At 37.7% G+C, this 144179-nt stretch overlaps 5 protein-coding genes across 9 annotated transcripts in view; 4 read left to right on the plus strand and 1 right to left on the minus strand.

Annotated features, from left to right (window-relative positions):
• Window positions 1-3937: 3937 nt before the first annotated feature.
• On the plus strand, window positions 3938-84923 carry taf6 (TAF6 RNA polymerase II, TATA box binding protein (TBP)-associated factor). Of its 4 annotated transcripts, none has more exons than XM_079418322.1 (15): window positions 3938-4142; window positions 7192-7355; window positions 8222-8308; window positions 9703-9856; window positions 22485-22541; window positions 35666-35782; window positions 35885-36000; window positions 38452-38529; window positions 55938-56039; window positions 56435-56617; window positions 56785-56859; window positions 67763-67888; window positions 82391-82564; window positions 82694-82885; window positions 84519-84923. In XM_079418322.1, exons 2-15 carry the CDS (start codon window positions 7200-7202, stop codon window positions 84807-84809), a joined length of 1908 nt encoding a protein of 635 aa, XP_079274448.1. In that variant the 5' UTR covers window positions 3938-4142; window positions 7192-7199; the 3' UTR covers window positions 84810-84923. The 4 variants fall into 4 exon arrangements, with proteins under 4 accessions (XP_079274448.1, XP_079274451.1, XP_079274449.1 ...); XM_079418323.1 differs by having other exon boundaries at window positions 3967-4142; window positions 7175-7355; XM_079418325.1 differs by lacking the exon at window positions 67763-67888.
• Window positions 84924-86115: 1192 nt separating this feature from the next.
• Window positions 86116-91498, plus strand: LOC306870867 (transmembrane protein 272-like). The gene is made up of 5 exons (XM_079418340.1): window positions 86116-86226; window positions 89433-89516; window positions 89632-89682; window positions 89778-89984; window positions 90566-91498. The coding sequence occupies exons 2-5, from the start codon at window positions 89453-89455 to the stop codon at window positions 90760-90762; spliced, it is 519 nt and encodes a 172-aa protein (XP_079274466.1). The 5' UTR covers window positions 86116-86226; window positions 89433-89452; the 3' UTR covers window positions 90763-91498.
• Window positions 91499-101808: 10310 nt separating this feature from the next.
• On the plus strand, window positions 101809-118337 carry sat2b (spermidine/spermine N1-acetyltransferase family member 2b). The gene is made up of 6 exons (XM_079420209.1): window positions 101809-101995; window positions 115194-115245; window positions 115338-115421; window positions 116382-116483; window positions 116559-116599; window positions 116802-118337. The coding sequence occupies exons 1-6, from the start codon at window positions 101933-101935 to the stop codon at window positions 116973-116975; spliced, it is 516 nt and encodes a 171-aa protein (XP_079276335.1). The 5' UTR covers window positions 101809-101932; the 3' UTR covers window positions 116976-118337.
• Window positions 118338-118619: 282 nt separating this feature from the next.
• Window positions 118620-126182, plus strand: naa38 (N-alpha-acetyltransferase 38, NatC auxiliary subunit). Of its 2 annotated transcripts, none has more exons than XM_079420213.1 (3): window positions 118620-118839; window positions 119008-119176; window positions 124752-126119. In XM_079420213.1, exons 1-3 carry the CDS (start codon window positions 118822-118824, stop codon window positions 124865-124867), a joined length of 303 nt encoding a protein of 100 aa, XP_079276339.1. In that variant the 5' UTR covers window positions 118620-118821; the 3' UTR covers window positions 124868-126119. The 2 variants fall into 2 exon arrangements, with proteins under 2 accessions (XP_079276339.1, XP_079276338.1); XM_079420212.1 differs by having other exon boundaries at window positions 118624-118781; window positions 124752-126182.
• A 264-nt stretch (window positions 126183-126446) lies between these two features.
• Window positions 126447-144179, minus strand: part of cldn15b (claudin 15b) — a gene marked incomplete at both ends in the record, with an annotated part of 36801 nt that continues 19068 nt past the window's right edge. Inside the window, 3 exons of the mRNA XM_079418339.1 lie at window positions 126447-126567; window positions 126737-126847; window positions 127063-127144. Coding sequence (XP_079274465.1) covers window positions 126447-126567; window positions 126737-126847; window positions 127063-127144 — 314 coding nt within the window. The remainder of the gene's footprint in view (window positions 126568-126736; window positions 126848-127062; window positions 127145-144179) is intronic.

Genomic DNA, 144179 nt, shown 5'->3' on the forward strand with positions numbered 1-144179 from the left:
TTTATCAGTAAGTTATTTCAGTCACATTGTAGTTTGTGAAACAATTCTCACTATTAATAGATGTAAGACATTATAGTCTGCCTCAACCCAGCTTCCACTCCAAATTTTATATTAAACTATTCTCCTGTCCCTACAAAGAGCTTAATTATCCTAGAGATGGTTATTCCCGATCCGAATAATATGTAAATAGTATCTCCGGAGTGATAATTCTTCACTTATAGCGTGGGAGCAACAGTAGGCCATCAAGAACCATCTGCTGACCAAAAATGGTACATGAAACAACTGATAGGGATTCTGTTTAACCTTATCATCCAAACTTGAAAGTCTACCAAAGATGAGGGAACGGAAGGCTATAACTTGCATTGTTATCCGCAATTTACATTTAAAACTAAACTTAATTTACATGTTGAGCAGGAAGATGAACGTAATACAGTTTAAAATGTTTTAGTATAGGATGTTCGGGGTTCATTTCGACTACGCTGTTATTTGTACTTTGTCACTGCTACGCTGTAATAAAATTATTTTTTTCATCAAGACCTTCGACGTCTTCATCACTTTTTCTAATAGTTGTTAATTTTAGGTATGGTGTAGGATTAATGGATCATATGCATAATGCATAATAAACATTACTGTGTGCTCTATAAGTAATAATAAACAGCTATATGCTAGTAATATGTATGCTAATAAACAACTAGTTAGTAGGGAGAATTTATCACAAAACTAAACTGTTACCAATATTAAATTTGGTATATATTTTTTGGTTCGTATTACTACACACTACACACAAACACTTTCCTTACAAACCTGATGCTTTAAGTATCTGCAGAGCCATTGTTTTCCGCTCATTTGCCATTTCTTTTTTCGCTGTACCAAAACTTATTTCTGGAACAGCTGGAAAGGTCTTCATCACTGCTCTTGCCATCTAAACAAACAGACATTTATCATCATACTACCATCTATATCTGTACCAGACTCATGCATAGGGCAGCAGTACCAATGCATTAACCACAACTACATTAACAAAATAATAATTATTTACTCATTTAGGGCTGTACAAGTCAGTTAAAAAGAGTTAGAAGACATGGATTTAAATGACATGATACAAGTATGAGCAATACCATGATGACAATTACCCCACAGCTACAGCTATCTTGCTGTATTGGATGGGTCAGGACTCCACCTGTCCATTCAATGTCCACCCAGTCCCCTTTTTCATCGTCTGGCTTTCTTATTTTTAGGTAGTCACTGTATGTGATTCATTGTGGGAGTAACTTACATTAGGAACAATGCAGATAAAGTTTGCAACGTATAATCTAAATAATAACTAGATCAAAAATATATTTCTAGTAATATTTCATAATGTTTAAAAAATTAAACATGCTTTGCTGACCATGATATTACTGTGCTTGATTGGCCAGCCAACATGCCTGACCTGAAACCCATATGGAATCTATGGGATATTTTCAAGAGAAAGATGAGAAACTGTCAATCTGAGCTGAAGGTTCAATAGTGCCTCAGCAGTAACAGACTGATCACTTCCATGCCACACCTCACTGATGCTGAAGGAGCCCCGACCAAGTATTGAACAGGTAGAATATGAGTTTTTGTAGGGCTCTTATTATGTAATGCAACATCAGATCGTCTTGAAACTGGTTGAGTACCACCCTGGGGTAGTGGACTATTAATCTGAATTGAAACTGGTCTGTGGAAACAGGGAGTTTCCTTTTTAGAGCCATCTAAAATCAAAGACAAAATTGGTCATATTTGAGTTTTGGAGGGCTCTTATTATGTAATACAACATCAGATCGTCTTGAAACTGGTTGAGTGCCACCCTGGGGTAGTGGACTATTAATCTGAATCGAAACTGGTCTGTGGAAACAGGGAGTTTCCTTTTCAGAGTTATCCAAAATCACAGGCAGAACAGGTAGAATATGAGTTTTGGAGGGCTTTTGTTTTGTAATGCAACATCAGATCTTCTTGAAACTGGTTGAGTGCCATCCTGGGGTAGTGGAGTATTAATCTGAATTGGAACTGGTCTGTGGAAACAGGGAGTTTCCTTTTTAGAGTTATCCAAAATCACAGGCAGAACAGGTAGAATATGAGTTTTGGAGGGCTCTTATTATGTAATGCAACATCAGATCGTCTTGAAACTGGTTGAGTGCCACCCTGGGGTAGTGGGCTATTAATCTGAATTGAAGCTGGTCTGTGGAAACAGGGAGTTTCCTTTTTAGAGTTATCCAAAATCACAGGCAGAACAGGTAGAATATGAGTTTTGGGGGGCTCTTATTACGTAATGCAACATCAGATCGTCTTGAAACTGGTTGAGTGCCACCCTGGGGTAGTGGGCTATTAATCTGAATTGAAACTGGTCTGTGGAAACAGGGAGTTTCCTTTTTAGAGCCATCTAAAATCAAAGACAAAATTGATCATATATGAGTTTTTTGAGGGCTCTTATTATGTAATGCAACATCATATCGTCTTGAAACTGGTTGAGTGCCACCCTGGGGTAGTGGACTATTAATCTGAATTGAAACTGGTCTGTGGAAACAGGGAGTTTCCTTTTTAGAGTTATCCAAAATCACAGGCAGAATATGATATTTGGAGTGGTGTGTGGAAACAAGGAGATATCGCTTTTCCTCTGATCTGAGTTTTACTCGGTATTACCGCAACGCCTAGTATATGCGCGCACCACAAAATAACGTGGCGGCTAGAATGACCGTGTTTTTGAAAGTGGAGGCTGGCCTGACCGCGGTAAAATACCGCATTTACAAAGATAATGAATTGCGCATACCCAGTGTTGAGTGCCGGTGAGCTCAGCCCAGTCGGTGAGCTCAGCTGTTATGATGTACTCGCTAGTGGAGAACGCGGTCACTTTACAAGAAGGAATGAATTGACTGTCAGCGCCAAGCCGCAGCTCCGAAGCATCCACAGGTTGACCAGGAACAAAGAGGTCAGCCTTAATCGCAATCTCCATGTAGTTCTCGTGACAAATCACGGCTACGGTTTTGACACGTGTGATCTGTCTGCCGGGCGGCTCTATCGTTTGATCCGAAGGCTGCTTGATTTGGAAATGTTCACTCATCTGCGACCGACCGGATGGATAGGGTATACGGGGGTCAGAGCTTAGTGGAGATGTTCTCACATCACTGAACTCTACTGTCAAAATAAAAATTAGAAGATGCAAGATTAAACTTTCTGTCATCGTTCTCATTTAATTAGAGAACCAAATCTGCAAGCTAACCCCGCATCACCCAGCAAACTTTCGGCCCATTTCTGCTCCTTTAAATTAACAATTAACCTATTTTTGAACCAGTTCCATAATTACGGGTTAATTAGTTGTTGCACTGCTGAAAGTCGGGCGATAATTAAAGTGACGATTAAAAATGTTCATTCATGCGTCTCGTTATGTTTCACATCCTCCTTTTTCTCCCCGCGTCTTTCTACTATACATGTGTTTAATTTTTATGTTGACCTGTTACTTTTGTTCTATTCATGTTTGTGATTTCTACAAGCGGTAACGTTAATTCACAGTTACAATAATCTTTTGGAAGCATCTTTTCACATTCTTTACTTTTAATTTTGGCATGAGCGAACATTTCAACAAGGAAATATCGATAATTTATTATAAACATAATATAAAATGTATGACTTGTGGAAAATTGCTTTTTGATTATTGTAGGCATGACTAGTTGATAGCGGGAGTCCACAGCAGACTCGGCAATCGATGTCTTGAAAGATGCATAAGAATTAAACCTACATGCGGGATTTTTTTCTTTTCTTTTTTTGCGTGAAATATCAGCTGTAGTTAACAGTAAATCGTTTTTAGGCTTATTTATACAGTTTATAAAAAAGTAACGCTAAAACGCGTTTCTTTGTAAACGCGTGTATGTGAGATTAAGATTTGAATGGACCTTTTGCATTCTCAGGGCCTTCCAGCAAATTCAAAATGGCGGATTCTCGGAAAAATGGTTCGGAGCTAAGCAGGATATATCAAGTATAAATACAGAAAACAACAAATAATACAGTGGATGAATAAACAGTTAGCTGTACTAATACAAAGTGAGCAGCCATAAATACGGGATTTGCTAGTTTTTATTTGTTTTTTTTAATCGTTTTAACTTCGCAGCATCCTCTTTTTAAAGGTAAGAACGACATGCAGTTCAGTTCAGCTTTTTGTGCCATTTTATTGCAGGAAAAACAACTGATCAACTCCAGTTATATATAAATTATCGGTTTAATTAGTCTTAAGACACTTAAATATGTGCATATACAACTTTGTGACAGCGTAGTATATCATTATTTGAGTGTATTATACCTCGTGAAGTGTGTTTAAATATGTGCTTGAAAACCCGTCGACTCGAGTAAACATTTTCGGACATTAAGGCATGTTTGCAGGAGCAAAATTAAATCTGATGGACCATTACAAGAGTTGAATAGTGGAGGAAGTTTTCTGAATTCCTGTATGTCTATGTATATCTTTTTTCTTTATATGATGAAACTGGATTGTTTGTAATAATCACCATTTACTATCAACTGTGCATATTTGTTTTGGTGTCAGCCATATAACTTGTTTCGATTCCAGTTAAAGTATGGTGATTTTTGTGAATTGTAATGTAATCATATTGTAATGGAGCCTACAGTAATATTTTTGCCTGCCAGGTTGAACCAGCAGATCAGATTTGTACTTGCCCTACCAACATTTTCACTGGCTTTATATATACATGTGTGTGTGTGTGTATATATATATATATATATATATATATATATATATATATATATATATATATATATATATATAAATATAAATATAAAAAGAAATGATGTAGCCTATAAAAAGAACAAAGTAGTATTTGGATAAGAGCTTTTAAGTTGAGAGAAAGGAATGGAACCGAATAGAAAATATGCCGCTATAATGTTGTTACAACTGGGTCAAAGACGAGATGTCACCATTTTGGTGTCCGCATCAAATTAAGTTTACAAATGTAATTTTTTTTTTATACATAAAAGGACATGTTAAATGCAAGTGAAGAGTCTGCTTTCATATTTCAAATAACTTCAGCGTAATGGTCCAGAATTAGATTTTTACCATTACATCTTTAAATAAACATATAAAATACCAGGTTAAAAATACATTTGTTGTCTTGGCATTTTCATGTAAGTGCTATATGTTATATTAAATATAACACTACATTTCTACATAACACTACATGTTATATAACACAAGGCTGTGTTATATTAAAAGGACTAATTTTTTTTTTTTTTTTTTTTTTAAGTATTTAAATAAGAAGTGGACTTTTGTCCCAAAAATGCAGTTTGTCAGAGGTCATTCAGTGTAACAGGAACAAGAAGCCATTCTGAAATCATAAAAAAACTCGACAGTCTATGATATCATCAGATGGCATCCTGAAGACTGCGTGGTGCTGCAAGAAAAGTGGGATTATTGCTCTTAAATATTTGTTAATTACACCTTTTCATGTAGTGGTATCGTAGGTTACAAAAAACACATGTCATTAAGTGAAATGCCAAAAAACACTTATATTGTGAGATTTTTTGAAAAATTAGATGTTATAAAAAAAAAATTGTGATTAACTTTACTGGCCATGCTCACTGTTTAATGCTGGTGGCCAGTTGATTGCTTGCAATATAAGCTGAAGAAGTTGTTTCATCATTCAGGGTAATGTTTTTGTCATTCAGTGTAATGCAAATTCTCTGTTCTACTGAATGACAGTATCACTGTATAAATAACCATTTTAGCATCTTATTTATATTACAGATAATTGAGGAGTATTTAGCACTGACAAATATGTTGAACTTAAAAAATATTAATATTTGAATGCATTTTTGTATTGATTAATTTGTGTTATTTAATTATTTTAGACATCCATGAACAGAAGAAGTTGCTAGGCACTGTAAAAAGCCAAAAAGCTAATAAATTAAGTGCAGACCCAGTAGATTGGGTGGTACTCGTAAAGCCCATTCACACCAAGAACAATTATAACAGTAACTATGGTAGCCTGAACACCAATTAACGATAGCACTGTTTGCTCTAAACATGCGATGCGTGTTTATCATCTACCACTTTAAATGTTCAAGATCTTCAAAGTGGAATGGATTCTGATCGGCTGTCAATGCTTTTATCATTCATCAGCTGTAAAAAGTAAAAAAAAAAAAAAAGTAAAAAATCCAACAATATCTTACAATATAAAAATGATTCCAACAATATTGTTTCTCTGTGCAGTTATCTTTAGTTGTGCCGTGGATTCTGCTATTCTTTTATTTTATTCTTTTAACTATATCATTATAGTTATCGTACTTGGTGTGAACGTGCCTTTAGTAAGGAAGAGAGAAAGGTATTCCTTTTGCAGTTGTCAGAATAATAGCTTTCCGATTACCCCCTCACTACAGTATGTCACAAGTTAAAGAGAGGTCAAATACTAATCCTGATATGTCATTTATGTTGGCAAACAAAGTATTCATAAATATACCTGCAAGCAGCAATTTTTGGGGCAGAGCAAGTCAGAAACCAAGTGGCAAGCTAAGCAAGCATGGCAGGGGAGCATCAGAACAGTAGAATAAAATGCTTATTATATTTCAACATCTGCTTCTGCAGTCATATATGGTACAGACTAATACTAAAGACATTTCAGTTATAGGAACAATGGCAATATTATCTCCTTTTTTGGCAAATCGTCATTCAGAGTAACAGATATAGGCCTATTTATGTAAAAATGAAACAATATACTTATTCTGACCTCTACTTATTAAATTACAAAAAATAATATGTGATAATACTAAATTTGATTATATTTTAAATGATTTTCACTTCACTACAAAAACTTCTTGTTGACAGATAGGTAAAATCTGGTGGATTAAAGAGATTAGCAAACTATACAGATTTAAAAATGAAAGTTAATTGGAATTTGAGGGCTGCACTGTGATACTGTGAGTCTTTTAAAGTGTCATCAAATGATTCATGTTTAAAATATGCTTAAGATTTTTTGGCATATAAATATTGTTACACTGAAAGACATTTTAGTGGGTGTCTTCTGTAAATCATGGTAAAAAAATGCAGTTTTTGCAGTCAGCAGATTATTATTAACGTTCTCTAGTTTTCATGTTAGTAAAAATTATTAATAAGTTACTTGAAATGTGAATATATCTGACTGAAATGTAGTTGTATTCCTGCTGCAGAGTGAGACATGGCAGAGGAGCGCAGACAGAAGCTGTGTTCAGTGATCTTACCCACTGAATCCATGAAGGCGATGGCGGAGTCAGTGGGTGTGGGCTCACTGCAGGAAGACAGTTGTCTGGCTCTCAGTGAAGAGGTTAGCTACAGGATCAAAGAGATTGCGCAGGTATTTACAATTGCAATTAACAAATTATTTATATTTTTCTTATGAAAATTATAGTTTATACAGACAACATTAATGATTTTTAAATTTTTTATATATTACATGTTTATCATATTTTCCTTATTGGTCTAGTTTAGTTATCAGGATAATATATTATAATATAAAACAATATAATATGTAGTTTTTCCCATTAATTTCCTAGAGTGATAGTCAAATCTGTTGCACCACAGTTATACTATGAAAGCAAAATATTTGAACACTTCTCATAATAACTTCTAATATTTTGTTCAACATCTGTCACTTGAACTATAGTTGAAATTGCGATTATGGCTTAGAGCATTCATCAAATCACAAAAGGCTGCCATTTAATTAAATGGTAGTGTATAGTCTTATGCGCTGTGTTTCAGGGACAAATGCGGGACTGTGTAACCTCATAGTAGTATCTCAGTTCATAGTAAATGCAGCGATTTCCATCTCTGCATGTGCTGTCAGTTTGATGTGCATTTGCACTCTGCCTGTTTCACTTTATTTTCACATTCACATAATTTTTTGGACAGATGATTACAGCATTTCACTAAATTTATTTATTTTGGTTTAGCCAAAAGACTCACCATAGTCACCATAGTACCACAAAATTCTGTGGGAAGTGCTGTGATATACTTGTTTTAAACACCCTTATTTAATTGTTTAAAAAGTTGGCATCTAATGTGGACAATGATTGTTATTAGATCAAATCATATGATAGCTGGTGATTATAACCAGTTGATAATGTAATAACTGATTACATCAATGTTTATTCTTTTCCATTTGAGAGATTCCATATAAAAATTGAAGGTGTTGTTTATCTGTTGTTGTGATATCTCCCACAGGATGCACTGAAGTTCATGCACCATGGTAAAAGACGCAAACTTACAACTGGCGACATTGACCATGCTCTTAAACTAAAAAACGTGGAGGTGAGAAAACTGAAACAAATTGAGAACTGTTGGTTTCCTCTCTATCTGAACCACAACATTCAGAACCCTTCACAAATCCTTTTGCCTTTTGTATATATAGTATACACTCACCTAAAGGATTATTAGGAACACCTGTTCAATTTCTCATTAATGCAATTATCTAATCAACCAATCACATGGCAGTTGCTTCAATGCATTTAGGGGTGTGGTCCTGGTCAAGACAATCTCCTGAACTCCAAACTGAATGTCAGAATGGGAAAGAAAGGTGATTTAAGCAATTTTGAGCGTGGCATGGTTGTTGGTGCCAGACGGGCTGGTCTGAGTATTTCACAATCTGCTCAGTTACTGGGATTTTCACGCACAACCATTTCTAGGGTTTACAAAGAATGGTGTGAAAAGGGAAAAACATCCAGTATGCGGCAGTCCTGTGGGCGAAAATGCCTTGTTGATGCTAGAGGTCAGAGGAGAATGGGCAGACTGATTCAAGCTGATAGAAGAGCAACTTTGACTCAAATAACCACTCGTTACAACCGAGGTATGCAGCAAAGCATTTGTGAAGCCACAACACGCACAACCTTGAGGCGGACGGGCTACAACAGCAGAAGACCCCACCGGGTACCACTCATCTCCACTACAAATAGGAAAAAGAGGCTACAATTTGCACGAGCTCACCAAAATTGGAGGGTTGAAGACTGGAAAAATGTTGCCTGGTCTGATGAGTCTCGATTTCTGTTGAGACATTCAGATGGTATAGTCAGAATTTGGCGTAAACAGAATGAGAACATGGATCCATCATGCCTTGTTACCACTGTGCAGGCTGGTGGTGGTGTAATGGTGTGGGGGATGTTTTCTTGGCACACTTTAGGCCCCTTAGTGCCAATTGGGCATCGTTTAAATGCCACGGCCTACCTGAGCATTGTTTCTGACCATGTCCATCCCTTTATGACCACCATGTACCCATCCTCTGATGGCTACTTCCAGCAGGATAATGCACCATGTCACAAAGCTCGAATCATTTCAAATTGGTTTCTTGAACATGACAATGAGTTCACTGTACTAAAATGGCCCCCACAGTCACCAGATCTCAACCCAATAGAGCATCTTTGGGATGTGGTGGAACGGGAGCTTCGTGCCCTGGATGTGCATCCCACAAATCTCCATCAACTGCAAGATGCTATCCTATCAATATGGGCCAACATTTCTAAAGAATGCTTTCAGCACCTTGTTGAATCAGTGCCATGTAGAATTAAGACAGTTCTGAAGGCGAAAGGGGGTCAAACACAGTATTAGTATGGTGTTCCTAATAATCCTTTAGGTGAGTGTGTATATATATATATATATATATATATATATATATATATATATATATCATTAATTGTACTTGTCTCCTTTAGCCTCTGTATGGATTTCACTCTCAAGAGTTCATCCCGTTTCGCTTTGCAAGTGGAGGCGGCAGAGAATTGCACTTCTATGAAGAAAAGGAAGTGGATCTTAGTGATATCATCAACACGCCCCTCCCTAGAGTCCCTCTTGATGTTTCACTCAAAGGTAATTAATAATCATTTCTAATATTAAACCAGATTATTTGTTATTTATGGCGCTTTTCCACTGCGTGGTACGACTCGGCACGGCTCGGCTTGCTTGCTTTTCCACTGCGGTTAGTATCGCAAAGTGGGTGGGGTTATAGACTAGTCACATAGCCTCTACTGCTGTGACATCATTGTAAACGTGAGACGCAAATGTGCAAAAAAAAGACACAGGACCCATTCTTTTTTTTCTTTTTTTTTTAAGCAAGTCGTTTAAGTCATGCAAACAATACTACGGTGGCTGTTGCTGACTATTTAAATTTGGGTTTGGTGTCTCGTGTTGCAAATCCAATGAAGCTGGTAGTGACGATTCCCTCTGACCAATTAGTGCTCTGCAGTGTTAACACGTCACATTTTAGTATCACTATGGCTCTCTTGGAACCTCAACCAAGGTGGTACTATTTAAGCGAGCCGCACCACGTGCAGTGGAAAAGTGCCAGAAAGTGAACTGAGCTGTGCAGTCAAAAAGCACCATGCTTTGTACCAAAATCTTGTGAGATTGATGAGATCATTATAGATGCTGATCTTAACTAAACAGCCATTCCATAATTGTTCTTACTGTTTAGGAGACATTATTTTTGTTAAATACTGAGGTTAAATACTTAAATGTCCTTGCCAAAATTCATTGGAATTGAGCTCGGTTAATAATAAATATGTTTCAGTATACACTAGAAGTGTATTTACTAAATTTGTTGAAAAAAAAATAGTTAAATCTAATTCAAATGGACTGGAAATCCATCATTTGTTTGTGCTGTTTGTTTATTACAACTGTTTATAACGAGTGTGCCATCGTTAGCAACATGCCAACATAAGCAGGGTTCAATGCTAAAGAATTTTTTCAAATTATTACTTGCCCTGCGAATATTTTCACTGGCCCTGCCACAAAAAAAATAAAATAGTTGCTGTTATCATTGTTTTTGATCTATGTTATCTTGTATTCTAATAAATGAGCTTATATGACACCAATATTTAAGATAGCATTTACATTTTTCAATTCTCATTTCATTTAAATTTCGATACCACAGCAAAAACCACTAGCCTAACAAATATAAAGTTCAAACATTATTAAAGACAAGTGACAGGCAGTAAATAAGAACAAATGAACAAATTATAAGTACTAGCACAATTAAATATTGCACAAAAAGTTAGAAATGAAATTATGCTTTAGGTCTTTATGTTTGTAGGAGTTCAGGTACAGAAATTGTAAGATCACATATAAAATAGCATTTGTATATTCTTCACTCTGTGTTGCACCTTGATCTTTCAATGTTGTGAAAGATTAGAGGCAGCCACTGCATTTTAATTATAAATTGATCCAAAAAATAAAACTGCAATGTTTGATTTATATTAGACCAGGGGTGTCAAACTCAGTTCCTGGAGTGCCGCAGCCCTGCATAGTTTAGTTCCAACCCTGCTCCAACACACATACCATGTAGTTTTCAAAGAAGCCTTAATGACTTGATTAGCTGGATCAGGTGTGTTTAATTAGTGTTGCATCTAAACCAGGGGTGTCAAACTCTGTTCCTGGAGGGCCGCAGCCCTGCAGAGTTTAGTTCCAACCCTGCTCCAACACACATACCATGTAGTTTTCAAAGAAGCCTTAATGACTTGATTAGCTGGATCAGGTATTGTTAATTAGTGTTGCATCTAAACCAGGGGTGTCAAACTCTGTTCCTGGAGGGCCGCAGCCCTGCAGAGTTTAGTTCTAACCCTGCTCCAACACACATACCATGCAGTTTTCAAATAAGCCTTAATGACTTGATTAGCTGGATCAGGTGTGTTTAATTAGGGTTGCATCTAAACTCTGCAGTGCTCCGGCCCTCCAGGAAGTGAGTTTGACACCCCTGTATTAGACTGTATAATTTCAAAATCTGAAGCAAAAACAGAACGATCTAACTTCGAAATTATGTTACATAAAACGTCTGGATGAAACAAACTGCAGACGGGCTGAGAGAGATGTAATTTCACTCTCTGACAGCAGCTGACAGCAGGTGGTGGCATATGGAACAGTAATATAGTGTTTCCGTGGTTACCGCTGTAAACATGGCAGCACTGGGATTATATTAACACTGATTTAAATGCATTATAATAATAATAATTTAATTATGATTATATGGAGGCAAGATGAAAAGAAAATGCCATGTAAACTTTTCTAAAAAAGGAGCCAGTTTCCCTCAGAAACACCTTCTTATAAAATTCAATATTTAGGATTTTCTTCCAATATTTCAGGCATCGTGAACAGTGATCTTGTTCTGCCTGCTATAGTGTTTTTTTTCTTCTTTGCATGCGTCCGTCTTCAGCGTCTGGCCTCTGTTAACTGCCATTTATAGACTAAATGTAGGGCTGGGCGATATGGCCAAAAACATTATCACAGAGGTATAGAAACTATAATGCAGAGGTAAAATCACGATCATTTTTTTCATATCAGTCGATATTGATAATTATCACGATAAATGCAAAATCTTTATTTTTTTCAAGTTTAAAGCCAGATTTTTGCTCAAAAGTGAAAGTTGTAGAAACCAGACCATTAATTTTCCTTAAAAAATAAATATAAATATCTAAATAGAAAAAAATATTTCTTAGTTTCTGCATGTTCTAATAAGTGATAGTGTTTCAAATCAAGAAACAGGTTTGGGTTGCCTGATAATATTAATAATAATATAACTTTTTTTGTCTCTTAGAAATGCACATTTGATAGTAGCATAGCTTGAGTTAGGATGCAGAGGTAAAGTTTTGTTCATTATCAAAATCAGTAACATCTGTAAAAATTTTAGCAAGTGTGTTTTTTTTGGGGTTTTTTTAAGCATTGGTCTCCCATAGTAGCATACATTTAAATCATGATAAACACATATATAACTATATGGTTTTTAGGTAGCCTATTTGTATGAAAAACAATAGTCTAAAAACATTCAGTATAAATGCACACGTTATAGCTTAATCACAAATACATACTATAATTATATACCATTACTCCTGTAATAAAATTCAGTGTGAATATCCCACATTTCTGCCACAATACCATGGTGCAGTGAGTGTTACTACAGTAAATCCATGGTAAATGATGGCAATGTGTAGATTGAAAAGCCTTCTGAAAAGCAGTCTCGTTGCACACAATGTTTCTCTTTATGTTTGGCTTTAAACTTTAAACTACCACAGAATAGTTTGTGTTCTTCGATGAATTCAAGCGCTTCACACTGGATCTCACAGCGCTGCTTAATGCTCTCGTGACTGAGTAAACGCATCTGATTCTGCTCTGAGCTCGCATCACACGGAAGTTTGAACTTTGATCCGAGCGGATAAACGGTCCGTGTGTCGCGCTTCATATGAGTCGTGCTGTTTCATTCCAGTTTTGGTGCATTATTGTAGTTTGAAGCAAAAGATGAGACGGAAGCTTTCTGATTTGCTGGAACTTTACTGAACAAAGTTTATGAGAAACAAAAAAGCATTAACAAAAACATAGACGGCTCGCAGCTGGCCAACGATCCCAGCATACTCCGCTTCCTCGTCTCCTACGCTGCTGCTCATGGGAAATGTAGTTCGATTTAATATATTGTGAAGGTTAACAACAATCAAATCATTAAAGCTATCAAATTCTTATATTTATTGTTCAATGTTAATTAATTGCAACTAATAAATTGCAACATCCTCCCCCCCGATGAACCATAGTTCATCACTCTACTCTTTACTACTTATTAATTTCCAAAGGATACAGTAACTGTACTGGTCTTCTTAACACCGTTCCAAGGGAAGTGCGCACAGAACATGCACGTATTAATCCATCTCTCCCCAGGAAAACATCTTCAATCCTTCCTGTCCTCCACATCTGTCATGGCATCTTGTCCTCTCCTATGAGGACGACTTCTCCCACTTTCATTGCCTCTGCAGTGGTGTTTGCACATTGGTGAGCAGACCTTAAATTCATCAAGTAGTCCTTGCGCCAACGAGTCCAAATTTCATTCAACAGCCTCTGACTGTATTTCCATCTTTTTGTCAAGGTCTCTCGACTCTGAGCAGCTGGCTGAGTGTTAGATGCAATGGTTTTGGGTGGCAAAGATGTAAGTCGGTTGCCGACCAGAAAATGAGCAGGAGTCAATGGCTTTGGTTCATTCAGCTCATTGTGAACATAAGTGAGAGGTCTTGAATTTAGCACAGCCTCTACTTCAGTTAAGATGGTGGTTAACTCTTCGAAATTTAATGAGGCTTTCCCTAAGATTCTCTTAAGGCACGACTTTGTTGACCTCACAAGACGTTCCCAGAAACCGTCCCACCAGGCTGCTCGCTCAACTATGTACTTCCAGGTTATTCCCCTTTCAGCGAAGAAAATTTGGAGATCAGGCTCTTTGATTGACTTCCAAAGCTCCTTCAGATCCTGATCTGCTCGTTTGAAGGTCTTTGCATTATCTGAATATATGGCCTTGCAAAGTCCCCTCCTTGCAATGAACCTCTAGGAAGTTCTCTGTACTTTGATTTGAGACTAGTTCCAAATGTATGGCCCTAGTGACCGCACAAGTGAAGAGTGCTATGTAGGTTTTACTGGTACCATTACTGCTCTTCACCATAAGCGGCTCAGCAAAATCTACACCAGTGGTTTCAAATGGGGGAGATTCAATGACTCTGTCTCTCAGTAAGGGTGCGGTAGCCTGTTGTGCTGGTTTAGCCTTAAACCTCTTGCAGACGGCACACCTTCCGACTACCTGCTTGACGAGCTGTCTACCCTTCAAGATCCAGAATCTGTCTCTGACCTGCATGAGTGTATCTCGTGTACCTGAATGCAAACTCTTCTCATGACACTTTTGAATCAAAAGTTCACAATACCTGTGTTTAGCAGGTAGTATCCATGGGTGCTGCTCTCTAAAGTTGAGATCAGATAGCTGCAGCCTTCCTCCCACACTGATCAGACCCTTCTCATCAAGGAATGGTTTGAGTTCTTTGATCTTTGAGTCTTTATGTACACACTGTCCATCCTTAAGCAAATTCATCTCTCTTTCAAATGTCTCCTCTTGAGTCATTCTAACCCAATACACTTCAGCTGCCATTAACTCTTCTGCAGAAAGCTCTCCATGGTTCTTTACGCTTGAACGTGTATTGGTGACGAATCTCTGTACCCATGCTGTTATTCTGAGAACAGTACTGAGTTTACTGTATCTGCATAGATCAAGCAACGGCTCTCTTTTTTCTGTGCTGCTAAACTGCACTGCGACTTGGAATTTAGACCCGAGTTCTTCACTTACCTCTTCTTCTGGAAGCTCTACGTCTGCTGAGACTACTGGATTCACTGACTGGAGAAAATCAGGTCCATTCCACCACAACTGATTATCAGTCAAACTGTTGACAGCTTGTCCTCTTTTTGGCAGGTCTGCTGGATTATGTTTGCCATCGCAGTGTGACCATGATTCTGGTTTAGTGAGGCTTTGAATCTCCATCACTCGATTTGCCACAAAGGGCTTCCATTTCTGTGCCGAACTACGGATCCAGTTCAAGACTATCATTGAGTCTATCCACATATTGAGATGGTTTTCTCTAATCTTTAGAGCCTTTAACAGATTATGAGCTAGCCTGGCTCCTATCAAGGCTCCCATTAGCTCCAATCGAGGAAGTGTCATTTTCTTTAGTGGCGCAACTCTGGACTTTGAGGCTACCAGAGTGGAAATAATTTCTGCAGTCTCACTCTTGCCTTGTAGATATCCGACTGCACCGTAAGCTCTTTCACTTGCATCGCAAAACACATGGAGTCTCGTTCTCTCTTGCAGGTCTGTCAATATGTTGTACCATCTGGGTATGGCCACGAGGTGTAGCTGTGGCAACTCATCACACCACTGCTTCCATTTGTGGGCTAAATCTGGGGGTAGTTCTTCATCCCACTTGAGACCTCACTCCCACATTTCTTGGAACAGACATTTTACACGGATAGTATAGGGTGTTAGGAAACCTATTGGATCAAAAAGACGTGATGAGATTTGAAGTACACTCCTCTTAGTACTCTCCTTCCTTTCCAGAACATCCAGCACTTGCCTCAAGTCGAACACAAAATCATCATGGTCATGCCTCCATATTAGTCCCAACACTTTCAATGCAGTGTTGTGTGTCTGTGAATTTGCTGGGCTTTCAATTTGGTCTTTTATCCATCTCGTTCTTAGGTCAGAGGAATTGGTTGTCCATTTCCGTAGCTCCATTCCTGCGGCAGACAAGATGGCCTTTGCTTGTGCTGAGATAAAACAAGCTTCATCTACATCAGGCAAGCTCACAATGAGATCATCCACATACAGTGATTCCTGGAGTAGTGCTACAGTCGTTGGCTGTTCAGACCCATACTGTTTAAGATGAGTTCTAATTGTTGCTGCTAACAGGAAAGGGCTAGATGCAACTCCAAACACAACTGTTCATTCTCATGATTCCTTTCAGAGTTCTGTGATGAGGGATCATGGGTCCATATAAACCTCACAACGTCTCTATCCCTTTATTTCAATCCTATTTGCAGAAAAGCCTTTGCAATATCAGTTGTGAAAGCAACCTTGTGTAGGCGGAATTTAATAAGCACATGAAGTAAATCTGGGTTTAAGTTAGGCCCGATAAGTAAACAGTCATTGAGGGAGGGTGAACCCTCTTCGTGTGAAGACGCATCAAACACAATTCTCAGTTTGGTTGTTTCCTTATCGTCTCGCATTACTGGATGGTGTGGCATGTAATACTTCACTGTGCTAGCCTGCTCTGCAGTTGATGTGTCCTTCACCTCTTCACATATGTCTTGCTGCAGATATTCTTGAATCACATCATTGTATCTCTCATAGAGCACATTGTCGGTTCTAAATCTTTTCTTGAGAGCTTCAAATCTTTTCCTTGCAACACTACAGTTGTCTTTAAGTTCTGATGTGTCTCTGCCATGTTTCCACGGCAACTCCACTAGGTAGCGCCCGTCTTTAAAGCTCACTGTCCGTTCAAAGGTCTCTAGCGCTTCGGCTTCTTCTACTCTAGGTGTTTTGTCATGGACGATGCCGAGAGCCTCAATTTCCCAAAACGCATGTAACTGCTTTGAGATCTGATTATCTTCTGCTACACTAATGTGCATACATGTGGTTTCCATTTCGCTTGAGTTTGAAACAATACCTTGAATGGCCCAGCCAAAGGCGCTATCCAGAGCCACAAGGGAATCAGTTAATCTCTCGATCTTCCCAGACAAAACCTTCCAGTAGAAATCTGCTCCAATGAGCACTAAAAGTTCTGGGTCAGCACCCTCAAGCGGAAAATCTGCGAGCTGCAGTCCTCTCTCTCTCATCAGGTTTTGAATTTGATCATCAGGGACCTTCATGACAGCCGAGGACACTTGTGGGGTCTCAATAGCTTCAATTTCGATTTTCTGTTGTGTGTTTTTCCAAGATCATTTTCACAGTGTTACGCTTGGTCGTCACAGAATTGGGAGAGCCAAAGGTGTGGAGGTTCAATGTCTCTTGTCTCAGTACTGGCAGCTGCAAACTTCTCACCAGCCTTTCATAAACAAAACTTTGTTGACTACCTCCGTCTATCAAACACCGTACAATCTTTCTCCCTCATGGACCCTCAGTCCATGCTTTCGCTGTCGGCAATAACACTGTGTTTGGTTCTCTTGATTTGATATTTACTGTACTTGATACAGATGAAACCACAGTGTCTGTCGTGCTAGAAGTTTCTGGTTTTTCTTCATATTGTTCACACACAGACTGATGATGGCGACGACTACAGAGTGGACATGTAACCCCCTTAACTCTGCAGAATTTTGCTATGTGTCTTGTACCAAGACATACAAAACATCTGCCCAATTTTTTCAATTTCTCTTTGCGTGCGGATACTGAGTAATCGGGACAACACTCTGACTTATGGGTTGTGTTGTCACAAAATACACAGATTGTTGGAACTGTAGGACAAGATGTTATGCAGCGCAGCAGGTGATGAGTACTCAGTCTCTTCGGCCGTGACTCACTACCTGGTGCTATCTTGTTGGATGGTTTATGGACGGCATCCGTTTGTACGCTGTTGGGTCTTGTGAGTTGCTGTGCTCTTTCTCTGCTCTGAACTTCAAGTTTCAAAAAGGCCATGAACTCAGGTACACTCCATACATCATTCGTGTCAGCCTTTCGTGTATAACCGAGTGCAATGTCATGGGGATCAGCTGCATCAGAATTGGGCAAAGAAGGCTGCCATAAGAATCACAGTGAATGCCAGCAGACTCTAAACTGCGAATCTGTATCTCACATTCATCATACAGCTGTCTTAATGTTGTGATGTCATATTATTTTTTCACAGGAGTTAGGTTCAGCAATTTGGACATATGTGCATTCACTACAAGGTCCTTCCTTCCAAATCTGTCGTTAAGCAATGCAATTGCAGCATCATAGTTACTATCACTCAATGTAAGTCCTGCCACCGCCTTAGCTGCGGCTCCAGTTAAGTAGGATTTCAAGTAGGTGAACTTTTCTCTCTTACACAGTGCATCATTTAAGTGAATGGCAGTCTCATATTGGTTCCAAAATTCTTGTCAAGCACTTATTTCTCCATCAAATTTGTCAATTATCAGCTTTGGCAGTTTAACTGACTGTCTACTTTGCGATCTGTCAGCACTGGCACTTACGTCACTTTGACGAGCAGTTGAATCTCTGCTGCACTGAATCAGCCGGGTGGCACGTCTTTTCCACAGCACAATACGGTCCTGATATTCTTGCACGCTTCCAAACTCGTCTTCGAGTTCGTCTATCGGCATTTCATCCTCTATCCCCTTGTCCAGTTCTGATAAGCTTTCCTCTCTCGTACTCAGCAATGACAACAGTTCATGTAATTTCTCACAATCCGTGTCATCCTTGTTGATCTCCTCTTCTATACGAGTCAAAATCTTTGTAGTGGAAGTTCTAATTGTTCTGCACTTCCATCTCATCTGCTCGTAGCGTCCAGTCATTTTTACTCGCTCACTCGCGTCGCCGCGAGCTAACTCCAAACTTCCTTTTAAAGTTCGGTAATAAAGTCCAAACTCCCGGCTTTCGGCACCATATCATAGTTTGAAGCAAAAGATGAGACGGAATCTTTCTGATTTGCTGGAACTTTACTGAACAAAGTTTATGAGAAACAAAAATGGCGACAAAAAAGCATTAACAAAAACATAGACGGCTCGCAGCTGGCCAACGATCCCAGCATACTCCGCTTCCTCGTCTCCTACGCTGCTGCTCATGGGAAATGTAGTTCGATTTAATATATTGTGAAGGTTAACAACAATCAAATCATTAAAGCTATCAAATTCTTACAGTTAGGCAAAAAAGTATTTAGTCAGCCACCAATTGTGCAAGTTCTCCCACTTTTCATCATAGGTACACTTAAATTATGAGAAACAGAATGGGGGGAAAGAATCCAGGAAATCACATTGTAGGATTTTTAATGAATTAATTGTTAAATTCCTTGGTAAAATAAGTATGTGGTCACCTACAAACAAGCAAGATTTCTGGCTCTCACAGACCTGTAACTTCTTCTTTAAGAGGCTCCTCTGTCCTCCACTCGTTACCTGTATTAATGGCACCTGTTTGAACTCGTTATCAGTATAAAAGACCACCTGTCCACAACCTCAAACAGTCACACTCCAAAGTCCAAGACCAAAGAGCTGTCGAAGGACACCAGAAACAAAATTGTAGACCTGCACCAGACTGGGAAGACTGAATCTGCAATAGGCAAGCAGCTTGGTGTGAAGAAATCAACTGTGGGAGCAATTATTAGAAAATGGAAGACATACAATACCACTGATAATCTCCCTCGATCTGGGGCTCCATGCAAGAGCTCACCCCGTGGGGTCAAAATGATCACAAGACCGGTGAGCAAAAATCCCAGAACCACACGGGGGGACCTAGTGAATGACCTGCAGAGAGCTGGGACCAAAGTAACAAAGGCTACCATCAGTTACACAATACGCCGCCAGGGACTCAAATCCTGCAGTGCCAGACGTGTCCCCCTGCTTAAGCTTGTACATGTCCGGGCCCGTCTGAAGTTTGCTAGAGAGCATTTGGATGATCCAGAAGAGGATTGGGAGAATGTCATATGGTCAGATGAAACCAAAATAGAACTTTTTGGTAAAAACTCAACTCGTCGTGTTTGGAGGAGAAAGAATTCTGAGTTGCATCCAAAGAACACCATACCTACTGTGAAGCATGGGGGTGGAAACATCATGCTTTGGGGCTGTTTTTCTGCAAAGGGACCGGGACGACTGATCCATGTAAAGGAAAGAATGAATGGGGCCATGTATCGTGAGATTTTGAGTGAAAACCTCCTTCCATCAGCAAGGGCATTGAAGATGAAACGTGGCTGGGTCTTTCAGCATGACAATGATGCCAAACACACCGCCCGGGCAACGAAGGAGTGGCTTCGTAAGAAGCATTTCAAGGTCCTGGAGTGGCCTAGCTAGTCTACAGATCTCAACCCCATAGAGAATCTTTGGAGGGAGTTGAAAGTCCGTGTTGCCCAGCGACAGCCCCAAAACATCACTGCTCTAGAGGAGATCTGCATGGAGGAATGGACCAAAATACCAGCAACAGTGTGTGAAAACCTTGTGAAGACTTACAGAAAACATTTGACCTCTGTTGTTGCCAACAAAGGGTATATAACAAAGTATTGAGATGAACTTTTGGTATTGACCAAATACTTATTTTCCACCATAATTTGCAAATAAATTCTTTAAAAATCAGACTGTGATTTTTCTGGATTTTTTTTCTCATTTTGTCTCTCATAGATGAGGTATACCTATGATGAAAATCACTGGCCTCTCTCATCTTTTTAAGTGGGAGAACTTGCACAATTGGTGGCTGACTAAATACTTTTTTGCCCAACTGTATATTTATTGTTCAATGTTAATTAATTGCAACTAATAAATTGCAACATGCATAAACATTATATTGAACATTTTTATCGAACTCTTCATATTGTTTTATCGAGGAAAATTATATTGCGATAATTATCGTTATCGAATTATTGCCCAGCACTAACTAAATATAAGAATAACCAAATACTTCCACACACATAGCAAAAACTGAGAGACTTAGGAGGAGCTTCTTCCCCCAGGCCATCAGGCTCCTAAACTCTAACTCTGTGTCATAACATCACTTGACTCCATGAAAATATCACCATATCAATAAGCTATTAATAATTTTTCTCTACCTCATATTGCTGCTATTTAAATACCCTGTACAACTTTTTTGCACATTCTTTTGCACATTCCTCTTTATTACTATTTAAGTCAACAACATACTGACCTGCACATTTATATTTATATTTTTTATCTTTATTTTATTCTTTTATTTTTTCTACATTTCTTTTTCTTAATATTTGTATTCTATATAATTGCACTGTCCTTGGAGCGGACCTGACCTACATTTCACTGCTGGTTATACTCTGTATAATTGTGTATGTGACACATAAAAAATCTTGAATCTTGAGTCAGATTGCGATTAATTAAAGAAATTTACGGAAGAAATAGTTTGCAGTTTCATCCGCAGAAGTCAGCTTCAACACTCAGTGCTCAGTTTATATTGTAAAGCAGTGGAGTTCGTAGGCCGACCTGCTTTACAATATAAAAATCACCACAATTATACCCTGACAGAGGTTGCTAATTGCGTCAATGCATAAGTCATCAAAATTCCGATTGTTTCCAAAACCAAGACAATTATCTAGACAATAAACTAAGACAATTTCCACATATGGACGCAAGCTTGAAGCATATCTTCTGATGACTATTTTGGTGACAAGTGATCAGAGGTCAGACGCAATACATCTCTCCAAAGACGTATATCTGATACACTGGACATTGACAGTTGGGACTGTCTGAGCTTCTCCCTGTACAGACAGATACTAACACACATACGCAGAGAAACACTTATCTTACTTCAAGGGTGCCTCAGCCCTAAACCTTATCGGGCATGGTTACACATCCAATGAGAGCAGCTTCTTAGAGAGTAGAAAGGCAGACTAAAGCCATAGTCAACTTATTCTCTAACATGCATAAATGTAACTTTGATTAATAATTTATTCAATAAATATAATTCATATTATTATGAAGGCCATTGTAGATCTGTCATCCACTCCTTCACACGGAACAGAAGATAGTCTGAAATGAAACTAAAAATGGCCGGTCTATCAGTGCATCTGTACTCCACTGTGTAAATTAAATATACAGTAGATTAATCATTGTTAAATCTAAACTCAATTTAGGGCTCGCGCGTCACGCGCTGTTCACACAGAGCACTGCACGCGAGTACTGAATGTACTTGTCTTTCACGCCCGAATGCTTTTAAAACACGTGAATTTTTAAATTAACAAGGCTTAAAAACACATACAAATGATAAACTTTTGTAACAACGCAGTAGTGGCCCGATCGGGGCAGTGACAAATCCATCAACTGTCCCGAGAGGCTTTCACGCTGGCCCCGGGCCATCGGGCACTCCTTATTGTCGAGCCCTGATAATACCGAATCAATTCTGAATCGGAACTCCAATGTGCTTTGTTTGAGGAGCATGTTCATTTGTTGTGTGTAAACAACATTATTTTTATCTCATGAACAAGGAGTAAAATGTTGTCTCCTTGTCTTTCAGCTCACTGGTTAAGTATTGATGGTGTCCAGCCTGCAATACCAGAGAACCCACCTCCAGGTAAGAGAGCTTTCTGGATCTTTAGTTAATTTGCTTTAATTTGTATTAGAGTCAGGGAATATTTTGATATTATTTTAATGTGATAAGGACTGATGTAAATAATTAAAGATAACTCCCCAACTGCTCCCCACGCGCTGCAGCATAAATGGCTGCCCACTGCTCCGGGTGTGTGTTCACTGCTGTGTGTGTGCACTTTAGATGGGATAAATGCAGAGCACAAATTCTGAGTATGGGTCACCATACTTGGCCGTATGTCACTTCACTTAAAGGAGAAAAAAAAATTTGCTGTCCCCTTAAAATAACTCAACACACAGCCATTAATGTCTAAAACTGTGTGCTGGACACAAAAGTGAGTAAACCCCAAAGTGTCAATAATTTGTGTGGCCACCATTATTTTCCAGCACTGCCTTGACCCTCTTGGGCATGGAGTTCACCAGAGCTTCACAGGTTGCCACTGGAGTCCTCTTCCACTCCTCCATGACGACATCACGGAGCTGGTGGATGTTAGGAGACCTTGCGCTCCTCCACCTTCCGTTTGAGGATGCCCCACAGATGCTCAATAGGGTTTAGGTCTGGAGACATGCTTGACCAGTCCATCACCTTTACCCTCAGCTTCTTTAGCAAGGCAGTGGTCGTCATGGAGGTGGGTTTGGGGTCGTTATCATGTTGGAATACTGCCCTGCGGCCCAGTCTCTGAAGAGAGGGAATCATGCTCTGCTTCAGTATGTCACTGTACATGTTGGCATTCATGGTTCCCTCAATGAACTGTAGCTCCCCAGTGCCGGCAGCACTCATGTAGCCCAGGCCATGACACTCCCACCACCATGCTTGACTGTAGGCAAGACACACTTGTCTTTGTACTCCTCACCTGGAGCCGGATTCACAAAAATCTTCTTAAGGAATAAGTTAAGAAATTTCTTAAGATAAATTCCACGAAGTTCGTAAGAATGTTCTTAAGTGCAATTCTTGGAAAAAATTAAGTTCTCAAATATATTCTTAAGAACATCTTAATTTTTTTCTTAAAAAGAAAAGTCTTTATCTGAGTGAATACATGACGCACTGATAAACTCACAATTTATTGTCTTTTTGCTCGTTTGTGCAGATAACCGTAATAATCACGACTTTGACTGGCGCTCAGCTTCACGTTTTTAATGCGGCGTGTTTTTAAACAGCCTGTCTCAAGCTGCAGCGATCTGTTTCATTCATTTTTTTGTGCAGTGATTTTGCGCTCTCATCCGAGTGAACGCTTCCGGTATGTGTGTCCACGCTGCTACAGCAAATACGTCCTGTGTATCGCCACATTGATATGCGCGGCATACTGCCAAAGATTATGTTGTATTTATAAGCTAAAATAAAAGCGTTCAATTAAAGCTCCCTATCTGACTTGTTTTGTAGAGTTGCTACTGAGTTTTGAAGTCAGCAAAAAGTAACGTCACGCATGGCTAATCATGACCGATCATTGTTTACATTATCAGTCATCGCTGTCACTTTAGAAAACTCGTGCACATCCCTATTAGTAGCCCTACTATGTATTAGGCTATATGTAGCTAATGTTGTTGTAATGCTTAAATATAACAATTAATTTGAAATAACCCAATAAATTAATTAAATAGAAGTTATTTACGATGATTTTTAAGAAGATTCTTTTCAAGAATTTGAATTCTTCTTAAGTTTTGTCTTAAGAACAATCTTAAGAAAAAAAGATAAGAATATTCTTAAGAAGAATGTTTGGGAATACAAAATATTCTTAACTTTTTTCTTAAGTTAAAAAATAAGAAGAAAATGGCAGTTAAGAGGAAATGTCTTCTTGAGAATGTTTCATGAATCCGGCCCCTGGTTGCCGCCCCCACACGCTTGACACCATCTGAAACCAAATAAGTTTATCTTGGTCTCATCAAACCACAGGACATGGTTCCAGTAATCCATGTCCTTAGTCTGCTTGACGGTAGTATATATCCATCCAAAGGCAGATGCCATTTCTGTTGCCAATACCATCTTTGAGATGGAACAAAAATTACAGTCAATTGCACCTGAAGCACCGAGTTTTATATTGGGTGATTTTACCCATGTGTCATTGAAAAAAGTACTCACATTATCATCAGTATGTCACCTGCCCTACCAGACGGAATAAAATGCTGGATTTGTGTTATGGGTCTGTGAAGGATGCCTACAAATCTCTTGCACTACCTCCTTTGGGCTCTGCTGATCACAACTGCGTGTTTCTATTGCCTATATATTAGACTGTTTTAAGGAGAGCGAAAGTACAAATGAAAAGTATGGACTGAGGAATCTGTGCTCCGTTTACAAGAGTGTTATGATTGTACAGACTGGAATGTGTTTAGAGAAAGCAGTGGTGATGATTTGGATGATGTGACATGTTCTTATGTCGCGTTTTGCTATTTGATAATTCCCCATAAGAGGGTGAGAGTGTACCCAAATAATAAACCATGGGTGACCAAATCTGTTAAATCAAAAATATAAAATAAGAGACGGATGTTTAAACAAGGTGATTTTATTGATTTGAATAAACAAGCAGCCACGAGGGAGCTGAAGGTAGGAATCCTACAGGCAAAAAAAGAATTATAAAGCGAGACTAGAGAGTCAAATGGCTGCTAAATAGTTGGGCTCGGCCTGGTCCAGTATGAAAAGTATAATAGGGCATGGTAGTCCAAAGAATAACAATCAAATCCTCTTGAAAGGATATGATTCAGACTTAGAATTTGCAAATGCTTTGAATTGTTTGTACAATCGTTTTGATACAACTGCTTTTAGTGGGGAAATTCAGGACCTATGGCAGAAGCTTGATGATAACCAGCACTTTTGTATAGATCAAAGAGATGTGGAGAGGGCCTTCCTTTCAGTTAAGGTAAACAAGAGTTGTGGACCTGACAACATCTGTGGGCGGGTACTCAAATTTTATGCAAAAGAATTAAGTCCTGTATTTCAATATGTTTTTAATGTCTTTGAGAGTACAGCATGTTCCAAGTGTGTGGAAAGATGCAGTGGTTTTTCCTGTCTCGAAACTGGGCTGTCCAAAGTTGTTAAATGACCTTAGACCGGTGGCTCTTACATCAGTAGTAATGAACATTTTTGAAAGATTTGTGAAAGATGAAATATTACGGTCAACTGAGAGTTTGTTAGATCCAATGCAGTTTGCCTATAGACCTAAAAGAGGTGTAGAAGATGCCACCATCACTTTGCTACACTTACTTATTAGGCATTTGGAGGGGAAAGGGTCTCATGCAAGAGTTTTATTTGTTGATTTATCTTCTGCTTTCAATACAATTCAACCTCATGTCTTAATACGTAGGCTTATAGAACAATTTAAACTGAGTTATAATTTATTGGGATGGATCTTAGACTTTCTAAGATTATTTCCTCCACTGGCTCCCCACAAGGATGTGTACTTTCGTCTTTATTGTTCATACACAAATGTGTCAAAGTAGTTGGGAGAATTGTACTATTCTGAAGTATGCAGATGATACTGTAATTGTTAGTCTGCTTCAGAATGGTGAGACTTGTCATGGACCAGCCATCAGTGACTTTGTAAAGTGGTGTGAGAAGTCCCACCTTCACTTGAATGTATTGAAGACTAAAGACATGATAATTGATTTTAGAAAGAACATTCCCATTCATAAGTATGTTTTGAACAGTAGAGAGTGTGCAATCATGCAAATACCTGGGCACAATAATTGATTCAAAGTTGAGTTTTGAAGCTAACTATGAAGCTGTGTGTAGAAAAGGGCATCAGCGATTTGTCTTTTTAAGGAAATTGTGTAAATTTCACATTGATAAAACATTATTGATGTATGTTTTATCACACATACATCGAATCAGTGTTATAAGTCTGGTGTCCTGGTACGGGAATTTATCATTAAAAAGCATGAACTCTATTGATCAAATTGCGAAATGGGCCAGTAGGTTGATTGAGGAGCCGTTACTTAACCCTGCTTCGCTGTATATCAGGCAGGTACAGTGGGTGGGAGCTTCAATCTTATGAGATAGGGACCATCCCTTGTATTATGAGTTCCAGTATCTTCCGTCTAATAGACGGCTGAGAGTACCGCATTGCACCACGAAACAATACAAGAATAGCTTTGTTCCAGCAGTGATTAATCACATAAACAGTAATAAGATGATCTAGGGGGTGGTATTTATGTTTTTATTGTGTAACGATGTCTTATAGTGTGGTTTTCTGTATTGTATTATTTATTATATCTGTGAGAAAGTGCCTGAACTTATTCATTGAAACCTAATTTACCTACAGGTATGAAATAAAGAAACTCTGAACTCTGTGTAGGCCGTATGGTCTGAGCACTGACAGGCTGACCCCCCACCCCTTCAATCTCTGCAGCAATGCTGGCAGCACTCATACGTCTATTTCCCAAACACAACCTCTGGATATGACGCTGAGCACATGCACTCAACTTCTTTGGTCAACCATGGCCCAGCCTGTTCTGAGTGGAACCTGTCCTGTTAAACCGCTGTATGGTCTTGGCCACCGTGCTGCAGCTCAGTTTCAGGGTCTTGGCAATCTTCTTATAGCTTACGCCATCTTTATGTAGAGCAACAATTATTTTTTTCAGATCCTCAGAGAGGTCTTTGCCATGAGGTGCCATGTTGAACTTCCAGTGACCAGTATGAGAGAGTGAGATACTGTATATATATTAGGGATATGCCGGTATCACATTTTCATGTTGCGATTAATTGTTGATGCTTTTATCACAGTATACGGTATTATCACGATAATGCAATTTAGTTGCAAAAAAGTGTTGTCATAATACAGTATAACAGGTTTAATAATTTTTTTCTTATAACAAAAATAACTGAACATTTAAATACAATAATGCAATACACAAAAATAAATGTATGAACTTAATTTTACACAGATTAAAGTACAAAAGAATTATAAAGACCAGTATGTATCACTTTACAGTAAGATCTCATTAGTTAACCTTAGTTAATGCATTAACATTCACAATGAGCACAACGATTGGAATTACCTAAGACAAATTAATGTTTATGTTAAGACCGTGCGCGGATTGGCGGCTTAGGAGGTCGTCGTCACGAGAATACACTTCAGTGGTTGGTTGGCTTTGTTCTGACTTGATGACGCTCCCAGGAAGTTGGTTTCAGTTTCTGAGGCTTTAGATGTTAAAGTTTCTCTCGAAATTTGACTGAGTCTTGATATTGTGATATTAGTGGCAGAAAGCGCTTAGCAGCGCGATCAGAGCAGGAACCTAAATTCCAACAGCGCGTGAGCAAGCAGAGAGAGACGAGCGAGTTGAGCTTCCGCCTTAACCTGAGACACACACTTGGGTGTCTGTCTTTAAAGGGCCGATTTGGGATCCACCCACGGGTGACTGACCCAATCGGATTCTTCCTGTGGGGCGGAGCCCCGCCCTGCACAGCTTTTTTTCCGTGCATACATTATCCGTTCAGTTATTTTATCACATGAAGAAATTATTGACAGCAGATTTCTATTCGTATTGTAATCATACCTTGATGAGAAAAGACAATTCTCATCCACACCAGATGAATACTGCTAATGAAATCAGCTTTCATTCGAAATCAAACACCAAATATTTTGCGTAACCAAAGTACATATATCAATTGTATCCATTACGCGGTTAAGCCATAGATGAAACAATCCTTAATTCTAAATAATCACACCAACCATGTGAAACTGAACAAATAGTGATCAGGAAAATTATACATCAAAAGATTACAACAATACCATAGATTCCAATAACACAGCAAACTTATAAATGACATGAAAACAACCTTAATATATGTTGTAAATATATTGTTTATATTGTTTTCGAGTATATTGCTTCAATAGCAGAAACTAGCATAATTTGTCCCTTTTAAAATACTTGAGCGAAGCATTGCTTCTCTTTGTCTGTTAGAGAGCAAAAAGGCGCGTTCCTCTTTTGGGGAGAAACGCGAGGTCACGGGAATATCACTTTCGTGGAGATCTGGTGTTTTGCTTAGTTCGGACGTCGGCTGTAAAACCGTCTTCCCTGCAGATGACATCATTGAATTACTGCGTTAATGGTCAGGGAATCAGGGAGGGTTTGTGCTGGAGTTTTCCCAGATTACAAGGTCTTTGCCCTGTTCAACTTTATGATAAATCCGGTCGAGCACTGAAGGTTCTCTTCTTTAAAGACATCCAGATGTTCTTCTCAAATATATTCCCTGTTTTATGGTCTCAGGAGAAAAGAGAATGGTTATCCTCTTTAGGTATGCACGAGCTCAATTGTTTGAGTCTTGCTTCAATAAGACTCTACACATGCATTCTCATTTTTTTAATGTATCGCATATAGAATGTGAAGCTAACGTCATGCCATGTTGAGTTTTGGGAAACTGCTTTGTTCATCTGCCATACTGGGAGCATTGCGATTAGGGCTGTGCAATTAATCAAAATACAGTTTCGATTTCGGCCTCCAACGATTATGAAAATACAATAATCGGAATAAAATGGAATATTTATTGCGCCCCTTTCCAGCGGTGTGCTTTCATGCCTCCATAAAAGCCCAATTTCACGTGCAAATCAGTAAAATCATGTAACATGACTTTTGCTAAATGGGATCTGCTTGATTTATTGAAGTGTATTAGATTTATTCATGTTTTTAAAAGCGCTAAAAAGAACTTGCGCTTCCTCAGGAGGATTTCTGTGCTCAGAGACGGAACACAACACCTACCTTGACCCCAAATAGTCGACGATTCGATGCTTCGATAGGAGGAGCCTGATTCGACTCCTAATGTCACAGTCGAATATTCGCGGGGTGTTATGATCATGCCATTTTGGCTATATGGGGGTGTACAAATGTCTGACTTCACATAGAACTACCGGTTTTCTCGCAGTAAGTTAATATACAGCCTATTAAGATTATGATGTAAATAATAATCTTAAAAAAAAAGAAGCTTTAAATAAATATTTTAACGTGCGTGAATAAATCCAACCACCCATAGATTTAACTTTCACTTTCCCTAATCTATGACTGACAGAGGAGCATCTTGATGGCAGGGATTTAAATCTTTAACAAGACTCAAATTAACACAGGCAGAGTGAAAGACTAGATTTTTTTTTCGATCAGGTAGGGTACAAGTGATTTCAAATAATTTCAGCCGGTTTATATATATATTGAGTATATATTATGTATCTCGTATAAGATGCATTTTGGTTGAGTTGCGCTGCAGTAAAGCGCTTCATTGCAGTAGCCCACTACAGTGATTGTCTCATCAGCGCACAGCGGGTCGCGGAAACGGGGGGGCGGGCGCCCGGGCCTGGGCCCGGGTTACTTTTGAGGTCTCGTACAAATATGACATGGGCTACAAAAAAAACATAGGCTCATATGTATGCACGTTTTTTTATTAAAAGATCGCGATCTCGATTCAAACACATGCAATCTTATTCCTAAATGATGATTCCGCTATGTCAGTTAAACCTTTAAAATCACATCACATAATTTAAACCTGCATTAAACCTACTTTCGCGCAGCCGTTGATCCAGAGAGAGAACAGCACTCATCATATGCTTTATGTTTGAAACAGCTTCATAAACAGTCTACTTACACAGTAGGTAACATTTCTGTGTTGCAAACATTAAATAATAACGAAAGTATTGGGATGAAAGTTTTTAATCCGGATGTAGACGATGTTGCGGCAGCTGCGATCAAAACGAGTAGCCTAATTAACCTTTGGAAATAATGATACGCTTACAAAAAAAAAATTTTTTACATTATGCCAGTAGGTGGCAAACAGTGACTGTTAAATATATTTGATGCCTGAATCATTCAAAAGATTCATTCAAAAACTTCAAATGATTTTTTACATAGGCTAGCCTAATTAATTATTTACTTTAATACATATTTTAAAATAGATTAATTTATAACATTTTAGACATTTATACATAGACTCATTTATAACATTAAATAAAACATTTAGTCACAAACTCAAGTAAATTACATTGTTTGGTTGTCTAATGTTTGTTTTCAGAATCGTAGGAGAATCATGGCATAAAAATATACTAACATATGATCTAAATACCATTAGTACTGTTTTATAGCCTATTATGTTATATGTTATTATGTATGTTTATGAACTTTGTATGTATTATGTAGCGCTGCACTCCCTCCCTCTCCCGGCCCCCCCTTCTTTTGGTTCGTTCCGCGATCTATGGTTCCTGTGTTTCTGCACGTTGTTGCGTGAAGAACGTATCCACAACAGGAGTTCATTCAAAGCCGCGTAGGGCATTTTGTGCAGATAGCCTATAAGTCGTAATATTAATGTTATGTTGTATAAATAACAAAGCGTATTCTATATGAGATAAATGATGAGTTAAATCCCATTCATTAAAAACCTGCTATCAGATGCTTCATTCTACTGGTCATCTTCAGCCCATGGAGCTCAAAACAGAAATGTAGAACATTAATAACTACTGTCATAGGAAAGCAGCCAGAGACTCACCGCGCCTTCAAAATAATCCAAACGAGGTGCGTAGACCAAAAAAGTTTGCCAAAAAGTAAGAGCTTGAAGAAGGTCTGCACACTCTCAAACATCAAAGAGAATCACAATCGAGATGATAACATTTAGAGCAATTTACTGAATAAAAGGCAAACGTTTCGGTCACATGTTGACCTTTTTCAATGCCAAGCTAACAATAGAGCTAGGAGCCATCTTAATTTGAGGAATCACATGATTATTTAAGAGATCACATGATCAATCAGACCACACACTGATGCCAAAAAAATAAAAAAATGATGTAGATCATCCATTGTTAAATGTACACACATTGTGGTCATTTATTTTTCATTTATTATTATAATTTATATATATATATATATAATATATATATATATATATATATATATATATATATATATATATATATATATATATATATATATATATAATTTTTTTTTTATATATAATTTATATTTATTTATTTATATTTTTTGTTTAATGTAATTTTATATTTTGTTAGTGTAATTCTTTTTTTTTTTTTCATCAGTGTGTGGTCTGATTGATCATGTGATCTCTTAAATAATGATGTGATTTCTCAAATTAAGATGGCTCCTAGCTCTGTTGTCAGCTTGGCATTGAAAAAGGTCAACATGTGACCGAAACGTTTGCCTTTTATTCAGTAAATTGCTCTAAATGTTAACTACTGTCTTTTACATAACATTATAATTAACGTAACATTATAAGAGCACTATTGTATTAAAAAAAATGTTGTGAATTCTTAGGGTTTGTTAACACTGTTAACTATCTTTTAATCAAAACATTATTTTTGTATCTGCGAGGCGTCCGTTACACATTTTCCCTGTGTGTTAACGTCAGTAATTGTGACTGTCGAATGTCTGACTTGACTTTTTGTTATATATTTTGCCCCTGCACCCAAACATATGATTCAACTATCAGTCGACTATCGGCAAGATTAGAAAATTCCGATTCGACTATGAAAATTCTTAGTTGGGGACACCCCTACAACACGTACATGTAAAGTCAACTTTAGGTCAAGCTGCACGCCTAAATGGTAAAATACATAACAAATGTGTCAAAATTCGGCGCTTAGTGATTATTCATGTAAACCTTCCTCAGTCATGTAATTAATGAACGTAAAGTGATAAGAATAAAAATACATGTCCAAGGCTCAAAATTGCGACCATTTTGGTCGCATATGCCCCCGAAATGTAATCTGTGCGACCCCAAAATATATTTGGGAGCATTTGTATGAGTGCAAAGAATTGTTGTGATGCGACCTCTTCAGTTCTCTGCTAGACGTTCACGAATTACTGCAAAGTATGTGCCACGTGACAGGGAGCTAACTTGGAACTAGGGGTGTGCGATATGACTTTTTTATATTGTGGATGATAAAAATGTCTCCACAATCTGCTTTTGAAAAAATATCGTAGTATCGGGCTACAGCGCACATTCTGTCAGTTGAAGTTCTGGCGCCTCCGTCTCTATATGCTGTACAACGCCACATGCATTCACAGTGTTAAGTCAGTGGTAGAGTTACTCTCATGGGACACTACACTTATTCGCAATCACAAAAGTAAATCATTTGCATGTGTTTCAAAGCCTTGTCGGTTAAACTTTTCAGTCACGCACTGGTCTTACGTGCGCTTTTTTCTGAGCCTGTACTCCTGAAGCCCACGAACTAAAAAGCCTGTCTAACAGCACCTGATTACTCAACTAAGTTATCTTTTGAGCTAATACTGTCAAAACACACAAGGTTTACATATAGACTCAGTTGGTTATGTCTAAAATGAAAGTAAACAGTTAAGAGAAAAACGGATGTGAGCCTGTATATTAGATACGTGCAGGTCAAGGGACAGAACTAAGCATGCAGCCGACTGTCATTACAGGGATAGTTCACCCTAAAATTTAATTTCTGTCATTATTTACTCACATGTTGTCCCAAACCTGTATTCATTTCTTTCTTGTGCTGAACACAAAAGAAGATATTTTGAAGAAGGTGAGTAACCAAACAGTTGCTGGTCCACATTGACTTTGATAGTAGGAAAAAAAAAATACTATGGAAGTCACTGTGGACAGCAACAGTTTGGTTTTCCACATTCTTCAAAATAGCATGTATTTTAAGCAGAAAAAAAGAAACTCATTCAGGTTTAAGACTAATTTTGAGTGAGTAAATGATGGTATAAATATAAAACACTATGACAGAATCGACAGACAGATGACATAATTTTTATTCTTTAATGTTAAAACAACAAAACACAAAGAGAAAAAAAATAACTCTCTACTCTTGACTGAAAAAAATAATACAATTATTTTAATAGGAATCAATCTATATAGTGTTTTATTTTTATATTTGTTCATTCAGTTTCTTGAATACTCCTGCTAAATATGCCTATTGTACCTGAAAATTAAACACTGTTTGTTTGTTTTATTTATTTTTATTATATTATGTGTATTTGTAATGTGTATCTTGGTTCTTATTTTTTAATAACAAAGATAAAATAATGACAAAGATTTTTATCTTCGCCCACTTTGGCCTAAATATAAACCATTCTCTTTTATATTTTGTTACCTTGAAAGGCTTTGTCTTTATAATAGGGAAATTAGTTTGGCTGTACTGCTCAGACAAAATAGTAAAACCAACATGACAAAATGACAAAAATTTTTTTGGTGCTCCTAACTTCTTGAAGTTGGGAGCACCAGTGCTACCAAGTAAAAAAGTTCATTTCGAGCCCTGCATGTGCATGTAAATACATGTAAATTGGATCCGTGCGGCTGTTAAAAGTGACAGCGGACTATATTCCTGCTGCCGACAGTGCCCTGGCTTCCTTGCCCTGGCCCTGACAGTACATGGCCCCATCCGTCATCCCTTTGATGCAGTGCGGTTGTCTTGTCCCAAAAAAAATAAACCCTGCCCCTCTCCATGTAATCTAATGGGACGTGAGACAAACTAAATAATCAAATTACACTTTTCCCAAAGATTATTTCTGTTGTTTGAGGTAGTTCATATCATGCTGATTTATGTTTAAGTGTTCATTTTTCTATGAAGTTTACTTTAAAGAAAGTAAATGAGACATCTCAGATACAGTGCTTACGAACAAAACAGAATAATAAAAAATTTTTTAATGCTCCTATTTGTACTATTAAGTACTCCGCATTAGGTGCGGAGTTTCGTAGAGTCTTAAATAAGCATTGGCATATTATTTCAAGTGATCTTAAATTATCAGGTATTTTTAGAAATGACCCGAAATTGGGTTTTAAACGCCAAAATAATCTTTGTGACTTGCTTGTGAAATCTGAATTTCCTTCACGCAAAAAACAAGGTATTCCAGCTCTTCCTCCAGGTAATTTCAGGTGTGGCAATTGCGTCCAGTGTGCCTTTACACATAAGTGCAATTTCTTCAGTCATCCACACACTGGCCGCAATATTTCGATACGTGGTACTATTACCTGTGCTTCTACTCATGTGATCTATCTAATTCGTTGCCCTTGTGGGCTTGCATACGTTGGTAAAACGACAAGACAATTGCGTACTCGCATCAGCAAACATCGCAGTAATATTAGAACTGGAGATATGCGTAGTCCTATAGCGTCTCACTTCAGACAAGTAGGCCATAACGTCAGTGTTTTACAATATATCGGTATAGAGAAGGTAATTAAACCCTCAAGAGGAGGTGATTACGAGAAGAAATTATTACAGAGGGAATGTTTTTGGTTTTATACCTTAAATACTTTATCGCTATTAGGGTTGAATGAGGATTTTGATATTAAGCTTTTTTTTATAGTGGTTGTACTAATACTTCATTTGTTGTTGATTATTAGTTAAGCTGTTTTTTTTGTCACATGACTTGTATTACTTGTATTTTTTTTTTTGGGTGTGTGGACCCAATTAAGGTGGGTAACCTGTTGCTATTTAAAGCTGATTTTATTCCATGTGGGTATTGAGCCTGATGAAGACCTGAGGGTCGAAACAATGCTCATTTATACCACAGTTTTTGCTGCTTATGGCACTCAAAGGGTTTAAAACGCTTTTTTTTTTTTTTTACGGCAGTGCTAAAAAAAAAACTCATTCAAATGACAAGCTTTTGTAATAGTGCAGTATGTAAATGTAACCTGTAACCATGATAGAGACGATAGTCCAAAATCTCTACCAGTTGACAAATTTCTTTCAGTTTATTGTGTCTACCGGTAAAATTGTCTACCCCATGACCGATATTTGTCATAATTGCCTTTGTGTTCTGTGTTCTATGTTCAAAATGATGAAATAATGACAAATATACACACACTTAGAGGCAGCACTGCACAAATTGTTGTTGTCCTGTTTTCTATTTGCAGCGCAATTGAAAATAAATTCAAAACCTATCTGTCACATTGACACCATGTGAACATTTGAGTTGGTCTGAAAAGATACATTAACTGCCATTCATTCAGATGTATATTGCACTGAGCATTCATCTTGGTGTGATGAGCTTTTAAATGAGCTTTAAAAAAGCATGCAGTATACGGTATATACTGTGCATGTATGCAGTAGTACACTAGTATCCCATTCTGAGAATATTATATGGAAAAAAAAAAAAAAAAACGTGAAAAACAATAATTTTGTCATTGTCTTTCCTTACCCTTTATCTTTACCTCAGTTCCTAAAGAGCAGCAAAAGACAGATTCCACAGAGCCACTCAAAGCTGTCAAACCTGGACAGGAAGAGGAAGGCTCTATCCAGGCCAAGGGTCAGAGTGCAAGCTCTGAAGTCAAAGGTCAGAAATTAGTTCAGCCAAATAGGTGCCTCTGGTGTTTTAGTTCTTTTTATTCTACTGATTTTCCTACCTTAGTCACTCTTCTCTCTTATGGTGTTTCAGGAAAAGAGAAGATGCGGATGAAGCCACGTAGCACACATGAGCTCTCTGTAGAGCAGCAGCTCTACTATAAAGAAATCACCGAAGCTTGTGTGGGATCCTGTGAAGCCAAAAGAGCGGTATGTGTGTGTGTGTGCCCAGGGTCCAAACTTAGAGTCCTATTATGCACTTTTTACAAGATGTAAAATAACGAAGTCTCAGGTAAGTGTCAAAATGTGTTTTTTTTAGGTTTCAGCTCAAAATACACCACAGAACATCTATTATTCCATGCTGTAAATACCACCTTTTGGATGGAAACAAGAACATGTTTTCTTATGTGTCTTTTTTTCAAATGCCAATGAGCTGCTCCTCTCCACCCCCTTTCCAGAAAAGCCTACACTTTGTGCCTTGGATACTCTGGCATCAACAAACAAAATAAACAACACAAAACTCTGGCAATAACAAATTTGTTTGTTTTTGATATCATTGCACTCAAACTGACATGACATTGCGGTTCTTCTTCATCACGAAAAGTTTGTTCTTTGCATTCATTTAAAGAATTGTCATTTTAAACGTCTGATATACAGTGCCCTCCATAAGTATTGGAACAGTAAAGACAAAATTGCTCTGTTGGCTGTGGAGTCAAGACATTTGCAAATATGATTAAAAGATGACTATGAGACAAAACTACAGAATGTCACATTTTATTATTAGTCGTTTCAACACACATGTTTTACCAAATAAAAAGAACAGCACTTTTAGAGTTCATCCCACTCATTGATGTGAGCATAAGTATTGAGACAGTTGAACATAAGGCAGATGGTGTAAATAATAGATTAAAAGCTATTATTTAGTTGCAGATCCCTTGCACACAATCACAGCAGTGAGTCTGTGACCCATAGACATCACCAGACTCTTGGTCTCATCCTTTGAAATACTTTTCCCAGCCTTTAATGCAGCCCATTCAAATTGTTGCTTGTTTGTTTCTGCCTTTACTCTCCTCTTCAGCTGGTGAAATTCGTGTTTATTTGGATTTAAATCTGGAGATTGACTTGGGCAATCTAAGACTTTCCATTTCTTTGCGCGATATAAATTCCTTGACTGAACTGGCAGGGTGTTTTGGGTCATTGTCCTGATGCAATATGAAGCACTTCCCAATGAATCTGGTGGAATTTTCTTGGTAGGCAAGATGGTTTTGTACCCTTCCAAATTCATTCTGCTACTGTCATCATACATTAAGTAATCAGTAAAGTTGAGAGGGCCTGTTCCAGAGGCAGCCATGCATGCCCATGCCATGCCACCACCTCCACCATGCTTTACAGATGAGGCTGTATGTTTGGGATCATTTGCATTTCCCTTTTCTTCTCCACATTTTTGCTTTCCCATTACTTAGATAAAGGTTCATCTTTGTCTCATCGATCCATAAACACAGTTCCAAAACTCTTCTGGCTCACCTTTGTGCTTTTTTGCAAACTCTAATCTTGCCTTTCTATTTTTGGTGCTGGTCAGAGGTTTGCATCTTGCTGTGTAGCATCTGTAATTCTGTGTCAAAGTCTCCAGAGGACAGTAGATTGTCAGAACATCACCCCTGTTTTCTGGAAATTGTTGGTGATTTTACAGACATGTCTTTTAGGGTTCATTTTCACAGCTTTTATGATTTGTCTGTCATCAACTACTGTTGTTTTCTCAGCCGATCAGGTCGTTGTTGGTTTCTGGTTTGCTATAGCTCTAATTGACTTCCTCTTTTCTTTTAGCATCCAAATTGCTTGCTTTTCTCTCAAAGTCAGCTCCCTCATCTTCATCCTAGTTTGTGTGTGTCATCATCGAATGCAAGATTCAGAATACAGAAGTAATGGATATAACTGATACGACCCATTCCCTGCATTTAATATCTGAAGAATTAATGCAACAGGACACAGCTGATCACTTAGAAAGACCTGCGAGGCAACTGTTCTAATACTTATGCTCACATCAGATAGAGGGATGAAACTCTAAAAGTGCTGAACTTCTTAGCTGGTAAAACATCTAAGTGTTGAATCATCCAATAATAAAATGTGACATTATGTAGTTTTGTCTCATATTCATCTTTTAATCATATTTGTAAATGTCTTGACTCCACAGCCAACAAAGCAATTTCGTCTTTACTGTTCCAATACTTTTGGAGGGCACTGTACATTTTTCTGCCTGCACAGAAAGCTGGCTCTTTTGCATCAACTGTAAAATACACACAGTTTATGTCAAAAACACACAAAATTCACACAAACACAGTTGGTTATGTCTGCTAGCATAATCAGCTGCATGTGTGCATGTATATCAATATATTAGATTTGTGACACAGCATCTCTTGGACATGGCGACAGTACACTACTACGGCAACTCAACCTGCCTTGCCCCCTCATATTTTTATTCTCCTGTATGTGCATGCTCCTGAAAAGACTGACGTGATGAGGGAGTCCAGAAACAGTGCCTACTGATAATAGAAAATAACTCCCCTTAGAGTAGACTTCATGACAACATCATGATATATTAGTGATCCTTTTTTTCTTTCACTTTGACATAATGTATATATATTGTCGTTATTCTGCCAACAGGAAGCATTGCAGAGCATAGCAACAGACCCAGGGCTGTACCAGATGCTGCCAAGGTTCAGTACCTTCATCTCTGAGGGTGTGAGTATATTCATGGACTACTTATATCTGCCACAACTGTTTTATTAGCCAGTGTAACATGGCTACAACCAGTGCAATAGGTCAGGGGTTCCCAACCTTTTTTTCATTCCAAGACCGTCCTAGACAAGTATAATCTATCCCAAAACCCACCAAATTATTTTAAAAAGAAATACGGTGTAAAAAAACTATATTAGTGTTGTCACGCTACTGGAACTTTGATACGATACCTTTAAAAGGATACATTTTTGATACCATTCATACTGGCATTTTCTTCCGGATCGGGTTTCGGTCAGAAGAGACCGATCCAAATTTGATATTGTGCGTATACTGTTCTGTGTTATTGTTAAGCCCCACGAAAGGCAAAAAAACATTATAAAGCACAATAAAGTTTTTGTGCACTATATTTCAAGTGTTCAGGAAGTTGTTCCATAGTTCAATGTGAGGTGCAGATGAATATTTAAAGGGATACTCCACCCCAAAATGATAATTTTGTCATTAATCACTTACCCCCATTTCGTTCCAAACCTGAAAAGCTTCTTTCGTCTTCAGAACACAATTTAAGATATTTTAGATGAAAACCAGGAGGCTTGTGACTGTCCCATTGACTGCATTGTAAATTGCACTGTCAAGGTCCATAAAAGTATGAAAGACATCATCAGAACAGTCTATCTGCCATCACACGTGCAATCTGAATTTTATGATGTGACGAGAATACTTTTTGTGCGTAAAGCGAACAAAATATCGACTTTATTCAACTTTTTATTCTCCTCCGTGACACTTCCTGCAAGCGCGTTCATGGGTTCACTAGCAGAGCACGACGCAAGCACGCCTGATGTAAATGCCGTGACCTGCTGACGTCGAGGCCAGCGTACACCTATGGCTGTCACATAGGTGTATATCTCGTCACATCATAAAATTCAGATTGCACGTCTGATGGCAGACGGACTGTTTTTTCCGAAGACGAAAGAAGCTTTTATGGGTTTGGAACGACATGGGGGTAAGTGATAAATTACAAAATTTTCATTTTGGGGTGGAGTATCCCTTTAAGTCATTAAATTCAAAGTCACGTAAACTATTCTTTCTGCTGCGGCTGTCTGTCATCCTCCATTCAGCATTCAAACTGCGTGTCGCGTTTTGACTGTAGAAACTACAGTCAAAACGATGAAACTCTTCAAGAGTGCACAATAACTGAGATGTAAAACTGTTTCAAAAAATCCTCAATAAACTATTGCACAGATATAATACACTACGAAACCAAATACAGTGGGGAAAAAAAATATTTGATCCCCTGCTGATTTTGTACGTTTGCCCACTGACAAAGAAATGATCAGTCTATAATTTTAATGGTAGGCATATTTGAACAGTGAGAGACAGAATAACAACAAAAAAATCCAGAAAAACGCATTTCAAAAAAGTTATAAATTGATTTGCATTTTAATGAGTCAAATAAGTATTTGACCCCTTTGGAAAACATGACTTAGTTCTTGGTGGCAAAACCCTTGTTGGCAATCGCAGAGGTCAGACGTTTCTTGTAGTTGGCCACCAGGTTTACACACATCTCAGGAGGGATTTTGTCCCACTCCTCTTTGCAGATCCTCTCTAAGTCATTAAGGTTTTGAGGCTGACGTTTGGCAGCTCAAACGTTCAGCTCCCTCCAAAGATTTTCTATGAGATTAAGGTCTGGAGACTGGCTAGGCCTGTGCTGCTTCTTGAGCCACTCCTTTATTGCCTTGGCCATGTATTTTGGGTCATTGTCATGCTGGAATATCCATCCACGACCCATTTTTAATGCCCTGGCCCTGACGGTACATGGCCCCCGTCAATTTTCCCTTTGATGCGGTGCAGTTGTCCTGTCCCCTTAGCAGAAAAACACCCCCAAAGCATAATGTTTCCAGCTCCATGTTTGATGGTGGGCATGGTGTTCTTGGGGTCATAGGCAGCATTCCTTCTCCTCCAAACACGGCGAGTTGAGTTGATGCCAAAGAGCTTGATTTTGGTCTCATCTGACCACAATACTTTCTCCTCTGAATCATTGGCAAACTTCAGACGGGCCTGTACATGTGCTTTCTTGAGCAGGGGGACCTTGCAGGTGCTGCAGGATTTCAGTCCTTCACGGCGTAGTGTTACCAGTTGTTTTCTTGGTGACTATGGTCCCAACTGCCTTGAGATCATTGACAAAATCCTCCCGTGTAGTTCTGGGCTGATTCCTCACAGTTCTCATGACCTACCAGCCTTGTGTAGGTCTACAATCTTGTCCCTGACATCCTTTGACAGCTCTTTGGTCTTGGCCATGGTGGAGAGTTTGGAATCTGATTGATTGATTGATTGCTATTTTATACAGGTAACCACCTGAGATTAGGAGCAGTCCCTTTAAGAGAGTGTTCCTAATCTCAGCTCCTTACCTGTAAAAAGACACCTGGGAGCCAGAAATCCTGCTTATTGATAGGGGATCAAATACTTATTTGACTCATTAAAATGCAAATCAATTTATAACTTTTTTAAATGCGGGCATCAAAATATTTTTTTTTGCCCACTAAGCATAAGCACTTTGTGCCACTCTTTGTTGGAGCCTTTTGTATTATAATAATTTTGCGTAATGAAAGATTATTAATAGTCTTTCTTGTTCTGTCCTATCTATCATATTTTGCTGCTTTTATTACTGTGTTATAGACGGTTTCAACAGCAACAACATAAACATGTTACTGCGCATGCGTGCTTTTGTGGCCCTAACTTAACTTCCAGTAGACATCCAAATAGAATCAATAACAACAGCTAAGTCCCTCTAAAGTAGATTATTTTTTGATAACAAGCTAAATATGTTTGCTGCGTAAATCAAGACAGACTTATTGAAAATGCAAATTCATTCTCTGCCAGCAGGAGGCGCTTTAAAGTGAGAGAACTACAGGTTTCCCCGGTAACGGGAAGCTGTAGACAAAGCAGTGCTGAGCTTACAAACGCTGCTTTATCAGGCATTACATGCAAGATGAAATGAAAATGACATCGAACATTGTCTTCTTTCAGAAATACAGTAATATAAAAACACCCACACCTCGTTTTGAAAGTGAAAGTGAAGTAAGTGAAATGTGCTCATGTTTATTCATTTATGCATTTAGCAGACGCGACTTACATTGCATTCAAGTTACAGTTTTTACATTTTATCAGCTTTTGCTTTCCCTGGGAATCGAACCCATGACCTTGGCGTTGCTAGCGCCATGCTCTACTATTTGAGCTACAGGAAAGCCAAAGCCTTTCAACGAAGCCTTTTGGAAAATCGGTCAGTTTTGCTATCGTGGCAGGTCGCTACAAATAAATAAATGTATTGGAAACACATCCCGCAGCACAACAACCTGAGCCTAACTTCATTACTCATCACTTTAACTTTAACTGCGTTTGTAGCCGGTGCCACTAACCAGACTGAGAAACAAACATAGACCGGAAGTTAATTTCGGGCCAGGGGAGTGCGCCCGATGAAACGTCTATACATTTGAACGAAATGTCTTATCATTTTATATTATATATTTTTATATATAAATATATTTACTTGTTTTTCATGAATATATTTTATAACGATACAAAGAGAAATGTGTAACATTTTACCAGATTTAGTCCTACACTTATTTTTATTTGTTCCCACTAAATAATGTTGTTTTATGGCTTTCCATAATGGCTTTCCTGTAGCTCAAATAGTAGAGCATGGCGCTAGCAACGCCAAGGTCATGGGCTCGATTCCCAGGGAAAGCAAGAGCTGATAAAATGTAAAAATTGTAACTTGAATGCAATGTAAGTCACTTTGGATAAAAGCGTCTGCTAAATGCATAAATGTAAATGTTTTACTAAATGTTTAGATTTTATAAAATTATTGTGTCCGTGATTTTTCTAGAGTAACTTTTGCTGCTGAATTATCCACTAACCTAGTTTATAATAGTATTTTTGTCATAAATTATGATTATAATTTTTATTTGTTATTTGTCATTAAAAGGAAGTTGTCTATATTTAGCGGATTGTGTTTAACACACAAAAGAGTGATGATCAGGTCAACACACAGAAGTAGGCTATAGAAATAGAGATTTAAAGAAGACTAATCTGGTATCAGATCAGTATCAGCAGATACTCAGAATTTTCGGTATCGGATCGGTTCTGAAAAAATGGGATCGTTGTATCCCTCCCTGGATATCTACCTACACTGTAAAAAATTTCAAGCGGTTTCAACTAATTATTATTTAGTAATTTAGTAATAATTATATTATTATAGTATTAGTATTAGTATATTATTTAGTATTTAGTCATTATTATTTAGTTCCACAGAAATTTTACGTTCAGTCAATTTCTAACTTCAAAGTGTTATCTGAATTGTTATTTTTTAGTTGGCTCAACCTTTAGTGAACTATTTTATAGTCCATTCAACTAAAATGTTTTAATTGGTCAAACATTTAGAAGACTACAGCAAGTTATGTTAATTAAAATTTAACCGTTTACTCCTTATTATTTGGGCATCATAAGAAATTGCCAAGTCAAGTCACTTTTATTTATATAGCGCTTTTAACAATACAGATTGTGTCAAAGCACTTAACAGTATTAACAGGGAACTATATAAACATATTTTTATAGTTTAAAAAATTATTAAAAATTATTAACTGGTGTTTATCAGTCACTAAAAACACACACTTTGCATCACATAATAGCCTTTATTTAATAACAATCTCCATTTATAAAATTTTTCATACAAACTAAACATACAGGAATGAAGAAAAAAAGTCACCTACATTTTGGATGGCCTAAGGGTCAGTAAACTAACAGCAAATTTTCATTTTTGGGTGAACTATCCAAGTCCAATCTCCAGTTGACAAACATTACATCTGTAAAACAACTACAAAATTCAGTTTAAACTTTGTTTAATGAACTAAGAAAAAACTAAACAAGCTAAACAAAATGTTAGCAAGTCAAAAAATAAACAAAATGAACCAGTATATAAAATCAAATCAAGTCACCTTTATTTACATAGCGCTTTATACAATACTGATTGTGTCAAAGCAGCTTTACAGAGTCAAACAGGAAAATAGTTTGTCAATAATGCAAGAGGACAATAAAAAAGTAATTTTTCCAGTTAAAGTCAGTTCATTGGTGATTCGGTGTTGACATCATCCAGTTTAGCTCTCTTCCAATTATGTCTGTGCAATCAGCCAAGCGTCCCCAAATAAGTAAGCCAAAGGCGACTGTGGCATGGACCCAAAATTCCATCGGTGACAGAGATTGAGTAGAAAACCTTGGGAGCGACCAGGCACAGTCGGGGGGCAGTTCTCCTCTGGCCAGACTATAGAGGTCATCTCTACGTGCTGATCCACCATCTGATCTGGATACGGACTGGATCTGGGTGACTGCAGTGACCATCAGATCTGGATACGGACTGGATCTGGGTGACTGCAGTGACCATCTGATCTTGATAAGGAACAGGTGGCTACCTTCATCTCGGAATAAGAATGAAACAGACTAATATTAACATAGATGCCACTGAGAACAGTAAAGCACATTATAATCATAGTAAAAACTCTAAACATTTGCACGTATTACCTGGAATGAAAACAATAAACTCCTAGTCTTGAAAGTACTTGTCTCGCGTAGCCAGACCTTTAGACTGACAGCTGAAGGTCTGGGAACTTTGGCCACTTTGAATGGCCAAGGCCCGGCCAAGAGGTCATATGACTGACAGGTAAAGCAACCAATCATGTTTAGTTTTGTTCCGCTTCATGTTTTGGGGCGTGGAAATGTCGCCACAATAACAGTGTGTAAATCTCTCAGACATATTTTAAAGATTCTATGCTGCAAACTTTAAAATTTTCACATACTTTTGAAAATTCAGCATTTAGGTGATCCTGGCAAGCGCTCGTCATCAGTTGTAAACACAACGGCTTTCGGGAGGGGGTTTGGCACCACAGCATTTTTGTTTCCAGGCAGAACGTTAAAGAACGGGACACACACGTCTCCCAGAAATCCTGTATAATCTAATCAGTCTGATGACGACTTCGAAACTCCTGAAGTGTTTCCAGCTAAGTGTGCCATATGCATCAGACTTTTAGCCAACGTTCCATGGGCATGATGTCTGAGGCTGAGACTATGAAAGTACACACAGTATGTAGTTGCAGTGGAGCAGTCTGATCACGTGCCAGTGTTTGGTGCCTTGGAAGAACTGACTGGGTTGCATCTGAAATCTTGCAATGATGACAAAGCACCAGTGAAACCTTTGGCCACACCCTAATGGAGAAAGAAAAGTACATTTTAAGTTAAAAAAATGAAATGATGCCTTTTAAATCATTTACAATGTATCAATATCAGTTAATTACATTTTTGATGAAACAGAAGTTGCAAATCCATTCCACAATACATTGCACAACAGGGAGCATTGATGCAGACTGGATTTGTAATAGACCATGTAGATTTCATATTATAGGGCTAAGTTACCTCAAATAGCATAAAAATAATATCAAAATATAACGGTCCTGCCTATTGTTGATAAATGGTGACGTTTTACAAATTGATTGATCAGTTGTCCCAGTGTTTACTGAGCCATGGTCTTTCCCTTTGCAGGGACTCGTGTGCACGATCTACTCATTCACTACATAGGGAACTGACTGAGACGCTGTGAAATGATTCAGTTGTTCTTTGTAGTTTGGAACGATGAACTTCTCTTCCGAAGCGCCATTCACGAGACCAGAAACGGCATGTAACATTAATCTGCCTGTTTGAAAAGAGCGACATTTCACCGTGGCTTGTTGTTAGTCTTTTTACTTCACGGGACAATTGCAAAAGTTTACACACGCAAAAACCCATTCAACACGCCTATGTTAACTTCAAATGAGCACATTACTGTGGTTTACATTGTTACACGTTTCATAGATTTCGTTTAACGTATTAAGCATTATGGCTTATAAAAGAGAGAAAGACCGCGCAATCTCTTCATATCCATATTCACGGAAACACAAAAAATATTATACAAGAAGCCAAAATTAGCTAAAATTCATTATAGTAACACAGCGTCAATTGATATTGAAGTGTTCTATGCACAAGGTGAAAGACCACATTCCCTTCACTTAAATTTCCCTCAGACATATACAACGCTTATTCTGTTTTTATATATGTTGTATGTTTACGTTTGTGTATAAATGTTTTAAATAAAACATTTACACCTTTTAAATATATGTTTTGATAAATTCAGTCTAATGTTAAGTACAAATATTTATTCAGTGCCACTTACCTGACGCCTGAACTTGACATACACTGTCTTATACCCACTTTTCTTAGGATATACAACTCTTAAAACACTTTCTAAATGTCCACTCAAGAAAATTGAATATGTTGCATGATTTTCTCGTTAAATTTAGTAAAAAAAAACCAAACATTTATTTAGTGGGACTTACCTGACGCGTGAACTTGACAAGATGGCGGCACTGTTTCTCCCGCAAAGTCACTCAAGCTCGTGCACATGCGGAATGATCTCAGTGTTGGCTGGATTTGTTCAGTTAAACATTGGCATTCTGAATGTTGACTGGATTTGAAAATAACCATTCATTTAATGTTTTTAAAATATAATATAAATACTTAATATAATATGTCTTCTCAGCTAAGCCCAAGTAATAAAATTAGTTCAACTTAAATATTGTTCCTTCACAACGCACATTTTTACAGATTTTTTTAAATGGTGTATACAGTATAATTAAGCTGAGATATAGCACTTTAAATTCTTAATTCATTTGCAACAAAACTATAAAGTTTTGTTGCAAACAGATTAAGGCATTATAGTTCTAGCCTAGGCCTATCTCAGCATGCACGCGTTCGGAGTTTCGGCAGCCCAACACTGAAAATTATATTGTGGGCATTGTATTTTGAATAATAAAACTAAAATTATAAAAATTTAAATACAAAAATGAAATTTAAAAATTACCCCGCTTCTAAATGAAAAGTAGTTATTTTTATTTCGTTAAAAACAGGCCAAAAGAGACCTCTGAACTAGGCTACCGGAAAAGAAAAAAAACGTTTTTGCTCAGAATTCGTTTTTAATCCCTGCATGATTTTAGTCATACATGATAAATATCAAACAGCCTACGTTATAGCTTGACTACAAGTTTTAAAACAACGCAACAATTGTTGTATTCAAGGACATTATACTTACCATCATGAAATGTCTACACAGTGCCAAAAAGAAAGAGAGACATCGGAAAATAGGCATATTTTATTCAAGATATTAAATTAATGAATGAATGGAGGCATTTATTAATGACATCAACATGCATTTATCATTCTTACAATCACCGCCAGAATGTCCAACTTCACCATGATGAACTTAAAATTGGGTTCTATTATTTTTCCTCAACAGTTCTCCTCAAAAAACAAAATTCTTTTCAAACTTGATAAGAACAGAATGGAAATTATTAGCAACACCAATATAACAGTAAAGCTAATGTTTTCTGTTAGTTTAAACACAAACTAAGAAAAAGTAAAAACGAAACTTTAATGTGGCAATAATTAAGACCAAACTGAACTGAACTGTGTTTATGGTGCATGTCGGCAATGTTGTCTCGGCTGGGGCGGGGCGTGGTGGAGGTGGAGCTTGGGTAGACGATATTATCGGATATCGCAATATTTTTTACGCCGATTATCGATAAGATATTTTTGACATATCGCCCAGCCCTAGTGCGTATACAGATATATTTCCTTTTGTTTGGAAACCGCACCAAATCTGTCCTGTGCGGAAATGATAAACAAATTATTTTTTAATTTTGATTAGTTTTTAACAAAACCTTAACAAGCAATTTGTTAGAATTAAATAAACAATAATGAAGTTATTTTATAATGACAGTCAGGAACGTCCAAAGCATGGGGCGGGGCCCACCTGGCGCTTTTTCTGTCAACTTTATATAAAATTAAATCTAGCATATTAAATGCTACTACAGTGAATCGTTTATCAAATACACAAATAGAATTTAAATGTGCAAAATCAATTCTGACCCTGTGAAATACAGTGGGGTTTTTTTTTTTTTGTCTGCGATCTAGTCGCCTAGTTACTTTTTATTCAGGAAAACCGCTTTAAACACGAATGCGCAGCTGTCATGGTAACGAACAACAGTGTTTGTGACAGCGAGTAAAAACATCATGCAATCAATTTTGAGAACAAAATGAGGAACAATCAACAACAATAGGGCTTTTTTATGTTTGTGATCACATATTCTCACTCATATTCATGAAGAACAAGAAACATGAGCAACTTCTTCCATGCAGACAAACAGCACTAACACACCATACCAATGAAAAAGTGATATCTTGACAAAAGTAACCCAAAGTGCACACACACAAAAACACAATTCACTGCATATCTGAATAATAATAATAATAATAATGATACAGAACAACAGTAATTACAGAATTACACTAATCTCTTCACGGAATGTTAGAATTCAATTCATCATAGGCTTTTAAAGAATAACTTGCCCATCACGCTAAAGTGGAATATTTCCGCCCTTCCTTGCAGCAAACTCCGTTATCAAATTTCCATAGTCCATGTCAGAAGCAATGTCTCTTTCAACTGATAACATTTCCAGTCCACATAACCTCTCCTGTGACATAGTTGTCCCTAGATGGTTCTTAATGTCATCAATTTCATGTTTGTCTCTATCAGACAAAGCAAGGCTGAGTTTCATGCAGTAATCTTTCATTTCTTCATCCATCATTACACCCAATTTGGCGACATTAAGTGAAAAACCAAACTTATCTTGGAAATCCTGTATTTGTTGAAATCGTGAATTTAAAGACACTAGGGATTTGTCGATGATTACTAAAAAGTAATCTGTTTCAAACATTTTCTCTGGAGAAATATCAGTGTCCTTTGCCTTTCGTTCGTCGTGCTTATCTATGAATTTTGGCTCAACCTCTAATTCCAAAGCAATCTCGGTCACTGTTACTTTAGTAGACGTAAATACTGTTGCTCTTAATTTTTGAAGGAAATCAATTAATCCCTTAACAAATGTAAGAGCCACGTCCAGTTGCATGTCTTTCAATTGCAAATGTTTATTCACTGAGTTTACAGCGATGCCAAATGACCATTGCGAAAATTAATTCAAAGTTTTGTAACTCATAATTTACAAGAGACTCAGCTTCACTTTTCAATTTTGGATCATTGCTGGTATCAGCTATCTCCTGTAAAGCATCCCTGATTTGACTAGTCTGGTAGCGAATTGCTTTTACACTTTCGATCCGACATTCCCACCATGTGTTGGATAAAGGTTTAGGAGTGATCGATGAATTTTTCTTTAGTATCTGCCATCGTTTTGTCAAAGATGCAAAGAGTGTGAATTGCAATTCGTTATACCACTCTGAAAAATGCTATTTCTTTGGGACAAGACTTTGCCGTATCGCCCAAAACTAAATTCAGACTGTGACTACCACAGGAGATGAAAAACGCACGGGGATTGAGACGGAGGATAAGCGCTTGAACACCTTTACTTTGTCCCTTCATATTAGCCCCATTGTCATATCCTTGCCCACGACAGTCGCTTATAAGGAGGCCCATTCTATTGATGGATACCAGGAGGGAGTCTCATAGTCCTTGTCCTGTCTGATCTGTAGTCTGTATGAAGTCGAGAAAATGTTCCCTGATGCTTTCTTCCTGCGATATATTTACAAATCGAAGTACAAGGGACATTTCTTCTTGATGACTCATGTCTGACGTGCAGTCTAGAATTGCAGAGAAGTATTTAGAGGTCTTTACAACATGGATAATTGCGTTTTTTTACATTATTTGCCATCAAAATAATTACATTCTGGATAGAAGGCCCAAAATAGCGGTCGTGGATTTCATTATTTTTAATGTGTCGGATATGCTCTTGTATTGTGGGGTCAAATTTTGCAATCATTTCAATAAAACCCAAAAAGTTCCCATTATTTGGCTCGTACAGTTTTGCATTTGTACCACGAAATGCTAGATTGTTCAGTGATAAATTCTGAACAGAAGCTAGAATACGAATCAGCACAGCCTGACAGTGTGTGCTTGCTCCCGATTAATCTCACGTTGAGCCAGTTCGTCTTACTTCCCTGTAAACGTCGGCACATCTCAAGCCATTTTGTTAAGTTAATTATGTGATCATTGATGTGATTGAACCGAACAATATGCAGCAAAAACAAAAAAACAGCATCTGCTTTTTGAAATAAACCAGCCAATTTCTTTCGACGTTTCTCGGTTTGGCAGTTTTCTACAATAGTACTCCTCTGAAAAATGTCAGTTTTTGTTATTTCTAGGAAAGACATGCTCAAACGATTTTCAAAGGCCCTCTTTCCACTAGCATGTCTGTCACCTTACTGATAAGCTTTTACATTTACATTTAGTCAACAAAAGAGCAATAATAAGCTAGTGCTATGACTGTCAGGTGTGGGTGAAGGGATGAGAGCGAGGACTCACTTGCAGGATGAAATAGGGCTTTATTAATAATAAAAATTAAATCAACAAACAAAAACTACCCCGTAGGGGAAAACAGACTGGCAAGGCAGGACAAGGCTAGGCCAGGCAAGGCAAGACTTCACACAGGGTAACATCAACGACGAACCGGCACCGGACTGCAAACACAAGGAAATTATAAAGGGAGCAAATGAGGAGGGTAACGAGTAAACACAGGTGGGGCAAATTAACCAATAATCAGGAAACAAGGTGGGTGGGGTCAAGACAATTGACATGAGAGCACATGGCACATAGAACCAAACAAGACAAGCCATGTGCTCACACAAAACAAAAACACAAGCATATGGCCAGCAAAACAAAATCACTAGCCATGTGTAAAACCGGACACGAACACGCAGCTAATGAGACTCATAAGCCACGTGCTCACAAAAAACAAACAAACATGAAAGCACACAGCCAGTGAAAAAACAAGCTGCGTGCAACACAGAGTAAAACAAAACGAGAAAAAGCACGTGGCCGAAACCGAACTGCGTGCCGAACAAAACACACACACACAGAGGAGCGCACGGCCCAAGCTAACCTGAAATCGCACGCTCCCACAGCAAGAACAACCTGGAGCGTGAGTGTCCGAACCTCGACACGAAACCAGAACTGAGTCTGAACAAGACAGGAGTGCCGGGATCCGAACACCACGCCCCAACATGAAACGGCGCACGCAGACGAGAGAGCGCGCAGCTCGAGCACACTCGAAGCAGCGTGCTCACCAGAAAACAAGACAAGAAGGGAGTGTCAGGGCTCTGTCACAAAACCATGAATAAACTAGACCGAAGTGACTTGAACCCTGACAATGACAAGTCTCAGTTAGCCTAACACAGTACATATAGCAAGGGGTTATTTTTTTATTTTATTTTGTTATATAACAGATAGACTAGAGAAAGCTGGTGTTACAGGTCTTTTTTGTTTGTTTTTTGTTTTTGTTTTTTAAATAAACAAGAAAACAAATAGATAAAACAGAATTAGAATAGAGAGTGCTAGAGTTACTATTTTAGCTGTTTCTTGAAGATGGTCGGATTGGGTTGGGCAGGTCATTCTACCAAGAGGGAACAGTTAATGTAAAAGTCTGTGAAAGTGATTTTGTGCCTCTTTGGGATGGCACAATAATGTGCCGGTCACTTCCAGAATGCAAGCTTCTAGAGGGCACATGAGTCTGAAGTAGTGAATTTAGGTAAAGGGGAGCAGAGCCAGTGGTGATTTTGTAGGCAAACATCAGTGCCTTGAATTTTATGCGAGCAGCTATTGGTAGCCAGTGCAAATTGATGAATAGAAGTGTGACGAGTTCTTTTCTGCTCATTAAAAATTAATCTTGCAGCCGCATTCTGTATTAATTGTAAAGGTTTGATAAAACTGGCTGGAAGACCTGCCAAGAGAGCATTGCAACAGTCCAGCCTGGAGAAAACAAGAGCTTGAACAAGGAATTGTGTAGCATGTTCTGAAAGATCTTCTTGATGTTGAATAAAGTAAATCTGCTGGACCGGGCAGTTTTAGCAATGTTTTCTGAGAAATTCAGCTGAACATCAATTACAACTCCAAGGTTTCTGGCTGTTTTTGAAGGAGTTATGGTTGATGTGCCTAAGTGGATGGTGAAATTGTGATGAAGTGATGGGTTTGTTGGAACCACAAGCAGTTCTGTCTTGGCAAGGCTGAGTTGAAGGTGATGGTCCTTCATCCGGCAAGAAATGTCTCTTAGACAAGCTGAGATGCGAGCGAGCAGTCGGATCATCCGAATGGTATGAGAGGTAGAGTTGAGTGTCATCAGCATAGCAGTGATATGAAAAGCCATGTTTCTGAATGACAGAGCCTAGTCATTCTAGACACCTTTTCTGTCCAATTAGCAGGGTCAGTGATGTCTTCCACAATTTCTTCAATGCATGTGACTGAAACTGATTCGGGGTCTGACCTGGTAGCAGCAGCACAACCAACGCCATTTTTTCTGCATCAGGAGGAGTGAAAACGTCATCTAAACCCACATCTGCATGTCCATCTTCCTGCTCCTTTTCCCGCTCTCTGTCTCCGTCTTGTTCTCTCTCTTCGTACTCCTCAGTCCTTGTTTCCACACGTTGTCTTATAAATCGGTCCAATGAGCCTTCTAGGGATGCCTTTAATTCTTGCTTTTTTCTTTTTGTTACTCCTTTTTTCAGCCCCAGACATGTTTTTTTCAAACATGTTTAAGCAATTAGGTAGGTGACTGATAAGGTGCAAAAACTGCAAAGCAGCGTCAGAGTCACAAATTAAACATTTTAATAAATTTAGTTTATCCCTTATAAGGCTCAGATAATTATTTTGAATTAACTCTTACCTAATAAAATCAACTGAAATGCTGAAATAAATTAATCATGATGCTTAATTTTTTCAAAATTATTAATATTTTAAATATTTTCCCATGCCGCGAGACCCCCCAAAGGGTGGGGCCTGGTGTGGTCGCACCAGTTGCACTGCCCAAAGGACAGCCCTGATCACAGTACATTGAAAGCATTGAAAATAATTATAAATCAACTAAATATCAATTGCTGCATTTTTTTTTTCTTTTCAGAAAGATGCAGTGGTAACCTTACAATTTTATTGTAAGATTTAGCATTTGTAGATGGTCTAAGGAAAATTTGCAGGACAAGGGGTGCTTGCAGGACAAGTTTGAAAACCACTGGTCTAAGGCAAAAGAGTTTTTGTCATTCAGGCAAAAGTTCTCTTCAAGAATGACCACACTGCTGACATGATCTAATTGCTAACACACCCTGAGCACTTGTAAGTTAATCCTCTTATCGGCAAGACATATCTGCATATTTTTTCATATCGGGCCAATGCCTATATTTACATTTTAAGTCATTATCAGTTTAAAGGGGATTTGCAAGCTCTGCAGCGCCTTTCATGAGTAGGCTATTGGAATTTTGCAATTTTCCTATATCTTGTGATCAATGTTATTTTAATTTCCTCTATGGATTGTTCTGATGATGAAACATCAAGAGAACTGAAAAAAAAAAAAGTGAACATCATAGTACCGTAAGACATGGTGATGTTAGTAACCCAGTAAAATATAAATTTATAGAGCGTTCACATTCTATCTGTGAGTTCTTTTATTTTGGCATTGAAGTTGTTTCACCAAGCCAGGGAGGAGATTTTGATATGAACTGTAGGTCCAGGTAAACATTTGGATTTTCTTTTTAGTTTCCCAAAGGGCTTAATCATGAAATAGATTATGGTATGTTTTATTGAGAAATGTGATACTCTAATTTTTATTTATTTTTATTTTTTTAATGTAAGTGTTTATAAAGCAGTGTGTGATAGATCTGTTCTTGATGTCTGATGAAGGCCTTGAGAATGATGGCCAAAAAGCCACTTGTTTTTAAGTAACAAAGTTTAAGTCTTTTCTTCTAGATTCCCAGGGGAATTATTATGTTAATAAACCAACTACTTAATATTGAGAATTGGACCCTAAAGTGTTACCAATATTCTTATAAACTCACCAAAGTATTTAAAGTGAGAAGGGTACATAAAAAGCATGCATTTTAAGGTTAGACTTAAAATTTTGATGTTAAATCCACTATTGTGTTGTATATAAATGTTCTCACAGTATTAAGTTCAATTACATAAGAAGTAACTGTAATTAAATTACAGAAAACAATAAAAGTAATCCCTTACTTTACTTTTTCAAGGGAAAAGTAATTAAATTACAGTAACTAATTACTTAGTAACTAGTTACACCCAACACTGATTGTAAAATAGGGGTGTGCGATATGACAATTTTTGATCGTGGATGATTAAAATGTCTATCATAGTATTGTTTTACAGCGCGCCTCCGTCTCAATATACTGTACAACACGACATACATTCACATCAAATGTTAACTCAGCAGTACATTAATTTCATGTGCTGGTTAAACATTTAATTCGTGTGCTGTTCTGATGGGCACTTTGAGAATGTACACCTGAAGCGCGTGCACACTATAGCCCGTCAGACAGTGCATAATTACTGGACTAAGCTATCTTTTTGTGTCTGATTCCCTAATACTGTCAAAAACACACAAGGATTACATATAATACATATATAAGGATTACACACTTGGTTATGTCTAAAGTGAAAGTAAACAGCTGAGAGAGAAAACGTATGCGCAACTGTATATTAGATGTGTGCAGGTCTTAAACGACAGTACTAAACATGCTGCCGATTGTCATTAAAGTGATAGTTCACCCAAAAATGACATTTCTGTCATTACTCACTCACATGTCCCAAACCTGTATTCATTTTTTTCTTGTGCTGAACACAAAAAAATATATTTTGAAGAATGTGGGTAACCAAAGAGTAGCTAGTCCCTGCTGACTTTGATAGTGGGGAAAAAAAAATCATGAAATTTTATGGAAGTCACTGGGGTCCAGCAACTGTTTGGTTACCCACATTCTTCAAAATAAGTTTTATGTTCTGCTGAAGAAAGAAACTCATTCGGGTTTTAAAAAAACTCGAGAGTGAGTAAATGATGACAGAATGATCATTTTTGGGTGATGGTAATAAAACAAAACACACAGAGAAGAATCACTCACTGCTCTTGACTGAAGAACTTTAATAGAGTTGCTTTAATAAGAGTCAATGTATAATTTATGTATATACTGTAGGTGTATATAGTGTTTTTATTTTTATATTTGTTAATTAAATTTCTTGAATTGTACTGCTAAATATACTGTGGCGGGAGGAGCAAACGACAGACACAGTGGGCGTGGCGTCAGGCCTCGGAGAGGCTTTTATTAAACAAAAATATCAAAATAAGTGTCCAAGGGGAAAAAGTGTCCAAAATAAAACCGGGAATCTGGTATCCTCGTCGTGCTACGGACTTGTAAAGGAGGGCAGTGTTCGGGAAGAAGGGTCCAGGTAAGGGGCGGAGTCTGAGCGGTATCATCCATCCTTTGCCCGTGGCGCTTCCGGGGGATAGAACGGCCCGGCATCCTGGCCCGTCAGCCGTCAAACAGGTGCGGAATTCCATCCATACTCTACGGGTCCGGCAGCTCACGTCTCCGGTGGTGCGGGAATCCCTCAACTCTCCCTTCCTGGACCCACGAGGACACCAGCGTGCATGCACGGGGAAGAGACCGGTCTCCCGAGGAGAGGCGCGCTCTGCATTTAAACAGCGGCGGTGATGAGGCTCTATTCACATCAGGTGCGCCTCATCACACGCCGCCAGCCCTGGCTGTTCAGCGCCCCTCCTCTCTCACACACCCACTCCCGTCGGGAGCCTGGTGAAGGGCAGCGAATACGGGACAGGGTGGTGATGATAATAAGGGGAGAGGCAGCCGACTCGTCACAATACCTACTGTACCTGAAAAATAAAGCACTGTTTGTTTTATTTTTATATTATTATTATATGTGTATTTGTAACGTGTAGCCTATCTTTGCTCTTATTTTTTAATAAAAAAATAATGACAAAGATTTTATCTTTGCCCACTTTGGCCTAAATGTCTGCCATTCTTTTTTTTATTTTATATTTTGTTATCTTGTATATTTTTATATTATATTATATTTTATATAAAAAAAATCATATGATATTTTTGCCTTATCTCCCAACCCTATAGTAAAATACCAACCAACCCTATCGTAGAAGTCATATCGCCCACCTCGCTTATATATATATATATATATATATGTATTATATATATGCATTTATTAGTTTGAATTTTCATTGCTTAATGCACATTAATTGTCAATGTTTTGACAATTTTTTTTGTCCCATCCATTGCAGTCATTATCACTGTGTTAATCATTGCTATTTCAAGAGTGAATCCCGCATTATACAAATTATCACAATACGGATGTCACTCCTGAAACTTTTTTAATTAAATACTGAATTATGAATTACTATATATAGAAAGCATACAAAGATCCTCTATATTGTTATAACAAGAATAAGTGTTATTGCCTTCTCTTTCAGGTCCGTGTAAATGTTGTTCAGAATAATCTGGCTCTGCTGATATACTTAATGAGGATGGTGAAGGCTTTAATGGACAATCCAACTCTATATTTAGAGAAATATGTAAGCAATTCAAACACTACATACTAATAATAACATATACTTTATTTACATCTCATAAATCTAAAATGTTGCCAATTTTATTTTACCGTTTTGATTAGTTTTTCAACATCATGTTAACTCTCTCTTTGACCTTTAGAATTAAGAACTTGTTTTGCTGCTGTACCGTTACAAGTTCTATGTAAACATGCTGTGTTATGATAGACTGACTAATTTGCATATAAAAGCTGTTTTTCAGGTTACAGTAAATTATTTTATTTGTTTGGTTTTTTTTGGCTGTGAAGGACACTTTGAGTTCTTAAACTTTCTATGTGTTTTTTGTAGTACAAATGGTTTCATCTAAAAAGTTCTAGGAAAATTATATTTTTCTTCATGTAACTACTTTCACTCTCTTTTAGCTCCATGAGTTGATCCCAGCTGTGGTGACGTGTATTGTGAGTAAGCAGCTATGTCTGAGGCCTGACGTGGACAATCACTGGGCTCTGCGAGACTTTGCTGCCCGGCTGATGGCTCAGAGCTGCAAGACGTTCAGCACGACAACCAACAACATCCAGTCACGTATCACCAAGACCTTTACTAAGGTAGTGGACACTGTGCATGGACTTGAGATTTAGAGTTATTGTGTGTTTACAAACTATTATTAGTTTTATGTAAGTATAACAAATATACCTGATAAGCTAAAGCACCAGAAGTTGTCTAAAAAGTTTGAAGTATCCTTCATAATGTTTTGTCTTTTTTCAATTGTCAGGCATTGTTGGATGATAAAACTCAGTGGACGACTCGTTATGGCTGCATTGCTGGACTTGCTGAACTTGGGCATGATGTGAGCCTCCTTCATTTACTGTCATCTAAAACTATATTTAATGCTTTGGAAGCATTTATAGTTAGACTTTTTATTTGACATTTCTGTGCCATTTTTCTTAGGGTCTTGAATGTTAATTGATCAGTACATTAGGGCTGGGTGATAAATAGTGTCATGGCGAGAGTGTGATAAAATTTATGTCGGTGACAATAATCTCTGGACATTTTTATTCGGTATAGATGAATCTAACTACCAACCACACAGCAGAAATAAACACAACAGCCAGTCAGTGCATGTCGCTATTAGGTCTGCATGTTCTGCATGTCTCTGTGTGAATGAGTGGCATAGATTTGTCTGTGATTTTTTTTCAGCATCTGCTGTCTTAATAACTGCTGCATCTGTCTCATTTTCTCTTGACAAGAATTGCATTTACTTAGTCGTATAACGTCTTTATGACCACATCAAACGGTAGACGTTTCAGACTCATGCTCCAGCTTCACTTCAGCACCAGGCACGAGTCAAACGAGCGTGGAAACGGTACTGTGCTCGTAGCGCATGCTCTTCGATTGCACGCTCAAAGGGGCTGGCGCGCGCTGTAGCCTGTGTCATTTCATATCAAAACGCGAAATAAACTACATGCATGCAATGTCATGGTCAGTTAAGTCATGAAGTTACCAAAAAGGTGATAAAAGCTGACTTAAAATTGCATGCATGTGATATATATTATATGAGTTACACTCTGTCATGTCTCTGAAATAGTATTCAAAACTGTCCTGGAGCAGCCCAGCACTGTCTCTCTCATCTAACACACTGGATTCAGCTCATTAGTAGAGACTTTAAGACCTGAAGTGGGTCTTAAAAGGTAAAGAAATTTGAGAGAAAATATGATGCGTGTCAAATCTGCATCATGTTCAGTAGCTGCAGCTCTTAAAAAAATAGCAGCCAAAATAACCTAATAACCAGCTACTGTGATGTCTGTTAATCAAATAAAAAAGAGGAAATCAATCACTTTTATAGCTTTAAAGATTCATCTATATTTCATTTAGAATTTTGTGTTTGATAACTTCAATTTCTGTATATTTCTGCTGAAGGGCACAGGTAAATATGACATTTATTATAATGGATTTATGTGAAGATTGTTTAAAGGTGCCATAGAATGCATTGATACAGTATTTTAAATTGTTCTCTGATATCTACGTAGAACGTATGTGGCTTAGGCAAGGGCAAAAAATCATGTCAATTTGCAACTCTAGGATTTCTCCCTAGAATGAAACGGTCTGTTATTGGCTTATTTGGCAGGGTCATGAATATAATGAGCTCTGCTCCGATTGGCTGTTTCACATTGCGGCTCATCAGCAAAAAGGAAACACAGGGAGGAAAATATATATTTATATACTTTCTCTCGCAGTTATATCGTCGGGTAATTATACTGTATATAAAATGCGGGCATCATGGAGCCGTTATTAATGCGCGAGGCATTGAAACTGCTTTTGAATGACCGGTCGATCACGTTATAGTTTCACTTTCAAGATATGCGATCGCACAAACTATGTTTATACTATGGAGTGGCAGTACTTACCACAAATTATACAAGATCAGATGCTTGTCAGTGGTGCTAAGGATCTGTAAATCATTCGCCATCATCCTCATCTCTCCTTACTCTGTTTATGTGGTACGTGAAATCTTATGTACTGTAACAGGCTACAGCTAGCAAGGAGCTAACCATGTCCCTTTAGTGGCTCGCGTTATTTTATTAGAACACGTTATTTGCTTTCCGTGCCTTTCTGAATACAGACACCAACCCATCCCTGTACTTCACATCCCCTGCACAGCCTGGAACATAACATTTATTTCCATGGGCTGCCATTTTCGCTGTTGTCCGCGCTTGTTTATTTACAATACCTGCAGAACTTCCGATGATGCGGCTGGCCTAGAACAAGGGCGGGTTTATGCAAATGTTGGGGGCGTAACTATTAGTGATCCCGACTGTTGCGTCACAGTCGGTGTTATGTTCTGATTCGCCTGTTTTTCAGTGGTCTTTTTTATTCACGAAATTTACGTAAGGAGGAGGAAACTATGGTGTTTGAGGCTCACTGTATGTCATTTCCATGCACAGAACTGTTATTATTTAACTATGCCAAGGTAAAGACAGTTTTTCATTCTATGGCACCTTTAAAGTTCACTTAAATTTGAAGTTATTTTAAGTCAAATAAATGTTAGAGACATCAGTAGAAATGGTATCACTGATACTGGCCTTCAGTCATAAAAAAGATGCCATTAAACAATATTAATTAATATTAAACAAATATTAAAAATATACTGTCTTCATGTTGTTTTATACATTAATTTGAAGATTTAATGTGAAATTATTTCAATATAAAAGTATATTCAGGGCTTCAGACTGCAACCAAATGGTCACATTTTGCAACCATTTTTTCTGATGGTGCGACTGCATTTTATGAGCGGTCGCACTGGCGCAACCACCACGTTGCCCAACTCGTAAGCGCTGCCATTTCTGTTGCATATGAGAAACATCAAATGGCAAATGAAACAAAAGCATAACAAAATCAGTTTATCAGCTGGGACAGAGACGCAAACAAATTTGTCCGAGCTCAGAACAGCTTTACTCAGGAACCAAAGTTGATTTCGCGACACTGTTACAGCACAGCGCTGTGAGATCCAGTGAAAAGGGTTTGAATTCGCCACAGAATGAATAAAGATTGCTGAGAGGTGTAGTGAAATGCATTGAAATTCTGCACAGAATTCTGTGTTATAAATAGATCAAATGGCACTGACGTAGAAAACCAGAAGCAGTAACACTAATTACAGTAGCCTATACTATTGTGTTGTGGCAGAAATAGTCGAATGTTATTACATTATTCATTTCAGGGTTTGTACAACCTCTTGAGAGTCAAGTCAAGTCACCTTTATTTATATAGCGCTTTTAACAAAGTAAATTGTCACCTTTATTTATATAGCGCTTTTAACAAAGTAAATTGTGTCAAAGCAACTGCACAATATCAGAAAAGGAAAATAGTGTGTCAATAATGTAAAATTAAAAGATAAAAAAAAAAAAAGATTTTCAGTTAAAGGCATTTCATTATTGAATTCAGTGATGTCATCATCCAGCTCAGTTCAGTTTAAATAGCGTCTTTGTAATCAGGTCGACGATATCGCTGGAAATTAAGTGAGAAATTCAAGCAATTTTTCAATAACTTACAAGCATTTCAAGCATTAAACTGTTTCCAACACTTTAAAGCTCAAAAATGATCCAATTTGAATGTTATTTTTAATGGGATGACCAAAATATACTGTGGTGAACACTTATGTAAATACATCAAATCAAATTATGACCTGTAGGTGGCAGCCGATGAGCACTTATTGGCTTATTAGTCATTTATTGCTGCTTTTTCCTTTATATTTTGAAATGATAAAATCAAGAAATCAGATTTTGTCAGAGTTTTGCACTTTTTTCATGTATGAAGTAAGAAAAGTCACAAAGTGCCTTGAAAAACAAACTTTTCTTCAATTTGTGACTAAATCACACAATCACTGCAAGTTGTTGGTCATTTCCATATAATACTAGATATAGAAGAATAATGGTACATTTAATAAGAGTACAATATATACTGTTTCTACATAAAAATCTGATTTTGCGTATGTTTCTGTTGTTAATAAAATAAATTTTGTAAGCTTCCCAACTCAAGCTTAGTGCTTTCCTGTCAAATGTGTATAAACAGTAGTAATTTTATCATATATATATATATATATATACACTCCCCTCCAAAGGTACTGGGACAGTGAGGCCAGTTCCTTTATTTTTGATGTAGACTGAAATCATTTGGATTTGACATCAAAAGATGAATATCAGACAAGAGATTTACATGCCGACTTTTATTTCCAGGTATTTACATCTGGATCTGACACACAACTTAGAAGATATCATCTTTTGTTTGAACCCACACATTTTTCATGTAGAATTAACAGATTAAAGTGAAAAAGACTTAATATTTAGTTGCAAATCCTTTGCTTTCAATAACTGCATCAAGCCTGTGAGCCATTGATATCACCAAACTTTTGCATTCTTCTTTTGTGATGCTTTTCCAGGCTTTCAGTGCAGCCTCTTTCCGTTGTTGTTTATATTGAGGGGTTTCCCCCTTCACTTTCCTCTTTAGTAGGTAAAAGGCATGCTCTATAGGGTTTAAGTCTGGAGATTGACTTGGCCAGTCTAAAACCTTCAACTTCTTGCCCCTGATGAATTCCTTTTGTTGTTTTGGCAGTGTGTTTCTGACATCCATGTTAGAGGAAGTGTTGTGACAAGTGCTGTTTGACATCTAGTGGATTTTTTTGGCATAATATACCTCAACCAGATGGTAGAGATGGCTCAGCTTGAGTTAAGTTAGGTACTCCTCTCAATAAAATATAGCGACTCAAAATGTGCTCAAACATTTGGTCGAGCAGGCAGTTAAAGAAACACCCCCAAAGCATAATGTTTCCACCTCCATGTTTGACGGTAGGGATGGTGTTCTTGGCACCATAGGCAGTATTCCTCCTCCTCCAAACACGGCGAGTTGAGTCGATGCCAAAGTGCTCGATTTTGGTCTCATCTGGCTACAACACTTTCACCCAGTTTTCCTCTGAATCACTGGCAAACTTCAGACAGGCCTGTACATGTGATTTCTTGAGCAGGGGGACCTTGTGGGCACTGCAGGATTTCAGTCCTTCACGGCGTAGTGTGGTAGTGCTCAAAGAATGTCTCTTTTTAGGCCTAATGGTTAGAGTCAGACTTGTAAACTGAAGGTAATGGGTTCGAGTCTCGTTACCAGCAGGGATTGTAGGTGGGGGGAGTGAATGACCAGCGTTCTCTTCCACCCTCAATACCACTAAGGTGCCCTTGAGCAAGACACCAAATCTCAAACTGCTCCAGTTGGTGCTTGAGCAAATGGCTGTCTACTGCTCCCGGGTGTGTGTTCATGGTTTATGTGAATTGTGTTCACTACTCACTGCTGTATATGTGCACTTTGATGGGTTAAATGTAGAGCAAAAATTCTGAGTATGGGTTACCATACTTGACAACGTGTCACGACAATGGCAGAACACTTTTAATTTCTTCATTACGAGTGTTCGTTACTAGGTCCACGAGCTGGGACTCGAACTCAAAACCTGAAGCGCAACGGCTCTACATATCAGCGCACTGTCTACAAGGCTATCGGCACCAATGTAATTTAAAATTTTAAGACTAACAACACTGTTCTGTGTTCCCGTTTTTAATATAATTCACAGTTTACTAATGGTTTTGTATAATTACAAATTATGTGCTGTTATTGTCATTTAGACTATATGAAGAATTTCAACTTTGTTGAGCACACTCTAAACGTAGTCCAATCTCAGCAAAATTTGGTTTGTTTCCATTTCTCATTAAGGAGAGTTGACTGGGAGGGTGAGAGCAGAATATTTCAAAAGTCCAAAAATAAGGGCCACCCTAATATATATATTAGTGCTGTCAATCGATTAAAAAAATTAACTAATTTATCGCACATTCCCGCCTAACATTAAAATTTTTAAAAATGCTTTTACATTGCAATAATTTTCACCTTCCTTTCACCTTCAATCTTCAAATTAATGTAGGAACAACATAAATACAGTATATTTTTAATAGTTGTATAATGGCATCTTTTTTATGACTGAAGGCCAGTATCACTCTGATGTCTCTATGAAATATATATTTTTTTTTTAATTGATTAGCCATTCAACATTACAGGTATCAATTTTAACATTTATTAGACCATGGAAAATAACTTCTAATTTAAGCAAACTTAAAACAATCTTCACATAAACTCATTATAATAAATGTCATATTTACCTGTGCCCTTCAGCAAGCAGGAAATAGACAGAAATTGAATGAATTTATCAAACATTAAATTCTAAATTAAATATAGATGAATCTTTAAGCCTACAAAAGTTATTGATTTTCCTTTTTTTTCTTTTTTTTCTTTTTAGATCTTTGATTATCAGACATCACAGCAGCTGGTTATTAGTTTTTTTTATCTGCTGTCCCTTTAAGAGCTGCCGCTGCTGAACGTGAAGCAGATCTGACACGCATCACTTTACCTGTTCTGACCCACTTCAGTTCAAATCTTAAAGTCTCTACTATTGAGTTGAATCGAATGTGTTAGGTGAGGGAAACAGTGCTGCTCCAGGACAGTTTGGAAAACCACTGCATTTCAGAGAAATGTTGACTCATATAACAAGAGGTTTTATGAGCCCGCTTTAATTGCCTTTTTGGTAACTTCATGACTTAACTGTCAACATAACTATGACATTGCATGCTCGTAGTTTCTTTCGTGATTTGATATGAAATGAGACAGGCTACAAGTGCACGCGACCGCATTTGTGGTGCAATTGTACCATTTCCATGCTCGTTTGACTCGTGCCTGCTGCTGAAGTGAAGCTGGAGCGCGCGTCTGAAACTGGCTCCCATTTGATGTGGTCATAAAGACGTTCTGTGTTTAAATAAACGATGGTTCTTGTCAAGAAAAAAGAGACCGAAACAGCAGTTGTGAGTGTGGTGGCAAACCGTAGTTTTTTAACCATTAAATGTTTTTAACGGGTTAAACTGAAAAAATGTATCGCCTGTTAACGCACTAATTGTTTGTGTTTTAAAGTTATTTATAAGTGAGGTGAAGTTTACTGTTAAGTGCACTGATGTCAGACTCATTTTATTGTTAAAGTTTATTGTTAAATTGTTAAATAACTTGGCTCCATTACATATTTTTGTCACATCATTATAAGTGTTTTATCACCACATTTGAGTTATCATTGCTAAAAATGTGTTCATGTATGTCAGGCTGAGGGATAGTGTACCGTCAGCAGATTATTTTGCAAAAGAAACTTCTGCAGAGTGATGAAGACTACACTGCGTAATTTTCCCGCTTATCATGCGGCCACTTGCCTGATAAGAAAATAATTGAATGCAAAATATAAATTTTACACATTTTAATGACCGCAACATGCAGTACACGCTTGAGCGCTCCGTTATCAGTTGTAGCAGTTGTGGTTGTATCAATAACATAACACTAGATGGCACGATTTGAAGAATCAGAGTTGTATTGCAGGGAGCCATGTAGAAATATAAATGAATGATGCATGGTTCTGCTCTAAGCATGTAAGTTACAAGTTGTGAAAGGACTGCCAGTGCCAGGTAAACATAAAGCAAATTATGAATATACTTAAGCTGGGGTCGACAATATAATTGGCCCGGTGGCCCGGACGTACTTTTAAAACCGTCAGGGCCACCAGATCGCTCAAACCACTAGCCCGGTGGGGCCAGTAAAAATAATGCCTCGATTAAAAAAAGTCTAATTTCACATTAATTACCTGTGGTTCTGTGTTTTGATTTCTGTTTAATCGTCTCGGTAACCACCGCTAACACGTTACGTGATCCCGACAGCTGCACCGCCTTGCTCGCTCCCGCGGTTACGCGCGCAAACTGCACACTGCTGCTCAGCACCTACCTATAGCTACTATTAAGCTAGGCTACATGTTTCTGAAACCCACATCACCCGGCCAAACGCCGGGTAAAAAAGAGAAGGCAAGGAAGAGAAAATCACCAGAGGAATTGAGGGAAAGCGAAAGGGAATACGAAAAGAAAAGGCAGAGAAAGTTTCAGCCCCAGTGGCGAGACCGCTGGAATTGGCTGGGCTTAGGGGTGTGCGATATGACGATTTTTGATCGTGGACGATAAAAATGTCTCCACGATCTGCTTTTGAAGAAATATGGTAATATCGTGCTACAGCACACATTCTGTCAAATACAGTTCTGGCTCCTCCGTCTCTATATACTGTACAACACCACATACAGCAGTAGAGTTACTCTGACAGGACACTGCACTTATTCACGATCGCAGAAGTACATTATTTGCACACAAGCCTTTCTGGTTAAATGTTTCATTTGCGCGCTTTTTCTGAGCGCATACACCTGAAGCACGCGCACTAAAAAGCCTGTCTAACAGCGCCTGATTACTCAACTAACTTATCTTTTGCGCTAATACTGTCAAAACACACAAGGTTTACATACAGACTCAGTTGGTTATCTCTAAAATGGAAGTAAATAGTTAAGAGAGAAACAGATGCGTGCCTGTATATTAGATGCGTGCAGCTCTTAAACGGACAGGACACTAAACATGCTGTCGACTGTCATTAAAGGGATAGTTCACCCTAAAATTTAATTTCTGTCATTATTTACTCACTCACATGTTGTCCCAAACCTCTATTAATTTCTTGTGCTGAACCCAAAATAAGATATTTTAAAGAATGAGGGTAACCAAACAGTTGCTGGTCCACATTGTCTTTGATAGCAGGAAAGAACAATCCTATGGAAGTCGACCAGCAACTGTTTGGTTTTCCACCTTCTTCAAAATAGCATTTATGTTCAGCAGAAGAAAGAAACTCATTCAGGTTTAAAACTACTTGAGTAAATGATGGTATAAAAATAAAACATTATGACAGAATTGACAGACAGATGACAGAATATAAATTTTTGGGGGAACTATTCATTTAACGTTAACAAAACAACAAAACACAGAGAAAAATCACTCACTATTCTTGACTGAAAAACTTGAATACAGTTGCTTTAGGAATCAGTCTATCTAGTGTTTTATTTTTATATTTGTTCATTCAATTTCATTGAATGCTCTGCTAAATACACCTATTGTACCTGAAAATAAAGCACTGTTTTTTATTTGTATATTATGTGTATTTGTAATTTCTATCTTTGTTCTTATTAAAAAATAAGAAAGATAGAATGATGACAAAGATTTTTATCTTCGCCCACTTTGGCCTAAATATCTGCCATGTCTTTTTTTTGGTTTTTTGTTACCTTGAAAGGCTTTGTCTTTCTAGTTTGGCTGTAATGCTCAGACAACTTGTAAAACCAACATGACAAAGAATCGTGATAAAATCGTGAATCGTGATATTTCTAAAAAAAAATCGTGATATGATATTTTTCCCATATCGCCCACCCCTAGCTGGGCTACGATCAAGAAAAAAAAGAGGTTTACTGTGAGCTCTGCAGATCAATGCCCACATATGCAGACAAGTAAGTTAGAGAAAAGTTAACGTGTATGAAACCTATGTTCTTTTTCGTGATTATTGGGATCAATACCCGACGCGTTGACCTGGGCCAGTGAACTTCAAAAGACACTGGCCCAGAGGGCCAGTGGCAAATTTCCCTTATTGTCTACCCCTGTTAAGATTCACAAATACCAAAACAACGTGTCTACACCAGACGCGAGTGGCGCGATGTGACAAAAGCAAATACAACCTAGTGATGTTCTTTGCTGTGGATGCGGCGTTACGCTATGACAAATCCATGACATTAAACTGAAGTCCCGTTTCACATCTGACAAAAAAAAGGACAATTTCAAACATTCATAAGAGAATCGTGAAAAAAATAGTTTCCTCAAAAATATTAAGCGGCACAAATGTTTACAACATTGATAATAATCATAAATGGTACTGAGCAGCAAATCAGCATATTAGAATGATTTCTGAAGGATCGTGTGACACTAAAGACCGACATATTGATGCTGAATATTGATGCATTGATCACAGGAAATACAGTAGCCTATATGTTAAAACATTCAAATAGATATTTTAAATTGACAATATTTAACAATATTATAGTGTTTACTGTATTATTTAACAAATAAATGTAGCCTTGGTGAGCATAAGAGACTTTCTACTATAATATACACACAAAGAATATCGGCCGATATATCGATATCGGACTTTTTACTCCCTGAAATCGGCATCGCCATCAGCCCCAAAAACCCCATATCGGTCGGCCTCTAATATATATATTATGTTATATATGCAATGTTTTGTTCTAAATCAATTCAGGGCTCGCAAAATCGCTAGCCCGACGTCCCAGGGCTATTGTGTTTTCCTGTCGGGCTACCAAAATGTATCACTGCCCTGCCCGACGGGCTACCTTAAATACAGGTCTCCCACGCAGAGCAAGCGCAACCTCGGTTCTGCCGCGTCCCGCGTTGAAGAGCCTTTGCGCGGGGCGCGGCGGGCGGTAGAGTCGCCGTGCAGCTGCAGCTTTCTCTCGTAAATCGGGGGCTTTTTGTGCAGTTGGAGCAGTGCTCGCAGTGGTTCAATAATGTTGAATGTTATAGGAACTGATTATTGCAAGCATTTGATATAGTGTGTTCTGGTTAAACTATTTTTATTTATTTATTTTTTGCTAAGGTTTGCATATGGTGGTGTGTTCTTAATGACAGCTTACCTAAATATATATATATCCTATTCCTAAAATATATATAAAATATATCCCAATATATTGCCTTGCTTACAGTATCGAAATGTATCGCAATATATTGTACCGCAACCCCTGTATCGTGATACGTATCGTATCGCCAGATTCTTGCCAATACACAGCCCTAGTCTGTATTTTGTATGTTGTGGGCTCATTAAAATAAAGTATTAGAAGATATTAAGCAGACAGTCTACTAATACTCTAATGACTGCTAGTTAACATGTAGTTGCAAAGTTACTTACTGTTAGTAGAATGTCTAAAGTAGACTCTCGAAATAAAGTGTTTCCCACTTTTTTTCCTAATAAGAATATTTATTGTTGTTAGCCACTTTAACATTGTAAATACACAGTTTAACACTGCACTATGCTAACAAACATATAAATAAAAAACTTAAATAATGATTAAATTAAAATGTATTGTGCCTAAAAGTTAAATAAAAACTGTACTATACTTAAATGTAAAAAAAAAATGTATTGTGTTTTAACATTAATTTATATTTAATTTAGTGATTCCTCTGCGTACCACTAGGGACCCTGAGAACCACTTGTGGTACTCGTACCTCACTTTGAGAACCGCTGCCTTAAATCATTTAATTTCCATGTAGGTGATAAAGACATTGATCATCCCCCGGCTATCTGTGGAGGGTGCTCGAATTAAAGCTGTGATGGATGGACCAGTGGTGTCCAACATTGATAAGATTGGAGCTGATCATGTCCAGAGTCTGTTACTGGTAAGTATCTCACAACGACGCAAGTCAGTCATTTAGATGAGCAGTAGTTCTCATTCTGGTGCTGCCATGTTTGTTTTTAATGTTGATGTTATTTATGCAAATAAATGTACATTTTAATTAAATTGGAAATGAAGCCAGTCAAGGTAACATCATTTAGTGAATGAATATCTATGCACAATTATATAACAAACACGACAAAGGTAAACTTTTAAAAGAAAAGAGATGTCCCGTTATAGCTTATTTAGCAATGTCACTGCCATCTTGCAGCACTATAGCCTGTGATGTCAGAGGGTTCGTTGTCATGCCATTCTCATTTGGTATTAAAGAGGACATAACACAGTTTCTGCCAATCTCATGCTCATCTCGAGTCCCTTTAGAGTAGTATTGCATCCTTCATATCTCCGAAGAGTCTTGAGTTTTATCAGATTTCTAAAAGACAGATACAGCTGTACCACCTCTCTCCGAAAACAGTTGAGCTCCTAGAGGCATGCCATCGGCAGAGCTAAAGATTCATAAGCATGCTCAGCTTTTGCATAGTGATCGTCTGCAAGCTGTGACATCGATTTTAATAAAACAGGAACAAAAACTATATTACCTTAGATTTTATGTAATTTGTTTATAAAATATTTGTCACTGAAATGCAGGGAACAAACAAACACACTTGCACAACTCCGTTGCTGCCCCTGGAGAAACAAACTGCATCCACTGTTACCTTAACGCTGGATACTTTTTCAAGCTGAACAAGGTTATCTCTCCCTCACAACCAAAAACACGCTTCTTTTTTGACATTGTTGATTTAGTGGTCTAAAAAAAAAGACAAATCTTTCTCGAGCAAGTCCTGTGCAGCGCTGTTGATGACTTCTGTTACTCGAATGAAGCACAATTGATGGACACGCTCTCGCTCTCCTTCTGGTTGATGTGTGTGCATGCTCTTTCGGGAGAAGTGCTCATACAAGGAATTCTGCCTTTTATGTCATACAGGGCCACACTCAAAAAAAAAAAAAAAACTTTCTATAACTTATACAAACCATAAAGGAGTGTAACTGGCACAAAAATACTCCGTCATATGTTATACATATCTTATATGATTTAATTGCTCATTTTTCTTAGCTTTGTACTAAACTTCATGAAGTGTCGTAACTAGTGTTGGATGATATACTCTGGTCATGTCATCCTATCATCAGTTTGTGAGATCTCAGATATGCCTTATTCCAGTTACAGTTTTTTAAAACCTTTTCTCAAAACCCTACACACAGAACCACATAACACACACACAACATGCAAAACATCATGCATATCTTGCAAAAGCAAACACTTCATTCATAATTATTTTAACTCTTCTAAAAAATTAATTTTTGTTAAGTAACTGCACACAAACAAAATAATTAGCTACATACTCGCCAAACTACACACAGACATGAAAAAAGTGAAACACTGCTCTTCTGTGTCTTTTGCTTGTTCAGAGTGCAGTGGAGTGCACAGGAGTTTGTCTTAGCACTCACACATACATGCATATTCACATACAGTGGGGGAAAAAAAATTATTTGATCCCCTGCTGATTTTGTATGTTTGCCCACTGACAAAGAAATGAAAAGTCTATAATTTTAATGGTAGGTTTATTTGAACAGTGAGAGAGAGAATAACAACAACAAAAATCCAGAATAGCACATTTCAAAAAAGTTATAAATTGATTTTTGATCAAAAATTCTGTTCACAATTACATCTTTAAAATGAGGCAGAAGTAAAAAAAAAAAAAAAAATGAACCAGGTGTTACAGTATATAAAATCAAGTCACGTCACCTTTATTTATATAGTGCTTTATACATTACTGATTGTCAAAGTAGCTTTACAGAGTCAAACAGAAAAATAGTTTGTCAATAATGCAAGAGTCATTTAAAGCCAGTTCATTGGTAATTCAGTGTTGACATCATCCAGTTCAGCTCTCTTCCAATAAGTCGTCGTGACGTATTGTCAAGTATGGTGCTCTGCGTTTAACCCATCCAAGTGCACACACACAGCAGTGAGTAGTGAACAAATGCACACACACACACACACCGTGAACACACACCCGGAGCAGTGGGCAGCCATGCTGCGGCGCCCGGGGAGCAGTTGGGGGTTCGGTGCCTTGCTCAAGGGCACCTCAGTCGTGGTATTGAGGGTGGAGAGAGCGCAGGACATTCCCTCCCCCCACCTACAATTCCTGCCGACCGGGGGCTCGAACTCGCAACCTTTCGAGTCCGACTCTCTAACCATTAGGCCACGACTTCCCCCTGTAATGTCTGTGCAATCAGCCAAGCGTCCCCAAATAAGCAAGCAATACCTTATTCTAGGCTGCAACAGAGGTCAGATTGAGCAGAGGACTTGTCTGGTTCTCATGGTCTTGTCCCGATGGCCAACGAGGTCTTCGGAGGGGATCTGTCTCTGGAGCTCATCTAGCTGACATGGTCTCCGCTGACATTCAGGGCTGTAGAGGTCATCTCTAGGTGCTGGTCCACCATCTGATCTGGATACGGACTGAATCTGGGTGGCTATAGTGACCTCGGAATAAGAAAGAAACACACAAATTGCGTACGTAGATGCCACTAAGGTGCAGGGGTGGGCAAGTACGTTTGGCATTGGGCCAAAAAAATTATTTACAATGTATCAATATCAGTTCATTAAATTTGTGATGAAACAGAAGTTGCAAAACTAATTCTAAGCTTTAAACGATACCAGACGATGAATAAGGGTGTTATCTAGCGAAACGATCGGTCATTTCAAAAATAAATAAAAAAGTTTAAGTTTTATAAGCACAAATGCTCGCCTTGCTCTGTTCTGTGATGCGCGTTCGTGACGTCAAGTAATACGCAATTACGTGGAAAAGGTCACGGTTGAGGTAGGCGGAAGTACAGAGTCAGTAGGCTTTTTAATATTAAAATACCCAGGATACGCACACGAAATGGGCATTTTAAACGATAAACTGACACAAAGACATTTGAATATGTGTATATGTTCCTCCTTCCGCACATTTGTAAACACTGACTCGGTACTTTACTTGGATGACATGGGGGTGAGTAAATTATCAGCAAAAGTTTTTTTAAAAATGAACTAATCCTTTAAGTCCAGACTTTGACTTGGCCACTCCAAAAGCTTAATTTTGTTTTTCTTGAGCCATTCAGAGGTGGACTTGCTGGTGTGTTTGGGATCATTGTCCTGCTGACAAAACTGACGGCCGGACATTCTCCTTCAGGATTTTCTGATAAGAGTGCAGAATTCATGGTTCTATCAATTATGGCAAGTCGTCCAGGTCCCGAAGCTGCAAAGCAGCCTCAGACCATCACACTATCACCACAGCGTTTGACTGTTGGTATGATATTCTTTTTATGAAATGCTGTGTTGGTTTTACGCAAGATGTAATGGGACACACACCTTCCAAAAAGTTAAACTTTTTTCTCATCAGTCCACAGAATATTTGCCCAAAAGTCTTCGGAAAAACAAGATATTTTTTTGGCAAATGTGAGACGAGCCTTTGTGTTCTTTTTGGTCAGCAATGGCTTTTGCCTTGGAACTCTCCCATGGATGGCATTTTTGCCCAGTCTCTTTCTTATTGTTGAATCATGAACACTGACCCTAATTGAGGCAAGTGAGGCCTGCAGTTCTTTAGATGTTGTTCTGGGTTCTTTTATGACCTCCTGGATGAGTCGTCATTGTGCTCTTGGAGTAATTTTGGTATGCCGGCCACTGTTCCAAGTTTTGTCCTTTTGTGGATAATGGCTCTGACCATGGTTCGCTGAAGTCCCAAAGCCTTAGGGTGCTTTCACACTTGGTTCGATTGCCTGGTCCGAACCCGAGTTCGATTAAGCCCCCCTCCCCCTGCCTCCACTGGACTGCATTCATATTATTTTATTTGGGTCCGAACCACGGTTCGTTTGCATCATCAAGCCAGCCGCTGTTTACCCCTTTGCTTGGTAATGACGGCGCAGGAGGAGGTGGCAAAATGCATAACATTGCTCTCTGCACGTTTATATACTAACGTTTTTGAACTGTTCATTTTGTTTACAAAGCTTCAGTGCATAACGCCACTTACGTCTGTCTCACGAATGTACTAGCAAATAGGGCTGCAACAAACTATTATTTTCATAATCGATTAATCTAACAATTATTAGAATGATTAATCGACTAATCGCCGATTATTTAACTGATTAATCAGTAGACTTTGATTATTCAGCTTTTGCAATTAGTTAAAATATTAAGTTATACACATTCTAACATAAAGGTCACTTCGGCTTTAGAAAAGCATATTATGTAATTACAAATTATACAATTAATTGGTAACATTTTACAATACGGTTTATTAGTTATCATTAGATAGCATGAACTAAGAATGAACAATACTTCTACAGCATTTATTAATCTTAGTTCATATTAATTTCAGCATTTACTAATGCATTTATAAAAATCACAAGTTGTGGTTTTGACATTGGTAAATGCACTGTGAGCTAACATGAACAAACAATGAACAACTGTATTTTTATTAACCAACATTAACAAAGATTAATACATAAATGTAATAAATGTATTACATTACATTTGTATTATTATGCATTGTTCATTCATGTTAATTAATACATTAACTAATGTTAACAAATGATACCTTATTGTAAAGTGTTACCAATTAATTATAAAAAAAGATGTATTTGGCACACAAAATGAGATGACAGACAGAGACACTCTCTCACCATTTAATTAGCTACATAAAAAAGTAACTGAATGACACATCTTGCACATTCTGCCTAACATCTCCTTTTGTAAGTCATATAGATAAGAAACAAAATAAAGGTAAGTGATAATATGCTTTGGATAAAGTTTTTTATTCACAACATAATGTCTTAAAATACCATATATGGTTATGATAACCAAAACAGTCCTGAGCTAAGTGTAAACCAAACTATCACTTTAATGAAATTATTTTTATTTTTTTCCACTAATAAAATAATTTTATCATTAGCTAGCTTCACATCCCGGGGAAGTCGTTGCCTAACGCCGGTTTCACACTGCAAGCGTAAGCAGGGTGTACGCAGCGCGCAGGCAGGATGGAAGCAGAGCAGAAGCAGCGCGTATCCATTTTGCATTCACACCGGCAGCGTTTGCAGCGCGCACCTGAACCGCGGATTTTGTACAGATTTCTCAATAATGGGTAATAAGTTAGCTTTGTTTTATTTCTATTTAAAATACATTACAGAGGGAAAACGTGTCAAGAAGCTTATTTTTTTAATAAATTACGAAATATAAGTTTGTTTTCAATTTTCTTTTATGCTTTGTTTGCGTGTAGTGAGAGTTGTTGACAGAAGGAAGGCAATCGCGCTATATATGTTGTTAAGAAGACTACGAAAAAGGATGAGACGCAGACTTTGGGTACACTCTATGCAGTTTACACACAATGTAAGATGAAGGAAGAATAGCCTACCTTCCTCCTCAACTTGAAACTTGAAACATTTAATTGTATACGTATATCTCATATTTCTTATATATGTGTGATTATTGTGTGAAAAGTATCCATTTTTAAATAAATGTTTTTATTTCATCAGTGTTGTTTCTTTACTGATTGTAATACTTCAAAAACTGTACTGATTGGATTTGCATGGCTGAGGCCAACACAATGCTTTATCCTGAACATTACATTGTAGTATTGACAGTGCTTTTGAGGTTGTCATTAACCTTGCACAGTAATTGCTTTTACATATTTTATATATGTGTAGAATAATTTAAATGCTAATATTTTGATATATGAATTATGGTATAAATTACCTATTTCATTACAAAAAAAACATTACTAAGAAAATCATTTGTAGTTTTTATCTTAAACAGAAAATTTACATACATTACCCATCAAAAACATAGAAAATCCAAACAATGTCTGTAATAAGTAACCTTAAACTTCTTAGACACGTTTTTTAATGATCAATTTATCGAGAATTAAGTCTAAAATAGACATACAGTAGTCTACAGCGTAGATGTATGTAGCATGTGTGACCTTATTCTGTCTATTGTATTTAGTTAATTAGCTATTAATTTGTTCGTACGTGGGCATGCTAAAAATTGAAAACAAAAAAGTAAGAAAGGTTATTACTTTCTGCACTGAGTGCTGATGCAACATCCTCCCATGCTTTTTCCTTCGCCTGCAAGTCTTTATATAGTAAATTTTGAGGATCATAAATAACTGTATGCTTCTCAACCTCCACGATTAGACGAGTGTCGTCCATGATTGTCTTCTTTGCATTAGCACTAGTACCGTCATCATGATGTCAACATGACACCTGTTCTTACGGCAACTTACTATATAGTTATAACACATATAACCTAACATAATTAATACAATTAACCTGTGACTTAAGCTGAAATAACAGTATAAATTATTTAAACTAATTTTAGTGATTAGAGCAAAAACTTTATTTTATTTAGTTTTTTGTAATATAGGCCTATAGTATTATTTATTTTTTTACTGAAGTTTATATTCTATTTACAACATAGTAGATGTCATTAATTTACATTCTGGGGAACAATTTCACTTTTTCGTGTGTATTTTGTCCATAATCAATGCTGTGTCACTTTAATTGAGCGTAAGCAGCACAGCAAAAATAGTCTCGGCGCCGAAACGATCGCGGCACTGCCGCTCCTGCTCTGCTCCTGCTACGCGCTGCCGCGCCGCCCCTGCGTGCTGTGTGAACGCTCTCATCCGTTAACATGGGCACCGAAAAATACGGGCTGCTTACGCCCTGCTTACGCTTGCAGTGTGAAACCGGCGTAATGGTTAGAAAGTCGGACTCGTAATCCAAAGGATTATAGGTGGGGGGAGTGAATGTCCAGCGCTCTCTCCACCCTCAATACCACTGAGGTGCCCTTGAGCAAGGCACCGAACCCCCAACTGCTCCCCAGGCGCCGCAGCATAAATGGCTGCCCACTGCTCCGGGTGTGTGTTCACGGTGTGTGTGTGTTCACTGCTGTGTGTGTGCACGTTGGATGGGTTAAATGCAGAGCACGAATTCTGAGTATGGGTCACCATTCTTGGCAGTATGTCACTTCACTCACTTCACTTCACACTGGAGAGCTGCTTTATAACAGGAAAATCAAGTTGTAATTCTAACTGAAAGTGACACTGTCTCTGGTTTTTATGTTTAATACCGTAACGCTAAAAAAATAAAGCACTATATAAACAAACATGATGTGAGGGTGGTGGTGGCGCAGTGGATAAGACACATGCCTTTGGTGTGAGAGACCCGGGTTCGAATCCACTGTGAGACACCAATGTGCAAGACACTTAACCCCCTAGTTGCTCCAGAGGCGTGCGACCTCTGACATATATAGCAATTGTAAGTCGCTTTGGATAAAATCGTCAGCTACAAATGAATAAATGTAAATGATTTGACCGGACTTTACTGGAGTACTGAACTGCAGAGCTCATGCAAACATTCACATCGCTGTAATCAGATGCATTTTTAACTGCTGCTTTCACACTGCTGTCAGTTTTTGTTGTGTTTATTTCGTTACTGAGAGGAAAGCGCGCAATATATATTTACATATTCATCCAAACCCGCTCAGGTTCTTATACATTTGCTCTGAAGCATTGTGTGTGTCTTCTTCTTTTGAATTGCATCAGGAGGGCTTAACTAAAGGTCAAACCGCAGTATTGCAGGCTCTTACAATAGGGTCTGGCTGCAGACTTGCACTTTCACTCTCAGTACTTGCACGCACAGACTTGCACTCTAAGACACTTGCGCGAGTGACGTCACTTGCAGTCTTTTTTATTTTGTTCTATATATTGATACATTTTAGTTTGAATCTCTCAACATTTTACAACAGTAGCCAGGTGGTGAAGACAAGAAAAAAGAAACTAAATTACAATGTCACTTGCAATCGCCTCTTGCACTTTCCGCTACCTGCGACGTCACTTGCATTCGACACGAATCGTGTGTGTTGCCATGGAGACGAGACGCTGTGGTGCTTAAACGATTAAAACTAATTTAGTACAATAATGAACAGGGTCCTGCAAGTCATCTGTAAGAGATAAAGACAAGACCTGCAGATCCGTGGCTACAGAACAGCAGAATATGAACACAATGCGCAAAATTTCTCGTTAAGCGGTTTCCTCCTGTAGAAAACCATAAACACTTATTTACCAAAACAGCTTTGTTACCAGCAGTCTTCAAAATACCTTATTTTATGTTCCACAAAAGAAAGTCATTCAGGTTTGAGTAAATGATGACAAACTTAAAATTTTGGGGGGTAAACTATCATTTTCAAGTTTTTTTCCCCCCTTTTTTAATGAAATAATACTCTAAATAAGAAACTAAAACTGCCAGCAGGTGGTGGTGTAGCAAATTAGCTCAAAATGGAATTGTATATAAATATAATTACAATTAATTATGATTAATTACAATTTTTTATATCGGCTGATAGTAATAACTGTAGCAGAAATAAATTGCCATCAACTAATCCGTTTGTCCAGCGAACATTCAGTGTAAGTTCATATCAACTCTAAGAAAGGATATTTTCTTGGCCACAGAAAATACTTTCCTAAGTATTAATACATTAGAGCATGTAGTAAGGATCAAAAATCGTAAAGGGACATTAATTTGCAAGGCAGAATCAATCAGAAACTCATGTAATTTGTGCACAAGAGTTTTATTAACTAAACACTAACGCAAACTAGTCATACAAAACAAACATACAATCACTCATACATGGGGAAAGGGCAAATGAGAGTTGATGGATGAAACCATCAGGAAACCAGAGAATGAAGCTATGAAAAGAGTCAGTTAACCACCTGAATAAAACCATCAGCGCCGTTTATAACGGGGTCTATAACTTATACTAAACATCTGTTTCGTTTAGTTAAATGTACGATACTTGCATTGCCTTTTAGTCGTTGAACGATTGTCCGGATGCACTCTTGGATGAAAGTTATGCTGGTTTGAAGATTTGGTGGTGTTGAAGTTCTTCAAGTTCTTCCAGGTTTGAAGGGTGATGAACTCCAAAAGACGTTATTCTGGCTCGGTGGTAATTGGGAGTTTCTTCCCAGGTAGAAAGGGAAAAATAGCTAAGAAAGAGATCTGCTGAGATCCGAGGTTCCTTGGTTGAATGGACAGTCAAGGCCGCAAGGCCTGGCTGGCACAAAAACTTAAGGGTCCAGAAGAGTTCTAGCTCACATCCTCCTCATCCTCTTAGGATCTAACAGAACCGCAGACTGCGGGGGGGTCACTGAAACGAAAGCTTTATCTGCTATAGAGGTCATACCTCTGGGGTGTCAAAGAGCTAATGGTGTCTTGAACTTTTGGAGGGAAGGTTTTACGACTCTTTGTCTCTGAGCAGGGTAGTTTGCATAGGTAATTCGCCTGGGGTTAATGCACAAACTACTAAAGATTCTTAGGGCACTAATATGTTGCATAGGTATCAACATGTAATGTTCACTCTCAATTACATCATCCGAAGACGTATTGATAGAGACCAAACATGGTATAAGTGAGGTGATATTAACTAGTAATCTATCATAAGCATGCATAAAACAGTATACAATACACAAGAACATATACAAGAACAGTAATAATATACACAATGACCTGAAGATATGTGTGTTCATTCAAAGAAAGGTTTTTCTATTAATTAATTAGAGAGGAGTCCATTTTTATGGCATAATGTGTCTTTCCTAAGGGGAAATGTTGCTTTGCCCGCATTCCTTTGAGCAATAAATCTAGTGTTATCAGATCGGGCTGGGGTCATTCACAGACATATTGGCACCCAGTATGTGTATTGGATAAGGGATCTGTGACTGTTAATTTAATGACTAATTGATTTATTAAATCAAATGCAAAATCGTGTGTCTGGTTGGTCCAAATGCTACAGCGCTAAATGCCTTTATGCATTATTTATTCACTCATTTGTTCAAATGTCTAATTCATTCAGGAATGAAGTAAACGGCTCTCTCTATGAATTGGCCTTTGAATCATTGGTTCACAGGATTCATTCAAAACATAGATTTATTCAGAAACTAAACACTGCTGTGTTGCTTGGAGACACTCAACAATTCTGCTGTGGCTTTATAGGTAATATTCTTGTTGGCATATCTGAGCAAAAATAATTTTCTCATCATTTATCTCATATAGAATATGGTTCGTTATTTATACAACATAACGTCAATATTACGACTTATAGGCTATCTGCACAAAATGCCCTGAATGAATGAACGTGTCTGCGTGGCTCTGAATGAACTCCTTTTGTGGACGCTTTCTTCACGCAACAGCGTGCAGAAACATGGCTACAAAACTCTAAAAATTCACAGCGTTTTATTATAATATTGTTCTCATTATAATGTTATGTATATGACAGTCCTACTCAGTTACTAATATTCTGTATTGTTGTTTGTCCTGCACGCTGAAGAGATAATCACCGTAGTACTACAATGAAGCGTTTTACTGCAGCGTAACTCAAATGCATCATATACGAGATAAATAATATATACACAATATATATAAACCAGCTGAAATATTTTGATATCACTTATACCCTACCTGATCGAAAAAATCCAATCCTTCACTCGGTCTTGTTAAAGATTTAAATCCTTGCCTCCAAGATGTTGGATTAAGTGAAACTTAAATCTATAGGGGTGGTTGGATTTATTCATGCACGTTAAAGATATTTATTAAAGGCTTCTTTCTTTTCAGATTCTCATTTACAACATTTTCTTAATGGGCTGTATATTAACTTATTGGGAGAAAACCAGTAGTTCTATGTGAAATCAGACATTTAGCACCCCCATGTAGCCAAAATGGCATGATCATAACACCCCGTGAATATTCTTCTGTGAGATCGGTAGTCTAATCGGGCTCCTGATATCGAAGCATCGAATCGTCGACTATTTGGGGTCAATCCTAGTCTGGGAGGAAGTTATTTGTCGGCAAGTAGTCCTACACCTTCTCAGACATGGCTGCTGTGAGAAGCTTGTACATTGTCAACAAGCTGGTGATCAGACGGTAGATCTTGGGGTCTCTGGGATCTTTGCTCTTGTACAGAAGGAATGTGGATCTTGGGTCTCACAGAATTTAATTTATTGCTCTTGTCAGGTGTTGGTGTAGAACATTGAAACTTGTGAGCCAGAAGTTTTTTACTTGTCTGGACCTGGAGATTTCCAGTTCTGTGCTCACATGACTTTGATCATGTCTATGAGAGTAAGCCCAGTCCATACTTGTGGTGTTACTCTCTGGTTTGCTTTCTCCTTGTCCTTTATCCAAGATGCCTCAGCGTTGTGCTTAACATTGTCCTCAAGGATGCCGTGCCAAAATGTTTCAACAACTGGTTGTGAAGGTGGTTCAGAGATGACTTCCTGCTGTTTATTCAGAAGGTGGTAGAACTTCTTGGTGTCCTCTCTAAACAGCTTTTTTTGGTAGAACTCTTGTTGGCATTCTTTGTATCTCTGCTAGTTCAGTGCACGCTAGCCACTTTTTTGCTTCGGTGTTTCTTCTCTGCATATTTACCTTGTTCGGATCCGTATCTGGGTGTATATCTGGGTTCTGTTGGCGCCAGATTGTGTAGGTCCCTTTTGTCTTGGGTCCCTCTGTTGCATATAGTAGGACCGCATCAGAAGGTCCAGACTTGTCTACTCTTCACAGTTTTGCTTGATGTGGCTGTGTCTGGTGTTGCACTAGACAGGTCAGGTTGAGTATCCTCTGTCCGATGGCTGTCCAGCACTTGCATATCCATATTAGACTCCGATGTGCTGAGTCTTTGCCGCAATTTCACATGATGACTGACCTGATGAGCGATGCTTCTCACGACACCTGTGCCTCTGGTTTCACATGTCCCATTTACAGTTCCCTCCAAAAGTTTTGGAACAGTAAAGACAAAATTGCTCTGTTGGCTGTGGAGTCAAGACATTTACAAATATGATTAAAAGATGAATATGAGACAAAACTACAGAATGTCACATTTTATTATTAGCCGTTTCAACACATACATGTTTTACCAAATAAAAAGAACAGCACTTTTAGAGTTCATTCCACTCATTGATGTGAGCATAAGTATTGGGACGGTTGAACTTCAGGCAAATATAATAGATTAAAAGCTATTATTAAGTTGCAGATCCCTTGCGCACAATCACAGCAGCGAGTCTGTTACCCATAGACATCACCAGACTCTTGGTCTTATCCTTTGAAAGACTTTTCCCAGCCTTTAACGCAGCCAATTCCAATTGTTGCTTGTTTTGGGGAGTGTCTGCCTTTACTCTCCTCTTCAGCTGGTGAAATTCATGTTCAATCGGATTTTAATCTGGAGATTGACTTGGGCAATCTAAGACTTTCCATTTCTTTGCTCTTATAAATTCATTGACTGAACTGGCAGGGTGTTTTGGGTCATTGTCCTGATGCAATATGAAGCACTTCCCAATGAATCTGGTGGCATTTTCTTGAATATTGGTAGATGGAAAGATGGTTTTGTACCCTTCCAAATTAATTTTGCTACTGTCATTATACATTGTCATCAGTAAAGTTGAGAGGGCCTGTTCCAGAGACAGCCATGCATGCCCCTGCCATTACAACACCTCCACCATACTTTACAGATGAGGCTGTAAGCTTGGGATCATTGCAGTTCCTTTTTTTTCTCCACATTTTTGCTTTCCCATCACTTAGGTAAAGGTTCGTCTTTGTCTCATCGGTCCTTTCTATTTTTGGTGCTGGTCAGAGGTTTGCATCTTGCTGTGTAGCATCAGTAATTCTGTGTCAAAGTATCCTGAGGACAGTAGATTGTCAGAGCATCACCCCAGCTTTCTGGAATTTGTTGGTGATTTTACAGACACGTCTTTTAGGGTTCATTTTCACAGCTTTTATGATTTGTCTGTCATCAACTACTGTTGTTTTCTCAGCCGATCAGGTCGTTGTTGGTTGCTGGTGTCACTGGTGGTTTCCAAACTCTTGATTTCTCCATGCCCTTTGTTTTTGCTATAGCTCTAGTTGACTTCCTCTTTTCTTTTAGCATCCAAATTGCTTGCTTTTCTCTCAAAGTCAGCTCCCTCATCTTCATCCTGGTTTGTGTGTGTCATCATCAAATGCAAGATTCAGAATACAGAAGTAATGGGTATAACTGATACGACCCATTCCCTGCTTTTAATATCTGAAAAATTAATGCAACAGGACACAGCTGATCACTTAGAAAGACCTGTGAGGTAACTTTTCCAATACTTATGCTCACATCAGATAGGGGGATGAAACTCTAAAAGTGCTGAACGTCTATGTGTTGAATCACCCAATAATAAAATATGGCATTCTGTAGTTTTGTCCCATATTCATCTTTTATTCATATTTGTCTTGACTCCACAGACAACAGAGCAATTTTGTTTTTACTGTTCCAATACTTTTGGAGGGCACTGTATGTTGTTCATTTTGTTTCTCTTTAACCATGCATTCATGGTTTATTTCATTGTCCACTCCATTGGTTTACCCTTTAAAGGTGTGTCCAGGCGGCACCACATGGAGGTGGAGCTTGGGACTTGGCCACCCTTATCAGGGCTCTAGACTTATTCTTCCCTCTGGACTAACTTTCTCAGTTGGTTGCACGAGCACATTTTGTTGCACCTTTTTTTCTTTTACATGGGATTAATCAATGCATGCTTATGAATAGTTTTTCTTTTTTTCATAATAATTTTTTTCATATGGTAACAAAGTGTTTAACATTCTACCTGTTCTTTTTCACCAGTATTATTTGTGATTTGAATTTTTTGAACAGGTGTTACTCTTCTGCTGTGTTATAAGCCGGGCTTCAGACACTTTTACTTTCGCTTTCACGATCTTGGTTTCACCCTTTACAAGAAAAGATTATTGTCTGTTTTGCTTACGTGCATACATCCTTTTCTTAAAACAAATGCTTGAAAAATGGATTCATTGTTATTCTTAATTAAAAAGCACAACAATAAAACGGTAAGCTACAATAACAAACTAGCTTACATAATGTTTATTAACAAAAACGAATAAGATGAGGTGTGGCATTCACCACATTCTGTTTTATGTGTCGACTGATAAATTACAGAATGTTTAGCAAACACTGAGAAATCAAATAAATAAATAAAAAGCAAGCCTCCATAGCGTAACATGAGGAAACAGCCAAGATAACAGGCTTTTCAAAATGAAAACAAAAACGCGGTAAGTATAAACCAGGCTCTACACCCAAAGAACTCGCTTCGCGTGATCAGTGAAATGTGGTTCCTGCTTCACTGTAATGTGGCAAAGCAGATGCTTTGGAGCAGCGCAGACCATGCCAATCACACTAATGCCACGTCATATTTTAACTCTCACATTCTCAAAGAATTGTTGCATATGCAACCATTTTGGTCACAGTCTAGAGCCCTGCTTATTATTATTACTATTATATTTTTGTATTGAATTAGGAAAATATTGAATAGGGTTTTCCTATTTTTTGTTCTTAGCTGGTAATGTGCATGATTTATTGACAACATGATTCTCTCTCTCATTTTGTGTTTAGAAACACTGTGCAAGTGTGGTTGCTAAAACTAGACCGCTTCCAGATGTGGTGGATCAATACAAGGCAGATTATGGTTATCTTGGCACCATGCTCAGTTCACATGTGGTGAAGGCCCGTGCACAGGCAGCTTTCCAGGCCCAAACTGTTAACAGAACCACACTCACTATCACACAGGTGAGCAAATCTGAAATAAATCTTTTGTCAAGTTGATCTGAATCATAACCAGCAGTTATCTTCTAAAAATAATACCTTGGTAACATTGTTCAAATCAAACCTAAATTCTCAATCTGTCTCTCTTTGCAGCCACGCCCAACACTGTCAATGTCTCAGAGTGGATTGTCAGCGTCAAGTGGTCCACGCACACCCAGCATTATTAAAGTACCCAGTTCACTCACCCTCATGTCCACTCGCCCTGGAACACCCACCCAGCCTTCACCCCCAGCAACCAAATATATAGTCATGGCAACAAGTGCAGGAGCTGCATCCACTCAGCAGGTAGATTTTAAATGAGTTTGTGTCATGGTATTTTAGCAGCGCTGAAAAAGCAAACAAATAAATAAAAAATAATGAATCGGTTCATTTCAAGCAGAATCAGTATTTTAACATTTCTTTTCTTGCGTTCCTTAGTAAACATTACGGTTCTAAAAACGGTTTAATTAGAAAAAATACTTATAAAATTTTTTAATTTAGCCTATACTTTATAAAAATGTATATACAGACCTGCAAACATTTTCACTCAAAAATTACATAAAACATTGTAATTAAGCTTTAACATTTAATGCATAACATTGTAAAAACAACCGAATTTTACTTGCATTACTTGGCTTGCTGTGGTAGTCAGTGTTACACCAGTGTTCGGACATGCACAAATTACATTACTTGCCCACCACCCTCATTGTCATTTGGCTTTTTTCTAGAAATAAAAACTATTTAGTTCAATTGGACAACAGATGCAACAGTTACAAACTGAAAGTACTCCATACAGCATAAGCTGCAGAGTCATAGCACAGTGCAGCAGATTTCACTTATCTTGTGATGAAAGTAAGGAGAAATGACTGAGAAGACATGGCAGAGGATTAGGTGCGTAACAGATCCAGAGCATAATTGACAAATATCTTATCTTATAAATTATGCGGTACTATACAGACTCTATATACATAGAGTGCGCTCCTTATACACAGTGTGTGTGATTGCGCATTCAAAAGCCATTTCAATACCAGTATTTCAATATTTATAGCAGCTCCCTGATGCATGTAAATTATATACAAATTATATATAATATCATTTATGAATTACATACAATACATGCCCAGGAGTTTCTTTACATTATAAGAATTAGGTGGCTCATATTACTACAGAAGCTATAGAACATAGATACAACATAGATAGCTTTTTCTTCATGTCGCTAAACTTAACGTTTCTAAACATGTTTTAACATGTTATAGCTTAAGTCTTATTCTAAATATTTATATTAAATATTTAGAATGTTAAATTAAATATTTTGTAATTTAAGTTATAAAGCTTGTCTTGGCGGAGGCTGGTAAAGATGACTTGCCTGTGATGTCAGAGATGGTCTTATTATTGGTATTATCTACTGCGTGAGCAAATTAAACTGCCAAATTAAATTATAAAACTAACTAAATAAAATTATAAAAAAGAATGATAAAAAAACGTTAACGGGTTAATGAAATTTTCAAATAAGTGTTTCTATTCAGAATGATTAAACTTCATTTAGTTTTTGTTTATGTTCCTGTTAAAATTGTGTTAGTTTCCAGTTTATGTTTTCATTCCTTGAATTTGTTCAAAGTCCTGTTTTTGAAGAAATCTTACAAAGAAATGGTCAGGACTTTTTTTGCCTCAAAATCAAAAGAAAACAATGTAATTAAACTTTACCTAAATAATTAAAGGGAAAAAATAGAAAGCCTATTTTGAACTATATAATTTAATATATATGTATACTTTTTTTTTTTTTTTTTTTTTTCATGACAGTTAAACTCATTTTAAGCAAGAACCCAGAACACCTTAGAAATGGCAAAGCAATGCTCTGAAACCACCCAAAATAACATTGTGGCAGTGAGTTGTTGATCTATATGTCTGTTGTAACTGTAGACATAAACTCTTCTTTCAGGTAATCACTCTCAGCTCCTCCCAGTCTGGATCTCCTGTCACAAGTACAGTCCCCAGCACCCCCACATCTTTACAGCCACTCGTCAAACTGGAGTCTGGAAACACAGGTGCTGTGAGTGGTTCGCGCCCTCTTCAGAAATACATTGTGGTGTCTTTACCTTCATCCTCTTCCTCACTGGAGAACAAGGGCTCAGGTGTCCTCCCATCCTCTACCTCACCTATCAGCATGGAGTCGGCTGTCAAGCTGGAACGTTCGGAATCACCGGCTACAAACACACAATCGCCACATTGAAACACACACTTGCTTGCACCACCAAGACACAGAAGAACAATAAATGTAGCTTGAGACTCGTGATAGTGCTTACACAGCACTTTGACAAACTGACACACATGCTTAGAATTAGCAAAACGAGCAAATAGCTATGCACAATTTGACCAATATATATTGACACTATCCAGTATGTGTCAAAACATGAATAATCAATCATGTATACACACAAATAGTGTATATATATATATATATATATATATATATATATATATATATATATATATATATAGTCATTGTGGCTGCAAGCACAGGGAAGCTGTAACAATGACAGCCGTACACACATCACAGAAAAATACAGAATGGAAAATGATTGTGGTGTGTGTGATAGCTCAAGTCTTCAGGGTCCAGCTCTAGTCATGCTTCATTAATGAACATAAGGTGAACATGGTTGTATTTATAATTGGAAAAGGAACGATAGATGTGGAATGTATGGGTAGAAAAAAAAGAGACAAGTGGGTCCATCACTGTCTAATTTGCATTTGTATACTTAAGCACATATTCGCTTCATGTATGAGAACTGGGCATTTATAGGGTTTAATGAACAATTTAACTGATTTACTATTTCATGTTGATTTTGTATCTTCTATAATAAAGATGTTTTTTTTAATATGGTTGTAATTTTTATTTTACCCACGAGCTGTAGAACCACAGTTTTCAGATGTCACACGACTTGGCTATAGCAAATTATTATTATTTTTCCCCCAAAAAACAAAACATGGTAATTGTTAAGTACAATAGTAGCTTGAACACATTTTGCAACTAGTAAAAATGATTCATCACACCTTTAACACTATCTAGTCTAAAATATGCCGCAAACTGAATTATCCAACCTGACCTCCTAGACTAAATCGTTGTAAGCAGCACCACCTTCCCCTTATAATGTCGCGCACCCACAGTGTGAACCGACATTCTCCTCTCCGTTAACTTCAAAAGCCAACGCAAGAGCCTGAAAATTCTAAGTTAGAGAAAACGATTACACAAATTGTCTTTTCAGAGTTGTAAATGTAAAGCAGATATAAAAATCATCATAAAGAAATAAAAGTACAGCATTGTCACTGAAATACAAGTTTGCATGTACATATTCTAAGCAATATTGATATATAATTTAAATATGTGATCATATAATTGCTTATAAACAAACATGTACCTCGCATTTAACAACTTTTGTGTTGAAATTCAGTTTCTCAACGGGATCTTTACCGTATGTTTTGGAGTTTAACGTGATCTATGCTTGTCAAATAAACGCAAACTGAACAATCCCTCCCCCGATGATGAAACGCTACTTACACACGGTAGTAAGGCCACAGTTTCCGTATGTTACCTCAATATCTCTGAATTACAATAGCAAACCGTGTTTCTGGAGTTTTTTCTAGATTTGGTAAGTAGATTAAGTATTTCTCTCTGCTGAATGTTGCTGTTCCGTCAGCTGTTTTTTCGGTCATTAAACTGTTCGGACCGTGTCTCGGGTCGGGTGAAAGAAAGTACGCAAGTTGTGAATTTGAACTCACTAAAGTGTTCCATTTTGCTCATGCGCGAGATTAAGTTGCGGTTTCCGCGTTCACGCATGATTTTTTCATACTTTAACTGAAAAGCTCTGTTTGCAGATTACGCTAACAAAAGACTCGCGATCTACCATAAACTAGCAGCCCAAGTACAGTGTTTCTGCTTCATGCTACATTCGTTTCCTCAGATTGCTTAACGTATTTCTTCAGTTGTCGGTCTGGCCAAAAGGGTTTTAAAGCTCGTTTGTTGTTCCAAAAAGAACTTTGTGGTTTTTAACTTTGCCCATGTGTGTGTTAGGCTGAAAATTTTATTTCACAGTTTGACTGGTGATTATAATTAAATATTGATGTCTTTGTTAGTTAAATCAAAGGCTGAAAGAATTTATTCTATTTTTTAAATATCAGAAGCATTTCACTTCTTATAGTTTTACTCCTTTAGTTTTTACTAGTTCGTGAGCTTCTTCGGGGGCTTTCAGTTTTGTTTTACTGAGTGCGTAAACACTGGTAGGCTACGGGTGTGTCTGTGAGCGATTCTGCCTGTGGATTTTCTCCCAGGTCAAGTGGAGATTTGTTTTTTTTTAGATGTTGTGCCAGTACCTTTAAGTATGCTGCCGTGGTGCTACATTAATATGACCAAAGTCCCTTGATATAACTAATACTATCCGATAGATCACTGCAACAAAATTATTTTGGTACTGGTGAATCTGTATTAAGAAACACAATTTAAAATCTGCATGAAATCAAAATACTTATTTACTTTAACACACATCGCTATTCTTGTGATTAATCCGTGCCATTTAATCCACATGAGAAAAAAAACTGTGAAAACTTCCTCCAAACTGCTTCTTTGGAATAGAGTGTTTAGTGTCCGCCCACAGTGGTCCCGGGAGTATTTTTCTAAATCAGTCCAACCAGCTACTAGGGTGGATCACATTACAAACTTTTATAAACAGTATATGAAAATCAGACAGAAAGTCAAGGACTACAATTCCAGTGTAATTTTTACTTCTTGAACCCAACTGTGCGCTAAAATCAAGCCCCGCCTTCTATTTTATTTTCTCTTCTTTTTTTTTCGTTTCACAAAAAGATGAGTGTACAAACTCATTATTAATTCATTAATCAAAAACTGTATTCATGAACCCTTTTTTTTTTGAATGCTTGGATTCAGACTATTTCTGTGCATGCTATTTTTTCTTCAAAATAACAAGTTGTACAAGAAACGTAAAATTATTAGCAAACCTATTCAAGTTGAATATAATATTGTTTCCTTCAAATGGAATTTTCCGTATCCACCCAGAAAATCTTTGTGTATACATAATTACATAACAGATGGATAATTATTTTGTTGTTGTTGTTGTTGAACAAAAATCACAAGAATAATCAATATCTAAACAAAATCTAACACATTATTAGCTGGATATGTGCCATGTAAAATTAAATGTAACCTCCTTTAATTTATTATTTAAACAGTATATTTCACAAATACGCCAACAATTTTCCCAATTTAAATTTCTGAATACATCTATCTCTTTTTTTTTTTTTTACAATGTCCTCAGATTGATAAGCTCTTTTTGCACTACAAATATATCTGCACAGTTTTGTTTTTATTTAACTGGTTTGCACTCTATCTATTCTGCCATGCTCCTTATGCCACTTTATCTATTTCTTTATTTTTCTACAATGTCCTCATTTGTATAGCTGTATAGTTGTATGTACATATGTTTAAACTGTATTTATCTGTATCTGAACGTGTTTAATGTTAACTGTATGCACCAAGGGTCTGAGAGTAACGCAATTTCAATTCTCTGTATGTATGCGCCGTACATGTGGAAGAATTGACAATAAAGCAGACTTGAGACTTGAGATCCACAATAAGATTTTATGAGTAGTTGTGTCACCTGTTATAATATTCCTAATACGGTATGTTTATTAGTACAATTCTGTTGAAGAATCAGTGTCTCCTAGAAATATGCTGTCTTTAACATATATTGCTTCAGAAGTATCACTCTTTTTATCTTATTCAACAATGTTCCACTCTAAAATACATCACAATACTGATGTCAGTCGCAATATGGTTGAATTTAACGGAAAGACTGGAGCTCATTTTTCCAATTGGCAGGGTCCCTTTGTACAGGATATCTTTCAAAGTTGAAGTTCATTTGACAAAAAGCATTTATTCGTCCTGCAACATCATCAAATGTAGATGACACTTAAGTCATGCATATCAAATAAGGGGAAATTTAGGGAAGTCGTGGCCTAATGGTTAGAGAGTCGGACTCGTAACCCAAAGGTTGCGGGTTCGAGTCTCGGGCCAGCAGGGATTGTAGGTGGGGGGAGTGAATGTCCAGCGCTCTCTCCACTCTCAATACCACGACTGAGGTGCCCTTGAGCAAGGCACCGAACCCCCAACTGCTCCCCGGGCGCCGCAGCATAAATGGCTGCCCACTGCTCCGGGTGTGTGTTCACGGTGTGTGTATGTGTGTGTGTTCACTGCTGTGTGTGTGCACGATGGATGGGTTAAATGCAGAGCACGAATTCCGAGTATGGGTCACCATACTTGGAAGTATGTCACTTCACTTCACTTCACTTCAATAAGTCTTGATGTCTATCATAATGATGTCTGAAAATATTCTGTAAAAAAAATAAAAATTTCCAAATGTTTTTGTAAAATGCATCTGTACATAATACATTCATGTGCATTTATATTATTATAAAGGTATTATTAATTGAATTAATATAAACTGGGTGATAATTGTCTGTTGTGATGTTTAATATGAAAATAAACACTTTGATTGTTAGATGTGTCTTTTATCTTTAACTGTAATCATGATAGTTGCATTCTGTTGCATCTCTCACACTTTAAACCTTCACGTAAGAAGTTACTAAACGTTTCCATTGCTATTGCCTAGGAAAGTACTTGTCAGCAAAATCAGAAATTATATTTACTTTTTTCTTTCTGAAGATTTGACATAACTCAGAACCTCATAATTACTGAGCTGTAGCTCTTGTCATCTAGCCACATTTTCTCCTGGAATATATAAAAAATAGCTTACTGTTAATTTTTCTTTCCTATTTTTGTCAGGTCAGAGTGAAGTAAAGAGAATGGAGGACAGAAGTTTATTGCAGAATATTCGCACACCTCCCAAACTCAGCACACCTGTTTTAAGTATTCACAGTTACTCTCTTGTTCTGTATGAGTGTAATATGTTGATGTGACGATTCATTAAATTATTACAAAAGTACAATAATAAACTGCTTTAACTGTCTCTAATGTTTCACAGTAATCTCCAAACTCATTGTGACTGCCCTGCCCATTGCACAGGTATCAATTGGTATGTGCCTTTATTTTATCAGGTCTTTACAAATCCAAGTTAATTTTGACGATATTTTGAGGAAACAAGTCTATCATCTCCCTTCTTTGTCATAGGTGCAATATATCTGCATGACTGTCCAAAGCAGCCCTATATCCCCATCTATCTGCTAGTGTCAGGTGTGTTTGCACTAGTGCTAGGCCTGTTGTCCTGCCTGCCATGCACTCAGGAGCCAGAAGATGGCACTCAGTCTCCTCTGAGCAGTCTCTGCACCACCTGGAATTCACTGGTGTCACTCTTTCTCTTCTGCTGGTTTATCGCTGGTAAGAGATGTTTTAGCAACTTGATCTAAAATTCCAGTTATGTAGCTTTTACAGTTAAGTTTGAATTACTGTACATGTTTTTATGTCAACAAATGAATTCAAAGGGAACTCAATTCAACTGCTCACATACAAACACATTTCTTAATTTGAAGGTGCACTAATTATTTTTTGTTTGTGTTTTTTTTGGATGACACTGGTTTTGGATATTATACTAATGTTTGTACTACAGTTAGTATAACATTTATTTGGACTGTTTATCGCCTTGAATATTTGAATGATATGAAAGAATTTTGTTTGTGAAAGTTGTTTAATATACAAGATATTAGTCAAACATCACTCCCATATCAAGCATTGCCATTTTAGGAATATCCTGCTCACAGGCTTATTGGTCAGTCATGATTAACTTGGAATCAGTTAGGTAGAGTAGTTTTCTGCGTGTCAAGTGATTACAACATAGTGACCACCCTTATGTATAATAAAACTGCTTCCTTGGCCACTGATTTGAAGTACAGTACTGTTCATTTCCAGTTTAAGTTTTTCAGTAAATTATTTGTGCTTCTTCACCCCTCTCTCCCCTACAGGTAATGTTTGGATCTACTCTATTTACCAACCTAGTTACAACACTGGGACCGATTATTGCAATAAGACATTGTACCTTTTTGCTTTCTGGACCACCACATTGGTCTATATATTGCTGGGCATCACCTTCCTGGGGGGATGCTGTATGTTATTCTGCTTGTGTTTGTGTGGAAGGAGTGGAAATGTGGATGACGTATGATTGACAAGGCCAGCAGTCACTGATATTACTAATAATAACACTGTTGTGCACTTTTGCAGTTTCAGGCCTGCTTATTCTTCCTTTTGCCCTTATTTGATGTAGTGCCACTTACTAGGTCGGTTATGAGCTTTTGCACTGTTGATGAGTGGCATTACACTGTTAAGTAACTCTAATTTCCTGTGTGTAAATGTATCTGTAAATGTATTTGAGTCTTTAGATGTCAGTTTATTAACTGGACTAGTTTAATTTCTTTATAATGGCATGTGTCAGATTTTGCCTTTGAGAATGTTGTGTAATGTGGAAAGACAAAAAAAAAGATTAATAAATGGAGATTGTACTTTTTGTAAATTGATGATAAACTGTATACCATTCTCTCAACTGGCAACTGGTTTCATGTCTTTTCTCACATAAATAATTGCAACTCAGATCAATATTTCATACACATTTATTTGGTAGAAAGCTATGTAGAAAGCAGGATAAAAAACTAGTCCATTCTGGGGTGTTTAATTTTTATTGAAAATATATTTTTTATTTTTATCATCTTAAAATTATTATTATGAATTCTAGTTTTAAAATTGTATGCCAGTGACACTATGAATTACTGTAGGTGTGGATCAACACATTAGTCTGTGCATATTACAGTCTGCGGATGATGTTGTGCAACAAAGGTTTTGCTGCCTAAAATTGTTTTTAATAATTTTAATAATTAATGATAATAAAACAAAAGTTGTTTGCCATGTTTTCCGCAAATTCAAAGATTCATGAATACAAAATATTATATATATATATACATACAGGTGCATCTAAAAAAAATTGAATATCGTGAAAAAGTAAAACATTTTGTAACTTATTTCCATTATCTCAAAATATTAGAATATTTACATTTAAGTTTCAATAAATGACCATCCCTACAGTATAAATTCCGGGTATCTCTTGTTCTTTGAAACTACAATAATGGGGAAGATTGCTGACTTGGCAATGGTCCAGAAGACAATCACTGACACCCTCCACAAAGAGGGTAAGTCACAGATGGTCATTACTGAAAGGTGTGGTTGTTCACAGAGTGCTGTATCAAAGCATATTAAATGCAAAGTTGACTGGAAGGAAGAAATTGAGCAGGAAAAGGTCCACAAGCAACAGGGATGACCACAAGCTTGAGAATACTGTCAAGCAAAGCTGATTCAAACACTTGGGAGAGCTTCACAAGGAGTCAGTCAGTGTATCAAGAGTCACAACGCTCAGACGTCTTCAGGAAAAAGCTGCCAAGCCACTTCTGAAACAGAAACAACGTCAGAAGCATCTTAACCACTTCCAAGTGGTTTGCTGACCATGATATTACTGTGCTTGATTAGCCAGCTAACATGCCTGACCTGAACCCCATATGGAATCTATGGGCTATTTTCAAGAGATGAGAAACAGTCCATTCAATATTTTTAGATATTGAGATACTGTAAGCTCTAATCATCAAAATTTAAAAAAAAAACTTTTGAAATGTTTTACTCTACATGTAATGAATCTAGAATATATGAAAGTTTCACTTTTTGAAATAAGTTACAAGAAAAACTTTCACAATATTCTATTTTTTTTAGAAGCACCTGTATATATGTGTGTGTGTGTGTGTGTGTGTGTATATATATATATATATATATTACATTACATTACATTTAGTCAATTAGCAGACACTTTTAGTCACTGACAAATGAGGACAATGGAAGCAATCAAAATCAACAAAAGAGCAATATGCAAGTGCTATGGTAAGTCTGAGCTTAATACATTACATGTAGCAAGTTTTTTTTTTCTACACACACACACACACACACACACACAGGCCCTGGACTTTTTGGCACAGAGCGACCCACCAAATCCGGTTCGCAACACACCACACCACACCATAAATGCTTGGCATACTTCTTTACATTATAATTGGTCTTTTCTGGTGTACGGTATATGGCAAATAGTAAAGAATTTTAAAGAATTTTTACAGTTTAATATCACTAAAGTTAAATACATATAATCAGTCCATATGACACAATTCTCTGGTATCGTCTAGAAGACTTGAATGTGCAGAATGCGGACTGTTTTTATGGTGCCTTTCTATTGGTCATATACAGTATTTGTCCTTTTGCAGGAGCTTGACATCTATCATTTTAAGGAATAGAGCTCCAATTGTATTTTGATGAAAAATACAGTAAACAGTACTGTGAAATATATAATATTACTATTTAAAGTAGCTGTCTTCTATGCGAATATATTGTAAAATATAATTGATTTCTGTGATCAAAGCTGAATTTTCAGCATCATTACTCCAGTCTTCAGTGTCACATGATCCTTCAGAAATCATTCTAATATGCTGATTTGCTGCTCAAGAAATATTTCTGATTATGATGAATGTTGAAAACTGCTGTGCTGCTTCATATTTTTGTGAAAATTGTGATACCATTCAGTCTTGGGTAAGATTAAAAAATATAAATTAATATTTTTCTTCAACAATGTTGCATTAGATCAAAGATTATAGAATACAAAAAGGGACTTTGATTAAATTGATTTAAGTGACAGTAAAGATATTTACACTTATTACAAAGTACTTATATTTAAAATAAATGCTGTTCTTTAACTGAGAACCATTATACCAATAATACAACCATTATTAATAATTGATCACAAATAATAACTGATAATAATTAAGCAGCATTAGAATGATTTCTGAAGGGACACTGAAGACGCTGAAAATTCAGCTTTAATCACAGAAATAAATTACATTTTAAAACATCCTAAATAGAAAACCACTAGTTTAACTGTAATATTTCATAATGCTATTGTTTTACTGTTTTTTTTTTTTTGATCAAATAAATTCAATCTTGTTTCAAATAAATAAAAAGCCTTAATTATTTTAAACTTTTAACAACCAGTGTGTATATAAAATTGGCTAATGCATATGATTTAATAAGTAAATTATATTTTTATTAGGCCTATAATATAAATAACTTTCCTATGCACAGCACTCGAAAGTAAAAGTCTTCAGATTTAGAATGTTCTATTCTAGAGTAAGATCGAGAATGTTTTTTTTATAGATTTCTAAACATTTTCTTAGACACGTGAAATCACGGAAGAAAGAGATATACATTAACTCTTATCTCATATCTGCTGAAAACTGCTATGTTATGTAGCCTACATTGTGACGAATAATGTACATGGCATTAAATTAATTTATTTTATCGTAAACTGTTGGCAAATATTGCTGAATTGTCTCGTCATGTTTAGCTGCTTACATCTGAACTCAGTTCGCATTCAAGTCGCACGCAGCAGCATCTGCGAACAGTAAATCCCGCCTTCTACACTTTGATTGGCTATTTCAAACTTTTTCACAATCAGAATCAGAATGAGCTTTATTGGCCAAGTATGTTTACACATACAAGGAATTTGTTGTAGTGACAGAAGCTCCACAGTGCAACAGAAAGACAGCAACAGGACAGAACACAGATAATAAAAGAATAACAACAAATAACCAAATAGGCAATGTACAAAGCAGCAAAAACACAATATATAATATAGACAACTATGTATGTACAGGTCAAGTATGTGCAAATTAGAAATGAGAAAATAAAAATAAAATTAGTGAGTGTGGTGAATGGATAGTGTATTATAGTTGTGTGTTCCACGTTTATTGTTGAATGTTCATGAGATGGATTGCCTGAGGGAAGAAACTGTTCCTGTGTCTGGTCGTTCTGGTGCACAGAGCTCTGTAGGGTCGACCAGATGGTAACAGTTCAAAGAGGGAGTGTGCTGGGTGTGAAGGGTCCAGAGTGATTTTACCAGCCCTTTTGCTCACTCTGGATAAGTACTGTTCTTGGAGAGTGGCGAGGGTTGTACCAATGATTCGCTCAGCAGTCCGGACTACCCTCCGTAGTCTTCTGAGGTCAGATTTGGTAACTGAGCTGAACCAGACAGTTATCGAAGTGCAGAGGATGGATTCAATGATGGCGGAGTAGAACTGTTTCAGCAGCTCCTGTGGCAGGTTGAACTTCCTCAGCTGGCGAAGAAAGTACAACCTCTGCTGGGCCCTCCTGACAATGGAGTCTATGTGAATATCCTACTTCAGGTCCTGGGAGATGGTGGTGCCCAGGAATCTGAATGACTCCACTGCAATCACAGTGCTGATCATGATGGTGAGTGGGGGGAGAGCAGGGGAGTTTCTCCTGAAGTCCAATATCATCTCCACAGTTTTGAGCGTGTTAAGCTCCAGGTTGTTAAGACTGCACCAGACAGCCAGCTCCTTAACCTCCTGTCTGTAAGCAGACTCGTCACCGTCCTGGATGAGGCCGATCAGGGTGGTGTCGTCTGCAAACTTCAGGAGCTTGACAGAGGGGTCTTTAGAGGTGCAGTCGTTGGTGTAGAGGGAGAAGAGCAGTGGGGAGAGAACGCAGCCCTGAGGAGCTCCAGTGCTGATGCTACGAGTGCTGGATGTGAATTTACCAAGCTTTACTAGCTGCTGTCTGTCTGACAGGAAGCTGTTGATCCACTGGCAGGTGGGGACGGAGGTGGGGACAGAGAGCTGGGTTAGTTTATTTTGAAGGGTTTCCGTGATGATGGTGTTAAAAGCGGAGCTGAAGTCCACAAACAAAATTTTGACATTGACCAGTGCTTTTGAGCCGCTGCTACTGAGCCGGAGCAAGCTGAATTAATTAGAATTTTTTTAATGTATTGGGCCGCGCTTTTTTTTTTTTTTCATCACTAATTGATGGATGTCTAAAATATAAAAATCAGGTGAAGCCTAAAACATGAATGAAAAGTGAACATTTAATAAAGTGAATTTTACTGCACAGAGTTGAGAAATAATAAAGGCTTTAAAATTGTATAAGATTTTAAAAATGTGTTCATAGCTGAAGGTAAGATGTTGATTATGGAGAATACCATTATGATGTCATTTAAGAGATTAGCCTAACTGCCTAAACAGTTATGATAGTGTTTATTTGTCAGCATTAAATGTACAGTTACATGTCTGAGTATACTTTTCTGGGATTAGGCTACCAGACTCTACATATAAATTTATACGTTCGTTAATAACATAAAACAGTATTTTAATTCCACTATCATATATTCCACTATATTTATGGTGTTGCAGTTATTTTGTTTCTTAGTTTCTGATAAGAATGAGGCAGGAGAGGTTTCTGTGAGAGTCTCTACCTATATATGGCACATATAAAATGAGCTTCACTGGAAGATTATGAGCTGGTTTATCTTTATCCGGAAGTGCTAAATAGCGCTCAGTGCATATGGTCAAGTCTCTTTAAGACTTAAGGGTATTCTATAGTCTTTGATATGGTCAATTGCTGTTGTAGATGCACACAGTCAGTGCCATAGATATACTAGATGCCTCATTAGCGACTGTTTCTATGGGCCGCTATAAACCGTCCGCCATATTGCAGCGGTGAACTTGACGTCATTCACCATAGTAATCAATTAATATTCGAAAGATGCCACAATCATGCACAGAACGGCTCAACGGCTCTCTGCAAACCAACAGTATGGTGAATGACGTCAACAATACCGTTCCAAGATGGCGGCCGCATCTACGTGCCTTGAGCGGTCGAATATGGCGTCTATCTGTGTCTCATTTAGAAGACTGCGTCCTCCGGAGGTCGAATCCTCTGTAGGATGCGTAACGAAGTGTCCTCAACCTAGAATTAAACGAGACGGCCTTAGTAGGACGGGAGGAAAAGGAAACAGGATGTATCACGTTGATTTGCAAACACATTTAGAGCGTCCTTGCACTCTCACACTACTTAAATTAAGGAAAATTATTTCTAAATTTGGAAAGTAATTTGAAAAAAAAAATGCTTGTACTTGTTTTATTTTGCTCAATGTTTGAGGAGCTCCAGCATAACAGACATTGTTAGAGAAAAAAAGGAGGAGGATATTAAAAACAAAGTTTATCCGTTTTTACTGGAGGCACTTTAAGCAAAGACTATAGAATACCCAAGACATGTCACTCCTATAGTTTTGAATGGGAAAAAATGCTACACTTAATATGGCCGCTCAAACGCAGGAAGCTCCGCCTTCTGAATGAAAGAGCCAATCGCTAATCGGGAAAGTCAGTGCGTCACTGCAGCCAGAACTAGCCGGTCTTTCTCCGCCAGACACGGCCGCCGAGCTCCAGGCTTCGTCGCGGCCGCTGCTCTCTGCTCAACCAGCCACACGCTCTCCTCCACCGGCGTCACTTCCATCCTCTTATCATTCGTATGCCCATTTTTATCCGTGCCAACAATTCCTCCAATCGGGAAGTAGATCGTATTTAAGCCTAAGGCAAACGCTGATTAATTCCGACGCACCGTCTTTGCGGAGAGTAAACAAAGCGGATTTGCACAATATTTTGCCAACCTCACTCCTAAAACTCCTAAATCCATTCCAGCAGCTAATAATCGAGAAAAGCCCGAACTCGCCTCGCTCGACACCACCATTGTCCCGCACAACACCCGCGAGCATCAGGTCGCAGCAGCAGGCCTTCAATGAGCCTGAGCCGCGCACCAATTCTCACCTTAGCAAAGTCTCCACTGCTAGTGGATTACAACATCTGAGCGCGGATCCTGGCAGGTGCAGACATGGACCCCTTACCCAAGGCCATCACCAACGACCAACTGGGTAACAGATGCATTGCAGGCCACATAGGCCATAATCGTTTTGAATAAAGTATCAAAAGTAAGTAACACATGGTTCTGTTGAAACTTAATATAATGTATTATACAATATCATGTACATACGCATTGCATCAAAGCCTACAGAGGGCTCCAATGGCTCGACAATCGTCTGTATCAGTGGTTCTCGGGCCTGTCCCGGGGGCACTTGGCCGCCGCGCGTTTTGTGTGTCTCTCTCATGGGCTGCACCACTTTCAAGTCTTGCAGACTCTACCAATGAGCTGATGAGTTGGATCGGGTGTGTTAAGTGGGGGAGGCATGCGGGGTGTGCTTTGGTTGGGGGTCCCCGGGACGGGTTTGGGAACCGCTGGTCTATATGCCGCAGTGCGATCTAATCCTCGTTTGGCTATACATCCAATTCAAATGTCCACTTAATCTCTAACATTTGGCCATTTCTTTACGACAGAAACACTGTAACAATCGTAAATTATTGAATAATGGACATCAAAAGTTGCCATTTTTCCAAATTCTTCATTACGTTCAGCCGTTCCACTGAAACGATCTGTTCAGCTTTCCCCTATAGGCGGCGCAAATTTAACGAGGGTTCATGATCAGATCTTGCGTTGACCGCCGTCTCAGCATTATCCCATTGGAGTGGCTACTGGGAAATTCTGGGGTAAGAAACACTTCGACTTGTCAGCTTCGCATAACTACCCGTTTCAAGCATAAACACCTCGATTCCCCTTGACGAATTCTCTCCCTATAGTAGGACATTGATCATGCAATCCATATGATAAAATCATGGGTCTAGCACCTGGCTGGCAAAAGTCGACATCACCTCAGCCTCTAAGCCATGCCTAGCCATCCAGATTCATGGCACTAATTTGGGGTACGCTAGCACAGGGAATTCTATTTCGTTGCACACTTGACCTTTGGACGCAAGCAGCACCAAGATTTTCAGACCCATTATCAGGAACCGCTTTTGGATTTGTCTTGCAATCACGCAAGCAATCCTCATAGCATCTACCCTATTAGACGACTATTATTCTGAGTATTGAACTCTTTGTCAGATGCTGCAAGAGCGCTCCCGGTGGAGCAAATACGTTTCGCTGTCGACTAAGGACAAGGCTCACCCATCTGAAGCTGCGGGTAGTGAACTCATGTCGGATGCGTGAGAGCTTCCCGGTCGAGCAAACCTTGCGTTTCTGTCTGACTATTGACAAAATTTACACGTCCGATGCCGCAAGTGCGGAACCCCCGTCAGATGCAGCGCGAGCCTTCCTGGTTGAGTGAATATGTTTCCTTTCATCTACCGGCGAAGCTTACCCGTCTGATGCCGTGAGTATCGAACTCCCGTCAGACGCCGCAAAGCCTTCCAGCCCAGCAATCTTACCTTTTTGTCCTACGGTCTTCCCATCCCTTACCTTTTCCATCCTAAGTTCGGCGAGGTTTTCCCATCCGATGCCATATTCATTCTAGATTTTTCCGGGTTTCTGAGATGCTCAGAGCTCTCCATCAGACCAAGTTAAGAAAGGTCATTTCATTTACATTTTCAAACTCTCTTCTCCTATCCAACCTTACCAGACTGTTCTTGAGTATCTCCACCTTAGAATTTCTCAGGCCAAATTCCCCCTCAAACCTCTATTCATAGACAATATTAAATATATAATAATAAATAAATTTAAAAAACGCTCCTGGTTCCAAAAACATCTCAGATCCATCCTGCTATCGTCAGGCATCCTGAGCTTTCCAAAGCTACATCAGAATGAACCAGTTCCACATTAAATCAGCCCACCAGACTCTCATTGGTTTAAAAAAATAAATAAATAAATTGGTGCGAGCCGTCCAGCCATTTTTAACTTAACTTTTCAAGTCCCACGCTTGGCGAGGCTCACCCTTCTGACACCGTGAATCTTCATATCTTGCCAGAGCCTCCCAGCCAGACAACTCACCAATTGGATTATGGCTAAGCGTCCCGACCAAACTTTACCTTTCCGTCTTTACCTGTCCGACACAGTGAGTCTTGATCTCCCGTCGGACGCCGGCGAGAGCCTCCCGGCCAGACAACCTCACCTTTTCAAGTCCCAAGATGGAGATGCTTACCCATCCGACACAGTGGGTATTGTGCTCCCGCTGGGCGTCGGCGAGAGCCTCACAGCCAGACAACTTACCGCTTCATCCTACAGTCGGCGAGACTGACCCGTTCGACTCAGTGAGTATTGGCCATCCAAACCCATTCCCCTGAAATTTAGAATACTCCCAGCATTCCTTTATGGTGTCCTTTGTAGGGTTATCTTTCCCACTTCCCTTCAATATCATCCAACATGCTAGTGCAAGCTTTTCTCTTCTTAACTTCAGGGGCAATTCACCTGTTTCTATAAGTATTGCATTAATTGGGGTTGACTTAATGGCTGCAATGCATACAAGTAGTGCTCTATACTGTAATCTTTTCACTTGACTTTTCTTACTCTCTGACTACCTATATACTCATTAAGGCCCACACTCCACCCAGTGGTAAAATATAGAATTACAACAAACCATATAATGGCTCTTACAAGTAGTATCTAATTTTTGTCCAAAATTGATAGTTTGTCCAGACTCATCTACCCAGCCTTCTCCTTACCCATATCAACATGAATGATTAAAGCAATAAATAAGTTGAATTTTAAATTTATTTGGGGGAATAAATGTCAATACATAAGAAAAGATTATATTATTAAAAAGTATGAATATGGAGGGGTAAATGCGATTGATTTTGATATTATGAATGGTGTACTGATATTAAAATGATTAAAATCATTCATGTGTAATAACCACTCTTTTTGGTTTATTGTCCCCAATGCAATTTTTTTTTTAAACTGGGTGGAATTAATTTCCTTTTACGTTGTGATTTTGAGTGTACCTCATTACCAGTGAAACTTAATTCCATCAGCAAGTGCTGCTTTATTGGAAATTATTGTTCAAGCATAACTTTACGTCTCATAACATTCCAGTTTGGAATAATAGATACATAAAGTTTGACAAAGTCTGTTTTTTTTTTTTTTTTGAGGAATAGAAATCCAAAGGAATTTGGGCTATTGCCCATTTTTTTGGATGATAATGGAAATTTGTTACTACAAAGAGTTTTGTGAGAACTTCCAACTGCAGTGTACTGTTAATATTTACAATAGAATTATTAGAGCCATTCCGGTTGCTTTGAGATTAATGGTTAGAGAAGATACTGTGAACACCCAAGTTTCCCCAGAATTGAAGTAGCTTTCCTTGGAAGGTTATGATTTTTGTGAGAAAAAATGTTCTAAAAGAGTTATTAGAAATTTGAATTTCACAGGTTTATTATCCAAACCCAATTAGATGAGAATGTGTCAAAAAAAAAGATTTTTGACACGGTTGAAATTAAAAAAATTAGAACAAAAATAGTCTTTTCCCCTCCCTCCAAAAGCTATAGGTGAGTTTCAAGATTCTAAATGAACTACTACTACCCTACTAACAATTTTTTAAGATTAAAATTTAATTTTTATGTAAATAATTGTGTTTTTTGTGAAACAAGTATTGAAACTTTAGATCATATGTTTTGTGTGTGTGTTTGTGTGTGTGTGATACGGTACAATCCTTTTGGAAAGAGATGTAAAACTGGTTATGTTCCAGGGGTGTTGAACTCCCACCTCTCAATGTGAAGGTAGTCAGGTTTGGTATTTTTCTTGAAAACAAAGATTTTGAATTTGTTATTAATTTCCTGATATGTTCTGGGAAGTTTTTTTATTCACAGTTGCAGATGGTGTAAATCTAAACCCAACTTTATCCAATGGTGTAATGAGGTAAAACTCTAAATCTTGAAAATTTGTTAAGAATAAGAAAGCCATTAAGTTGGTGTCTCTGTTGGATTTGTATAATTTAATTTAAAAGCCCTCTTTGTTGTATTTTATTTTTGGAAGCATCTTATGTTCTTTTTTTTTCTTTTCTTTTCTTTTCTTTTTTTCTGGTTTAGTTAGGTTTATTTGGACGCTTATGTTTTTGTTGATCTATTTTTGGTTATGCTCAGCCAAGGCTAAAAAAGTTTTGATTTATTCTGGAATGTGATTATGTACCTTGTTTGGTTGTTAAGCTGAATTAATAATAATAATAATATATAATAATAAAAAGTAGTATCTAATAAATAAGAACTACATCTAATGAATAGGTACTAGTACATTAGCAAAAGACACTAGTACCTAAAGAATAAACACTAGTAGCTAATGAATAAGTAGCCTACTAGTACTTAATAGAAAATATATTAGTATCTAAAAAATAAGAACTAGTAACAAATAGATAGGCTACTAGTACGGTTTATAGATTAAATGATAAAATCGCTTGCCATACACAAGCAGTGATCTGAGCATGGGTTGCTGGAGAGGCTGCGCAAAATCTGTGATGTATGACGCTCTTAAACACGTCTCACTCTCTTGTTGGTCTGACGCGTGTGTACAGTCGGCTCTTTAGTGCCATATTGTTCACGGACCAAAGTTAGTGGAGGAAATCGGGAAACGCTGTTATATTCAAAATGAGGTTTACAATTTGTGCAGCCAAACCTGAAGACTGTCGAGACATAGCGCGCATGATTATGGTGAGAGAACTCCATTCAGAACTTGTTTAGCGTGTGTTGAGTGCAGAATGATTTTGGATGTTTGGTAACACTTTACAATAAGGGTACGTGAATAATCATGTGCTAATGCTTAAATTAACACTTAATTCATCACATACTAATTTTTATTAAAGGGGTTAGCTAATTATGACCTAACGAAGAGCTATCCTTAACTACGACTGGAGTCATACGGATTCATGCATGAATAACGGCAGCCATAACTACATGTTAGTAGCATGTTTGATAGTTAATGCAATTAACATTTATGGGTAAACTAAATCAAACAGCCTCTTTAAGAAGGAATAAGAAATACTCTTACTTTGAAATTAATTTAATACTCTCATTATTGGGTGGCAAAGGATTAGTTGATCCTCCTCATCAAGTTTAGAAAATACTAAATACACTAATGACTGATCTTGTCTGTTTTATGTTCTTCTCTTTACCTTTAAACTCATCCTATTGTGACTTATACACAGATTAATAAAAAATAAAAACCCAAAACCCACAAAGAACATTTGTTGAACAAACAATTCATAAAGAAATGCTCAAACTGGAAAGAGTTCACTGTCCGTCCAGACACAGCTGTGATGATCCTGTTCCTCCACTCTTTGACTATTCACACAGAATCCACACAGCATCTCTTAACCGGGCTGAATACTCACTGTGTTAATACATGTGTGTTTGATAGAAAGTATAACATAAATCATGAACTGAGTTTAGTAAGTAGTTAACAGTGAATTCCTTATGATTGGGCTCCCTCAAGTAAAGTTATGTCAAAATCAATTTTAACAAGCCATTAGTTGATGTTAGTGTATGGGTAATGAGTTAGTTATGTTGGGCTCTCTTAAGTAAAGTCATGTCAAAATTAGGGATGGGACGATACACCTACCTCCCAATTCGATACTATCACGATACATGGGTGCCAATACTATATGTATTGCACTTTTTTTTTTTAAGAATTTCGATTCTACAATTCGATTCTATGTGTTGCGATTTTTGTTTTTAACTCTAGACCATGGGAAAAATTTGAATGATACACTTAATACACAGACTGTCACGATAAAAACCCCCCCACACATTAGCAATCACTATTGCGATTTGATATTACAATTTATTGTGATTTTTGTTTGCTTATTAAAGACTAGACAATGGAAAATAGTTGATAATACCATTAAAAGAGACTGTATATGATGAGTCATATTAAAGGATGGAATACACTGCACGACTTTTAAAATCTGAACAGATTTTTAAAACACTAGGCATCATACACTTACCGACTTTGTAAATAGTGACAAAGGAAAACTGGGCATCATACACTACGCGATCGAGGATCATACACTACCAGACTTTAAAGTTGTTCCGATCACAAGGAACTCATGCAGAAACATGCGCCTTGTTGCTAGGAGACGCATGTCAAAAGAAAACGTGTTTTAAAATGGGCTGAAAATATCAAACATGTTTGATATCCTCAGACTGGATTGAATCAAAGTCTGAAGCTAAAAAAATCGGAGTTGTGACATCATACACTACCCGATTTTCTGTGGAATCTGTCAGCTGTAATCTGCAGACTGGCTTTGACTTTCCTCAAGTAGCCTCAACTTGTTCAGACCCGGGTGTGTCTCACTCTTACTGGAAAGTGAACCTGCAGGCTCTTTGATCGCCCCCTGGTGGCTTGCTGCAGTACAGGTCATAAACCAGGCCCTCTCCATGTAAATGAATGGGACTAGAGTCATAACTAGGGATACATTAATCCGATACTCAGGATCGGTATCGACTCCGATACGGTCATTTTCTGCGGATCGGGTATCGGTCAGACGAGACCGATCCAAATCCGATATTGTGCGTACACTATTCTGTGTTATTGTTGAGCCCCACGAAAGGCACAAAAACATTATAAAGCACCATAAAGTTATCGTGCACTATATTTCAAGTGTTCTGAAGCTGTTCCATAGTTTAATCTGAGGTACAGATGAATATTTAAATCTTTAAATTCAAGTTCAGGTAAACTCTTCTGCTGCTCTATATTAGAGTCTTAATTATTATAATACTTTTGCGCAATGAAAGATTATTAACAGTATTTCTTGTTCTGTCCTATCTATCATATGTTGCTGCCTTCATTACTGTGCTATAGATTTAAAAGAAATGTCTTTTAATTTTATAGTAGCCTATATATTTATATATAAATGTATGTGCTTGTTTTTTCATGAATGTATTTTACAACAATTCAAAGAGCAATGTGTATAATTTCACCAGATTTAGTCCTACACTTATTCACTTTTATTTGTAAATAAAAATGTTTCACTAGGTTTTATAAAACTATTGTGCACCCTTGATTTTTCTAGAGTATCTTTTGCTGTATTATAAACAAAGTATTTTTGTCATAGATTATGATTTTATATTTTTTCATTTGTTATTTTTCATTAAAATTACGTTATCTATATGTAGTAGATTGTGTTTAACACACAAAAGAGTAACACACAGACACACAGAAGTATAGAAATTCTACATCGATTTAAAAAAAACTGCGCTGGTATCGGATTGGATCGGTATCGGCAGATACTCAGAATTTTCAGGATCAGATCGGTTCTGAAAAAATGGTATCGTTGCATCCCTAGTCATAACAAAAAAATTAATTACACTTCCAATACAATTTTCCAAAATATGATTTTGGTCATTTAAGGTAGTTGTTATCACGCGAATATGTTCAATTGTTTGTTTTTGTGGTAAGTTTGATTTTAGCTAGTAATTTGATGCTATAAAAACGGGGTGTGTCGTTATGGTTGATGGGTCTGCGGGAGTTTGATTCCGCGGCTCCACCTCACGACTCTACTGCGCAGACTCGGGCTCCAAACGAATCTCTACTGCACAGACTCTGGCTCCAAACGAATCTCTACTGCGCAGACTCTGGCTCCAAACGAATCTCTACTGCGCAGACTCTGGCTCCAAACGAATCTCTACTGCTCAGACTCTGGCTCCAAACGAATCTCTACTGCGCAGACTCGGGCTCCAAATGATGTCATTTACTCACGATGGCAGCGGCCATACTGAGATGTTTTGGCTTCACTTTTCTATAGTGGAAGGAAGCGGAGACGCGTCGTCCATCTTTTTTGACAGTCTTTGGTTCAAAAGTGGCGTAGTGTATTCCAGGCTTAACAAAAAAAATGCATCTTTCTCATGCATCAATCAAAACATCTTTCTAACTTTTATTTCAGGAGCATACACATACAGTGTATATTTAAAGTACTTTGAACCATGAAACTTTAAAGTACCAAAACCCTGAACTTGCACATGAATATAATAATCAAATGTTCAACAAAATGTGCAGAAAAAATTACTTTCTGAAATAAAGTAAAGTGCAATGTTACGTTGCATACCGTTTTAGTCATGTTTTCCCGGCAGTTGGGATTCAAAACGTGAAGGGTGCAGAAAGAATTCTGGAAGAGGTTTGATCCTCTGCCTCCATCATGATTTTGCTTTCTCGTGCCGGCTTTAAACGTATATGACGTCATCTAATGCAGCGGCACTGCGCACGCCGAACGATCGCTGTATGACATCAAAGCACCGTGAGAGCTACAGAGAAAAGACGGCTCCCGCTGATTTATACAGGTGCTGGTCATAAAATTAGAATATCATGAAAAAGTTGATTTATTTCAGTAATACCATTCAAAAAGTGAAACTTGTATATTAGATTAATTCATTACACACAGACTGATATATTTCAAATGTTTATTTCCTTTAATTTTGATGATTATAACTGACAACTAATGAAAGTCCCAAATTCAGTATCTCAAATGCAAATTCAGTACCAATGCAAAAAAAAATGATTTTTAGAAATGTTGGCCAACTGAAAAGTATGAACATGAAAAGTATGAGCATGTACAGCACTCAATATTTAGTTGGGGCTCCTTTGGCCTGGATTACTGCAGCAATGCGGCATGGCATGGAGTCGATCAGTCTGTGACACTGCTCAGGTGTTATGAGAGCCCATGTTGCTCTGATAGTGGCCTTCAGCTCTTCTGAATTGTCGGGTCTGGCGTATTGCAGCTTCCTCTTCACAATACCCCATAGGTTTTCTATGGGGTTAAGGTCAGGCGAGTTTGCTGGCCAATCAAGAACAGGGATACCGTGGTCCTTAAACCAGGTACTGGTAGCTTTAGCGGTGTGTGCAGGTGCCAAGTCCTGTTGGAAAATGAAATCTGCATCTCCATAAAGTTGGTCAGCAGCAGGAAGCATGAAGTGCTCTAAAACTTCCTGGTAGACGGCTGCGTTGACCTTGGACCTCAGAAAACACAATGGACCAACACCAGCAGATGACATGGCACCCCAAACCATCAATGACTGTAGAAACTTTACACCGGACCTCAAGCAACGTGGATTATGTGCCTGTCCTCTCTTCCTCCAGACTCTGGGACCTTGATTTCCAAAGGAAATGCAAAATTTACTTTCATCAGAGAACATAACTTTGGACCACGCAGTAGCAGTCCAGTCCTTTTTGTCTTTAGCCCAGGCAAGACGCTTCTGACGCTGTCTCTTGTTCAAGAGTGGCTTGACACAAGGAATGCGACAGCTGAAACCCATGTCTTGCATACGTCTGTGCGTGGTGGTTCTTGAAGCACTGACTCCAGCTGCAGTCCACTCTTTGTGAATCTCCCCCACATTTTTGAATGGGTTTTGTTTCACAATCCTCTCCAGGGTGCGGTTATCCCTATTGCTTTTACACTTTTTTTCTACCACATCTTGTCCTTCCCTTCGCCTCTCTATTAATGTGCTTGGACACAGAGCTCTGTGAACAGCCAGCCTCTTTAGCAATGACCTTTTGTGTCTTGCCCTCCTTGTGCAAGGTGTCAATGGTCGTCTTTTGGACAACTGTCAAGTCAGCAGTCTTCCCCATGATTGTGTAGCCTACAGAACTAGACTGAGAGACCATTTAAAGGCTTTTGTAGGTGTTTTGGGTTAATTAGCTGATTAGAGTGTGGCACCAGGTGTCTTCAATATTGAAAATTTTCACAATATTCTAATTTTCTGAGATACTGAATTTGGGACTTTCATTAGTTGTCAGTTATAATCAAAATTAAAGGAAATAAACATTTGAAATATATCAGTCTGTGTGTAATGAATGAATCTAATATACAAGTTTCACTTTTTTTTCAATGGTATTAATGAAATAAATCAACTTTTTCATGATATTCTAATTTTATGACCAGCACCTGTATATAAGGTGGGTTTGACTTGATGCGGCACTGCGCAGAATGATCAGTGTTTGACATCAAAGTACCGCGAGAGCGATTGAAAGCATAAGGATCCATCTGCTCTCTTATTGCTCTCGCGGTACTCTGATGTCACACTGATCATCTGCGCGGTGCTGCTTCAAGTCGAACACACTATACATTTCGCCCTCTTTTGGAATTACACAACGCTAACTTCTCCCCACCACCTCTTAGGAAAAATTAAATAATGAAATAAAAATCGATTCTGAGGTAAACCAATAGATTTTTAAATCGTTTTAAAAAGAATCGCGATAGTTAAGTGAATCTATTTTTTCTCCCACCCCTAATCAAAATCAGCTTTAACAAGCCATTAGTTGATGTTAGTGTATGGGTAGTTAATAATGAGTTGACACAATGACACATTAACAAATCATCAAATTAATTACCATTAAACATGCTGTAAGAGTGTTTTTAGTTATTTTATAATTAATTTACATAATTTCACATATAAGTCCAAACATAATGTTAGCTCTAAAGATACACAAAAGGTCAAATATTTGGCTATTGTAGCAAAAGCCAAAAATACATTGTATGGATCAAAATTATTGATTTTTTTTTTATGCCAAAAATCATTATGACATTAATTAAAGATCATGTTCCATGAAGATATTTTGTAAATTTCCTACTGTAAATATATCAAAACTTAATTTTTGATTAGTAATATGCATTGCTAAGAACTTCATTTGGACAAATTTAAAGGCGATTTTATCAATATTTAGATTTTTTGCACCCTCAGATTCCAGATTTTCAAATAGTTGTATCTCAGCCAAATATTGTCCTATCATAACAAACCATACATCAATGGAAAGCTTATTTATTCAGCTTTCAGATTATGTATACCTCAATCGAAACATTGACCCTTATGACTGGTTTTGTGGTCCAGGGTCGTCACATTTATTAGATTAAAATATGGTCATTACCATAACAACAAACCTAAGAGTGCGCCACTAATGAGTGTACCACCAGAAACAAACTTTACATACTGTACACGTACTTGTCATGGGAAGAAAAGACGTTATGACTAAACATGAACAAATCATACAAACTATTAATGTTATTTATTGGTATATTTTCTACGTTGATCTGTCTAATTAATGGCATTAATACTTTCAACAAACAATAATTTCAAATAAATGGACCTACAGTATGTAAGGTTTGTTTCTAGTGGTACACTCATTAGTGGCACACTCTCGACGCTCGCCCGGCGCAAGGTTTGTTGTTACGGGGAGGCTGCCAAGATGGCGTTGTAGTAAGACAGGTTTGCTGGAGCTCTTAAAAACTTTGCTCAGATCCCGGGTTGTTTAAAACAGTTCATGTTCAGAACTAACTGAAAGATACAGTTTATATTATGAGTTAAGTAGCCTCCTTAAATTATATTTTTTTCCGTTGCATTTTTTTTGCTATTCGAGCTAGTCGCTAATAATAATAACAACCCACGTGCTTTTGCTATGAATTGCTGTGCTGACTTGCAAATATGGAGGATAAAGAAGAAACTCTCCTTGCTATGCACAGCCTATGCAAGGAGAACTATAAACGCTGAGTTGGATGCAGTTGTTGGACAGGCTGAGTTCACGCTTTTACCCGATACACCTGAACCGAACCCTGCGAAAAAAAAGTAGACTGAGCTCCGACAGTCCTTTAGTGAGTGATGCCATGCTAATGAGATTCATGCAGAGAATGGAGGCCATGCACAAAGAAACTTTGCACCAAATTCAAGGAGTTGAAAAAACGATACTTGAAAACTCAAACTCTATTAAACAGATAATCAGCTCCCTCGAATTCCACGGTGAACAGGTGAAGCATTTCAATGATAAAACTGAGGAACTGGAAAAGAAAATTGTAAGATTGGAGAAAGACAATGTCAAACTTTGTGATAAGTATAATGATCTGGATGCTTACAAGAGAAGATGGAAGCTTTGCGTCGCTGGTATTCCGGAAAAAGCAGGAGAGAACGTAAAGCAGATGATCATCGACCTCTTCAGCCAGGTCTCCCCGAACATCGCTGCATGCCGCAAATCGGACCATGCCGCCCTTTTTCTAACACTGGGATACAAACAAAGGCTCGTTCAGGAACCTCCGGTGTAGAGAGTAGTGACACGCTGGTCCTCCCACTCAGAGGCTATGCTGCAGGCGGCTCTTGATGACGTCGACTGGGACATGTTCCGGGCGAGTTCTTCTGACGTCAGCGAGTTCACGGATGTAGCATTAAGCTTTGTAAACACGCTAACCGAGCAAACTACAGAAACAATAACGATAAGGACATTCTCCAACCAGAAACCGTGGGTGGACAGATCAATCCGTGCTGCAGTCAACACACGCACTGCCGCTTACAATGAGGCTCTTCTGACCGGGAATATGAGCGAGTACAAAGCATCGTGCTATGCTCTCCGACGCGCAGTAAGAGCCGCTAAACACAGATACAGAGATAGAATTGAGTCTCATTTCCAGCTCAATGACTCTCGACGGATGTGGCAGGGACTGAGGACTATATGTGCCTTTGGAAACAAACCCTCCGCGGAGGTGAGAGCAGATCTGTTGCTGGCCAACGAGTTAAACACCTTCTTCAGCCGCTTCGATTGCAACGGCGGTGGCGCGAAGCAGCAGGCAGAGCAGCGATGATCCTGTAATCACCGTGTCGGAGGATGAGGTTCGGAGGGCGCTAAAGAAAGTGAACGTCAGGAAAGCAGCCGGCCCTGATGGGATAACCTGCCGTGTTCAGAGGTCCTGCGCCGATCAGCTCGCTGGTTTGTTCACTTCCATATTTAATGAGTCCCTTGCTACCTCCGTGGTTCCCACCTCATTCAAAAAATCTGTCATTATCCCTGTGCCAAAGAACAATAAACCCTCTTGCCTGAATGACTATCGCCCAGTTGCCCTCACATCTATAGTCATGAAGGTTTTTGAGAGACTTGTTAAGAGCCACATTTGCTCCTCCATACCTGATACTTTTGACCCTCTTCAGTTTACCTATCGCCCAAACAGATCTACAGACGATGCCATCTCTCATGTCCTCCACTCTACCCTCACACACTTGGACAGCAACAATGGGAATTATGTAAGGCTGCTATTCATTGACTATAGCTCAGCTTTCAACACTATAGTCCCCATTAAGCTGGCTTCTAAACTCACAGACCTCAGCCTAAACTCCTCACTCTGTGACTGGATTCAAGACTTCCTCACCGGCAGACCTCAAGTGGTGAAAGTTGGCCAGTTCACCTCAAACTCCATCACTCTGAACGTAGGAGCCCCACAGGGCTGTGTCCTGAGTCCCCTGCTCTACTCTCTCTACACGCATGACTGCGTGTCCTCTCACAGCTCCACATCTATTGTCAAATTCGCTGATGATACTGTGGTTCTGGCCCTCATCTCCAACAACGATGAGACCGCATACTTGGATGAGGTAGAGAGACTCACATCATGGTGCCAGGACAACTGTCTCTCGCTGAATGTGAGCAAAACTAAAGAGCTAATCATGGACTTTAGGAAGAGACAGCAGCGGCCCTACACTCCTCTTATGATCAGTGGGACCCCTGTGGAGAGAATGAGTAGCTTCAAGTACCTCGGTGTAAACATCTCCGAGAACCTGACTTGGACTACACACATCCAAACACAGGTTAAGAAAGCCAGGCAAAGACTGTACCATCTGCGACAGCTGAGGAAATTCAGGGTCTCACCAGCAATCCTGAAAACTTTCTATTCAGGGACCATAGAAAGTGTATTGACTCAGTGCATCTCAGTGTTGTATGGAAACAGCTCCAAACAGGACTGCAAAGCACTACAGAGAGTTGTGCGCTTAGCTGAGCGCATCTCAGGGTCTGCTCTCCCCTCTCTGCAGGACATCTACCTCAAACGCTGCAAAAATAGAGCTGTCAAAATATTTAAGGACTCTAATCACTCTGGTAACCATCTATTCACTTTGCTTCCATCTGGTAAGCGCTTCCGTAGCCTGATGACAAAAACTGAGAGACTTAGAAGGAGCTTCTTCCCCCAGGCCATCAGGCTCCTAAACTCTAACTCTGTATCATAACATCACATGACTCCATGTAAATATCACCATATCAATAAGCTATTCATAATTATTCATATTTTTTTCTACCTCATATTGCTGCTATTTAAATACCCTGTACAACTTTTTGCACATTCCTCTTATTACTATTTAAGTCAACAACATACTGACCTGCACATTCATATTTATATTTATATTTTTTATCTTTTATTTTATTTTATTCTCTTATTTTTTCTACTTTTCTTTTTCTTAATATCTGTATACTTTATAATTGCACTGTCCTTGCAGCGGACCTGACCTACATTTCACTGCTGGTTATACTCTGTATAATTGTGTATGTGACAAATAAAAATCTTGAATCTTGAATCTTGAAAAATCTTGAAATCTATATTGTTCGTGGTTCATGTCATTGTCTTTAATATCCTTTAATGCCAGGGGCCTCAGGGATAGTGTCAAACGAAAAGCTCTTTTTTGTTTGCTAGAAAACACAAATCACACTTCTGTTTCTTCAGGAATGTCATTCGACTATTGATGATTACAAATGGTGGAAATCTCAGTGGGGTAACGATATTTGGAGTTCACATGGCACTGAACACTCAGCTGGTGTAAGCATTTTGAGAAACAAATTTGGTGGGGATATATTAGGGTCAGAATCGGATAGCTTAGGTCATTTTCATTTATTAGTAATTTCACTTAACCAACGAACTGTAATTCTGCCAATTTTATAAGAATCTTTGTAGTTCAAGGTATTCAGAGCAAACAACGTCCTCATTTCTAGACTCGGTTAATTATGTTAAGGTTATATCTGAAAGTGATAGATTTTTTTTTGTGATAGCATTGTTACTGCTGAGGAAGTACAAAGAGCAATTAAGAGTTTGAAAAACAATAAGTCCTTACAGCTGAGCTGTACAAAGTATTTGCTGATGAACTTACTCCCTTTTTGACTCAGGTTTTTAGAGAAAGTATTGAAAAAGAGGCTTTACCTCCTACATTGATGCAATGTATCATAACTTTAATTCCTAGCCCTAAGAAAGATCTTACCAATTTAGACAACTGGCGACCCATCACACTCCTTAACAATGCCTATAAAATGTTCGCCATAATATTTGCTAAAAGACTTAAAGATTGTTTGGATACTGTTATAGATGAGACTCAGTCTGGATTTATGAGGGACCAACATGTAATGAATAATATTAGATTAGTTTTAGACTTATTGGATTATAGTGATTTGCTGGAACATAATAGTTTTATTCTTTTCTCAAATTCAAATTCAAATTCAAAGCCCTGGATTCAAATTTCCTGGATTTTTATAAAGCTTTTGATTCAGTTGAACATAAATTTATATTTAAATCAGTGGAAAAATTTGTTTGAATTAAATTAAAATATGGTACTTCTCCTAGATTTTACTTGTCACGTGGTATCAGGCAAGGGTGTCCATTATCCCCTTATTTATTTTTACTAGTTTCCCAGATATTCGCTTCTTACATTTCTAATAGTGGTCTTCATGGTATCTCTATTGCTGACAAACAGATACTCATCAGTCAACTGGCTGATGATACCACTCTTTTTTTGCAAAATGCTAATCAAGTTCCTTTAGCATTAAAGTATATCCAGCAATTCTCCAAAGCATCAGGCCTGTTCTTGAATCTCTCAGAGTGTGAACTGATGTCCATCAAAGAATGTAATTTGTCAGAAATTTGTAATATTCAAAGGTCAGGTATCTTATTTAGGTGTTATTATAACAAAAATTAATTAGAAATATGCTCCTTAAATTTTAATCTATTAATTGCGAGTACTCAGAAAAAACTGAATATGTGGCTCCAACGTGATCTCTCACTGAAGGGAAGAATCTTACTAGCAAAGCTGATGGTTTGTCAAGGTTAGCATATGCTGCTCTCTCTTTGAATGTTGACACTGCCATTCTTAAAAAAATGTATACAATGCTTCTCAACTTTGTTTGGAAGAATAAAACTCATTTTATTAGATAATCTGTACTTATAAACACCATTGAGAAAAAGGGGGTTTAAACGCTCTTGATTTCACCACTTTAAACAACACCTTTAAAATTCAGAATAGCTTTCAGATGGAGTCTATTTCTGTGCCTTATGTAATCTCTTATTGGAATGGTTTAGTAAGTGATATTCCCTGGAAGAAAATTTGGTCATTACCTCACAAATATTTAATTACTAACAAAATGAGAGAAATTGCATTTAAGTTGATTCATAGAATTTACCCGGATAAGTGCTCCCATAAAAGACTTTAGAATGATATTATAACACCAACTGTTCTTTCTGTTTAGAAAACAATGAAACATCTTTAGATTTATTCTGGAATTGCTCTTACACAACATCATTTTAGTGTGACATTCTTGACTTTATCAAATGTTATGTGAATCCTAATTTTGAGTTTACTTATAGCAATGTCATTTTTGGCTTTCATGATTGTGAAAAAAGGGGATTCTTATTTCATAAACCTTATTTTCCTGTTAGCTAAATATCATATTCATAAATGTACATTTTCCAAATGTACACCTCTTTTTGTAAGATTCAAACTTGAATTGAAAATGTATTTTAAATCTATTGAATTCTCCACGAACTTGAAAGCAATAAGAGCAGTGGCTTTGTTGAAGGACTTCGCACTTCCTTTGGACTGAAAAACTGAATGACCCTGGACTGTTGTTGTGATTTGACAATGACTGTTGTTTTTTTGTTTTTTCATGCATTCAATAAAAATAAAAAAAAAGATTTGTTGTTATGGTTATGTCGACATTTTAATCTAATAAATGGCGTCTGCTTTTGTAAACGAATTAAAGTCATGTTTGCATTACCCCTTTTTTTGGAAAGTTATGTACAGTAATTAACAGCATTGTTTTGAGCTTCTGGACGCAAAATATTTGACCTTCTGTGTGTCTTTAGAGGTAGCATTATGTTTGGAATTTCTTTTGAGTCCATATATGTTAAATTATGTAAATAAATAATAAAATAACTAAAAACCATTGTTTGTTGTATTGGTGGTGTAAGGAATAAGGAGGACACTCTCACATTGTTATTGTGTCGTTGCGTCAACTCATTATGATTTTGACATGACTTTACTTGAGAGGGCCCAACATAACTAACTCATTAACTATCATACACTAACATCAACTAATGGCTTGTTAAAGTTGATTTTGACATGACTTTACTTTGAGGGGCCCCAATCATAAGGAATTCACTGTTACTTACTAAACTCAGTTCATGATTTATGTTATACTTTCTATCAAACACACATGTACTAACACAGTAAGTATTCAGCCCGGTTAAGAGATGCTGTGTGGATTCTGTGTGAATAGTCAAAGAGTGGAGGAACAGGATCATCACAGCTGTGTCTGGACGGACAGTGAACTCTTTCCAGTTTGAGCATTTCTTTAGGAATTGTTTTTTCTACAAATGTTCTTTGTGGGTTTTTATTTTTTATTAATCTGTGTATAAGTCACAATAGGGTGAGTTTAAAGGGAAAGAGAAGAACATAAAACAGACAAGATCAGTCATTAGTGTATTTAGTATTTTCTAAACTTGATGAGGAGGATCAACTAATCCTTTGCCACCCAATAATGACCGTATTAAATTAATTTCAAAGTCAAGAGTATTCCTTATTCCTTCTTAAAGAGGCTGTTTGATTTAGTTTACCCATAAATGTTAATTGCATTAACTATCAAACATGTACTACTAACATGTAGTTATGGCTGCCGTTATTCATGCATGAATCCGTATGACTCCAGTCGTAGTTAAGGATAGCTCTTTGTTAGTTCATAATACGTTAACCCCTTTAATAATCATTAGTATGTGATGAATTAAGTATTAATTTAGTCATTAGTGCATGATTATTCATGTACCCTTGTTGTAAAGTATTACCGGATGTTTTATTGTAGGAATTGGCCGTTTATGAAAAGATGCCGGACCAAGTGAAGATTTCCCATAAAGGTTATTTTTTAAATAAGCCATTTCAAGTTATTAAAGTTAAAATGAAGTCACATATTTGTTACTAAGTCTGACTCTAATGGTTTTCTCTTAAGAGTTGGAGAGGGATGGATTTGGCCCCAATCCTTTTTACCAGTGTCTTGTAGCTGACATACCTGAGGAGCACAAGTCTAAAGATGGTAATAATAACTCCTAAAAGACCAAAACCACATAATGTCCAATGAAAACAGGGCAGGAATGTGGTAAACAATAACTTATAATATTTGGTTTACCTACAATAACCTATTACATGTAGTTTATATTTATGATATTTTAGGATTTTTGTGCCATAAAGTCTGAATTATTAGTTGCACCAAGAAAGATCTTTACTTATTGCATTTACATTTGAAGAGTTCAGATGAAAAATCTCTAAGTGCTGTCTGAAATTTCCATCTAAAATTTGCATTTTTATCAGGATCTTATGTTTAGGTTCAGTAATTTTATTGTAATGGCAATGTATATGTCCTCTTCTATGCAATAAAAGTGAAATAACTGAACATTAATATAGGAGCCTGATAAAAATGCTAATTGTAGAAGAAAATTTCAGATGGCACTTAGAGGCTTTTGCATCTGAACTGTTCATTTACATTTATTTAGTAGATGCTTTTACCCAAAGTGACTTACAAGAATACAACAAGCGATTCATCATAAAGAGTCAATAAACAATAAGAAGAAAGTGTTAATAATACCAAGCTTCAGACATTGTTAAAATTAGTACAGCCAGAACAGGGATGGATTAAGGAATACTGAAAGCATAGAGATAGAAGTCCTTTTTTTTTCTTTTTTCAGTATGGTGAGTTTTTAGGTGTTTCTTGAATATTGTCAGCGATTTGCCGAAAATTAACGAAAGCGTTCACTGCTCATCGGCCTCCAGCAATAATTAATCTCAGTTGCTATGACAAAGCTCAAAAGTCGCACCTTCATGATATGAATGCATGAGCAGCACCCCCCATCCTGGTTTAAGCACATATTTCTTGTTATAGTTTTGCTGCATTTTAACTTCTTAGTAATTAACAGCCACAGTAAATGTGTATTATGAGTTTGTAAGACTTTATATTTATGATATCACAAGAATTCTTAGAGAAATTGTCATCTCACAGGACATACCAAGGTTGGCTATGCTCTCTTCTTCTATACGTATAGCACTTGGAAAGGGAGGACTGTGTATATGGAAGATCTGTATGTGATGCCAGAGTACAGAGGTGTGTATACTTAATCAATAAGTTGAAGAGTTTTAGCCAAAATGCAGAATTCAGTCATCTCTGCTTACACTACAGGTAAAGGCATTGGAAAGGCTTTAATGGCAACTGTTGCCAAAGTAAGTTTTTACATTTTCTTTCTCTCTCTCTCTCTCTCCCTTTTATAAAATGTATAGTTTTATATTATCTATATAAATCTGTGCATTATGCTAATTTTGCTAATTTTACTGTATTTTGTGGTTAAACAAGGCTAGTTATCTGAATGAATGATTGGTATGGTTTTAATGTAAAAAGGTAAATGTAGGTTTTGTTACTTTATAGGTGGCCAAAGAGCAGCATTGTGTGCGTTTACAGCTCTCTGTACTAGACTGGAACAAGCCCTCTCTGGACTTTTATTTGGCTAAAGGTGCAGAGGACCTCACAGCTAAAGAGGGCTGGCATTTTCTCCGCTTTCATGGAATTGCTCTGGATAATCTAGCGAGGGAAGCACCTTAGAGAACATTAAGACATGTGACAAGTTTAGTTAATGTCAGTAGGAATACTTAGTGTATAGTTTTGCTTTTTATGTTAAAATATTAAAATACCATTTAGTAATAAACATCCCACAAATACTGTTTTTGTTGTAGTTATAGTAGTTGGAATATTTCAAGCTTCTGTCCTCAAATTCAAATTGCACTTGTCCCTAGACATATTGTAATTGAACTGAACCTTCTGATTCACTGTGCGCAGAGCAACATTCATAAAACAATGTGTAAGAAAGTTGTAGTGCCTATCGTTCTATCGTCCAATGAGTGGAGATGCCAATTCACTAAAGGAAGGAAGCAGCTGATATTGACATATTTGGCAAATTTCAAGATCAGAAGGAAAATCATTTTGGCGATTTTGGAGAGTATCACATACGTAAACAACGTATGCTGTTCTGTGTCTGCAGCACCGTACTCAAATACGTTGTTTACGCTTCAATTTAAATGTAAACAACGTATCCGTGTACATACATTGCATATGTTGTTTACATGTGATATACTCTCCAAAATGCCGCTATAGGGTGACACGGAGGAGACAAATTATTGAATAAAGTCATTATTTTTGTTTTCTTTGCACACAAAAATATTCTCGTAGCTTTGTAAAATTACGGTTGAACCACTGATGTCACATGGATTATTTTGAATGATGCCCTTGCTACATTTCTGAGCCTTAATCATGTAAGGATCCTTGTTGTCTATGGCAGGGTCAGAGAGCTCTCAGAATTCATCAAAAATATCTTAATTTGTGTTCCGAAGATGAACAAAGGTCTTACAGGTTTGGAACGACATGAGGGCGAGTAATTAATGACACAATTTTCATTTTTGGGTGAACTATCCCTTTAACAATAGAGTATATATGGACTAAGTATAAACATTACACACAGGTTTTTACACATGCATCTAAAGATCCAGGGAAAAGTCAAGTAGGTGTTTGCATACATAATCCCAAGACTCAAAGAAGGAGAGGGAAAAAGGATATCAGATCAAGTTTCAGTGTTTACTAGAGAATTCCTAGCAATTCTGATAGCAATGAAAAAAAAATAATAATAATAATGAAATAAAAGATATAGGATTAAACAAACACTGATGTTCAGATTCGGTCTCTGCCCAGTGGATGCTTAATAGTGTGAATGTAGACATGATATTTTGATGAAAATACTTCAGATATTACTAATGCAATGAACAAATAAGACTCAGAGTTTAGTTTGTATGGGTTCTTGTGCATACTGGAGTGGCAGGGAATGAGGAAGCATAAATAAGCAAAACAAGTTATGGCAAAAGCAAATTTAGATTTGCAAATACTGTATAGTAGCCCGGAAAATGGAAATAAATAAAAAATGGCAACTTTTTGGGGAAAATCAACAAAAGGGTAGGCATCTGTATTTAATACAACCATTAGTATGAATATAGTGTATTATAACTAATAGATTCATTTCAGGGGGGGAGGGGGGAGGAAAGCAATTTAAATAATATATAAAAAAAACTATAATAAGTAGGTAGACAGAATAATCCATGAATATATGGATGGATGGAGGAGCTGAACAACTAGCAAGATCTGGGGGAGAAGAAAAATAGTTCCATTACCCACAGTAGATGGCGGTAATGCTCTTTTTAAGAATGCGAAAAAAAGAACCAGCAAAGAAGAAGAAGAATGCTTCTTTGAGTAACTCGTGCCATCACTTTTCCGTTTGACTCGCATTTACACAAAGACTTTAACATAACGAAGGCTCAGATGGCAACAGAAAGCGAAGAGAACGGCACGGATATGCTAACTGAGGTCTGAATACGTTGTCACATAAGAGGCCAGTGAAATATTAATGCTGAAGCTAATGCTAGTAAGCACTATGATGAATTTATGTCAGTGCTTCGTTAAGATTTTTTTTGATGGAATATTTCTGTTATCAAACCTTTATTATATACGATTCCGTTTGAAAGGAATACATTGACATGTGGATAAATATACTGATCTCTGTAGTCGATGTAAAGCATATGTTGTGTCTCAGGTGGAGACGTCTGCTTATTCGCTAGCTCGGTGTAAGCTGGAGAACCTCCTCAATAAGAGCATGAGGATCCGGATGACTGACGGGCGAACGCTGGTGGGGCTCTTCCTGTGCACAGACAGAGACTGCAACGTCATCCTGGGATCTGCACAAGAGTTTCTCAAATCCACAGGTGTCTAGCGCATCCTAGACACACACCTTATGATTGATCAATATCTGGATACCCATTATTACTCTTTAGTGTCACGTTATTAGTCGTGCTTGTTTATGGAAGTCTACTATTGAGGGCTGGGCGATATATCGAGCATGCGCATCTCGTCAGTAAAGCCGGTTCCGTGATTAGCGATAAATCTCCATCACCTGCTTTTATTATCGCAGATAAATCGCCTTCGATAATGAACGCGATATTGTGTAGCTTGTCGGTGAACTACGGCTCTGTGTATTAAATGCTGCTCCATCTGAAAGGAGGTGATGGAGATTTACCGCTAATCACGGAACCGGCTTTACTGACGAGCAGGGGTGGACTGGGGCCAAAGAGTGGCCCACCAAATCCGGTCCACAACACCGCACCACACCATAAATTAGTGGCATATTACTTTACATTATAATTTGTCTTTTCTGTGTATATGGCAAATAGTAAATCATTTTAAAGAATTTTTACAGTTTAATATCACTAAAGTTAAATACATATAACCAGTCCATATCATGACACGATGCTCTAGTATCGTCTAGAAGTCAAGTCACCTTTATTTATATAGCGCTTTTAACAATACAGATTGCGTCAAAGCACTTAACAGTATCAAATTGGAGGATAGTGTCAGTAATGTATAATGATAAGATTAAACACTCAATTTTCAGTTAAAGGCATTTCATTATTGAATTTCAAGGCATTCTAGAAGACTTGAATGTGCAGAATGCGGACTGTTTTTATGGTGCCTTTCTATTGGTCATATACAATATTTGTCCTTTTTCAGGAGCTTGACATCTATCATTTTAAGGAATAGAGCTCCAATTGTATTTTGATGAAAAATGCATTAAACAGTACTGTGAAATATATAATGTTACAATTTAAAATAGCTTTCTTCTATGCGAATACATAGTAAAATATAATTGATTCCTGTGATCAAAGCTGAATTTTCAGCATCATTACTCCAGTCTTCAGTGTCACACGATCCTTCAGAAATCATTCTAATATGCTGATTTGCTGCTCAATAAACATTTCTGATTATTGTTGAAAAATGTTGTGCTGCTTCATATTTTTGTGGAAAATGTGATACCATTCAGTCTTGGGTAAGATTAAAAAATATAAATTTATATTTTTCTTCAACAATTTTGCATTAAATGAAAGATTGTATAATACAAAAAGGAACTTTGATTAAATTGATTTAAGTGACAGTAAAGACATTTACACTTATTACGAAGTGGTTATATTTCAAATAAATGCTGTTATTTAACTGAGAACCATTATACCAATAATACAACCATTATTAATAATTGATCATAAATAATAACTGATAATAATTAAGCAGCATTAGAATGATTTCTGAAGGGACACTGAAGACTGGAGTAATGACGCTGAAAATTCAGCTTTAATCACAGAAATAAATTACATTTTAAAACATCCTAAATAGAAAACCACTATTTTAACTGTAATATTTCATAATGCTGTTGTTTTACTGTATTTTTGATCAAGTAAATTCAATCTTTCAAATAAATAAATAAAAAGCCTTAATTATTTCAAACTTTTAACAATCGGTGTGTACATAAAATAGGCTAATGCATGTGAATTAATAAGCAAATTATATTTTTATTAGGCCTGTAATATAAATCACTTTCCTATGCACAGCACTCGAAAGTAAAAGTCTTCAGATTTACAATTCTATTCTAGAGTAAGATCGAGAATGATTTTTATAGATTTGTAAACATTTTCTTAGACACGTGTAATCATGGAAGGAGATATACATTAACTCTTATCTCATATCTGCTGAAAACTGCTATGTTATGTAGCCTACATTGTGACGAATAATGTACATGGCATTAAATTTATTTATTTTATTGTAAACGGTTGGCAAATATTGCTGAATTGTTTAGCTGCTTATATCTTACCTCAGCTCGCATTCAAGTCACACGCAGCAGTGTCTGCGAACAGTAAATCCCGCCTTCTACAATTTGATTGGCTATTTCAAACAGTTTGACATTGACGAGCGCTTTTGAGCCGCTGCCACTGAGCCGGAGCAAGCTAAATTAATTCGAATTTTTTTTAATGTAGTGGGCCACGCATCCCAGGCCATTCGTTTGGGCCGATAGAAAGATATATGTACATTTACAACAATCCATTTTTATATATAATGTAACGTAATCCGTTACATTACACATTTTATGTAATATAATCAGATTACTTTTAGATTACTTTTGATTTAACTCGTTTATCGCATTGATTTAAATGGCATTATCTTGTACCATAATGATGTAAAAAATGCAAAGAGTAAGAACTTGTTCCATTCATTGTAATTTATAACATGAAGTGCATTAAACATTATATTACATCAAGGTTTCCCAAACGGGTTCGTAAAGGAACTGCAGGGGGTTGTGAGTTTAATGAAAAGCAGACAATTAATTAAATCATAAAAAATGAAAATAAATCATTTTAAAACAAACTCCCTTTCGAGGAAAGTCTCTTCACTCTGCGGCCATATTTGCAACGCCTCCGGGCAGCTCGTACAAGACCTATCTTAATGAATGGGGGAATCCTGAAATCTCAAAAACTGCTTGCTGAACTCACAATTAAATTACATAAGTCAAATCAGCAACAGAAATCTGAAATTAATTGCCCCATCCATGAATGTTGTTTCTTATGCTCAAATAGCTTTTAAAATGCGTATTTTTCAGGCTAGTACTACACATGTGCATTGGCTGGTCTAATGAGGTTTCTATGGGAAATTTGGCTTTTTCATTTAGAAGGAGGGACTATTCCTCTATATTGCGTGTTGCAGTTTCTCCCATTCATACGTATAGGAGTGAACCGTCTTTGTAATTCTATAGTCTTTGTTTTAAATGAAAGACTTACTAAAAAAAGATTATAAATTTGTATTTACCTGCGTAAAGAGCAAACAACAGCACACACATCGATCTCAAATGGGTGCTCGACTAAAAAACAAGTATAAGCATATTAGGAATGAAAAGTCGGCAACACCAAAGCTCCAAAAAATATCAAAAGATGTTTATTATTAAAAAACTATCCCATAGTGTGTGACGTTTCGAGCACGCAGGCTCTTCATCAGACAAATGAACAACACTGATATGCCACTTTTTATACCTCCATACAGGTGAATAAAGGTCACATGACCTAACACAATACTATCATAATAATAATACCCCAACAAATAACCCAAAACCATAACAGAAATAGAAAAACAGAACATGTAAAGCTATGCAAAATACAATTCTCAATATACAATTTAACAACATTAAATAATACCTACATACATAAATTCAACCAGTACCATCAAAACCTTCATTAGAGCTATATAAATAAATAGATATTGTATCAAATTAAAGAAATGGACGGATATAAAAGTCCTCATTTAATCCTCTAGGGGACAACGTATCTAATGTGAAAATCCAAAAGGCCTCACGTTGTAAAAGTAATTTATTTATATCACCACCGCGCTGTGGACACTTAACTACCTCTATTCCTATATACTGAAGAGTGGAAACGGAGTGTCTCAAATTTGCAAAATGCTGAGCTACTGGACTTTTTGGATCACAATGTCTAAGCGCACCGATGCGCACCGATGTTCAGAGATACGATTTTTCAGAGGTCTGCTAGTCTTACCAACATAACATAGGCCGCAAGGGCAACGCAACAAATAAATAACATTAGCCGTCTTACACGAAATCGTGCCCCAAATTTTAAAAGTTTTTGCCGTATAAGGATGTGTAAAGGTCAACATCTTGTATGTGAAATTAGACTGTTGACAATTACCACATCTGTAATTCCCATCTGGTATTTTGTTCAAGAAATGAGGAGCAGGTTTCAAATCAGATCGGACCAAGATATTCGAAGATTAGGTGTCTTCTTATATATTTACCTGCATGCCATGTGATCATTAATCAACATCAAAGAAACCGTGAACATGCAAATGTGATACTTAATTATTGAAATATTTATTTTAAAATCTCAGGGGTAATTAAAGCAAATATATTTGGTGAATAAGGTTTAGATGACAAAAAGTTTTGGAATGCCTGCATTACATGTAACTAAGAAATAACGTGAATATGTGCAAATACATGGTTAAAAAACCTACAGAGTAATAATTTAAATAAAAATGAATGTTCATCATCAGTAGTTGATGCAATGTTGAAACTCCAATTAAACCTGAAATGATTTTTGTAAATCCAGTGGTCAAATTCTGTCACCACATGATGTCTTAGCTTTGTGTGTATGTCCACAAAACTGGACTATATATACATATATAATCAGTAAGCTATTTTAGAAAGGAAAATCAAAAAGATGAAAAAGAGAAATTAGGGAGGATCAATGAATTATGAATCATTTATTTCTATTGTGTGAATAATATGTAATCCATAAAAAAGTAACTGTAGTCTGATTACGAGTATTTTAAAATGTAACTTACTCTAATTACAAGTACTTAATTTTTTTAATCTGATTACGTAATACAGATTACATGTAATCAGTTACTACCCAGCTCTGTGTGTGTATATATATATTAAACACATTATATAGCGGTCCACCGGGAAAACTCCCGGTGCTCCAGATGGCCAGTCCGCCACTGCTGACAAGATGCGCATGACAGTCGTATGCGATATATCGCCCAGCCCTATTTTCTGCTATGGCTACTTCAAAACGTCAAATGATTCATATTGCTGAGGAGACGCAAGGCACCAGACTTCTACAGTTGCTGACATCGCCACCTGATTTGGTAGTGGGAGGATGCTATATTTGTGAAATGCTGTAGTATTTCACAAATAAGTGCAGTAACTAATAATAATTCATATTTAAAAGAGTAGTTCACCCACAAATGAAAATGCTTTTTCATTTACTTACACTCAGGCCATCCAAGATGTAGGTGACTTTCTTCAGTAGTATTCAGTTTCTTGCACAGACCAGTCATTTCACTTTTTAAGACCTCAATACATCATCATTTTGGGTGAGCATACGTCCTCTTTTTCCCTGACATGTGCTGGTCAGGACTTCTAAATTGGCAAAAATGTCAGTTTTGGCTTTGCTTTCTTGTTGTTTTCAGACTTGCTAAAGGTAATGACTGAAAAGTATTTTGACCAACAGGGTGCAGGCTTTGTACATAATCCTCCAATCATGGCGTGAAAGAAGATAGTATCTGCAGATAAAGGTCAAAGCAATGCAGATACGTGTGCATACAGTGTTTGAGGACTGTAGAGAGCACATCAACAAGAAAGCAAAGCCAAAACCTGGATATTTTACGAAATGTAGAAATCCTGGCCATAAAATGTCAGGGAAAAAGAGGATGTATCACACTGAATAAACACTATATTAATTTTGGGTTGCCTGTAGCCTATCTACTTTTTTTGACTCTCAAAGGGCCTGCGAGTGAGTAAATTTACAGCAAAGATTCATTTTTGTGTGAACTTCATTTAAGTAATATGTAAATTGTAGCATTACTTGTATAACAACAGTAACATCAAAAATAGAAAATAAGTTGTGAGTCTACAGCTCTTGATTTGTCCTATTATCAAAATTTGCGCAGATTCTTTCTCACAAGGTGAGCCCAGAGTGTTGGGACTGGCGATGATCCCTGGCCATCACGTGGTTTCTATAGAAGTGGAATCTGAAAGCCTTCAGACAACCACCCATGGACTCTGACAACTTTAGAGACTTCTGGATCACCATATGGACTACAGAGAATCTAGTCTCCACACACACATACACATATTGTGTCTGCAAATATAGAGATGGAAATGAAGATCCATTAGAGCTGGAGTTATTGACCCAAATGGTGTTTTTCTAATTTGTAGGGAACTCCAATTCCATACACAGTGGATTAGTCCTCTATGTTGATACAAGAATAATAATATGACTGCACCTTTTTGTTTGTGTGTTTGCTTGCTTGTGAGCATATTGTTTTAAATATTGACACTTTTTCAGTAAGATACAGATCTTTCATAATGTTTCTCATATTTGCAAATCATTGCACGTCTAATTATCCCTCTTAACCTCATATCACCAGCAGAGGTTATTCACAGACGTCATCACAGACAACAGACTTTATTGCATTAAATGTATTATTAGTTATTATTATTATTGCCTATATAACCGCATATCCAGTGTTGCTGAAATTGAGTGATTTAGGGTGCCAATACATTATTATGTATCAGTGCAGTACATTATTTAAATAGGCAAATGCTCCTTATAAAAAAGAATAAAACAAATTCAAAGAAAATGTTTTATTTTCTATAGAATTCATCTTTATCACAACATGAAGATATTAAATAATCAAGGTCTAAGTAAAGAAGGTCTAATCTAAATAATATCCTGGTCCAGCATAATGTCAAGTTCATGTAAAATGAAAAGATATACAATACATTTCAGTAGTGGGTGGGAATCTTCAGGTACCTCACAATCAGATCTGATTCTGTTTCTGGGAATCATGATCTGATTCCAAAATGATTCTACATTTCATTTCTTATTAATTAATGAGTTTACTGACCATGAATATCAAATGTATATGTGCATTTTAATTAAATTAGTTATATTAGTCACATAAACATTTTTGTTGTTTGGTTACTGATGACATCATAGACAGAGGCAGGTCTAATAGGCTGTATTCACACATTATTATAATGCACAGCTCTATTTTAACATGATGTTTTATCCTGTCAAGACATAACTGTGTACTTGATCGATAAATACTTAATAAATCACATAAAAGTATTTTGAGATGCAAGTGTATTTAACCGCTCAGAGTTATGCACAGCTGCAATTCCGCTTCAGAACGAACACAAGCGTACGTGAGCATTTGAAAGCAGCCGTTTGTCAGCAAGTGTCATGTATCCAATATGTACTGCATTCCAAATGAATGATGCCTTCGTAGAGTATTTAGGAAAGTAAAATACTGAAAAAGATGCATCAGAAAATCAATTGTTTTTCTCCCACCCATTTAAAAAAAAAGTGTTTTCAGAAAAAAAAAAAAGCTGTTTTCTTGCAAGTTCTTGAACACAACTATTTACTGCATGCAAATACTTTTTAATCTTAAAAAAAATTCCTATAACCTATTTACATATCTCCATTGTCCAGTAAACCTCAGAGAATATTTACATTAGAAATATGAGATTTCTGCTTTATGGCAGAGACTGACCATATTGCATAAAAAGGGTCTTGTATTGTGTGTTCTCGGTTTTGTCTGTATCTTGGCTTTGTTGATCCCAGGTATTCAGTAGGTTTCTTACACATATGCATTGAGTACATATTGGCTGGAAGGGATATTGGATGTTGCAAAGACAGTCTGAACCGTATGGCTGGATTGAGGCTGGTAGGAGTATGATCTGAAGTTCTCAAGATGTGATCTGAACAAGCAAAATGAAAAAGATTGTAAACAGACATTTGAAAAAACTAGTGATGTCACCTGCTGTCACACTGTCCCAACAATGTCTTATGCAGGTTACTAATATACAGTTACTGAAATGGTTAGTGAAGTGTCATTTTAACAGGGCATGTGTTGCACACTAAACCCACTTTTTGTCCTCTGTGATGTGTAATCCACAGGAAGACAGCAAGCAGCTGCCACCACATAAAGCCATTGTGGCTGAACTCCAACCAATGTACAGCCCTTCTCCAATTTCATACCTAAAGACATAAGACAAATCAAAGTTACACCACAACGGCATTCCAAGACTGCTGATATTTTATGATTGGCCAATTTTGTCTGAAACATTGCTCCTACTCTTTCGATATTGCTTAGTTAGAAAACTCTCACAAATAGGATGAAATGAGAAAAAGGGGTCTTAATATTTTCTCTAATAGTTCTACATACTAAGATAAAAACTTTTTATTCCACTTACTTTGTTCCCGGATAAAGTGGGTCAAAGAATTCCTGAGTGATATTGAAAGCATACCAAGACACTGCAATCATTGTGCACAGACCTGAAACATGAACATAAATTTTGGTTCTTTAGAGAAACTACAAAATGTTTAATCACATTTTCTTCTCCTTTCCTAGATAGTCTATCATAGGCCTTTTTGAAGACGTTTATATTATGAAAACATAATATTTATATTTCTTGGTAAAGTTTTACAAATTGCAGTTCATTAACATTATTTAATGCATTGGGTTTCATAGCTTTACTTATGTAGTATTTACTAATCTTGGCTAATGTTACCCTCTACATACTCTCGTGTAGCCTGGCCTTCAGACTGACGGCTGAAGGTCTGGAATAGATGGCCGCTTTCATTGGCCAAGACCCACCCATGAGGCCATTTGACCGACATGTCAAACAACCAATCATTACATTTATGCATTTAGCAGACGCTTTTATCCAAAGCGACTTACATTGGATTCAAGTTACAGCTTTTACATTTTATCAGCTCTTGCTTTCCCTGGGAATCAAACCCATGACCTTGGCGTTGCTAGCGCCATGCTCTACTATTTGAGCTACAGGAAAGCCTGAACAGGAAAGCGAACAATCATAGTTCGTTTCGTTTTGCGTCACATTTTGGGGCGTGGAAATGTCGCCACAATAACAAACCAGTGTGTGAAACTCTCGGATGTATTTGAAAGTTTCTATGCCACAAACTTTAAATATTTCACATACTTTTGAAAATCCAGCATTTAGTTGACCCTGATAAGCGTTTATCGTCACAGTTGTAAACACAACGGCTTTCTTCTTTCGTGAGGGGGTTTGGCACCACGGCATCTTTGTTTCCCGGTGGACCGAAAATAAATGCGACACTTGCGTCTCCCGGAAATCTGACTTAATTCAACTTGTCAGATGACGACTTCGACATTCCTGAAGTGTTTCCAGAAAAGTGTGTCATATGCATCAGACGTTTAGCCAACGTTCCTCAAAAGTATTGAAACAGTGAGGCCAATTCCTTTATTTTTGCTGTAGACTGAAAACATTCGGGTTTGACATCTTGACAAGATGAATATGAGATAAGAGATCAACATTTCAGCTTTTATTTCCAGGTATTCACATTTGGATCTGATAAACAACTTTGAATATAGCACCTTTTGTTTGAACCCTCCCATTGCTCAGGTGACCAAAAGTATTGGAACAGATTGACTTAAACTAGATTAAAGTGAATAAGATTTAATATTTACTTGCAAATCCTTTGCTTGCAATAACTGCATCAAGCCTGTGACCCATTGACATCACCAAACTTTTGCATTCTTCTTCTGTGATGCTTTTTCAGACGTTCACCGCAGCCTCTTTCAGTTTTGGGGGGTTACTCCCTTCAGTCTCTTCTTTAGCAGGTAAAACGCATACTCTACAGCAGTGGTTCTCAAAGAGTGGTACTAGAGAATGCTCACGTACCACTAGTGTACAAATGACAGCGTGACGTATCCTGATCTTCCAGCAGTAGGAGCTGAATGAAATATTCTGAATGACATCATGCAGCCTGAAATCATAATCACACCATCTTTGTTCATTTAGCCAGAGGAGAGCTGAGCTGACTGCTCCTGGTTTCTCTCAAGGTGTTTTTTCTTCGTTTCAGTCACCTGCTGAAGTTTGGGTTATACTGTCACCTCTGGATTGCTTAGCTGGGGTTTAAAAGACACTGAATATTCAGGAATAATACTGATTTATTGTATTGCATAATGACAAAACTTGAACTGAATTGTTGGATTATGATATCACTGTTTTCTCCAGAGCTGCTTTATGGCCGAATCGACTTTGTTTCATAATCTATTAATTTTGCAACATTTTTACTGATATTGAGTTTTATTAAATATCAAGCTGACACAAAGTGAATAATGAAACTTTTGTATGCTATGAAATTTCTTATAGCTGAATTGAGCTAATTCATTCGTAAAGATTAACTTTACCAAGTTATCGAACTTAATTTTCTTTGTAGAGGTAACGTTTTTCATTAAACAATGTTTTTGTACAAAAATTTGTAGTACAGATTTTATTGACTGCATTGTCCCAAGCTCAGTTTTCCCTGCAAGCCTGATATCATGGTCTGTAATGTTCTGTATGCTGATCTTGACCACTGGACGACTTCCTTTCTGAAGAGTTACTAGGGTTTCCAGAGGTTCTAGACCATCTGTACACTGTGGGTTTACATGTGGTTCAAACAAGAAAACAGTGTCTTGCTTCATATATGGCATTTTAACTTGACACGGTATCTGCATAACTGTGCGTTTTGGTATGTTCACAGGGTCTTTCATCGTTTTCACCAAAAATTAATCCGGATTCTCAGTAGTCACAAGATTAATGAAGGTCCGTATCTTATTTTTCTTCATGCCAGGGAAGGCATACTTGACAATCTTGTGCAAACGTCCTTTACTCACTTCATTATCTTCACTTGCTTCACTCTGTCTCATCACTTGTTCAATCACATTGTAGCCGATGATTGGTTTGGATAACCTTTGATCTTTTAAGACGAGGACAGGAATGACTAACTCTTTTACGCTATCAACAGGGGAAGCCAATTTGAAAGTTATCTCTACCCATCCAACATAAGGCATACTGGTCCCATTAGCTGCCACAAGCTGCAGGCCATCTGGAGCTTCTGTTGCCTCAGTAATGTCCTTCAATTTCAGTTCAGGTATGTACTTGTTTCTCCATTGTTCATCTACAATACATACTTGAGAACCTGTGTCCCATAACACCTCAGTTTTGTGTCCTTGTAAGTAGCAGGTTACCAGGCATTGTTTGCCGACGAGAGAAGTGACAGATGAGTATTTGTTAACTTGACATGAAGCAGTTAAAATGTGATCAAGTTGAGACAACTCGGACTGTTGTTCTACATTTTCAAAGTGCTGCTTTGGACGTTGGTTGGACATTCTTGCTGTTCGGGTCACTCCCTGTCCCGTGGAGGCAACCCATTTCCGTTTAAAGGTGTTCTACTTTGAAATCTTGCACCTCTGGTTCTGCAGCCTGCTGAAAAGTGCTCACTGCTACCACAACAATAACAATGAGTGCATAGTTCTTCTGGTCCCCTTTGCTGGCAATAAAAGCACTGTCTTGTCCTTGGGGGACGTGGCTGTCGAAACTTCTGAGGGTACTGTGGTAGTGGCGATGTTGCTGTATACTGTTGGGAAGCTGTATTAAACCGTGGTGGGCGAGGCTGTGGGGGGACAGCATATCTTGATGGCTGCGTTGCATACTGTGTTGACGTTGGATGTAGCAGGGGCTGCTGTAATGGCAATGAACATGGTTGCAGACTGTGAGGCTGTGATGTCATATACTGTTGTTGTGAAACTGAGTTCTGTTGTGATTTAGGGTGGTGGGGCTGCAGTGGATACTGATGTTGTTCGTTGGGTGACTTATTTCCCATGTTTGGTTTGGCAGCTCTTTATTCCACTCTGCTACCGCCTGGTAACTTTGTGAAAAATCTTGTAGCGGCTGATGAGTCGTCGTCATCACTGGAGCCTTGTTACTGACAGCAAAACACTGAGAAGCAGGTGAGGGCTGTTGGATTGTTTCTTTAATTTGCATTATCTTACTGCTTAAGCTTTGCAGTTGCGACATTAGGTCAACTTTTGTCTGTTTTGATTGATGTTTTGATTCATTTAACTGTGTGACATGCACAGCAGCACTGCGTTCGGACTTTCGTTTATTTTGTCTTTCTGTCTCATGGGAACATGCGACATTTAATCTCTCCAACAACACTTCATCTGAAATTTTGGGGTCAGACAGGAATGGCTGGAGGTCACTTTGAATACGGTCATTCTGTAAGCCAGTCAACACGGTATGGAGGAACATGTTTTGAACTAAAGCCGGGTCATATTTTAAGCCAGACTCATCTTCTTGTGAAGCGAACATAATTTTCTGTCTCAGATCAAGAACACGAATGAGAAAGCTTTGTGGTGTTTCTCATTCGTGTTCTTGTACGTGTTAATGAAACACTATATAAAATGTAGGTATTTTGTTCAATTTGTTCAAAAGTATTTTGTTCAAGTTGTTTCATTATTTGTATCAATTGTTATTGGCCAAGAAAAGTTTAGATTTTTTTCTACGTTTTGAACGATTTTCTGGTTTATTCATATTAATAAAGGGAGACATATGGAATATTTAAGCTTTTATAGAGCAATCTAGTCTACATAATGTTTGTCAGCTCTATTTTAGGTATTTCCATAGCTAGTTTTGGCCAGATTACCCATTTAAAATAAGGTATAAACCCACTTAATGAACGGGTCTGTATCGGATGAACCACTTTATTAGCGTATACAGATAGGGTCTGGACCAGATCCGTAAACCTTATCTGTTCCGGATCCGCTGCGCTGTGCAAGTGGACGCTGTTACGGACCCGTTTTGCGGATCCGTTCCGGATCTTGTGGTACCTCCAGGGCGGATCCGCTCCGGAGTCATTTTGCTATCTGGGTTGCATCTTTCTGTAAATTGGCAGACAAAATATTTCTGTAGAGTTTATTTTGTTACTGCTGTCATGTGTTACATCATCAATAAAGATTAATGAGCCTGTTCCAGAAGAAGCGATGCAAGCCCAAGCCATGACATTACCTCCACTGTGTTTCAGATGAGCTTGTATGTTTGGGATCATGAGCAGATCCTTTTTTCTCCAAACTTTAGCCTTTCCATCACTTTGGTAAAGGTTGTCTCATCAGTCATCAGTAAAAATCCCCGGCCGAATTAACTACTGTTTTTTGACAAACACTGTGGTAATTTAATTGCCGTCTGAATCCACATCTCTGAGTTTACGAGAAGAAATCAATTCAAAATTCATTGTTTAAAGCCTTTTTGAGCAATCCCGAAGACCGTCGTACTTCGGTGTAATTTCCATACATATGTATTTCTGAAATCCTGGAAAGTATTTTAAAGAACAATACTTCATAACCGCTCCACCACAGCGACTGGGAGCAGAAAGAAAAGAAAAGCACGTACACATTCAAAATGGGTCTTTATTATGGCAGAAGCGGGTATGCGATACAATTTTAAATAACAATTTTATAAACAGATATACAGTCCCCAACAAAAGTAATGAAACAGTAAAGACAAAATTGCTCTGTTGGCTGTGGAGTCAAGACATTTACAAGTATGATTAAAAGATGAATATGAGACAAAACTACAGAATGTCACATTTTATTATTGGGTGATTCAACACATGGACATTACAAATACGCATAAAAATTAACTATAAAATACATTTTATTATTAAGCAAAGTCTGCACATTAATCTAACTGCAAATTTAAAATATATAATTTTTTTTTTTTTAAAGTGCCTAAAAATCTGAAAATATAGCATTTGTTTGCATTGCATGTCCCCAGAGCCTAACACTACATTTTAACATGAAATATAATGTATAAATATTTCAGAAATCATTTTTATTTTGCATTTTTGTGTACCTCCACATGCCATCTGTGCTTTAAATATATTTATTTCAAAATAAAATAATAATATTTAAGATAAAATACACATTTTAATCGTGTCCCCAGGTTTTCACTCAGTCCTGTTACCCCCACATTTCCCAGTAGCCCCTCACTACAGAACAAAGATCCAGGGGACGGGGTTGGATCCACATACAGGGGGTGGAGATGGGTAGGTTTAGGTCTATGTAAGGTGGGAGGAGTTGGATTAAGATCCAACCACACTCCCTGGATCTTGTGTTCTGCAGTGAGGACTATCTCTACATTCCCTCCTCTAAAAAACTGGGAAAATTGCACAAAACACATTTTCAAACGGTGGCTGGGAGCGTCATTATAAATATACTGTCCTGTTACCTAAATTATTATTTATATTACATTCCTGCAAGTATGACAGAAAATGTACTTGAAATTTCTGTCCTGAGGTAATTATATATTAGATATGGAATGGCATTTGAGTGTGAACTGCGCTATAAGAAAACAATATCTACAGAAAAGCTGAAAGATTATTTATTAAGCAATTATTTAATAGAGAATGTGAATCTACGTTAAGCCGCGTTCAAAGCTGGGGCTCTGCTTCCATTTTGAAAGGATCACCCTCTGCTACAAATGCTGAAATTAATACAGATACCTGCTTAGCTATTGTTTTGTTTTGCCTTTAAGTTGAATATTCATTCTTCGTTGGATCGTTTGCAGGGAAGAGAAGCTATTTTATCGCTTCACATGATAATTAGATTCTTTTTCTCTTAAGATTTGTAGAATTTCGTTTACTTTGATCAGATTACCTTGAAAACAGTAGTGTCGCCCGCTGGGCATGCGCTGCTGCTTCAGCCATCATATGGTAGATTATCCAAATAAAGTGTTTGTTCAACAAGCTGACAGAAGTCAATCCATTTCTTGGTTGGAAACTTTTTAATGACGAAGTATAATTGTTGTCATTGTAAATATTAATTCTTTCATGGCCACGGAGGAGAATCATAGATTGTGGGTCACATTCAGCAGACAGACACAAGCACACTGTATGTTTATATTTATTTCATCAAATGACAACTAAAATTAAATCCCTGGAACAGTTTTGTAGCATTTTAAAATGCTGGTTTAATGTAGTAAGACAGTGATGTTAAAAGACATGCAAATGAGGTCAGAATATTAATGCAACTTGTATAATTACACATTAAGCTTTTTCGTCCCTTTAGAAAATCGTAATGAAGAAAACGCTTATGGGTTAAGACTGTTTAAAGTTCATATGTTGGGTTCATCAGTTTTTCTGCAGATATTATACTTTATTAGTAAGGTGTGTACAGAATGTGGTTCTTTAATATCGCTGTCTCGGTACATTAAACATTCTTTATATGAGAGGAAAACTCTTAATGTGTAAATAAACGCGTTGCATTCACATTTTGGGCTTATGTGCATATCTGCACGTAGTATATGCTTTACAGTTTTGTCTTTATCTTGGTACATTAAGCCACATTTAGCTTTATTTGTGTTGAGGGTTTTAAAGTCCCTTTTCAAGTTCTGCTAATTCACAAGCTGAATGAGAGTCATACTCGCGAAGGTGATGTTAATTATTAAACCAAACAAAATCAAAACTTTCAAAAACACGCAGCAATGTGATTCTTTTATTGAATGACAGGCAGTGGGTTTAATCTGTGACATTATTAATAGATTTACTATCCGGCATCTTCTCGTCATCTCCGCGACCTGCTTCCCTTGGGGGTTTTACACTGAAAAAAGGCGAAAAAATACACTGCATTGTCCAGTTTTCTCTCAGAACGATGATCGGAGTTACTTTTGCAATTCTTGATGCAGCATGAATGCAAACAATGGTGACATTTTCCAAAATAACAATAGAAAATCAAAATACTGCCCTGAACTCAATGGCGGAGAGGCAGCGCGATCCTCTTAAAATAGCGGATAAACAAAGCAGTTTCCCAGAACTCTACGTGGCGTGACATCACCTTCACATTCTCTATAGCAATTTTAATTTAATATTCAATTTTTTTCAATGCTTTTGTATTTGCGGATTCTTTTGAGACTATCATCCCGCGGCCTTAACTCACAAATGTGCACAAGCCTATCTGTACACTTTACCTATGGAATAGATGAAGTAGGTGGTCAGACATGTGTAGTAGAATGGCGATCCACTTTAAGGACCCAGATTTTTTTTTCCAACATTATTGGACCAATATTTGGAATTTCATCATGTGATATTTAGATTTTTGTTCCCATTGGTTACACGTGTATCTTCGTCTTCTTTGTCTTATATGTGCAAATGGTACAATTTTATTATCCTTTGTGTTTGTGAAATACAGTGAGCTGTAACCTGCAAGTATCACATTTCTGTAGCACTGTGGTCTATGTTCACTGTGGCCAAAAGGTGTTGCTTTTAGTGACAGGAGTTTGAGTCCGAGGTTTGATATATTCCATATTCCTTTCTCTTCTTTTTGTTTGTTGTGTAATAGTCTATGTCTTTTAAGTGTTGGAGAAACTACCCTTTCTGCAAATAACACGAATAACAGGAAATGTATTAACCGGTGAACTGGTGTAAGCCGTATCAGCTGAACTGAGCAGTGGCTGTAAGACTGATTTCCCATATAGTCGAGGTGATATGTGCAAAATTAGAGATGATATATTCACTTTTTCATAAAAGCATGAAATTTGGTACACTTGTAGAGTTTGTGGCCCTAAACATTTTCAGAAATGGAGCCATCGCAAAAACGCCTCGTTGTTGCCATGGTGACCATTTTACTTTCCACCATAACCAAATGATGTATTTTGTGTAATATCTCTTGAACCAAACATGATAACGCAGAAAAGGTGATGTCTACCCCTAAGTTTTTATGGTCAAGTATTACAATAATACCATATACAGCAACATAAATTGTTCAGGTGAAGAGTTAATGGTGAAATAAGCAATGTAATAAGGAACTAACAGTATCTGAGCATCACAGTATTCTGTGCAGCGCGTTAGCCGGTTAGCTTGTTACTCGCGGTTCCATTCGCGCTTCTATTCGCGCCTATTATTGTTTTCTTTTTTTCTCGCTCCGTTTTCATTTCTCTCTTGCTCCGCTTTTCACGAGTTCATCAAACAACAGTGGTAAGTGGTAAGTTAAGTTGGTATCATTCATCAGTCACGGTGAGTAATGGCTTCTTCTCCTGCTATTGTTATTTGCACTGCTTGCCTCATTTACAGTTTATCTATCTCTCTCGGCGACGAGGGATTCACATGTGATAATTGCAGGGAAATAGTTAGGCTGACAGAGAAGATTTTAGAACTAGAGACACGCATCCAAACTTTAGTTGAGGATAGTAAGAATGTGAGGGCTGTAGATACGGCCTTGGATGCGACTAGCTCAGGGAGTCCTGTACATTGTTCGGTTCTGGCATTAGAGCCCATGCAGCAGGGCAACTGGGTGACAGTGAGGCGGCCTAGTCGCGGGTCAAAACACTGCTCTTCCGTTCCGATCAAAACATCAAACAGGTTCTCCCCACTCAGTGACACACCCACTGAGAAACCTGATGAAAGTGCTCTAGTAATTGGCAATTCTATTGTGCGGAATGTGAAAATAGAGACACCAGCCACCATAGTCCGATGTTTACCCGGAGCCAGAGCGCCTGACATTTTGGCAAATTTAAAAGTGCTGGCTATTGCTAAACGTAAATTCAGTAAGATTGTTATCCACGTCGGCGCTAATGATGTTCGACTTCGCCAGTCGGCAATAACTAAAAATAATGTTAAACAGGTGTATGAACTTGCAAGTACAATGTCAGACATTGCTGTCTGTCCCTGCTTACCGGGGTGACGAGATTCATAGCAGCACTCAATGGCTGGATGTCTAAGTGGTGCCCGCAGAATAACATAGACTTTATAGACAATTGGATGAGTTTTTGGGGCAGACCTGACCTGTTGAAAAGAGATTGTGTTCATTCCTCCTGGGGTGGTGCCTCTCTTCTCTCTAGAAATATGGCACATAGTCTTAGAGTTCGCAGACAGACTGGCTAAACCGACCGTCTGCTAGCCGCCTCACGTCACAGAAGTCAGTTAATTCTCAGCACATAGAGACTCCTTTACCTAGATATCACACTATAGAGACTGTGTCTGTTCCCCGAACTAGAAAATACAGAAAACGTCCAAACCAAATTTAGAGTGACAATTTAATTGATGTTCAACAAATAAAAAATGTTTACAATAGAGAGAAACAATTGATAAAAATTGGCTTACTGAATAACAGGTCCCTTTCTACAAAAGCACTTTTTGTAAATTATTTGATCAGTGATCATAACCTAAATTTGCTCTGTTTGACAGAAACATGGCTAAAACCAGATGAATACATTACTTTAAATGAGTCTACCCCCCAATATTACTGCTATAAAAATGAGCCACGTCCAAAAGGTAAAGGGTGAGGTGTTGCTACAATTTATAGCAATATTCTCAGTATTTCTCAGAGGGCAGGCTTTAAGTATAACTCATTTGAAGTTATGGTGCTGCGTATAACATTATCTAGAGAAACACGTATTATTGATAAATCCCCTATGATGTTTGTACTGGCTACTGTATACAGGCCACCAGGGCACCATACAGACTTTATTAAAGAATTTGTTGAGTTAGTGATGGCTGCAGATAAAGCCTTAATTGTTGGTGATTTTAATATCCATGTCGATAATGAAAAAGATGCGTTAGGATCAGCATTCATAGACATTCTCAACTCTATTGGGGTTAGACAACACGTTTCAGGACCTACTCATTGTCGAAATGATACTCTAGATTTAATACCATCACATGGAATTGATGTTAGTGGTGTTGAAATTCTGCAGCAAAGCGATGATATCTCAGATCATTATCTAGTCTTGTGTAAACTCCATATAGCTAAAACTGTAAATTATACTCCTTGTTACAGGTAAGGTAGAACCATCACTTCAACCACAAAAGACTGCTTTGTAAGTAATCTTATTTATCTCAATTACTCAGCATATCCAACAGCGCAGAAAAACTTGATGTAACATAAACTATGGACTCTCTCTTTTCTAGCACTTTAGATACAGTTGCTCCTTTACGCTTAAGGAAGATCAAAGAAAACAGTCTGACCCCGTAGTATAATGAGCACACTCGCACCCTAAAGAGAGCAGCCCAGAAAATGGAGCGCAGCTGGAGGAAAACAAAACTAGAGGCGTTTCGTATAGCTTGGCGGGAAAGTACCCTATCATACAGAAAAACATTAAAAACTGCTAGATCTGATTACTTTTCATCTCTTCTAGAAGAAAACAAACATAACCCCCGGTTTTTATTCAATACAGTCACTAAATTAACGAAAAATAAAGCATCAACAGGTGTTGGCATTTCCCAAGAGCACAACAGTAATGATTTTATGAACTACTTTATTTCCAAGATCGATACTATCAGAGATAAAATTGTAACCATGCAGCCGTCAGCTACAGTATCGCATCAGATGCACTATAGATCCCCTGAGGAACAATTCCACTCATTCTCTACTATAGGAGAGGAAGAATTGTATAAACTTGTTAAATCATCTAAACCAACAACATGTATGTTAGACCCTATTCCATCTAAACTACTAAAATAGCTACTTCCAGAAGTCATAGATCCTCTTTTGGCTATTATTAATTCATCATTGTCATTAGGATATATCCCCAAAACCTTCAAATTGGCTGTTATTAAGCCTCTCATTAAAAAAACACAACGTGACCCCAAGGATCTAGTTAATTATAGACCGATCTCAAATCTCCCTTTTCTGTCAAAGATACTAGAAAAGGTAGTATCCTCACAATTATATTCATTCTTGGAGAAACATGTACTCCCTGTACACACACGACTGTACAGCAACACACAGCTCCAACGTCATCGTCAAATTTGCTGACGACACAACGGTGATAGGCCTGATCACTGACAACGATGAGACGGCCTACAGAGAGGAGGTGAGAACCCTGACTAAATGGTGTCAAGAGAACCACCTCTCACTCAACATCGACAAGACCAAGGAGCTGGTGGTGGATTTCAGGAGACAGAGCAGAGAACACACACCCATCACCATCGACATGACACCTGTGGAGCGAGTAAATAGCTTCAAATTCCTCGGTGTTCACATCACTGAGGATCTCACATGGTCCGCTCACACAGATGCAGTGCTGAAGAAGACACACCAACGCCTCTTCTTCCTGAGACGGCTGAGGAAGTTTGGAATGAGCCCCAGCATCCTCAGATCATTCTACACCTGCACTGTGGAGAGCATCCTGACAGGCTGCATCACCGCCTGGTTTGGAAACAGCACTGCTGGCAACCGCAAAGCTCTGCAAAGGGTCGTGCGAACTGCCCGTCACATTGTTGGAGGTGAGCTTCCCTCCCTCCAGGACATCTACACCAGGCGGTGTATAAAGAAAGCCCGGAGGATCATCAATGACTCCAGCCACCCGTCCCACAGACTGCTCTCTCTGCTGCCCTCAGGAAGACGTCTCCGCAGCATCCGATCCCGCACTAGCCGACTGAGGGATAGCTTTTTTCCTCAGGCTATCAGGCTAATGAACAGTAAAAACTAATACACCCTACAGCACACTCCCACTTTACAATATACCACGCACTGCACTTTAATTCCAATACAGTTCAAACTGGACTACCAGTACACTACTGCACAAATACAACAATCTTTTTGCCAGCACTGGATACCATCCAATGCACATCCATGACATTTGCACATCCGGTTTATATATAATCTGCTGCATCTTCGCATATTACTGTGTGTATATAACGTAGAATGTGTACTACATACTGTGTATAATGTGTATCGGTAACTGTATGTCTGTCTAATAGTACACTATGTGTACTGAGTATATGTATGTGTATATTACACATTGTCATCTGTATAAGTCTGTACGTATGTATGGTAATGTCTATATGTAAATTGTTTATATGTAAATTGTCTATATGTAAATTGTTTCTGCAGTGTCTGGAGCACGCTCTCAAGAATTTCACTCACGAAGGCACATGTGCTGTGGTGATGTGACAATAAAAGTGATTTGATTTGATTTTTGATTTGATATGTGAGTAATTCCAGTCAGGATTTAGACCATATCATAGTACTGAGACTGCTCTCATTAGAGTTACAAATGACCTGCTTCTATCATCTGATCGTGGTTGTATCTCTTTATTAGTTCTACCGGATCTTAGTGCTGCGTTCGACACTATCAACCACAACATTCTTTTAAATAGTTGGCATTCCACTAATGCCAACTAGAACACTTTGTTGGCATTAGTGGAAGTGCCTTAGCATGGTTCAAATCGTACTTATCTGACTGCCATCAGTTCGTAGCAGTGAATGAAGACGTATCATATCGATCACAAGTGCAGTATGAGTACCTCAAGGCTCAGTACTAGGGCTGTTACTTTTCACACTTTTCATATTGTATAAACTGATTACATTTTCTGGAAATTCAGGTTTTCTGAAAGTCTGATCACTTTTTTGAGAGATTTTTGGTCTGTTTAGGCGTCAGAAAAGACTGTAAATTTGAAATGATTTTATTTACCAAGTTTTTTTTTTTTCAACTTTTATAAGGGAAAGGGAAGTGGTGTGTGGCCAAGTATGGTGACCCATACACAGAATTTGTGCTCTGCATTTAAGCCATCCAAGTGTACACACAGTAGTAAACATACTCCCAGAGCAGTGGGCAGCCATTGCTGCGGCACCCGGGGAGCAGTTGGGGGTTCGGTGCCTTGCTCAAGGGTCTCACCTCAGTCGTGGTATTGAGGGTGGAGAGAGTGTCAGTTATTCACTCCCCCACCTACAATCCCTGCCGGACCTGAGACTCGAACCCACAACCTTCGAGTTACAAGTCCAACTCTATCCATTAGGCCACAACTGCCCTATTTATTTAATAGATATATAAAAAATATAACCTCAAGTAAGTGTATTTTTCCTTACCTCTCAGGTAGAGCAAGGTAGGTGGTAGTATGTTACCAATACATTCTTGTTCTCTCTCAACAATGCTATAACATCACACGCAAATGGCAACGCAATCTTGCTAAGCTGTGTCCTATCTGCACCTCTTCTGCTGCACCTCTGTCATTTTCTCTGGGTCTCTGGAATTGTCAGTCAGCTGTCAACAAACTTCATTCTGGCCATTGCTTCTCAGTCTACTCTTAAGTGAGTGTGCAGTTGTTCTCTTACAATTAGATCATATTTTTTCCTTCAACTTGCACCTTTATAGGTGTGCGTTTGCTTTGCCTCACTTGCTCAATGAAGTTAAAGTGGATCATAAAGTGTCACTTGCTGTATTTACATCCAGTGATGAGAAATTGGTGGGTGAGGGAAGAGAGGATGACACTACAGGGAAAAGATGGAAGGGTGGAAAGGAGCATAGGTTTTGCCTAAAAGTAACTGGTAGAGGAATTGGTGGCACACAGGTAGTAATATGTAGGTTAAATATAATAAAGACATGAACATGTCTACAGGTTTTACCAAATGTTGTCTGTGATACAATTGCATGTGTAAATTAAGTCAAGCTGGTTGCCTGATTTGTTAGTGCTTGTGATGGTAAGCCATTTGAGATCGAATGAAGCTAGGAGTGGAAGTGGAAGTCTGCAGTGTAAGGTCTCCAGTCTCCAGATGGATTTCAAAGTTACCAAAGACTACAAATGGACTGCCATGAGGACAGCAGCCCATACAGCCCCTCTATAAAGGATTATATATGACCAGGAAGGTGATAAATCATTACAATATGGAGTTTAACTACTCGGTAGTTGAAACTCAAAATAATTTTTAATGCATAGGGAAGAGTGGGTTGAGTGTTCCAATTATTAGAACAATTATTAGAAATGAGAAGACCAGTACCGTTCCAACCTGCCGGGGGGTGTGAGAGAAAAGGAAGTTGTTAGAGAGAACAGCAAGGGTTGCGGAGTCTTCTGGACAAATCCAGGTCACAGTCAAGCTCAAGATATTAAGCATAGGCTACTTATTATGCTTAAGTGAGTGTGCAGTTGTTCTCTTTCTATTAGTCCACTTTAACTTCATGTTAAGACAATATCTGTCTAGACAGGCCAGTGCATAATACCCCTTCTAACCTAAAAGTTGTCCCATGTATCATCATCTTTACTATATTTTTGCTGAGCAGTCTTTTGGGTGGCTCGCCAATGTAATGGATTTCTCTAATATAAAAAATTAAGTATGCTTGACCAAACTTTTTTTGGGGAGAACAATTTATTGAAGATGGTAGTGTAGCAGTTCTTCAATAGCGATGTTAGCATGTCTTCCTTCAAACAATCTTAACCCTTGTATGAATCCTAGCTTCTTCCAAAGTTCTGTCTGTGGGATATAATTGTATACCTGAAGACAAAAGAGCTAGAAACAATACTGTTAGGACCTTCACTCTGGAGATTCTGCAATCTACAAGACGTTCCTGAGGAATGCTGTTCCTTTGTTATTCTAATGGAATGGACCATTTGGTTCACACCTTTATAGGACACAGTTACATTATTTCTTTCACAGAATGCACCTGAACTTTAACCAATCAGGTTTCAGCAGCGGCCATTCAACTGAGACTGCTTTGCTGTTGGTCACTGTAGCCCTGCAGTTAGTGAAAGCTGATTCCAAATCATCAGTTCTTATTCTGCTGGATCTATCTGCCACTTTTGATACTGTGAATCATCCGATTATCCTGTCTACCATCACCGGATCTGCACTCCACTGGTTTGAATCCTATCTCACAGGTAGGTCTTTCAGGGTTTCCTGGGGAGGAGATGTATCCAAAGAACATCAACTGGCCACAGGGTTTCCTCTGGGATCAGTTCTTCACCATATACACTACATCATTGGGAGGCATTATACAAGCACATGGTTTCTCCTACCAAATTCTTCCATTGATGACACACAGCTCTATCATTCATTTCAACCAGACAATCCAATAGTAGCTGCATGGATCTCAGACTGCCTGACAAACATCTCGGCATGGATAAAAGAACATCACCTGCAGCTCAACCTGGCAAAGACTGAGCTTCTTGTTTTCCCTGCCACTTGGACTTTATTTACAAGTAAGAGGTGAGTGCTTTATTATTTGATGAGTATTGTCTCATTCACATTGTTATGGAGGTGTACATTGTGCGGTGATAATACTGTGGTGTGGTGTGTGGGTGTCCAGCATTTGTACAGTTTTGCTGCTTTGGGCACGTCGTCATTTTAGAGTGACATGAATGTGCATAGTGACCTGTGTATTGGCGGATTACTTTTACTGACCATGTAGGGACATTTACTCTGCATTTAACCCACCCCAATCTAGCCTACTATTAAAATAGTTGATCAGCCGTCATTGTTTGTTGAGAGCCTGTGTGCGGCATAATATGTGCATTATATGCATATAGCTGCGTTAGCTGTAACAGAGATGTGTAAAATGTGTACATGTAGTTTACAGTTGCTTACTGAAGGCCCTGACTAAAACCCCACGGTATGCCACTGCTACTAGATACTTATACTATATTGACTGGGTTAAATATAATTACTAAAAAGAGACTAAAATGCAATTTTCATTGACTAAAACTAGACTAAATGGCATCAGCTTTCGTTGACTAAAACTAGACGAAAATAGTCATGGATAATTCTGACTAAAATAAGACTAAAATGCTCAGACTTTTAGATGACTGAAACTTAACTAGACTAAAAAGAGTATGAACGTGACTAAAACTAATAAAAACTAAAATGACAGCTTCACACAAAGACTAGACTAAAATTAAAACATGCCGCCAAAAACAGCACTACTCATTTCTAGGTTGGACTATTAGAGCAATTAACTGAATAAAAACAAGGCCGAATCTACATCCCCTCCAGAAGCCTGAGATATGTAAGTAAGTGATGCCTTGTGGTAACATCACAGAGAGGCTTTTTCATTCACCTTTCCTGGCTGGTGAAATGATCATCCAACACCTGCAGTAATTAATAGAACACCTGACACGTTATCTGACAGCAACACTAATTTAATCCTATACCCGACCCATTTGACATAAAAACTGCAAGCCGAACCACACCTGCATTAAATCTCCTACATGTGGTAGAAAAACTCATTTATTAAAACTTTTATTCAAATTGTGAATAGATTAAATACAGAAAGCAAGCAAAGATTAATATAATCACTACAGCTGTAAATCAGTGGCAGCACGATTGGCTACATTGCTCAGCATGTACTGGGCCGACTCGAAATAATCTTGGTTATTGGACCCGCAACCCGCCCGTGCTTGTCACCGTCCGGCCTGCACTACACCCTACACATAAATATTAATCCACCCGTTACATCAAATATTAGCGATTCACCTGCGTGTACCCGCCCGCATGTAGGACTCTAGCTTTCCTCTTGTGGACAACATAATAGACAACTCTGGCCCCAGAGAGTGATTGTAAATTAAATTTACATGAAATATGTTTGAAATTTCATTTTGCATCTTCTGAGATTTCGTTGTAATCCTTCTCGTAATGTCACTAAATTAACCATTAACTGTTCACCTGATTGCCTTGCCATCTGCATGTAATGTTAGAGCATTGTTGAGAGAGAACAAGAATGTATTGGAAATACACTTACCTGAGATGATTTTTTTTAAATATATATCTCTTAAATATGTTATAGTATTCTTGAAA

Source organism: Barbus barbus, assembly GCF_936440315.1.
Source record: "Barbus barbus genome assembly, chromosome: 6".
Taxonomy (NCBI): domain Eukaryota; kingdom Metazoa; phylum Chordata; class Actinopteri; order Cypriniformes; family Cyprinidae; genus Barbus; species Barbus barbus.

Bases quoted from the DNA above. Each gene is read 5' to 3' on its own strand.
- taf6 (XM_079418322.1), top strand. From the start codon at position 7,200: ATGGCAGAGGAGCGCAGACAGAAGCTGTGTTCAGTGATCTTACCCACT. The intron at 35,783-35,884 runs GTCAGAAATTAG...ATGGTGTTTCAG, and splicing joins TGCAAGCTCTGAAGTCAAAG to GAAAAGAGAAGATGCGGATG. The intron at 38,530-55,937 runs GTGAGTATATTC...CTTCTCTTTCAG, and splicing joins GTACCTTCATCTCTGAGGGT to GTCCGTGTAAATGTTGTTCA.
- LOC306870867 (XM_079418340.1), top strand. From the start codon at position 89,453: ATGGAGGACAGAAGTTTATTGCAGAATATTCGCACACCTCCCAAACTC. The intron at 89,683-89,777 runs GTATGTGCCTTT...TCTTTGTCATAG, and splicing joins CATTGCACAGGTATCAATTG to GTGCAATATATCTGCATGAC. The intron at 89,985-90,565 runs GTAAGAGATGTT...TCTCCCCTACAG, and splicing joins CTTCTGCTGGTTTATCGCTG to GTAATGTTTGGATCTACTCT.
- naa38 (XM_079420212.1), top strand. From the start codon at position 118,737: ATGGCAACAGAAAGCGAAGAGAACGGCACGGATATGCTAACTGAG. The intron at 118,782-119,007 runs GTCTGAATACGT...GTTGTGTCTCAG, and splicing joins GCACGGATATGCTAACTGAG to GTGGAGACGTCTGCTTATTC. The intron at 119,177-124,751 runs GTGTCTAGCGCA...AAATTTGCGCAG, and splicing joins AGAGTTTCTCAAATCCACAG to ATTCTTTCTCACAAGGTGAG.
- sat2b (XM_079420209.1), top strand. From the start codon at position 101,933: ATGAGGTTTACAATTTGTGCAGCCAAACCTGAAGACTGTCGAGACATA. The intron at 101,996-115,193 runs GTGAGAGAACTC...GTTTTATTGTAG, and splicing joins ACATAGCGCGCATGATTATG to GAATTGGCCGTTTATGAAAA. The intron at 116,484-116,558 runs GTGTGTATACTT...CTTACACTACAG, and splicing joins TGTGATGCCAGAGTACAGAG to GTAAAGGCATTGGAAAGGCT.